Genomic DNA, 119907 nt, shown 5'->3' with positions numbered 1-119907 from the left:
GACGTGGGACCATGTCGATATTGTGGTGTGGTCATTCATCGAGCAGTCCATGGCGATGTTATGTGCGAGTTTACCGACTCTACGTTTGCTACTTGTCAACATCGCGTGCCGACATCGCCCCGCATACTCGGAAAGCTTTTTCCACAAAGAGAGTCCGAAGCAAACCTGGAGTTGGTCTTTCGATAGACTGAGACGATGCCGTATGCGGGTGCAAAAGGGCAGCGATCCCGCGCCCCAACAGATAGGTGAGGGTGTCCTCGTGACGACGACGGTGGAGGTCGACCGCCAGTCCTACATGGCCATAGACGTGCCGCGCTTCCCACCTGCCTACTATGGGCCGAGGAGTAATGCATGACAGTAAATTCCCGGCAGAGGAAATCATCTCTCACGACGAAACTCTTTCAGCGGCGTGTGATCTTGGACATTGACGACGATAGAGCTCGAAGAAGGTGGAGCAGAGAGGAAACCGGAAACAATGAGACGCTAGTGTTGTAAGAGTTGGAATTTTACAAGGCGGCGTGATGAGTCACGACGCGTTACTGAAGATCATCGTTACAAGAGACAACGGATGGTAGCGGTTTCCTCGCGGGTTTCTCATTAAGTGCGTGCGGTATAATAGCTACATCCCGAAATAGTTGCCATGCTGGCCGCATGATTTGAGATTGGGAGGCTTCAAGCCGTAACGCAACTATTCACCAACTACAATGTCATATCGTTGATATGCTTGGTCAGTATTCTGGTGCAAGCAACGCCGGCAGTTTCGGCCGTTTATTCCTGTTAAGCGGAGTTGCAGTCTCCAACGCAGGACTTCGTGAAGCCGATTCTGTCTACGGTGGCGAAGAAGTGACCAACAGCCTACTCTCCCGGGGTGCCTTTTGATTGGCTATGAGAGCTCTGACGCTTTAGGTACACTCCGCGAGCAAGTTTGGCGGGGTACGGCTAACAAAGCAACGGCAGTCTTGTTTAAGGACAACATATAGGCAAGGGTATCACATACACCAAAAGTGATCATCGTGAACGAGCTGCCAGTTGAGCATTGTTGATAGTGATGTGGGTGAAGACGTGGCTGCAGGTGGGCTGGGATCCGCGTCAGGATGTGGATGGGGCGACTTGGTGTCTGAAGCATATCGCCTGAGGCATCGATTCACCGTCGCACATAAAAGGCTCCCCCTCGAGAGTTTCTACATCGTTCTTCAACTTCCTTAATACTCGCCATAAGATCGAAAGTGGCCGACACCGCTGTATTCGAAACCTCTCCTTTATCCTCGTTATCTTTCGGTTGAGGCCAGTCTTTATTCCTAGCTCTTTCGGTTGCAACAATGGGACAATACTGGCAGGTTGCCTGTCCAGAGCAAAAGGAACAGTTGAGCTCTTTACTTTGGGGAAAGCTGGGCTGTATACTACCTGGTGGAATTGCCGGTCGTCACTTACAACAGCGATTGATGATACCGCTCTATAAACAGTACGCCTATGCCGCAGGATGAGGAGTTGTTGCTAACTAAGATATAGAAGAGAGCTTATACTCGGACAGTATCAATTCGTCGTGGAAGACATTGACATACAGCAGAGATTAATATCGTATCTATACAAACTTCGTGCTACGACACCAGGCGAAAGAGACGATGGTGCTACAGCAATCGAAGAGGATATTACAGCGATCTTGTACGAAATTTACGACCGAACATGGCTTCGCAAAGCCGATGTTTGCCCAGGAGACTATATCGGCGAAGAGAATATCCCCGATCTTGTACGGCTGTTATTTGACCACCTTCTAGGGATTTGGGCCAAGCGAAAGATCATCTGCGTTGGTGATTACTCTACAGAGCGACCACCAGAATACCGAGAATGCTCAACTACTCTTTATGATACCAAACACAAAGACACGCTATCTTTGACGGATTTCGCTACAGTATTTTTCGAAAATTTCCAATCTCACTCTCCAAAGAAGGCGGTACTTTTTCATGAAGAATACTCCCGTCATTTTGAAGAGTGCTTCCCATCGAATCAACAGCATGTTTTGCTCAACCTGACCAGCCGGGAATATGTGGTCGCTGAAGATCTCTGGGGAAAAGAGCTCGAAAGATCCTATGATGAGGAAACATCGGGCCTTGGAGACGCGGCAATGACTGGCATTTGTTGGTCACAGGATTCCTCCACTTCAATGAAATATCGCATAAACATAAATGGAATTTGGGCTGGACATCGGTTTATTATTATCTCAAGGTCAGTGTTTGATGAGATGGTGACTGGAGAAGAAGGTTGGAGAGATGTTGGTGAGGATGTTCGGGAGGAGCTGGGCTGCATCTGGAGAAGCGAGGGCTATCATTGTCACTTCAGCGATGAATATTGATTGTTTGGTCGTGTCAAACGTCTTCAGCATCATTTAACGACTCATGCCCCAGCGAATAGTTATTTCCTCTATTGGCCGTCGTATACGATGGGGGTGGCCGGTCGCCAGAGGTTCCCGCCTCCGAGGGCGACATGAGGATATGTTCCCGATCCAGGGTTCCATACAAATTCCGTACCATGTCTTTTCTGGCCATCTGCCTGCGCGCCCACAAATTTTGACGTCCACTGGTGTAGTGAAACAAAGCAAGAAAAGGCATCGAGGCGAGATACAGTGACCAGGAAATGTATGTGCTTAGCGACGGCTTAGTGACTGCATTGATTAGTAGATTTTGTTTATGGGAAGGAGGAAGTACATATAATACAGTAACAAGCTACTCGGTATTGTGTGCAGTAGTCCAAACCCCGTTTTAACTTCCATAATCCTCCTTGTTTACCATTTTGGCTCCCGCTTTGGCACTCGTTCCGAATCTCCAGCTCTGGTAATACGCATCGCACCCTCAAAGTCCTTGATTTTCTCTCTCCTTGGTCCTATGGAATATTTCATCTATTTCCGACAGCGAACCGTAGTTTATATAGCATAGCAACAAGGGCCTTGCTTGGCTGTGTGCACTGTCCGCGAGGACGGCATCCGACCTCGATTGCCTTCATACCATTGGGGGTTCGTTACTTCAAAGAGCCGATTCTGACTAGATGGTGAATACCCCCAACCACGCAACGAGGCCCTACTCATCCGCACTGCCGTCCCGCACAGCTGCAGCCAAATGCCAGGAGCTGGTTGTGACGTCTGGGGTGAAGTCATAAATCCTTTTCGCAGAGGCTGTATCTGGCTCGATCGAATATACTGAAAAGTCGAGGTCTAGAAGCTGGCACTCGTCGCCGTTGGCTATTGGGATAACCTCTTCCCAGCCACGCGACAAGGTCTTGCTCTTGCCAGGAGCTAGGCCTGGCTGGTCTCCTCTGTCTTTCTTGCCTCACACCAAGATCCTTGCCTGCTACCCCACCTGCCCTGTCAGCAAAATCCAGATCTAACTCTGGTTCAGAGCTGCTTGTCCCGATATATGGCTTTTTCTTAAGATCTGTATCTAGCTTCATCCACTGTACTAGAGATCCTAGATCCAGAAATTGGCATTGGGTGCCGCTGCAACCACGTTATTGGTGGTCCCGGCCAGCATCTCGCTTGCTTACCTAGATCCCCTGTCCTGAGCATCCGTATCTGGCTCCTACCAGAAGCCAGTTTTGGCCCTTCCTCTTAGCCAAACACCAAGGACCTTACCGACCACTCCATTTCCCATGTCGAAAACGTTGGATATGGCTCTTGTTAGTCGCTATTCACAATGTCCGCATAATCCATTTCCAGCTCCCTTCGGCAGGCTGAGTCTGGAGCGAGATTGCCCCCAGCCACACGACAAGGATCTTGCATCCTGAGTCATGTCCCCTGCTTGCAAGATCCAAATGTGGCTCTTTTAGGAAGCCATTTCTCACTTTTCGATTCCGGCTTTGGAAGTTTTGGGAGATGATCTCCCCAGCCACACGACCAGGGTCTTGCCCTGTTGTGTAAAAATGGTTGCCGAGACCTAGATATCCAGTTCCAACGTCGCCGCAACGATGAGACAGGTGCCAGTTCTGGCCTTTGGTGGAGGATGTCCCCTGCCACGTCCCTAGCCACGCAACAAGGGTCCTCCTTGTCCCACTACCTCCCCTGTCTACACGCTCCATATCTGACTCTTGCCGGGAACTGGTTCTGGCTGGTCTTCCCAGCCACGCAACAAGGAGCTTCCTTCTTCTACTGCTTACGGTGACTGCAAGATCCATATCTGGCTCCCCATTGCTATGTTGAAAAGTCCGGAACAGGCTAAGAGCCTGTTGAGCTCCCAAGATCCCAAGATGGGCCATCCAAGCCATACAGCAAGCACCTTGCTGTGCCGTGTCTGGTTTCCACAAAAGCCCATTTCCGGATCCTGTTGATGTATTGGAAAGCCATGACCTGGAAAGCCAGTTTCAGCGCACCTGCGACATTGATGCGGAAGTCATTTCTGACTTTTGGTCAAGAATCTTCCTAGCCATGTAACAAGGAGCTTTCTTGCTTTACCAAGTGTTCTATCTGCACAATCCGTGTCCAGCTTCTACAAGAGCTGGTTCTGACCTTTCAGGGAAGCTGTTCTCCACCATCCGACAATGACTCTAACTGCTCAGCTACGTCCCCGTCTGCAGAATCCATTTCCAGATCCCAGGTGTTACATTGGAAATCCGTGACCCAGAAATCGACTTTCGACGCCGCTGCAATTCCATCTTGAGAGGCTTTTTCTTTGGAGTCACTATCCCCAGCCACACAGCGAGCACCTTACTTCGCCATATTAGCCTTTTTGGGTCTAGCTCATCAATCCAGTTGCAAGGCAACCCATTTCCAGCACAGTTCCGTCCAGGGTAAGGTTCGTGGAAAGGCGTTTCTGGGGTTGCATGTCTCACATTCCTGTTCCTGCAATTGGTCGCAACTGACAGCATCCATGGACACAAGCCATGATGAGCTTGAGCTGAGATATTAAAAATGCCAATGTCTCGCTGCGGCCACATGTGTCCCAGTCACCGACAAGGGTTGTCGAGATATCGACTTTCATTACGGTCGCGGCAGTTTTTTGCTCCTCAGAAGGGCATCGCCAGGAGCTCGAAAGGTCTCCCATGCACCCTGCCAGCGATGGAATCCACAAATGATTGCAAATCATCATATTCGAACCAGAAATCTGGGACCCGCTTAGGAGTCGCTGCTCAAGAGCCAGTTATGATCTGCGTAATCGTGGGATGCCAGGAGTGAGCGCGACCAACAACGGCTTTAAGGATACGCTGACGACGCTTTGCAGGTCACCACCACAGCAGGGATACTTATGGACGCAACGCAAACCAGCGCTTCGCAAAGAACCCTTGATGGAAGAACAGGTTCTGGTTTTACAGAGAGTCATTGCAAATCGCCCCGTAGCTGTATGGATCTCGAGGCGCCCCCCCCCCCCCCCCCCCCCCCCCCCCCCCCAAAAAAAAAAGGTAGTTATTCACGATGTTCCCTGTGCCCTTGAAAGCAGACTGCAACAGAACCAGAGCTGTGGAGTTGAAAGTGAAGATTCAAACAAGAGTCCAGAACGGAGCAACACGAAGTTTTCGGGCGGTATCCTCATACAGCCATGTCTGGCTCCTAGGTTGATAAAAAACTGCCGTTTGCCAGCGAAAAGCCAAGAGCTGCTACACGTCATCGGCTCGTGCCGACTGTCACGAGCAGGTCAGGACAACCAACTGCGCCACAAAGAAAAAGCTTCGGTATGTGATGATGCACCTGCATCATTATCTCCTGTTCTGCATTATATAGTTACGTCAGCCAGCGACCAACTGTTTGGGTCGTAACACCGACGAGGCTATCGCGCGGGAAAAAGGCACCAGCCCAGAATCATTTCTCGTGCCGAAGAACGCCAGCAGACCCAATAACACCTTGACTAAACCCCACTGGCTTCTTGTCTCAGTCAGCTTTTGTGACAACAAGGACTGGCTTGTGCAGGCATAGCGCAAAGCATCGTCCCTACGCAGCACAAGGCTGTAGGAGCCGTATTTCTGATGCTCTTGGAATTTAAGTCTGCTCTAATCGTAACGTTCCGGTTTTGTCGGCCTCCAGATGAAGCCTTGTCAGATATTTAGAAATCACGGCATGCATGACTGCTGCGAGATTACGCCTGCAATTTGAGTTGTTGCTCAGCCAGCTGCACGAGCCCATTGCTCCGCCGCACACCAAGCGAGGGCAGTACGAAGATGTGGGAATAGAAGAACGCATGCACGTTTCCCATGAGAATGATGCTGTTCCCCAATCAGTGTGCGAGGCTTTTTAATAAACGCTGCTCTGCTCGACAATGCGCTTGGGTACTCCCCTTTTGTCCATAGACGCTAATACAGTTGGGATTCATGAATCAAAGAACGATGGTTGTGCTCAATTACAGATGTTCCCCATCACGGTCCGAGCGGATGTATTTAGCTGCCATCATTCGTGAATCTCGTCAAATGCAGCTTCTGGGTTCTTTTACCCGGACGAACTCGTCAATGTGTGAATTGAACGCACACTGAGCTTATGCAACATGGGCCCGACACAATCCTCTGCCGTGATCTCGAGTGTGTCCCGTGACTTGTCATATTGACATGACCGGGGCGGAACGAGCCTACCAAGCCTCTTGACACATACGCTGGTCTTCAAACAGGCCGGATTTGTCTTTCGTGATATCATCTTTTGCAACGACTGAGATCTCGAATGTTGAGAGAAATATTGAGCTTGCGTCTAGTACAGTGTGCTTGGGGCCGGCAGAAAGAGAAGCGGAGGCGGCAGAAAAAAACGAGTGGAGACAAAGAGTAAGTGAGTCAACGGCAAAAGGTTTACATAGATCTCGTGGGAGGGTGGAGCGGCAGAATAAAAGCGGGAGAAAAGCCTGGCAGAAAAAAGAGTGGTGATGTGTGAGGCGGCAGAAAACTAATCTTGTAAAGCCAGAGGCGCGGCAGAAACCAGAGTGGGAACGGCAGAAACTTCTAAAGAGCTGGCAGAAAAGGGAGTGGAGACGGCAGAAAGGCAATGCGGAGACTGACGCTCCTGGCAGAACAAAAAGATGGGGGGGCATGGGGCATTAGGATGTGCAAAATGACCCCTGGAAGTGGCAGAAAGTTAGTCGAGTTGGTACGTCATTGGAGACGGCAGAAATACTATGGATCCCCCAGTGTCGCTAAGTGTGGCAGAATTAATATGGAGACGGCAGAAAAAGTGCGGCACGGAGGAGCCACCATTTGCAATTATCCGCCTGGGCAAGCTCTTGAGGCCAGTGATAGTATGTGGATTCCTGTGACTATACACTTTTGCTGTAGAGACGTAGGTTTCGGACGTGCGGAACTGTTGTAATCGTAACTATGGCAAATTATAGGTTCAAAAGTATAATCAACTATCATTCTGCCGATGGCTTAGTGTTCCTGAATATGCGAGCCGGCAAATGGAATAATTATTCCCGACCAAGGCCTCTCAAAGTTGAGGCCAGTATCTCCAGTGGGAGCACTAATAGTGGAAGAATCTGAAGGAGTACGAGGCTTGCCATGTGAAAGACCCAAAGCCGTGTTCATTGCTGTATGAAGCATTCTATATATGACTGTTCCCTGAGTTCTCTTGCTGGGATTTACGTTGGTGAGCTAGGATTCAAAACGGTTTTGTGAGATTTTCTAGTCTACAATGCACCATCCATTGGGACTGCCCTCAGGCAGACACTTCTCTAACCACTCGTCTCCGCTTTACTTTCTTAGCCTTCCTCTGCTTGGCCCTATCTGAAGTCCTCAGCGAAACCCCATGTATGATTTGCACATGGTTTCTGAACGCGTCCAGCGTCTCCATTCTTTGTAATTCTGGGTCATCTTGGCACTGAGGGTGGTTGCACCGTATAACATCGCCATGCAGGACAGCGCGCTCTCGCTGTCCGAGATGTTGGTCATCGAAATGGTCGTTCCTGACTGTGGGTCGGCAGTACTTGAATGTTCGTTCCTCCATGTTGAGCCTCTCGTCGCCGACACAATCAGGGCACTGGTTGGGGTCAAGGATGAGAGGGAAGGGCTTAGGTTGAGGTTGTCGTTCGATGTGAGGCTGAGGCTGATAGTCGGCGCGAATACGATCCCGTCTAACCGTCTCTCTTTTGTCGAACAGTATAACCATTAGGTCAATTGCGCCAACCCAAAGCTTCATCAGTTCATCATGAGTACAATCGGCGGGTTGATAGCATAAAATCTCGGCCAGTCTCGCCCGCTCAGGGATTGTCAAACTGATGGCCGGTTCAACGTACTCCTCGTCTTCGATGCCACTTGCTTGCCTCTCGATGTCCCAAGTTGAACGATTGTAGAAATAATAACTGCGGTACGCTTTGACGACTTTCTTATCGCGCTGGTCTCGCTTGGTGTGGATTTTCTTGGTCAACTCTCGAATTTTGGCTTCGTTCTCCATACCTTGTACGCGATATTGACCTCCCTTCAACTCTTGTCGCTCTCGCTCCAAGTCCATAATTTCCGGATCGGCCGGCAGGTTCTTCCAAACTTCTTCAGGTACCATATCTCTCGTTGCGCGAGGATCGCGTGTGAGACTGACATGTGAGAACAATTTGTACAGCTGCTTCTCGGTGGTTTCTTCAAGAAAAGTGTTCTGCAGATCGAAGTTGACCTTTTCGTTGAGGTACGCACCGTGAAAGGTGGCGAATTTAGGATCGTGACGCATCATCTGATCGCGGACGGAATCAGGGGCATTTCCTAGAGTCCAAGCTGTCAGCATCCGTCCGTGGTGGCGGCCGCTTGTCTCAGCCCACTCACCGTTGGCCGCGTTCGCCGCCCCTCTCCGAGTGAACCTGGGCGTCCACGCTTCCTCGAAACCAGCATCGAGGCTTTGTCTGCGCATGTCAGCTCTTAGCTTAGCATAGGTCATGGCCTCGTCCGTCGATAGATTGATGCCGTCAAACGTTCGAAACAGCGGGGTTTTCAGCATCGATTCCTTCCATCTCAGAGCTATAGACTCAACCCGGTCCGGGACCTTCACCCCAAGAACTGCCGCCGCATCTGTCAGGCCCGCCGCTTCGAAAGCCCGGTCGCGAAGTGCTAGGGCGATGATAGTGCTCACAGCACAAAATATTAGCTTTTTTGCAGGCGTGAAGTAAAATACAGTTCTTAACATAATTAGCCCAGGAGCATTTGTTTAGAAGCGAACTGAAGTAAAAGGAAGGGAAATCCGGGTGATGGGATGCGGCGCCAGTAGAAGATGCGGCACACCGCGATTACTCACGGCTTGGGCTTGTTATCGGCTCCCTTATGATGAATGAATTTAATCGCCATGGCCGGCAAAGCCCGTCCGGTTACTGGATGGCGAACAATCATCATCTGTATGTCCTCGTAGCACAAGGCTTTGGGACGCCCTCTCCCAACAGTTTCCTGTAGCAACAGTTTGTCAAGAGAAGAAGGCCTGTCGTCCTGCGCGGCCTCATCGCGTTCGGCATACTTCGTATCTTCTTGAGGGTTATTTCTTTCGGAAGAGACCAGCTCTGCAGGTCGTGCGCCAGTGTAGCAAAGCAATTGATAGCAACCAGCTAGCTGGATTCGATGCCCTTCCGACCGGAAAACACCAAAATCATAGGCAATGTTGAAAACCAAAAGTGCGTAAAGACTGTCCGCGGCAACGACCGGCTTTCCGTTGATGTTGGGTGCACGTAAGTCGAAGCGGGGAACCAAAACTCGGTGATGAAACTAGCAGAGCTCACGTTAGCAGAGTGATGCAGAAAACCGTCTCCAGCAGACGGGGCACCTACGATGTAAAGCTCCTTAAAGTCTATCGGGTTTACGCCACTTTCGACCACGCAAGTGTACAGTTGCCGAAAATGACGGATGTATACCTGCGTGGTGCCCCAGGACTTGATTCTGCCCTTCGACCACTCGCAAACTCGCAAGAAAAAGTCCATCATCGTCTCTCTGGTCACATTTTTCAATGCCGCTTGCCAGTCGCCCCACAGCAGCTCTTCGCACTCGCCACTTCTCTGCTTCTCGCATTCGAACTTGTGTTGCTCTTCGCAGTAGCTGCTTGACACATCAGCAACAAGATGATTGGTCATGAGACACTAAAGTCAAACCGTTTCCATTTCCTGCGAACGACCGATATATTGGTCTTGGTCTCGTCCGCATAATTCGGACTGATGTAGTGGACGGTCTTCAACTTTTTGCGGAGAGCATCGTGCTCCTCGGCAGTAAACGACGGCGCGCGCTTTTTCCGTCGTTCCTCCGCCTCATGGTTGGTGAACCGCTTGACAAAGTCTGTGCTAGCGTTATCTTGCACAGGCTGGCAACCTAGACGCCTGAGTCTCGACATCGTTCGAAGGCGGGGGTTCGTCAAAAAACTGATGGATGAGGATGGAATGCGATTCGCTGCAGGATGATACAAAGAACTGGACGCGAAGCCGCGCTTTATAGCGGGCATGCGTCATTCTGGCGAAAAAAGCCATGGTCATCTTGCGAAGCATGAACCGGCTCTGAGCACGGCAAAAACCAGGTAGTTGGTCAGAGGAAACAAACACGAGCAGGATCACCGACCCTGAGCAGTTAACAGACCGACGGGCAAGCGGGAGGCGCTAGGAGCCAAATGGCGGCGCGGGCCCACCTTCATAAATAGGTTGCGCGGCGCTCTCCAAGTGCATCAAAGTACTTAGTACTCAGCTTTGTCATCCAAAGCTTGTTTCCCCACACTGCTAATGCCACTAAAAACAGCGGCACTTCCCACCGCATTTGGCGGCAGCAGCAGCGACTTCTCGCTTTTTAGAGTAATCCTATCCTATATTAAGTCTATTAATCGTACAATAAAAATAGATAAAAGTATATTATACGCCTCCTATAATCGCCTTTAAAGCTCTTTATAGCTTACTTTGCTTTTTAGTAGCTTATTAACTATAAGATATAGCTTATAAAGTTTAGCCTTTAGAGCCTTTTATATGTACTTAATAGGGTTAAGATCTAGGCTATATACTAGCTAGTTAATAACTTATATACCTTTTGCTTTAAGCTACTCTTAAGTATAGTAAGATATATGAATAGGGGCATTATCTTATTAAAAGACTTGTTTAGCTTTATAAAAAAGTAAAAGTCCTTTTTTTAAAGCAGCATAATAGCTCTTTAAAGAGAAGCCGTTCCTCTTAGCGTCATCGTTACGCTCTAAAAAGACTAAAGGGCTTAGGCCTTCTTAGGTTATTCTTGCCTAGACTATGACTTTAAGATCTTTGCTATAAACAATAAAGTTAATGTTCTTTTTGTAAAACTTCATATAGGCATATTGCTATATTTAAATAGTTCTATTAGGAGAACTATAGATAAAGTACTTATCACTCATAATACCCCTTACAAGGATCTCCTCTCTCTTTTGCTATACACAGTAATACCATAATCTTGCTTTAGCGTCCTAGGCAGTTAATACTGGGCGCTAAGCTGAGCGTCATTTCCGGAAATAATAGTAACAAAGAATATGCTGTAAAGTACTCTTTAAAGCATAAAGTTCAGACTCAGCAAGCAAGGTTTTCCATAAGGTCTTTAGGAAGCATAAGAGCATCTTAATAAATTGATGCTTTTAACGGGAAGTTAGCTATTAAAGCTAGCTAGCCTATAGGCATAATATATTTAAGGAGGTTACTTCTTATTATTAGACTATTCAATATATAGTTATACAGTTAATACTAAATTAGTGTATAATTTTGCTTTTATTTTTGCCTTTAGCATAAAGTATAAGGATCGCAGAACGGGTATTAGTAGAAAGCTCTTAATTTACTCTCCAATTTTAAGTCAATTTAAGGCTAAATTAACGTTATTAAAATACTATAGTGAGGAAATAAAACGATAGGCAGTTAAGGTATTCTGATGTGTAATACTGTACGCGCACGCGTATACGCGTAAGATAGAAGTGTGATAATAGTTATGGCCTTAGGCTAAAAGTGGGTCAAAAAGAGGAATCGCAGCTAGTTGATTGGTTGCCCTTATTGGTGTGGCCAGACTAATGACCCGGCACTGTACATGTCTATGTGGGTAGGTCAAGCCTCATTTCAACCAGAGGCCCACTGTTTACTCTGTGCTGTACGTAGGTCCGACACCGAGTCGTCCTGTTGCAAACTCTAATCCCAGGAGTGCTACCCTTTTCACCATAGTAATTACTTATGACTCTTCATCTGACACAAACAGCAGGGCTCCGTTGATTACGGCTCTGGGCCGCAGCTAGGACTTTCTCTTGGCCGCCAATTTACTTTCCACATTGTCCTTCGGACTGGCTAGTAATCACGGGCCCGAGTCAGGCTGTACTGGTTTTTTAGACCGAACGTCCTTCCATCCAATGCCCCACGAAAAGCAAAAACATGCAACCGCAAGCCCCAAAGCGAAGTAAAACTCCTTGTCGATACTCGAAACGAATGCTCTGAGCACCCCTGGAAGTTCGTCTTCGGAAACAACTTTGCGGAACGCTGTGGCTCCTGCTTCAAGCACCGCTGTTACATTGACATTTGGTGAGTATCGTGGAAGATCCTGTTTCAAGGCGCTGATGAATACCACGTTGCCTATGGCCAAAGCAACAGCAGATCCCATGAATTGCGAAAATGTCACAAAAGATAATCCCATAGAGATTTGTTCTGGTGGCAGATTAGCCTGGGTGGCGATGGATGGCTGGGCAGTGTTAGTGGAACGGCATCAAGCCAGAAAGGATTGTCTAGCGCCTTACCAATTGCAACACTACACCCCGCCCGGCGCCAACCAGAATCTGATATCCTATCCACTGCGCAACCGGAGTTGTCGTTGTTAGTGTTGTGAGAAGCCCGCTTGCGATGACCATCACAGCTGTTCCGCCTACCGCCCACGGTAAGTAATATCCAGTTTTACCGACTGTGAAGGAAACCAATGTTAGCGGAAACTTGATGTCAATCTATCCCACCTAGATAAATTTTGCGAAACTTTCATACCTAGTATGCCTCCGCCATAGGCAAAAGCTAGTTGTGACACGACGCCTGGCAAAATGTCAATGCCACTCTGGGCTGGCGACCGCCCCAGAATCGCCTGGAAGTATAACGGAAGCAAGTACACATGAACCATCGCGGAACCAATAAAAGTGAATATAGTTGCAGCAGCGCACCAGACAGGCCTTTTCCCAGCCATCGATGGCGGGATCAGCCCGTCGTCCCCCATGCGATAATTCCAAACCAGAAATGCGCACAATGCTACTGCAGAACCGCAGAAAATTCCCATCACGATAGGATTGCTGAAAGAATACTGGTTTCCTCCGAGCTCCAATGCCGTAAGAAACATCACGGCGGCTGCGGCACTCAATAAGAAACCAACAAAGTCGAGGTATATATGCAGTTTTGGAATGACCTCCATTGGATTGGGTTTCGGGACCTGGTCGGGGATATTGCACCAGGCCACGAAGATGAGTACCAGGCCTCCCAATGGGAGGTTGATGTAGAAAACTTTCGGCACCCGCCTCTGGTTAGTTTGGTCCCGACTTATAGTCAATATCAGTCAAAATTGCTTACCCCATCTCCAAGAACTGAACTGAGTTATAACTCCCCCGAGGAGAGGGCCGAAAACGCTTCCACTATCAATGACTATTAGAACTCGATAATCTGTGGATTTTGAAGGCTAAGTTACCTGTTGGCAACTTGATTGGGCTGTCAGCTTTACAGAAACCCCCTCGGTCGTTCGTACTGGAAATGATACTTACGACCAATAACTAGTCCCATCAGGGCTGGAAACGTATGATGTTAGAAAACTTTTATACATGAATCATAAAGATGCTCGTACCGGGTCTTTTCTCTAGGGGCACGGATCCAGCAATTATTGTCAGGCCGCCGGTCAAAAGACCCGAGCTTCCTGTTCCAGTCACTACTCTGCCGAGGATCAACACCATGGACGAAGGGGCTGCCCCGCAGATTAAGGACCCAATTTCAAACAAGACCAAGAAGGCAAAAAAACACCACTGTTGTAGATCAGCTTCACAATCTACTGCGCGGGCTGTCAACGCCATCTTACCTTCGAGCTGAAATAGCGGTATATTTTTCCTGTAAGCGGTTGGAGCGCTGCATTGGTGACCTGGTAGGCGCTACCATACCAACCAATGTCTTGTATTGAATGAAATTCGTCCGTGATTGATGGTATAGCCTATAGGACTGTTAACCACTGACGAGGCCTGGAACATGTGGACGACATCTTCGCTTACGGTAACTATGATAGAGCCATCGAGGAACAGCAACCATATGACCAAGATCACGCTGGTGATCACAATAAACAGACTGAAGCCTGATAGATAGTTCGGAGCTGGAGGTAGCAAACTCGTATCCGGGGGCGTGTCGTTTTCTTCGTTATTTCCCGTAACCGAGCTGGGCTTCTTCCTTGTTGAGGTTGCCTCCGTGCTAGAACGTTGCTCCGTAACCGTGGATGGGAACATGTCAGTAGACATGAGTTCAGGATTTATCGCCAGCATCTGTTTCTCTGTCATCGTGACAATGCTTCTCCTCCTTGTCGCGGTCATTGCGAGGTCTCGGTCCAAGTTTTGGTTCATGATCTTGATAGCGATGATCAGCTAATAGAATGTTGGCTCCAGTGCGATGGCTCTACAACGATGGGACTCATCGGAGTATGGCTCAGTAATCGTTCAGAATGCAGGACGCCCGTGGAAGGTGCATCCCCGCTGAAATTCTCTCAGTCTCGTAACGAGTCGGTCGAGGACCAGCACAAGGCCAAGGCCTAACAAATCCAGTTCGACATGGAAAATCCCAACTGAAGAGAGTTCGAACCTTGAAGACAGCCCTGAAAGCACATCACATGACGCTGACCAAAAAGAAAAGAAAGGAAAGAGGCCCATCTCGGCGCAGGCAAGTCAGGCATAGACGCCCACGACTCGTAAACTGCATGGGTATCGAAGTTTGCGGTCTTCACCTGCGTTTAGGACAAATCTTAATGAGCATAAGCAACGAATCAGTGACGCTCGTACTTCACAGGCAAGGAGGGTGAGCGATCCCTGCTCCATGGGCAAGCTTCAACTTAGGATCATTCCACCACCAGGACCTTGCGTACTTGTGATTGTAACTGGTCGCAAATCCTTTGACAAGGCCCGATGAGCGTAGAACACGTCCAAAGTATTGATTTTGATAAAAGCGTTGAGCCGGTGCAATCAGCAGGACGACATTAGTTGGGATGGATTATACTTCGTTAGGTTTCTGAAGCCGTTGCAAGAGTTTGTGAGACAGCTTGTGTGAGGAAAAGTCTTTGGTTGAGTCATTGAAACACCGGCTCAACTATACTTTCGTGAATAAATTCTACCAAGTAAGGGGGAAGGCTATCCAGCCAGAACATAACACAATCGATTGGTGGGAAACTCTACGAATCGCTTTCTGGTTGGCTGCTCCCCGCACATGATTCCATTGCTTGTATAGCAGCCCAACAGCAGCCAATGGTACCTCGCGCAGTCTCTGAACGAGATAAGAAACAGTGTAAAGAAGTCAGGCCTCAGAACCAGGCTTTGCGTCTATAGTCGTGAAATACTACAAGAGAGTTTTTTCGAGCAAACAAATTCAACTTTACTTTCACCGACTACCGTCACTGTTTGGTATGCGAGTCTGGTGGATTTGGTAATCAAGCAATGAAGTACAACATGCACCCGACCGCTTAAAATGGAGATTCACTGATGCCGAGGAAGAAATTGAAGTGGAGTGAATGCATGATTGCAGCTTAGTGGTCGTCGCATCCGAAGTCTTGACTTCGAAATACTCACAGCTGGGGCTGTTGCTTTTCGGACTGGTAGGTCCCAAAAGATCCCGCGCCTTTCAATAAGGGCGGCAGCAAGTAACTAATAGCGGCATAATCAGGATTTCCGGAATGAAATATCTCTTAATAGTGGCGATCCAACATCTCGTCTACGTCGAAATTCAGGGATGGCGGGATCGGGTCTTGTCTAACTACGCCTACTTGCTGGTACGTGGCGTACATTGTGTAAGGTAGTCACCAGGGACTTTTTAAGCCCTAGTCGAATGGATCCCGAATACCTGACTGGGATGGACGTTTGTTGTTGACTTTGTTAGTCTGAAACTGGAAACTCAATGATGCTCGTGTTCAATGCCGCCTACAACCGGCGGAGTCGAATAGAAGTCAGGCTACTAACATCAGTCAACGCCCACGGCTTCATATTGTAATTTCGACAATGTCGCTACAGCTCAACTCCAACGTGCATATTCCTAGGAAAGATAATGTCTTAATCTTCGCCCGCTGGTCTATCGACAAATGGCCAACGATGGAACTGGTAGCCCTTATCGATACAACTAGACGGACTTTTTAAAGTCCGCATCCCAATGTACCATCCCGCACCTGACGAGATGAGCGTTGTCAACACTTCAGTGATGAGGCAATCAGCCTGTACAGCAACTTGTTCTGGTCGATTTGCCAGCTGGTAGTGACTGTGACTCAAATGAAGTGGCGAGATTGGCTATTATGGTATCACGACAAAATTCACCAGGGGGAGTTCCAACTTAGGCTATTATCGATGCCAACGGTCTGCGTTGAGATGGCCAACTCTAATCGATTTCGCGTTGTCACACAATGAGCGCCGATTTAACAAAGTGCCAGGTTCGAGTGTTGTATTAAAGCAGATGCTCGCACAATATGCCACATCCTCAAAGCAGAGCCTCTTCCGAGGCCACGGCTGCCTGTATGCTAAACTCCGAAAACACCATGTCCAATGCACCGTAAGTAGCCTGATGCGCCATGCTAGGATATCAATCGCTCTAAACAGCACCGACGAGCCCGTCGTACGCACGTTCAACCGTTCGACCACCCATTCCAGGGATAGTCTTCAGTTGCGCCAATGATTCGATCTGGGCGCCACCTTCCTCTGACATCGTGCCTAGGTAATCAACCAGGTCTTGGGCCTTCTTGGACCCAAATCCGTGCAAGCCCTTGATCTGGGCGAGGTCCCGGGAGTTGACAATGTTCAAAAGATTCCGGGTCTGAGGGGAAGCTGGCCCAGTCACATCGGAGAAACCCATCTTGTGAGCCTTCGTTGGCTTGGCCTTTCGGCTCTTCGTCTTCGCAGCGACGTCCACAAAGCTCATATCTTCATCAGCATTGGCTTGATGGTGGTTCTCATCGTCGCTTTCGTCAGCGATCCTCCTGCGCTTCTTCTCATGCTTGTCACGGGATGATGCGGGGGCCCAGGCTGTTTCAGCGGGGAGCTTATTTCCAAGTTTCGACCGCAGCTTCTCGATCTTGCTGAGTAGCTTCGCCTGGCCTGGGAAGAATGGCAGAGCTTGCTCGTACATCTGCAGTGCCACAACATCGTTGCCACTCTCCTTCGCCTGCCTAGCCGCCAACAAGAAACGAAGCCCCTCCGACCGAGTATCATCGCGTTCCCGCTCTTCACTCTCAATGCGACGTTCAAGTGCCTCTAGCCGACGCTGGACAGCGTCGTTGATATCGGGGTGAGCAGGTGCTGGAGCCGGCTCGGTCGTCTTGTTCTCCCTGGACGCAAGAATCTCGCTGACCTTTTTCTCAACGATGGCCTCCAGTTGTTCGGCAGAAATCGAGAGCTTTTGTTGCGCAGGTTGAGTGGGACGGGCAACCTTAGAGAGCTTGAGCGCCGATTCACGGTCGGCAAGTGGCTTTCGCAGCTGAGTGGTGTTGGCAGCCGGGCGAGCGGGAGCTGACGGCTTGCTACGATCGGTGTAAACGTTGAATAGCTTGACCGGACGGGTGGCATCGGCCTTTTCGTTTGCTTTCGCTGCAATGGCACCACTGTGGATGTTGTGGGCGTTTGCCAGAGGACGCAGGGGCTGCCGCTGCGTGGTCGTAGAATTGCCCGAGTTCGTACGCGGGACCTGCTTGAAGACGACTTCGTTCTCGATCTCGCGAACCTCGATGCGCTTGGCCCGGGAGCTGACATTCAAGCTGCTCAGAGTGTCAAGGTGGTAGCTGCGAATGGGCGCCAGGTTCAAGATCATGATTGTGATACCGTTGTTCTGACCGAGGCTGAGGATACGCGTCATTTTGGACTCGCGGTAGGGGATCCGCTTGTCTCCCCGAGAGATGGCGTCGATACACTGTGACAGCACAAAAAGACTCTTGTTGATGGCAGCCGACTCGACCAGTCTCTCCTTTCCGTTATCGGTACGGCGATTGTCTTCAGAGCCAGCCAAGTCTATGGCTGACGCAGTGCTCTCTCGAATCTGGTCACCTGTCGTTTGGGTCACCTTGACCCTCATGATCGCGTGGCTTCGACTGCTGTGAGCGTTGAGCTTTGTCGCGGCCGTCACACGGTTGTTGTTCGCCTCGATGTAGAGACGCGAGAAGTCTTGGAGGTCCTCACAGGCGCGCTCTGATAGGCCCACCACCATAGTCTTGCCGTCCTTCTCGCGGAGAGGGAGGCCCGCAGGCTGGCGCTTCTCTGGCGGCTCAAATAGGTCGAATACCTTGTCGTTATAGATCTCGTAGTACGATAGGGCAACATCTACGGTCGTCTTGCCACCCGTGTCCTTGGCAATCTTCTTACCGCGTCGGTATACGCTGCTCAGGAGTCGCGGAATCACGCCTCGGTCCGCCAGTTTCAGGCCACCCCGCATTGTGTGTGTCTTGCCCGTTCCCGTGACTCCGTACGCGAAGATGGTGACATCGAGGCCTTGGAAGAGCGCCTTGATGTGAGGTGCGACTGGGACAATTAAGTTAGTCATATTGAAATCTTGATTCGCGTCTCGCGTAGCACATCCGTACCCTCTGACGTGAAGAGTTCGTCCTGTGTCGTCGTTTGGTCGTAGACGCTGTTGAAGGCAAAGGAGAACTCTTCGCTCTCGTTCTTTGGATTCGGAATCTTGACCAATGTGGCTGGCTTGCCTTCCTCGGCACCGTCCGCGCGAACAATGGTGTCCTTGTCCAGCTCCTTGTCAAGAAGTGGGCGGATGCGCGCGACCACACGAACCGACATCGTGGGCTAGTATGGGAATTGATTCGGTGGGAGATGGCAGCAGCCTGGGCAAGCAGAGACGGACGGAACAGGGCGAGGATTCGTCGGTCTCGGGCGGACGCGATGAAAATCTCGGACGCGATAAGTTGAAGGCTCGACGAGATCCTAGAAAGGCTTCGACGTGTTTGAACTGTGTGGCCTAAGGTTGTTCAATTCGATGTGCAATGTTGTGCAAGGAACGACGAAGGATTGTTCCCAGACCTTGTCAACAGGGGTCGCGTCATGGGTTCGTCGTCCGGGTAACAAGCGCTAATGGCGCTAAGCGAGATCGTGGCTCCCTTTCCCCCTTGCACGCGAGCCACTGAGATCCGTGCTGCTGTGATGAGACCAGAAATACGTACCGTTCACGGACGGAGCCGGATTAACCCGGCCTACGCAATCGCCGGGCTTTTGCCGTGACGGGTCCTGGGTTCCGGTCCAGTTTCTTAATTCCTGATTGAGAAGCTGAGGTGCTGGAGCTTGGAGATCACGATCCGAACTACCGACGTCATCAACTCCCCAGATGTCCGCCATGCGCGCCCAATTGCGCTTGTTGCGGCCGAGCCGAGGTGTGCGACGGAGTCAAACACTTTCTTACGTCTGCTGGCAATGTAGGGGCATCCAGATCAGTGCTGCGCCGACGACTGAAGCTCCGCGGGTTGGCGGGGATGTTTTTGGCGCTCGAGGCACATCGCGGGACGTCGCCGGTACGGACTCTCTCGCCTCGTCATGGTATTATTGTTGGGTCAATGCTGACTCAAGTGAATCCAGATGCTCGGTTCGAGGTTCTCGGGTCTCCATACTCGCTCCTTTCTGTCACGTTGTCGCCGTCACAGCAGCTTTACACGAGAAGAGGGACATTGGTTGGAGTTGCGGGCAAGACCGAGAATGTAAGGCGCGATGCCGGTGACATACATGAGGGACGGTGCTAATGATACGGATAGGCTCAATCCACCCTCTCGATTCTCTCTCCTTTCGTACGAGCTTTCCTGGGCGTGCCGTTCTTGTATCAACGCATTTCATCATCAACGCCTCTGACAGCCCTGATATCGACCAAGTCGCCCACCACCACATTCTCCGTCCTCCACCTGGATGGTACTACCGACTACATGGTGTCGCAGCGCAACGCGCTTCTGGCATGGACAGGCCACACTCTTTCTGTGTCTCCTCGTATAAGCCGTGGTCTCTCGCTGGCTCATTGGGGAAGCACTCAGCTCACCGGCCGTGGATTGGCCGCCCTGTCATCCCCAGGCCAGGTCTACCAAGTGACGCTCGCTGAGGGCGAGGAGTTCGTCGCACACCCGTCGCACGTGGTTGCCTACTCCATCTCGCGCAACCCGCCTCTGCCGATGCGCTTGAAGTCGAACATTCTCCGTTTTCAAGTCCCGAGCATCACCGGCCTCTTCTCTGACACAAACTTTGTGAAGGCGATGCGCGACACGAGCACCTACAAGAACCTCTCGAGATGGATGTTCGCCCTGCGCACCTCACTGAGACGCACCATCTGGGGTGACCGACTGTTCCTTCAGTTCCGAGGTCCGACTACCCTTCTCATGTCTAGCCGGGGCGTCAGAGTCGCCGACTCTCTCACCAACGAGGAGGTCAACGAGATTGCGGATGCGCCAGCTGGTGTGGCTCCGCAGGCGGTCGAGCTGACCACGAAGCCCAAGCTCGAGGCGACGCCAGCATATACGGAGCAGCCCCCTTCAGCCATTCACGTTGCGAACGTCACGCGCGATGGAAAAGTTAGTTTTGAGGATGCAAAGGACCTCAAGGAGTTCGTGAGGTAGAGGCGGAATCAGCCCGCGCTGGAAAGCAGGATTGTCGTTACAATCGACCAGGCAGTTACAGGGCTGTCATATGTAAATCTACTGTGTAATAGACAACAAGGATGGATCTTACCACCGCCAACATTAACCAGTAACGCGGCATCTAAGGCAGACTCTTGTTATAGGAGGGCCTCGAGACGTGTCAGCTCAGCCGCGCGACTCCGTATGCAGACGCTTTACGGATGCGTTCTGATGGCGCAAATCGGGCTCGGAAATGAGATGAACATCGTCCTCGGGCTTACTAGCAACCCACAGCCAGCTTCCGCTCTGTCGGAACCAGCTTGGCTGGCAAGGAGTATTTCTGCCACCACGTGGTCAGCATGGAGTTTGGCCAGTTAGTACAAGCCACAGGGGGCTGGTGTTGGCATGGCTAGTGCTGTAAACGTCAGTTGGAGCACCGAACCGAGCGCCGAGCACACCCTCCCGAGACAATGGATCTGCATGATTGGCCACGCATATGGACGGCATCTCATTCCAGAGTCTTCGGGACTCGCCTTTTCATCTCAAAGCCGAATCCAAAGGACCAACCGGTTGTCAAATCGGAACACGGCTGCTGGGGCGGGCACGCAATACCCCTAACTAATGGAGTTGCTCATCGACGCTGATTTCTAATGCCCTCGGTTGCTCGATGCAGGACGCCTCACGTGGCCCACCAAAGGATGGAATCCTGGGACCTCAGGGTATTCAGTCTTCGGGGTACTCTGTAAATTACGCCATTCGAGTCTCTCGGCCGGAGACAGTGGCACCGCAGAGACGATTGAGACCTTGAGCAACTCACACACTTGCTTGATGATTTGCATACCGCCTTGCTGGGCGCTAAGCCGAGCCGAGCAACGCAACTCGTAGTCACTTGCGACTGCACTAATTGGGAGTAAAACAAAAGGCTAGACAACCCAGCTTCCGGTATCCGCCCCCGTGATCCGCTTCCGCACGTCCTGGTCGCAGGAGAAGAAAACTGACAGCGCACCAAAGTTACTGACACTGCTCAAGCTTGGGACTAACAGCGAGGTTGTTCGTCACTCCCGCCAGCTGACCGTGCTTTAGCCGAGCCGCGCGCAAAGATGGTTGAGTCTCCCAATTCCTCAGGAGTCTCCAGTAAAGATGGTCGGTCAACAGTAGCCTGCCGCTTGCTGACCCCCGACCTCTTCGGGGCCCTGGCTACCCCTCCCCCTCCCCAAGATATGGGTTCCAGTATTTGGTCGATCCGGAGTGGCATGTCCTTTAAAACCGAGCATGGGGTAGCATGGAGTTTGTCTTCTCCGAACCCTGTCCAGACTATTGCCCCGAGAGCGAACAGAACGCGAGGTATCTTTGTCGTTGGCTGTCAACTTCTGCCTTGGCTGGCATTAGTAATTCCTCCCGGGTTTGAGCCGCAGAATGAACGTTGCTGTATCCATCGGCCAACAGGGAATAAGAAGAAGACTAGCTGCCACTCGATAGTCCAGTCCAAACACTAGCCGACGAGAAGCAAGAAATTGCAGCTGTTCAATATCAATCTGGACGACGAAAACGATTCAACCAATTCGTTCCACCTACGTTCTCTGCAAGGGATCTTCGTCCAGAATTTTTCACCTAAAAGATAAACAGATAAATATCAACCAGCTAAGTGGGTATTTGGAGAGATTGCCTTCGCTGGAAGGGGCTCTGATTAGAGAACGGGAGAAAAGAAGACGACGACAGGAGGACAACGAGAAAAAGAACCAAACGGCGAGGAAAACGGCAGGCCAGCACCAGCGGAAATGCCACGCTCCAACGACGCCCGCTCAACGTCGTCCGCCTCGTCGACCATCATGGACAGATCGCACGCGGCGACGACGACGACGGCAGACCCTGAAAAGGCGGATCGGATACCGTACGAGTCCTCCTCGTCTGCCCGTCAGTCCCTAGACCGCATTCCCTCCCAGCAGCGCGAGACCGACGCCAACGTCTACCCGGACCCGTCCAACGTTGTCGAAGCCGATCTTGAAAAGGGCGGCTTGGCGGCCGCGCAAAATTCCATAGATGCCAAGAGCCATGGCGGCAACGTCGCTGCAACGGCCGGGGAAGAGGCGCCACCCACTCCCGCCGCCCCGCCGGGCATGAACCCGGCCGACTTCCCCGACGGCGGCGCTCAGGCATGGCTTGTCGTCTTCGGGGGCTGGTGCGCGCTGTTCTGCACGTTTGGGCTCATCAACTGCGTCGGCGTCTTTCAGGCGTATTATTTGCAGGGTCCGCTGAGCCAGTATCCATCGTCGTCGGTCGCGTGGATCACCAGTCTGCAGGTGTGGACCATGACCTTCATGGGGGTTGTGGTGAGTTGTAGTGCATCCCGAAATCTGTCCGTTGGCTGACCGCCCACAGTTCGGTCGACTATACGACACGTATGGCCCCAAGTACCTCCTCTACGGCGGCACCGTCGTGTACGTGTTTGGCCTCATGATGACGAGCCTGTCGACCCAGTACTACCAATTCATCCTGGCCCAGAGCATCGTCTCGTCCGTTGGCTCGAGCGCTTGCTTCAACGCCGCGATGGCATCGGTGACTTCTTGGTTCTTCAAGCGACGCGCCGCCGCATTTGGCGTCATGGTGTCCGGCTCGTCGGTTGGTGGTGTGGTTCTGCCCATCATGATGAGCAAGATGATTTCCCAAGTCGGCTTCCCGTGGGCTATGCGCGCCGTCGCCTTCTTGTTCCTGTTCTTGTTGGGCATTGCGTGCCTGACGGTCAAGTCACGGTTACCGCCGCGACCCCGTCCATTTGTGTTCAAGGAGTATGTCGACAGCCTGCGGGAGCCACGAATGGCAATCACTGTGTGCGCCCTGTTTCTGTTCTTTTGGGGCATGTTCCTGCCTTTCAATTTTGTCATCTTGCAGGCGCAGGCTCAGGGTATGGATGAGAACCTGGTCATTTACCTGCTTCCCATCATGAACGCCGTCAGGTAAGCGCATGAACCCTCGGTGCCATCACAACTCATCGGCCAGTAGTGCTAACGAGTTATAGCATCCTCGGCCGCATCGTCCCTGGTATCCTTGCTGACAAGGTCGGCCGGTATAATGTCATGATCTGCATTACCTTCATCAGCGCCATCTTTTGTCTCGGCCTTTGGATCCCCGGCAAGGGCAACGCGGCCATCATCGTCTTCCTCATCATTTTCGGCTTCTCCTCTGGCGGCTTCATCTCACTGGGGCCGGCTTGCATCGCCCAGATCTCCGACATCAGGCAGATTGGCGTCCGCACGGGAACTGCGTTCGCCGTACAGTCATTCGGCGCGTTGACTGGTAGCCCCATAGCCGGCGCCATTGTCGCGTCGCAGGGCGGGAGCTACCTGGGCCTGCAGCTGTTCTGCGGGTTCACGATGCTTGCGTCGGTCATTGTATTCTTCGCAGCGAGAACCGTGCAGGTTGGTTTAGTTTTGAAGAAGGTGGTGTGATGGGTGAAAGAAATTAGCTGGGCTGTGAAACGAAAGTTTATATAGAGAGAGGGGAGCGACGTTTGGCTGTGGCGCCTGCTCCGGGTCCGCGGAAGTATTCCCCATACAACCGGGCCCACAGCTCCCGGCGAGGAAGATTGGGCAATCGCCATTCATGATACCGGCCGGCACTCTTGCTGGCTGGGCTGCATCTACAAATGCATGATTCAAGGACTGTACGCGCTATCAAAGGTGCATCATCGGTAGTGGGCAGCAACCAATAGCGGCCGCCAACGTGGATGGTTGATGTCCAAAGCATTTAGATATAGATAGTAGGCATAGGCCACCAACAACTGATACAAAGTCAGTCAATCTGACGGGTATGCAGTAGTCTTTATCATCTTGCGTGATTGTGTGACACCCAACGGGGTTCCCCTCGCTCACGTCCGGATCTCCGCGAGCCAAGAGTGCGAGGCGCTCATGGTGACCAACCGGGTGTGCTCCTATCTGCTTGGCACTTGTCGGTGGGGGTTGCTTCTAGTGTACCACTTTTTGTCAACAGGCTCTATCTCGTCCATCAGACCAAGAGCAACAACTATGCGCAAGCAATGTGAAGCGTATCTGGCGCTCAAGCACCGTTTGGGTATCAACAGTACAATAAATATCAACTTAGTTGAAGTAACACCAAAACATCTCGAGTCTCTAATTGTTCCATGTTCAAAGACCTGAGAAAGAAACAAGTTCTGGCTGGGCCTTGCCCGAATAGGTGATCACGAAGTCGTGAATACGAAGCAAGATCTTCCAGAAAGCACTAATGGGGCCCCTCGACAATTTTGACTATCTGAATATATTGGTGATAGTGAAGGTGCGCGGCAAAGACATACCCCAATAATCTGCAAGAATCTGGGCCATGTTCCTATCTGACTCGTCCCTTGTAGTGTTCGGATCAACAACAGTCTGTGAAGTAGCCACGAGATCAACGTTTCAAGGTTCGCAAGTCCACTGCAGCAAAATCTGTGAGTTTCCTTGCAGTTACGTTCTGTAGCTTGAGGGGAGAAAGCCTCAGTCGCAGTGATTGGCTCGTTTTCATCAGATATCGTTGCAAATGGGGTTTCTGTCTCGGACAATACAGCAGGTCCTGTCGATTTTTGCCATTAAGTTACTTGCGAAAAAGTCCTACATGGATCCAATAACACCTTAAATAGAAGGGTAAACAGAGATATCCAAGTTGATGGGCCTGCTGAGTGGGAAAAAGTTGAAAGGCTGCCTAAATCCGTCGGTGGCTGACTTTGCAGAAGCCCTTGAACACCAAATATATTATAACGTTTGGCGCCCGGCATTATAGGTACCTTTTGGGGCGACTGTGTCACAATCAGATGTGTGAATTGCCAAACTCCCTATCTGGCCAAGAAACTAACTGTCTAAAATGTCCAGAAACGGCTGTCTATAACTTGCCATCAAGCCTGGGCACTTGTGTCTTATTGCCTACCCTCGTGCAAGCATGGATTAATTTCAATTGAACGAGAACAATCTAATTTACTGTATGTAAACTCAGTCACTCTGTAACATTTAAATTTCTACTTTATGCTAGAAATCATCGTGCACCCACATCATCAGTTCTGGTGGCACAAAGCAAGCCCTATCGCGGTGGGAAAGGGGATCTGGGAACTCCTCATTTGTCTCCTTTTTTTGCCTCTGGGAAAAATTTTACGTCTCTTCATTTTACTGATAGCGATTTTGCATTCTTTGACAATTTCTAGTTCCTGTATCCTTGTCAAGACACGAGGCCGTTAACAACCTCCGCGCCTATGAACGTGGTGCCAAGTCTTTGCTAGCGCAGCGCCGAGCCGCAAAAGAACCGATCATCTGCAGGTTGTCTTGGTATTGGCTTTGAATGGAACGTTTGCTACTCAATTAACCGGAGCGTAGCATTCGGTTTCCAGCGGACAGAACTTGTGCTTATCTGGACAAAGCTTGGCTGTCTTGGCTCACTGGACCAAATCTCTTACCTCCTTCCGAATCCATACTGGACCCGAACCCATTGAATTGTCCGAACGCGGGGTAGGGATTCTGACTGAGGCAAAATGGTTCCTGATGAGCAGTCGGGAGCTCAGACAATGGGTCATCAAGGGTCTCAACAGCTCTACTCCCGAAATTTGGTAGATACTGCTGTCTACCAAGAGATTCGTTTCCTGCCTTTTTGGGAACCCATGGAGACCTCGCATTCCCCAGCATGATGTCACACGAGGAAATAGGAAGGCATTTAAAGACGTTGGCTACGTCGCGCATTCACTTTGACCCGGTTTGATTAACCCAGTTTCGATTCAACGCAGCTTCACGTGGTCCAGAGTATTGAGGCTCAGAGGAGCCTCAGTCCATCTCACGAACACATCCTCTGGTCTTCTTTCATCTGGTTTGGTCAACATGCATTTCAAATTGGTGATTGGCGCCGTCGCTTTGGCTGCCACCAGTGTCCAAGCTAGGGAGCTGCCGAAGGATGAGGCTCGTGCGGCCGGTGAGAACCGTGAATTGTTTTGATGGTGCGGACTAGCGTACTGATGTGTGATATTAGAGCTTTATGACTCGGGTGTGATTCACGACAGACTCATGTCTATGAAAATTGTAGGTGTTCATCTTAGGCTAATAAATTTCCAAAGCTAATTCTTGTTCAAGACACACTGGGAGGCCGAAGAAGCTGTCGGCCTTATGAACTCGTCTCAATGGCCCAGACTCGGCTATACCGAGTGCATCGACGGATATGCCGAGGCGATCCCAGACAGCCCTCTGCACAAATTCAGGTGCAAGAACGTGAGTGTTCCTGGGTGCTTAAGATGCACACCTTCCATGATGTTAATATGGTCTTCTGTGACAGATGGATCTCTATGATTTCATCAACCACGCCACACTAGGTTCCCCAAACACCGATTATCGTGGAAAGAGCGGGAGCTCTTCTTGGGGCTGGACTGATCCTGTTTCCGGTCGCGAATTTATCGGTAATCCACTTCTCCATCTATCAATAGCAGGAATTCATGGTAACCTGTAAATACAGTTAGCGGCATGTTCGATGGATGTGCTTTCATCGAGGTCTTGCCTGAGGGGAAAATGCTGAACCTTGGATTCTTGTGAGAAAACCCACGTGCTGCAGATCGTCGACGACGATGCTTTCGATTTTCGCTAACCGTTCTCCAGGCCGACCTATTCACCTGTGGGCGACAGAGCTTACTGGCATGAAATTCGGCCTTATCATCACTACATGTTGATTGGATCTGAGCTTGAGGGCCACGGCATCCAGATTTTTGATATGAAGAAGGTCAGTTATCTTCTTTGTCTTAGGCATTATAACTCGCTAACTAAGATAAAAGCTGCTAAATATCAAACCTGCCGAAGCACCAGTTCTCTTTACAAATGAGAATGACCTTACCGGCCACTTCAGCGAGTCCCTTCCGCTGGGCCGCAGCCACAATGTTGTCGTCAACGAGGAGGCCAAGTATGCCGTAGCCGTTGGCGTCCAGCCCCGCAATGAAGGCTGTATGGGCGGTCTACACTTCTTCAGTCTCGAGGACCCCAGCAACCCTGTCTTCCTGGGTTGCGATGGCCAGGATGGATATGTCCACGATGTAAGTCTTCAGAACAAGACTTCTTGCCACATTCTCTGTGGGAGCTGTCTAACAGAGGTGTTCTTTCAGGCGCAATGTCTCATTTACCGGGGACCCGATGCCAAGTATAACGGTCGCGACATTTGCTACGGCTACAACGAAGACACGTTGACTATCTACGATGTTTCTGACAAGAAGAACTCCAAGATAATTTCTCGCACAAGTTATGAAGGCGCCACATTTACCCATCAAGGCTGGGTCAATGACTTGAACTGGCAAGGTAAAACTGCTCGAAGCAGTGTAAAGAGCTAAGCTGACTTTATGATAGAATGGCTATTCATGGACGACGAGTACGATGAGGATGACTTGGCGGGTCCTGCTGCCGACGGGTACCCAGTAACTTACATCTGGGACATTCGGTCCTTGGAAAACCCTCGCCAAACCGGAATCTTCAAGGGCAGCGTCAAGGGTATTGACCACAACCAATACGTTGTCGGAGATCTGCTCTTTCAATCCAACTACGGTGCCGGCGTTCGTGTTTGGGACATCTCATCAGTGCCCGAAGATCCCACGGGTAATTCAGTTTGCGAGATTGCATACTTCGACATTTACCCTGAGGACGACTCTCTTCCTGGAGGCGGTGCAATCCAGTTTTCTGGCTCGTGGTCTTCATACGCTTATTTCAAGTCGGGCTTCATTTTCGTCAACACAATTGAGCGAGGTGGCTATTTGGTCAAAATGACAAAGAAAGAGGCGTGCAAGCCCAAGAGCTGCAGCGCGGACAACTGCCTGCGTGCTCTGAGAGCCTCCAGCGTTCCGGGCCGGCTTGAGGAGAGCCATAAGTTCTGCGGTGAGTTCACCAAGACATTTGTCGCAGATATTGCAGTTGTCCCTGGGTATGCCACAGAGGCGTGCGCGACCAATGTCATCTCGAGGGTGAGCTCGGCTTGCTCTTGCTTACCAACTCCGACTGCGTAAGCTTGCCAGAGCATGCTAGATTCTGTGGATTTAACCAGAGTAGTCGACAACCTCTGTACAGTAAGCCGATAAGAATATCCCTAGAATCCAAATAAAACAGAGTTATTACACCTCTTTGGTTGTGTTAGCGTGGTATTCAACAAGCGATGTGTGCTGATGGACGAAGGAGTCTTCAGCAGATCATGAGTCACGATCACGTGCAGATGAGTGCATACGTTTCAGACAAATGCATTGGAGTCTGCTCTATGAAAAGCTGTATACCATCAAAGAAATTGATTTGGATTATGTGATAAGAACATCTAAGTGAGAACAAGAAAGCGATACGATATAAAAAATCTCAATGTCTAACTACAGTGCAGGGCTTAGGTATGCTTGGTGATCGGTCGATCACAATTTGGACAGGAAGGCAACGAGGCGCTTAACAAGACGAGGCGGCATCGGTGGAGGCAGCACTGGAGGCGGCAGCGCTGGACGAAGCGGCGTCGGGAGCAGAGCCACCGGGAGCAGTGCCATTAGGGGGAGAGCCGCCGGCACCGCCAGCACCGGAGTTGGCGTTGGCAACACCACCCTCGGCGTAGTGGAAGGCAGCGGGGGTGACAGAGTTGGACAGGGTAGTGTTGATGCCAAAGGCCATCCAAGCGAAGAGACCGTCCGTGATGCTGTCGCCGAGCAGGGTGTACTCCATGACGGGATCAACTCCTTCGGTAGCGGCCTCTTCGCTCAAGATGCCGTCATCGGCGTTGGTGGTAAGCTCCTGGGTGTTGGTGTTGTAGGGGCAAAGGCCTCGACAGCAGAGATGAGGTCCTGGTCGAAGAAGGTCTGGCCGACGTGGCTGGCGCTAATCTCGTTGCCGAGGGTGTTGTTGGAGTAGAGCGTGGCGTTGGTGTGGACCAACAGGTGGATATGGGTAGCGCGGGAAGTGTAATGACCAGGGAAGATGGACTCGAATTGGGCGACACCATCCTCGTCAGTGGACTGGATGCCGCGGAGGAAAGTGTTGTCAATGTTGGACTCGTCAGAGGAGTCACCGTTGCCATTAGCGACAATGCCGCTGTATACGCCGGTAGAGTTGCAGTGCCACATCTCGAGGTAGACATTGGGAACGGGCTCGCAGGTCTCAACGTCAATGACCTGGTAGTCAAGAACGATATCGACACCCTCCTGCTCCTCGATGATGTTACGGCGGACCAACTCGCCAGAGACGTCTATAGACGGTTGTCAGTCCACGAAAGATGGATGATTGCTTATCAGAAGGCTATGGTGGCTTACAGTAAGGTCCCTGGGTGACTTCAGGGGTTAGGACGCAAGAGTTGTTGCCAGAAAACAGGGTGGCGGCGTCGGTGTTCAGGGTGTAGCCAAGATCGGTCTGGTTGTGGCTAGCAGCAAGGACGGAAGTGGCATCACGCTTCTTGATGTTGCGCTTCTGGCGGGCCTGCTCAACCTGAGCAGCGCGACGGGCAATGTTGCGGGCCGTGACACCGCGGGCCGCGAGCTTGTCTGCACAGTGTCCGAGGTTGGCGCGCTTGACAGTGCTCAAGAAAGCGCGGCGCTCAGCAATCTCTTCGGTAAGATCATGGCCTGGGTGGGCCACAGCGCTGGAGAGGAGGGCTAAGCCGGTGGCGACGGAGGAGAAACGCATTTTGGCGGTGGTTATGAGAGTTATGAGTGGAGGCCACAAAGAATGAATCGACACTGTTTTTCGAAGTGAAGGATATAGTGTTGTGGAAGTGAAGGTGAAAGATGTGTTGCTGAAGAGTGAATGTGATGTTGGTGAAGAGCTTCTACCTCATCTTTGGTGGCTTCGATCTCCAGATATTATACTTGATGGAGTCATATACGGGTTCTCATCAGGGACGACATCCCCTACGAACCGCGTAAGCACTTCAACACAAGTATGTCGCTAGACTCGAAGTGTGGGGACCAGCTCATCATCGCCATCATGACAAGCCTCATTGACTTGGAAGACGTGGATGGTGGCTCCGGGAGGCTTTCGATTGCGTGGGCTCTCAAAGCGTCAGAGGCAGCGTAAAGCAAACACCCTAGCTACCAAAACATTCAACGTCAACGTCCTTCCTCTGTGGAGACCAGGGCCTCAGTACTCTCACCGGTAGGTGGGACACAGTGAATCGGGAGGACGACGACGATGCTCCCCCTTTTGCCCCTTACTCTCTCTGGCACAAAGACCATTGCCAAGTCCTTCTAGATCCAGCACCTTGGCAGGGGTTTGACATGTCTTTGAGGGTCCGTAGCCACTGACGGCTCAAGCATAACAAATCAGTCCCGGATGCAGGCTCCACATACAGTAATTTTCTCCTCTCATATCCCAGCACCATGCCGACCGGACTGCGCCGTGGGCCAAACCGAGCATTCAGTCGTGGACTTACACGCAAGCTCTTCCGTTCAAGGTGGAGTCGGCACCGTTGTATAAGCCTCCTTTTCCTCCGGGGACGCTCCCACATGCCGGTGTCAATTCCACCCGCGCTTGGATCAGCCCGCCGCCCAGGCGCGTTTCTCATGTTCATTGTCCAATCATCTTCAACACATTGTTTGACGGATGCTGTAAAAATAGTCTCTGAAGGAAGGAGTGGCGTTTGCGCTTCGGGATATTTTGCCAAGCCAAATAGCTTCTAGCTTGCGGGGTTAGGCCAAAGTTGTCCAATCAACAAATCCGTGAAAGCAATGCCCTGCCTCCAGAGGTTTCTATTCTATGCCTACGCGCGTCGTGATATTTTCTCACCAAAGGCACCTGGGCCAAGGTTTTCCTGTCCACCTTAAGCCTCAGGGATGATCACTGTCAGCTGTCTAAGTATGTCAATTCAATGGGTCCTCTGTTACTCGGGTGTGCAATAACTGAGACGGCGGCGCATTTCAATGTTGAGTAGTTGCGGCTGGCCACTAGTCTCACAACAACACCACAAATCGTGTACGGCTAGCTGAGAGCATTCCATTGCTCTGACGCTGAATGAGGTGGCCCCTAATCGTCAGCTTCCCACGCGATTTTGGTCCTCTGCATCCAAAAACGTGTCTGAACAGCTAATTGGTAGAGATTAGAGCAATCCCTCCTACCCCAGCTTAGACAGGTTAATTCCCACTATAAGGTCTGGAACACACGATCGCAATCCCTGATTGCGCGTTTGTTTTACAAATCATTTCCATGCAAACCAGGTGCTTATCACCGGTCATTGATCGCCTCACGCAGTATACACGCTTATTGAGAGCATGTTCCAACATCTTCTCGTCATTTTTCACTCAATTGCTTGTTTGGGCTCCGTTTTGCATTCCAGAAGGGCGAATGGCACTCCTGTGCTGATGCTTAATGCGACGATCATAACTGACTTCCTCATTAGACCGCAGGACAATAATCGGTCGACTGTGCAAAGAAGTTGGCAACTCTCCAGTAGATCTTAGACTCCTAATTAAGCATCTTCGGGGATTTTCATGAGCGTGTCTAGTTGGTTGCACCGCCCTGGAAATCATTCAACACAGGGATCCCAGGGCCGATGGGAAGTGGGATCACTACGTTCCCGAGCCTAAGCCACATCGTCATGTAGTACCCAGATCAGCCGGCACTTAATTTTTGACGCGTAACACTACCCTGCTCATCTCACTTGGCTGAACCACGGCTGGACGACACCTACGGACTTTCGTATTCTGGCAACAGCCATATTAACCTTGCGAGCAGTCCACAATACGCAGGACAAAATATGTCTCTTAGTTGCGTGAAATTACGGATAGAGCCTTGTGATCCAGCTGCATGGTGTCCTACTTATTACAGGGGCGCAGTCAACGCTGCTCCTGGTTGTTTAGCAATCGGATTGTTCGTACTTCGATAAATGCTGAGGAAACATTTCTCTGGGCGGAGAGTCGGAGTCTGAAAGATCACATTTTATCTGGCTTTGAAGAAGCGATTTCAATCCGTTCTCTTGCGCTAATTATGTGGCCAATTCACACACATGGAGTTTGTAAAGTCATGAGTATATTTATGTTCCGGCTATTACCTGGTCAGTTCAGAAGGCATGCTTGAAGCATCGGAATTCCGGATGCAATCTTCGAACGGATTTATCAGTAAATTCAAGTCACCAAGAGTTGTAAATATCTGGCTCGACCAAGATTGCATCTGTCATGAGCCAGGCAATGGAGAAGACTCAAGGCATACGAGCAGTAGACTTGGTGTATGGCCTGATAACTCGTATCCATTCCAATTACATGGCCACCACGGTCCTTTGGGGGGCGTCTGATGGACAACATTATTCGCAGCAGTTCTGTCGTATATAACTATCTGAAGATTTTCGGCACAGTGCCTTGGTGGAGGCTTTACCGCGGGATCTTCGATACGACAACACCATGACGGGAGTGCCTTTGATCCGCAAGATGTTCAAACCATAGTCTAGCGGACGAATCCCATTCATCGAGACTTATCTCATGTCATACAACCTGATTTCAATGAATCAATCAAGGTTATTAGTAGTGGGCAAGTTGTCGGCCGAATTTTTCTGACCACCGCCCGGCTATGGATACTAATTAGAACAATGTGGCTTAGCTCAAATCTCACATAGTTACTTCAAGCTCAACCTTGCACACATAAGACACATCGATCAAAAAATGTCAGGAATGTATCAGTCGAGTTGCATCGGTGCTTTCTCCCAACTTGAACCCAAAGAATTATCTACCGGTGAGACAAGCAATAAAGGTCGTAGGCATAACGAACCAGCCTTTTATGGTGATGAGTAGGAAATGGTCATCCTTTCGTGTGTGGAGACACTTCTGACAAGCTCACAGAAACCGGAATGGAGGTCTGGTTACTGCTACGAAGGTAGTTACCGGCCTGCAAATGAGCTGCTAAACCTCATCAAACTATAATTCAGCGAATAAGTAGGTCAGGGTGTTTTGGTTTTAGGTGGTGAAGTTAAGGATTAACTCAAATGCTTCTTGTGAACTGTTCTCTTCTTTTCTGCATTTGGCAGGTTGGCAGACTTGAACGTTGCAGGCCATTGGCGAAAAGTATCATTGCTATTAAGACACAATGTTGAATGAATTCTCTCTTCTTCAGAGAACCCCAGATGTACGATCGTACGCGGGGTAAAATGTAGGGGTCAGCCAAAGATGTATTTCCGTGATTATCTTCTAACTACAGACTTGGCTTTCGTACACGAGATATATGATCTCGTACGTCCCTGAGTCAGTTCGGCATGAATATACTTTGATCCCCTCAATGGATAACCGAGGGCCGAGTATCCAGTCTGCGCCCTCTGCTATGGTGGGTGTCCTTGAGTCGTGCGTGTCATATGTCAGAGGCTGGAGTCGTACAGAGTAACGAGGTCGGCGATGGGCACAGGTAGGGGTGGGTGTTGACTGTTATTCCAATCTGCCTTTTCCCCTAGGTCCGCCGCAGCTGCTCCTTATATGCCCCCCAGGTCCCCCCCCCTTGACCGAGCCCAGTTCCCCTGGCTATAACACTAATTCCGCGGCGTTGTGCTACCGCCTTTCTCTAACGTTGGTCTCAATGGCTAACCTTTGTTGTCGAAGTCTGCGTTGGCCGCTTGGCTAGAATCCCTTTATAATCCCTTGACTATGTGCCGGTGCGGCACCAGCTACCCCGCCGACGACCCCACTAGTGCCGCGCCGGTGCCCCCCCCCTCTGGGCGCCTGACATCATACAACCAGCTGGTGCTGTTATTCCAACACACAATCAGATATCACCAAGCTTCAAAGGTTCTCGTTCCTCCCTTAGTCCCAGTAACTGCTTGACCTCCCTCGTGACGCTTGGCGGCAACTTGAAAACAAAAAATTGGTAATAAGAAATGGTCTCATGAACCCTACTGCAGATAGTGATTAGTCTTGAAAACAGACTTCTTGAGAAGAAACTGGGCAAAGGTCAGGTTCGGTTAGCTTGACGACGGTCAGGGAGATGATTCGTCATGTTTCTAATATGACGATATGGCCAAATGATATTGGGTCGAAACTGCTTTGTATCAAAAACACATGTATCACGTTGATTGTACTGACCGTGATATAGGAATTTTTTCTGAACTAATAAGGATCTTGCCAGAACAATACTAGGCAGCAAATGCGATCATGGAGAAGCTTCAAATCCCCGGAAATGTCCTAGTACTTCAATCAATGATCCAAAAGATATTCCTCGCATCATGGTTTTGTTGCAATCCAAAAAGAAAACAGAGTGCTTTTTGCTTGACAAGGTGGTCGAAACAGCGGTCTAAAAGAAGTAGCGACGTAATCCTAGTTACAATAGTAAAATGGCTAAAGGGTTCGTAAAAAGCATTGATGGAAGCTTGAACAGAATTCAAATTCGTTGCTTGAAACATCGAGTTGGCATTGATCATGAAACGGAAGGCTTTGGCGCGCTCGACTGAAGCAATCCCTAGTTCGTATTCCAACTGACACCTGCTACCAATTCGAACTCGTACAATGCTCAACCTCGCACAACTCCCAGGTATTCTGCATGCAGTTCGAGCACAAAACCTTACCAGTATAATATTTAGTGCAAGTTGTTGTTCTAGCCTCCCATAAGCAGTATAGTACAGTTCACCTGTACAGAAAAATGTCACAGGACGTATAACTCAATACAGTAGCACCCCTGGCCTGTGCCAGGTCTCGATATATCAGTACAGTACGAAATACCCCATAGCGTGGAACGAACCAGTAGATTATAAGAAACCAATAACACGCTGTATATGAAATGCATGAGAGACTATGCTTGAAGCTTTGTCTGGGCTGTGGTGGGAGCTATCAATGTATGTTAGGGGTTGAGTTGGCGGTCATGCTGAATAATAATCATTTAACTTTCGGCCTCGGTACTCAACTCTCGGTTACATCACGCCTGCCTCCAAGCCCGATTCGCTTACAAACTGGACTGCTGTATTCGACGGCATCGGCAACGTGCTCCTGTGGCTTCCCTGTGTAATGGCTTATCGTGACTGATCTTGCATTCGGATATATTATAGCGTACTATGACTGAACACCCCGGGCCCCCAACCCCTATGAGAAGATTTGTCAGCTCTAGAGAATGTGTTTCTAAGCAGCTAGGAGAAGCCTGAACTGGGCCACAACATTTTCGGATTGTTGTTCGACCGTATCAGTCACTCCACTATCTAGACCCAAATGACACAAGCGGTGGACAGACGTAGTATCAGGTGCTGTTCTGAATCAAAGTACGCCGTGAGAAGAGACGCTCAACTTCCAATCATCATAAATAACGGGTCGGGCTCGTGTGGTCAAATCCCTTACCAAAGAAGAGTGCGATATATAATCCGCAACGAATCAGCAAGTTCTGTCTTGAACCTCACACATTATCCTTATCTTCAAAGTCAATCAACTCACCTAATACAAAACACAGTTCTTTACAATGAGCTCCCCTCAAACCTACCTAATCACTGGTGCGAACCGCGGCATCGGCCGTGGCTTCGTTCAGCGCATTCTTCAGAAGCCTTCAGCCACTGTGATCGCTGCTGTTCGCGACCCCTTGCACCCTACGTCCAAAGCCCTCGCCGATCTTCCAAAGGGTCCTGATACCAAGCTTATCGTCGTCAAGCTGGACTCTGCCGTGGAAACTGATGCCGCCACTGCTGTGGGTCAACTGCGTGAGCAGGGTATCACGTCTTTGGACATTGTCATTGCGAACGCGGGCATCGCTCAGGGTGGTACTAGCGTCCGCAACACTTCGGTTGCCAATGCGCAGAAGCATTTCAACGTCAATGCTATCGGCCCCTTGACCCTCTTCCAGGCTACCGTCGACCTTCTCAAGGCTAGCAATACTGGCAGCCCCAAGTTCGTTGCCGTCTCGACCCTCATTGGCTCCATTGGTTCTCAGGAGATCCTCGCCAATTTCCCTGGGTCGTCTAGTCCTTACGGAGCCTCCAAGGCGGCTCTGAACTGGTTCATTCGCCTTCTTTCCTTTGAGGAGCCCTGGTTGACCAGCTGGGTTTTCCACCCTGGACTTGTAGAGACGGACCTCACCTCAGGCGGCAGCATGGACCTGAAGGCGTTGGGCGCCATATCCGTGGAGACCAGCGTGGCGGATATGATTAAAACTACTTGGAGCATCGAGCCAAAAGATCTCAGTGGAACTTTCCGAACACACGATGGCACCATTATTCCGTGGTGAAGCAAAGCAGTGAGCACCTCGTGAATTGCGCAAAGCCTATATAGAGGGAATTTAGACATATACAATACTCACTTTTGTGGTCAAAATCTTTTCACAAACCAAGCTGGCTGGTAGACTGTGCATTCGTAAGAGAGTGCGAAACCCTCTCAAGTCGTGCCTCATGCTCCAGAAATTAATCATCATCTGCTGCACTGCAAATATAATTCACCTGATTCCTTGTGGGTCAAGCGGGGGCCAGACCACCCAGATTTTTTTAGATTTTTTTTTTTGCGGCGCAGAACAATGTTAGGATCGGTTAGATGTCATAACAAATCGTAGAAGAAGAAGAAGGGATAGGCAGGTAGAGTTAGAACCTTTTTCTAATACACCAATAGGCACTTCGAGAAAATTAACGTACCTCAAGGCATGCTAATTCTCGGCCAAAGGTTACTGTAGGTCAGCAAAGCTCACAGGGGGGGGGGGGGGGTGCTGTGGGGAATTCTAATGCAGTCTGCAGGTACATGCTAATTGTCGTCGTATTCGTTTAGAATCTAAGCACAGACAGGAATGGTTCTACGTATCCACATTAAAGTTTGATAAGGCGGTCAAATATATCAGTCATCGGAACAATGTTCGCAACGCTGGCCGTCCGTACCTACCGTAGGGTAAGGCCAGGTCGGTGACCGAGCGCTGCAATGCTCGCAACCTAGAGAATATAGATGACCGATTGGTTGGCAGTGCACTATTTAGAAGCGTTGCGAGTTACTGATGATTACCAAGTTTGGGGGTGATACGGCAAACAACATGACGAAGCAGCGATCTTGGCGGACAGTTTCTTCTACCATGGTGCTTAAGCCGTACTGATTGCTTACCAACATGTTTTGCCCAAAGCTTATTGCTACCTGATGTGTTTCAGCTTTGAAGATATTTGGCATAAGTTTAGCGGCCTTTCTGTTTCCTAGATAAGTCTAAAGATGTGACCGGAACAGCAGCTCTCTCAAGAAGGCGAGAAGGTATAAAACTTCTAAAGCCAAAACAAAAACGGGAGCCCATTCTTTTCCTCATCGTCATTATCATCATCATCACATTATCAAATTCTTAGTCCTGTTCCACTTTACAGTCCCCTACGAAACTAGCAACAGCCACTCTCATGACCAAAGGTGTGAGCTTTTGCCGCTTTACCAAAATGTATTCCTTCACCGTTTACAAAGGCAGCTCGGATGGTCACATCAAGAAAGACGTCACAAGGAAACCGGAGCTTACGGGCGATCAAGTACTCGTCAAAATCACTGCTTCCGGCCTTTGCGGCACCGATGTCCACTACCGCGCCCAAGACATGGTACTTGGGCACGAAGGCATCGGTGTTGTAGAAGCAATTGGCCCTGGAGTCCGCCAATTAAAGAAGGGAGATCGTGTGGGATGGGGGTATGAACATGATAGTTGTGGCCTCTGCGAGCTCTGTCAGTCCGGGCGCGAGACTTTCTGCCCTGGTCGTAGCATGTATGGATTCGCCAACCACGACCAGGGTTCCTTCGCTTCAGGTGCCGTCTGGAAAGAGTCGTTCCTCTTCAAGATTCCAGACGGTCTCACAGACGCGGATGCTGCGCCGCTAATGTGTGCCGGAGCAACCGTTTTCAGCGCCCTCACCATGCTCGAAGATACTTCAGTTGCCCGTGTTGGCGTGATTGGAATCGGCGGCCTGGGGCATCTTGCAATCCAGTTCGCGGCCAAGTTGGGCTGTGACGTTGCTGTCTTTAGTGGCACCGACTCCAAGAAAAGCGAAGCTATGAAACTCGGCGCAAGGAGCTTTTACGCCACAAAAGACAAGGCGGCGCTTGAAATTGGCAGCAAGAAGCTCGATATTTTGCTCGTTACCTCGAGCATGCCGCCAGAGTGGAACCTTTACATCCCACTTTTGAGCCCAGGCGCGACCGTTTTCCCCCTCACTATCGCTATGGGTGATTTCAGCATTCCCTACCAGGCACTTGTTTCGATGGGTCTTCGCATCCAGGGTGCCATGGTCGCGTCTCGTGTCGTACAAAAGCAAATGCTCGAGTTCGCCGCTCGCAACAACGTCAAACCGGTGGTTGAGAAGTTTCCCATGTCTCGAGAAGGCATCACGGAAGCCTTTGCAAAGCTAACCAATGGACAAATGCGCTACAGGGGGGTTCTAGTTCCTAAGAATTGATGCAGCGGTATACCATGCTTGCAATCCTGTAGCTTTGCATAACCTTCTCTAGGTAGTAAGATGTAGTTATTAGCATGATACATCTAGTCTCATCGGTATAAAGCATTAGTGTGTAACAGGATTCTGAGTCCGCTGCTGTGATGTCATTGACTCAGTTAGTGTGGATATTGATTGATCTATAGTTTGAATAACTTTCATACGACATTTACCTCGTTGTAAGCGTTGTCCGCATAATTCCGATTTATGAATAGCTTGCGTCGGTCTTGAATCGAGAGACAAAGAGCCAGAACTGATCTAGGGGGGATAGCTGCGATGCCAAAGCGCTAAGCAAGCCCCAGGACCAGCCTGTGACCTCAACTGCGTCTGATTGTCCGAGTAACAGACCAACGGAAAGTTTCGGGGTTAAAGTCAGAATCGGCGACCCAAACACCGGCCCAATCAGCTCAAAAATTGTGTAACTCCAAAACCTAACGAAGCTGATAAATCAACTTACAACTACAATCTTTAGCCAAGAATCGTTTCTAGCCCTTGTCTCTCCATTTCGCCTTATTGACATTCCCTATACCCACGCTGCGCAGTGGTTCACTGCCTTTCCGGATTTCAAAATGAAGCGCACCATAGAAGATACCTCACAGACTGATGATGACCTAGCAGTAAGTCAACGGGACGTGAAATACATCGTGACGGGTCCTACTAAGACAGCGTAGGCTAGGAGAGAAAAGGGTCGAAAGGCCCAACGAGCGTTTAGGCAGAGACAAATCACTGCAATCAATGAACTACGAGAGCAGAACCAAGCCATGCAGAATGCCATTACTTCACTGGCACGTGTCGCAGCGCGTCTTGGAAGTACGGAGCTGAAAGAGGCAATGCGCCACGCTCAAAACGCCGCTGGCATGGAGAATCCCGACGAAGAAGACGACTATGACGATGAATGCATGAGACACGGCGACTCTTCACTTTCGCAGCCCCAGGCATCATCAACTTCATATCGTTCAAGAATGACAGGAAAAGCGAACCTTCTGGATCACACACCCGCTGCAGACGTCCCGTCATTTTCCGTGACCCACCAAACGCCTCTTTCATACAGACTTGACAAGAGTCTGTCGACGCAAAATGATAAAAGCGGAGCGAATGGACAACTGGGCTACCAGAGCGGGAGGATGTCTCCACGCCTCAGTTATGGTCTCTTTCTCGAGCGTCCGCTTTTCAGGCTCACTAGTCCTCCCCTCGACATCATGCCATTTTTGGAATCCAATACTACGCTGTCCAGCGTCGTGTTTTGGACTGGGCTAGTATGGGGCTTCAGGCTTCTTCAGGCCGCGCTTGGAGGGAATAGACAGGCTGCAGCAACTGCACAAAAAATCTTCGGCGAGATCGGTCCAATGAAACCTGATCGTACAATTCTTAATGGTATTCATGCCAGGCTGAAGTTTCGAAACTTGGGATATGTCGAGTCTGACCACCCCGGATATGATCCTGAAGGCGGGATAAGAATCCGAGATATGATGGCTCATGCATGTGCCAGCAATGGAACGCCTATAGAGACGTATCTGCGACCTGACGGGGCGGAGGACTTTATCAGGCTAAGACTCGGAGCGGGCTATCATGTTATCGAGCAGGGGCTCCAAGGTCAAGGAACGTCGGAGGGGTTGTTGAGAGTTCGCCAGCTTGTTGACAAGATGATCAGGAGTAGCGTTTGCTTGGGCGATGGTCCAAGATGGAGAAACGACCGGTTGGAAAAGGTTGTGGACTCTTGGTTGAATGGCTCAATCAAAGATACTCAACTATTGTAGTGGGAAAGCCCATAGGGTATTAATAATGTCAACGCCTTTTGTCCAGGACTCGGAGAGGGGTAATTGTGGATGGAGCCTGTTTGCCGAGAAATAGCTACAAAGGTGCCGCCAGACGCACGGGATATCATCTTTGAGGGTTGACGATTGTTAAAGTAGGCAATAATTTCACCGATCATGTCATGAAACATTCTGCCATAATCGCCTGTTCAGGTATGACGATGCATGTGATGCCCACATATTCAAGATTTTGTCATGTTCCTTTGCCAATCACTGTATAACGGGGCTGCACCAGGCCAAAACAACATGTCTGCACCGATTTCCCACGAATTAAGATGCCATAATACTACTAGGCTTGGAAGAACCGAGTGTCTCCTGGTCGTCGCACGACGTGCTTGTCTTTAGGAGCTATCTGCCCGTTACTAACGCTTTACGTCATGGTTATATGGTTACTGATAACGGGCTATGAATTCCACCGGCTTTGCCTAGAGACCCCAGTCGAAAAAGAAAAAGAAGAGCAATTTTGTGGACCAAGCGCCTCAGGACAACATCGGCTAACAATTCGAATTTGCAGTCTCTGTGGTCATGCTGTTACTGATGTGGCCACACCAGTTTAGTTGTCACTAACTGGTGGTTGTACCTAAAATGACCAAGCACACGCCGCTATTTTCCAAAACAAAGCGTTGATGGCGTGGTACTGAGCCTGGAACTAGCGAGAGCTGGGTATGATGTGCAAATAGCCCCTCCTCAAGCTGCAGCCATCGGCAATTCCATTTCTTACCTGGTCACGAAAGTAAAGATTGCGAGAAACAGATGTGGTGTTTGTGCTTAGCCTGCACTAGCAAAAAACTAAGAAAGTACCTGAAAACCGGCGTTGCAGAACTTTGACTGGATTTTGCATTTGGATTACGGAAATATTTGTCCATCGGCTTCCAAAAACTCCAGATAGTGCTCGAGCACACTTTTGACCTGGTCCTCGAACCCCAAGAATTTCCAACCAAAGGTTTGCTCCGTGTCCGATGCATCGAGTTGAATGGGCCTTGTGGCAGTGGTTCCGTCCAGAGACAGAAACCCATCAGAGACGGCCTTACTGAAATAGCGTTTGGCGGTGTCTTTGGCGTTATCCCATCTAGTGCCGTTCAGCCCCCCTGAGGAACATATGAAGTTCTTATTTCCTGGTATGGCAGGATTCAGGGCGTCGATGTGTGCCTTCGCGACATCGTTGACGTGGACAGAAACCCCGAGCACAGGCATCGGGATCTTGGCTTCCAGGAGAAGGCCCATGACATTGTTGTTCGTGCCACTTGCAACCTCCTCCTTCGTGGTGTTCAATTCATTCCTGCCGATCACCATACTTGGCATAATATTGATGACGTCAAAGGAAGGGTTCTCATCTTTGATGAAACGTTCTGTTGCTTGGAGTGCCAGAGCTTTTGCGGCACCATACGCGTGAAGCGGCGACTGGAACTGCGTTTCCGGTCCCGGAGGATCGTAGGTGTCTCGAGCTGTCAAGGAGACTGTCATCAGCTTGTATCGGAGATTCTATCATCCTAGTGGGTGCATACCAGTGAATACCTTAGTCACGTCATCCGAGTTGATATATTCCCAAGACAGAAGTGCTGCGATAGAGGACGTAATGACGACTCGCTTGACTGACGGTACTTTAATAGCTGACTCTAGTACTCTCAAGGTCGCCGTAATCGCTGGTTCAACGACATCACGCCTAAGGTTATCACTCTACATAGGCTTTGGCGTCAGTGCCTGAGGACGCTAAACACCAGCAATCAGATATGGATTGTCACTTACGGTTATGGCTAAAGGAGAAGCGACATGGATCACTCCGTTGACGCTATCTAGAACCCCATCAAATGCTCCCGTGACGAGCAGATCAGGAATCACAACAGTCTCTAAATGATCTAAGTACGGTTGAATAGACTTGGTGCTCTTGATGAGCTCAGCTTGCTCGGCTTTCCGTATAATTGCGCGGACAGAGTGCCCACGAGTGAGAGCCTCCACAAGTACGCGGAAGCCCACGTGGCCTGAGACGCCAGTGATCTGGAATTAATTGTTAAGAGTCTGGAAATGGAGATATTTAAGTGGGATAGTCACGTCGTGTACAAAAGGCTATGGTGACTTACAGCAAGGAGTTGTTGAGACATTTTCAGAACGTGATGCAGACTGTCACCGGATTGCCATTCTGTTGTTCATGGGATGATCGAGCCAATAAGTTATATACCCCGTATTCTAACTCGCTAGTCAAATTGATACCATGATTCGGCTCTCGGCATGATTTGTAACATTTAATCGATTATGATCAGTAACCAAGTTTGTCAGATGCTGCCTGCGTGTACAATGCGAACTGCATGCACCACAGCGAAAATAGCATGGCGCCAAACCTTAACGATGACTTAATCAGGTTAAATGCAGGCCTCCCGAATACACTTGGATGCCCTAAAACAGTAGTTATCCAAGCACCGAATGAAAGATAATGTTTTTATTTTGCATTGTACATCACCATTGACCTTGACATCATCAGCCGCCGGGAGGATGATATTATAGTTGTTTTTCAATAAAACACGGTTGACCATGTGCTTCCATATATATATTAAATCAATATTCACACTGCCAAACCATTCTTATATTGTTATACATATCTTTAGGAAGCATTTAATCTTGCTAGCAGGCCTCATATCAAGATCTCTAATTGTATCCTTCCAATTTGTAATAATCCACGCATAATGGTAGTGGTTATGGGCAAGTTTTGATGTGTGCTCCTGAGTTTTAAAAAGCTCTGATTTCCAATTTGAAAAAAGTTCCAAAGATGATTTGAAATATTTTAAGCCTCCTGTTGTATCGTCTTTACATGCTAGAACGTTTCGGCAACAATACACTTGTCAGAGGCTGCTGGCGTCAGCGTGAAGAAGTCAACGATAGGGCCACTTGACGGACGGGTAGGTATAATATTGTATTCTATCCCTCATCCAGGTGACTAACAAGGCCCACCGGCAAACCCCCCGGTATGCCTCTTGGATCCCTGACAAAGCTCCTGTGTTCTTGAAGATCAACATTCCATCCGAAAAACTCTCGTTGTCCCCATCATTACGCAACTAACCCATAAAAAGCAAATTTGCGGAGACAAAGGTTAACACGAACGATCATTTCGGCCAGTGCCAAGTTCATCCCATGTTCGCCATTAAGTGATTTCGTGGGCCGTTCGCGGCAATCATCAGTCCCGTGTTGTCCCTTAGATTAGGTGTAGAGCAGAGGCAGGTCCCTTCCCAAGTTAAGCTCTACGTCGCCCAATGACAAATTTTGTGTAAGAGACAAGGCTCGACCCACGAGCTGCATAACAACAGGATCAGCCAGACGACCACTGAAGGCTGCGGCATCTCTCAGGAAGTTGTCTTGCGGAGGCCGGGCCCAAAGGTTGATAGATTTCTTGGCAGCTACAAGTGCCCCACGAGGGAACAGACGGTAGCGAGATGTAAGGTCGTCGATATGGGCGTACATGTCGGCAGAGTGGTCGAACGCTTTGTTAATCCAGCCGATCTTCTCTGCGTCTTTTGCATTGATATCCTTGCCGCTCAGAACGTACTCCATCGCGAGTCCCCTGCCAATGATTTGGGACAGCATCTGGCCCCCTCCGCCTCCGGGAACCAGACCTGTAGCCACCTCGATCTGGCCAAATTGAGTCTCCTTTTTGGTAGCGAATCGCATGTCCAATGCTAGAAGGAACTCGTTTCCAGCGCCGCGAGCTCTGCCTTCAACGGCACCTATAGTAACCTGTGGGAGATTCGTGATGTTCCACATAAGTGCGGAGAATCTATCTCCAATTGTTTCTGTCTTGAGCGTTAGATTTGCACATGGAAGTTCTCGACTTAAGGGCTGCCTACGAATATCAGGGATAAGGAGGTCCACGTGGGCGCAGAAAAACCTTGGAACGTCGCTCTTGAAGATAACAACCTTGGTTTCGTTGTCAGTCTGAAGCCTCTGGACCATATCTGTCAATCCATCTTGAAAGTCTTGCCCCCAGAGGTTGATCTCAGAGGTAGGATTGTGTAGAGTGACTTCGAGTACACTGCCATTCTGGGCAGTCTTCAACCCTCTATATTCAGGGAGGGTGAGCGCAAATGTCGTCGAAACCAGAGACCCGACGAGGGCAGATATCCAGAATATTGGGGGAGTCATGTTGAGAGTGCGAGGTTGGTGGAATCGATTGGAGGAGAGATGGGTGGTGTTGTTGTAAAAATTCCGAAAACAAAGACGATCTTGCCATTTGTTATATACGCGTGCAGGCAGCCTTGTCACAGGTAAAACACTCCAGCAGCCTGATTGTTGCAGTTTCTGGTCGACAAGTGAATTTCCCAATGAACCGTACGTGATTACAAACAATCTTTTTCTTTCCATGTCAAATAATATCCAACATTGAGATGAAATCGCCGTTGAAAGATGTCGGATACACAGTATCTTACAAAGCATATCAGTAGCTATCGGCGTAACAATCTGACCGTTAGCTGTTGATGGTAAGTGGCACAGTCCCACGGCCATGCATTTCCCCAAATCTCCGGCTGAACTCTATTTTCTTTCTCGCGCCAAATGATCCACAATGCGGACATTTGAATAAAGATATCAATGCCGAAGTTCGATTACAAACTATTAAACATAGCTTCACCTGCCGAAACAGGTCAAGGCATTCAAGAAACACTGCCCGAGAGACGTAGCTCTATGAGTTTAGAGCGGCTTTGTTTTCCCCTCTTGCATGAGCCTTCTTCCGGCAGTTTAAGACAACATCGACCAAGATCTGACCGTATATTGTGCTTGATTTTGTTCTTTTGGTAAAGATTATCTGTGTTCTAGGACATCTGCTCAGATGTTACCATTCGTATCCAACAGTCTTTCGTACATTGACCAAAGTTATCGTTTTCGAACATAGTTCTCATGATCTCTTTCGATTGGCCATTCTACGTTCAACTCTATCCGTCATGTGCTTTTGCGAGTCTTTGGCGAATAGACATCCAACTATAGCTATAGCTCCAAAGCCAAGACTGGCTAAATATACAGTCTCAAAAGCTTTGCTATAGGCGTTTGGCAATACTTTCGTCACGGCCGCTTTTACGGCGCTAGTCAAGCCGGGGAAAGATGCCAGTTTTCCTACTTGCGCAGCCTTGATAAGACCTGGAAGTTGACTTTCGGGCAGGCCTGCGGCAACAGCTGGACCCCTGATAGCTGCAGGAATTTCGGTGGCGAGACGGTTGGACAGAATAGTAGTGTAGACGGCAACTGCGATCGAACCACCAGCAGAACGGATCGACGCTAAGAGACCTGACGCGAGCCCAATATCTGAGGGCTTGCAAAACAACGGGGCCAGAGCGAGAGATGTCAGCTCAATGAAGCCAACGAAAAAAGGCCCCAAGATTGTGAAGGCTATTCCAGCATTCAGCGTCTCGGGTGTCAAGGATGCTAAGGCGCCGACAAAGCTAACCATAGCAAATGTCGCAAAGATGATCCAATATCGGACATTCCCTCCCCACCTGACGATTCCTCCAGCGCAAACTTGGCCGAGCGCTGTTGCACTTGCCACAGTCGACTTCTAAAGGTCAGTTTGATGGACATATGCACCATTGTCTTGGATATTCGCTTACCGAAAGCCAGCCGCCATGTGTGATGTCTGTCGTATAAAGCGCCTGAACCTGCTGCGGCCAGAGAAGAACGGCAGAGTAGTAGGACATCTACCGCTTCTTCAGTCTAAGTGGAGAGAGATTGACGATGGATTTACTTACAGTGGCAACCGTTGCGCAGCATACAAGCGACATGAAGCCTCGATTGGTAAAGAATTTGACTGGTATAGCTGGATATTTAAGGTTTGCGAAGGCTTCCCAGCAAAAGAGTGCCGCGAGGAGGGCAGTGCCGATAACCAAGCTCGAGATGGTGGCCGCCGAGTCCCATGGGAACATCACTCCTCCCCAAGAAACGCCCAACAAAAGGAGAGTCAGCCCTGCAGTCCACAGAAAGATGCCAAGATCTTTGTCTCTTGTTAGCGTCAAGACACGTAAGTTCGTAGAGATTGGACTCACAGTCGAGTTCTTTCAGTAGCTGACGTTTTGTCTTTCGGTCGTGAAGTAGTTCAAAAGTAGGTGGGTGATAGAACAAGTACAACAGAACAATAGCAAGACCAACAGCAATTATATTGATGTAAAAGCACCATCTCCAGCTTAGCTTGGGGTTTTCAACAAACTTCCGTGCTGGGTGGTGTTAGTTAAGAGAAGCAGTTATGGTATGTGGGAGATGCCTACCAATGAAAGGGCCAAAAGCTGAAACGGGTGCATTAGTCAAGAAGATGAGAGATAATGCGACGGGCCGATGTTTGTTGGGAACCAGTTCTCCGACTGCAACGTTGAAGCTGAGCTGAACTGTCTCGCCCAAACCATACACCGCGGCGCCGACAATGAGGGTCTCAACGTTACTCGCGACAGCACAAAGGATGATACCGATGATGGCAACGACGTTGCCTCCAATAAAGAACCAGCGTCTGCCAAAGAGATCTGACAAGCGGCCGAGGATCGTGTACATAAACGACAACGACAGTGTTCTTGCGATGTTCACCCAGGAGATATATGGGCTTGGACCTGATTGGATTCAACTCGAAGGCTCGTGGAATAGGTATCACGGGTTTTCATACCAATGTCTGCGTTAATGAACGTCAATACGTTGGTTGGCAATATCAAAAAGATGTAGGCTGATATTGCTGAGAGACAAAATCCCTGTTGTGGTGTCAGTCACAACGGAAAGATTGCACAACATAGGTAATTAACCAACCGCCATGGCACCAAGGAACTGAGGAGAGTAATAATATCCGGGAGGGAGGTCGTCTCCTAGCGCCTCTGAGCAGACCGAAGATGCGTCATCTCGGTCGTGATTGAGGTTGGGGTCGCGATACTTGTCCACTGACGCCCTGCGGAACTCGCGATAGGACTCAGACTTGTTGATATCCATGATGGACAGCTAGAAACCCGATTTCCGAGAACCAGCTGACGCGATGTCAGTTGTTGCTAAAGAAGTACGAGTATGCCCGCCAGCCTAAAAGGGTCTGCGCACGAGAACGACGCCGTGCCCTAGTCTTATTCACGCCCAGGTGTGTACTCCCGTTGGCGAACAAGATGACTTTGGAGAAATGTATGTGCGGCGAGGTCAAAATGATGGATGTCCGGCAGGAGTGAGATGAACCGCAAGACATACAGCCTTGGTTCGGCCTGTGATCTCTGCTGTCCCTTCCTTCTTACCCGTTCTTCGTTGTCCAAGGTGTACGCAAGCAAGGTATCCCCCAGAAAACTCGAACCTCTCCGAAACTCTTTGAATGGAGTCTTGTAAGGCAGTGGAGGGTTCCTCCCTGCACTCGCTCCGGGAAAGATCACCAGATGACCTGAGTACCTCGACTTTCCCCGGTGCCCAGCTGCCCACTTCTGGTTGCGACAGTGGCAGAACCGTTAGCTCAGTGCTGGCTCAACGGTATGATTGGTACAACAGGACGCTGAGGTACGAAGCGTCTTGGACTGTTGAAACTATTCCCGGGGTCGGTCCGACAGAACGCCACACTGGCGACGACGAACCCTCCGCCTACATTACTTGGTCTATCTGGAATAATGGCAATATGGTCATAACTAGTTTTGTCCGATTTCATGAACCCACAAGAACCAGTTGTAAGGATCAGAGGGGTTCTGGTTAGTGTAATTTATCAACTTGCTCTATGCGAAAGCCTTTTCGCCGGCTAATTAGAGCATGAAGATGCACACGGAATCAGCTCGTCTGGGTCGTCAATCCAAAATATGACATTCCGCATGCCTAGAATTTGGGTCTGGAATCCGACCGTTATAGCCGGCTACCCTTCCACCTGGGTTCCCTTTTCTCAGAAAACGCGTTAAGGCCCTCGATGATGTTCTCACCCTTTTGCAGTTCCGCAAACTCCTTTTCCAGAGTCGACTCAACTGCTGCTTCAACCGATGCCGTCTCCCAGCCCTGTCTTAGACCTGCCCTCGTGCATATGATGGCATCTGGGGAGTTGGCCGCGATCATCTTCGCATAACGCACCGCCTCCTCGACGACATTTTCTTTCGGCACCACTTTGTTTACAATCCCCCACCCTGCCATCTCTTGTGCAGAAACGTTTCGCCCTGTTAACGCGAATTCGCTCGCTCTCTGGAGGCCGACCGTTCGAATGAGCCGCGGTAGTGCACCGCCAATTGCTGCAATTCCCCTCTTGACCTCTGGTAGTCCGAAATACGCATCATGAGCGGCCACGACGAGGTCGCAGTTAACGGCAAACTCGCATCCACCGCCCAACGCAAGGCCATTGACAGCCGCGATGATGGGTTTCTTGCCCAGCCGCCGACTCAAGGGCTTGAACGTGGAAGCGTTGCCCATACGTTTACTCTGGTCGGCGTCGGCTGCCATGCTCTTACTCCACTCCTTCAGATCTGCCCCAGCCGAGAACGCTCGCCCTGTTCCAGTGATGATTGCGACACTTAGGCTTGGTTCTCGGTCAAACCACTTCCATACTGAGTCCATCTCCCATTGTGCTGCTGTTGACATGGCGTTGAGATCTTTTGGTCGGTCCATTCTCACAAGAAGCACGCGAGGTGCTGGATATGAGAGTTTGAGGAAGACCGGTGTCGCTGGCGCCGGCGTTTCTGTCGGCGGTAGTCCCATTGTGAATGATCGAATTACTTGACTAGGAGGTTTTCTTGAAATGCTTCGCAAATTGCGCGGCTGGCGGCGGTGTTACGACATTGGCAGCTCGTAAGGGCTATATGGTTTAATTTTCAGCCGCCATTTGTACAGCATCGTCCGAGGAAGCACCGTGGCTAACAGTTCCTGGCGAGTTGGTCTGGGCACCCATTTCAACACTGGCCCTTTTCCGCGCTGTCAGTCATTATAAAACTCATGTCCGTCCAGCAGTGTACTTGGAGCCTCAGGTGCACTTAACGGTCATTGTTGTAGGCCGTGCATAAGCAATGACTCGCTCTTCGGCACGCTTGTCCAATCATGCTCGCTTCTTGACAAGTTTCCAGTGTCTCCGCGGGTGGAGGAATGTGAAGCACAGGGAATGTGTGCTCCCCCGCAGTCACAAGCCTCTGAGCTGCGCCGAAGTGCTCCTCCTTGTACGTGGCCTCGCAACTGTGCGCCAGCCGGTGTAGCACAATGACGACGCGCCTCGGCATCAGTTTAACCTTGTTGAGAGGCTCTGTCGGTCAGTCTGGGAAGTGCCAGTTTCTTATGAAGCCGAGCAAACAAGGAGCTACTCCGCTGATGCAGTTTGCGTGGTTGACTCCTTGAAGATGTATGGCATTCCAGGAATCCAACGCAGTTCAAACAGCAAACAACGGTCAAGTCCGCAGCAATGGCTACACCCAGAACCAAAAACCCGGTTCCTCCATGGATTGAGAACCCGTACCCGCACGTCGAGCACAGTCTAATAACATTTCCTCGAAGACATCTCCTTCTCGTGACAATCAATCGACCCGAGCACATGAACTGCCTCCCAGTCGAAGCAACCATCGAACTCGGGGCGCTGTGGAAGTGGTACGATGCTGAAACTGAGCTGCGATGCGCTGTCTTCACAGGGGCGGGAACTAAGGCTTTCTGCGCCGGCATGGACATGAAACAAAGGTTGGATATCATCAAGACGAATGACGTTGCCTTCGAGTACCCTTCGGGCCAGTTTGCGGGCATGAGCAATCGAACAGGAAGGAAACCTATCATCGTAGCGTGTAACGGTCACGCACATGGTACGTTTCTTGCAGGTGGTTGAGGTGTGTGATGTCGTTCAAAGTTGACTGGGTTGGCTATAGGTGGCGGTTTCGAAGCCATTCTCAACGCGGACGTAATATTTGCCTCGCCAAACGCCACTTTCCGTCTTCCCGAGGTGCTACGAGGCGTCTCTGCCCTCGCTGGCGCGTTGCCTCGGTGCATGATGCTTTTTGGCAACCACCGAACGATGGACTTGATTCTCACCGGCCGGGAGATGTCTGTGGAAGAGGCGCATAAGTGGGGCTTGGTAAAGGAGATCGTGCCGCAAGAGAAGCTTATCGAAAGGACGCTTGACTATGCCGATCAAATCGCGGCATTGAGCCCGGACAGCGTTATCATTTCACGATTAGCGGCACGGGAAGCTTGGGAGACGGGCGTGAGCAGGGCGACGATGCGCGGCCAAGAGCTGTGGCGGGAGGCGATGTTGAAAAGTAAGAACGCGACTGAGGGTCTCGCTGCGTATCGTGAAAAGAGAAACCCTAGGTGGTTTCCATCCCACCTGTAGGACGGCCCAAAACGACTTCCAACAGTGACCAAAGGAGATAGATGGAGGAGGACTGGCGCCGCTTTCAGTGTGTCAACAATTATGAGCCGGGTCACCAAGGGAAACATCAATTCATTCAGCGCCGATGGTTTAGTGGTAAAATTCTCCGTTGCCATACAGCAGCGTCGGGGAGCCGGGGTTCGATTCCCCCTCGGCGCACTCATCTTTTTGCCCATTTCTTTTTCTATTATAATAACTCTTGGACGAATTGATCACTCCGGAGCCATTGTCTGACATCTTGGGCTTCCTGTTATCCGATTGATGATCCAAGATCGAGAACAGGAAAGCCATGTTCCTCGGAGTGACCTGTCACAGATACATCTGTTTGTTGGCCAAGGCATTTCATCCAAGATCAGACGAAGGTGATACATGGTGCAAAACTCACATTAGTTGCAGGCTTTGCTCTCCGGGATAGCAACCGTATCCTACCTGAACTTGTCGAACGCAGCGTTGCGGATCACAGCCGTGACAGCCGTGCTTTTGCGCCTAGAATCTTGGCATGACCGTTGGATCTGTACGATGGTCAAACATAAACCACCAAACTGCAAGACATCATACTGTGCACTCCGGCATGCGAGGAAGACTTACAGCACAATCCTCCCGTCCTCTCTGACAGCCGTCTCGAAAACGATATCGTCCACCCCTCGCTCGCTCTTAACAACCCACAAGCGCGTCTCAAGAGTATCTCCTGGGTAGACGACGTTCTTGAACCTAGCGCCGTACGCTTTGAATCGATAGGGATCGCTGCCGCCCAACTCCTGCAGTAGGCCATGTGCTACCATATTCCAGGTGCCCAGGCCCTGAAGAATAGATCTCTTGAACCCGGCGCGCTGACCGAAAGCTTCGTCTGCGTGCAGGGGGTTGTAATCGCCGCAGAGCCGGTATAGAAGCGCCGCCTCCGGTGTTGTTTTGATGATGTGCATGGCGTCTGGACGACGATTTGGTGGCTTCACGGCCGGCTTCGACGGGCCACGGGGGCCATCGTAGCCTCCTTGTCCAATACCAAACGCGGTCGACGTCATCTTGGTGTACACTGTGTTTGTCTTCCTGTCGACAAGAAGCTGTTCTGCCTCCAGAATCATAGCGCCCGCTGTGTGCGATAACTGGTTAGCCCCGTTCTCATAACGTTCTTCCTTCTCCACGGCACGCTCACCCTTGTCGTATACTCCGATGACTTTGTTCCTAACCTCCAAATCTAAGCCATCAGAGGAAACAGGGATAGGCCGCAAGATCTCGATGCCTCTCTCACCGTCCACCGACCGTTGCGCATTAAAAGGCGGGCAACCTGGGATGTGACCGGTCACTGTGCGTGCGATGAAGTCAAAGACATCCTGATCCGTCTGCTTGAAGGCGAGGTTGATGGGAAAGGTCGGGAAGGCCGCAAAGTTGGGGTGCAATTCGTAAAGAAAGTGCAGTTCTTCCTTCTTGCACCCGATCGCATTGGCCTGAAGCTGTTAGTTAGCCATACTTGGCCATTGGCATAGCATTGAGAGGGGTATCTCGGCTCAGGCCAGCGAACGACAAGATGACCGAGACTTACAAAAAGGAGAACATCTCGGCGGTTGTAGCTGCACTTGATGGGCAAATGTTCGTATCCAGCAGCCTTGCGGAAGTCAACATTGTCATAGCGACCTGACGCATTCCTCACCGGTCTATCAATGATACCCATTGCTGCTTTGTGTGATATACTTGTGAGAAGTGTTGGAGTTTGAGCTTGAGAGTGAACAAGTCGGCCATGGATAACTTCTCAACAGCCAAAGGTAACCAAGACAGGGGGAACTGGCCGCTGAACACGACGGTCGGCAGCAGTGTTGCACTGGCAGCCGTACTCAGAGGTAGGCGAACTGGCCCTGAAACATGGACCGAGGCCCCCCGCAGCGACTGGCGATTTTCCTCAGCATCAACAGGGAACAGCGAAATGCTAGTGAAGTTAACCTGATGGTGTTGGATACAAATCCCCAGTTTGCAACTTTCTAAAATTTGCTCCGTGAGAACCCGGGCCTCTGTTTATAACTTGGATCACCGAGCCCTGCTCTCGAACTCTTGTGGGCGGCGCTCATCTTCCATCATGACCAAGTCCGCAGGCAATCCAACCAGCCTCGCACGCAAAAACTCACCCAGGCTCTTCCCAAAACCATCCAGGACACTGCTGCTACTGACACCCTCTTGTAGGATGCCTTTGATAACAAAATGAACCGCCCAAAGCCTAGGAAACTCACATCTTTCCACAACGTACCGATTATGCCAGTCATCTCCCAATAGTTTTATGAGTCGTTGCTTCGTTAGAAAGGCTCGCAGCCATGGCCACGCTGAAGCGTGCCGTACCCAGAATCCAACGTTCGCATTGCCGCCCTTGTCGCCACTGCGTGCGAAAACGAGATCGCCCAGTGGTCTCTCCACCGTTCTGAAAGTCGGAACGTCAGACACTGAAACCAGAGGATCATAATCGCGTTGCCGGGGACTTGTACCGTTCACCCTCTGTTGACGAGGCTCGATAACAAGACCCTGCTTGCAATTGATGAAATTAATAGCCAGAGAGATCGTTGACTGAGGTATCAGGGCTGGAAAATACCGTACATACGGCCGTGGCACCATAGTCCTCCAGTCCATGCCCAGATGAAGACCACAATAGCCCTGCAAGCCGTTGTAAAATACTGCCCTTTCGAATTGCTCAAAGGCTTCTTTCTTACGCGACTGGGCAAACATCCGGAACTGTGTGGTGCATTCTTTTTGAGATCGCGGATCCGTAGCTGAGGAGCCGTATTTCTCAATGCTAAACGTTGTAAAGTCAGACTGGTTAACCTGTCCCAGAACCTGACTCTTCAGTACTTCCAACTTGAAATCCATGTCCAGCCCGACTGCATATGCTGATATCTCGGCTTGGTAACCACCTAATAGACAGATGGCCAGCTTGACGGTCGGCGGTGGCGGCAAACCCTTGACGCCTGAGAGCTGAACACAATCGTTGCCCAACTGGGTGAGTATCGCGCCCTCGATGTCGGCGATGACATCCGGGTTGAGGTAGTATGCGCCTTGTATCTCATATAACAATTGTGCCTTGCAGGTATCAACAGAGACCAGCCCATTAGAACCCCCCGGTTTCGTGATGAGCACCTCGCCGGCCACTCCGATCTCCGCAATGGGGAACCCGGCATGGTGGAGGGCCGGCACTTCACGCTGGCCGCAGTAGTTCCCGCCCGTCACGTACGGCCCACACTCAATCAAATGCCCCGCCATGAGACTCGCTGCAAGGGCGTCGTATTCCGTCCCCTTCCATCCATGCCACCAGGCTGCAAGGCCCATGACGGGGCTCGCATCGGTGCATCTCCCGCACACCACAACATCGGCACCGCACTCCAATGCGCGCACAATGCCCGCCATGCCAGTGTAGGCGTTGGCCGCAAGAAGATCGCCACCTTGACATGCCGTATCAAGCTCGACGCCTGGCTGGTCGAGGTGCATGATTCGCCCGAACGCACCGCGTTTGACCGCCTCCGTCACGTTGTCGCCGCTTACCCAGGCCACTTTGATATCATGAATGCCTAGACTCCTGAACTGCGCGTCTGTCCTCTCAGCCAGACCCTGCGGGTTGAGTGCTCCGCCGTCATGGACGATTTTGATGCGCTTCTGCGCTACAAGGCGCGCTGCATCGCCGTCGTGCCAGGCGAGCTGATCGAGAAAGTTGGGCTCGTAACCAAGGTCCGGCTGGGTTTGGATCTGGATGGCCTTCCATGCGATATTGAACTCAGCGAGGTAGTCCGCTGTAATGGCGTCTACGTTGCCGTATTTGGCGAGGCGGTATATCTGATCGATTCCATCATTAATGGCACCAGAGCAGTTGCCGATTCGTATTGGTCTTCGAGGTGTCATCACTTGTGAGGGTCACTCCCTTTGCTTGGCTCGATTCCATGAACCGCGAAAATGTGAACTCGCTGACAGAAACGTTGTTCCGACGTTGAAGCCATCGCATGACCCCCTCTCACCCCCCAACAAATCAATCCGTGCCGAAACCGCCGCTGCCCGAACCGCCGCCTTGACCATACACTGAGGATTATTCTCTGAACACAAGGATGATCGTCGGAGCTACGTTCCAATATCAGGCCACCGGAAGCTCCCCGAGCGCGATGAAAACACTTGCTTCATCTGTTTCATGCGAAGAGCCCTTCTCCCCGCACTTGCCTTGCCTGCGCTTGCGTTGCTCTGTCTCCCCGAGGCACACCACGAAGCTCCTGCTACTCAGCCGCCATCACACCACCCCGTCATCCCAAAGTCATTCCTTTCTCTACGGACCGGATTCGCCTTCGGATAACAAGAACAAGTATGACAGCCACACCTCTGTTGCTCGAGCGACTCAGCGTGCGCATCTCAGACGACAGCCGCAGCTCAAGTGAGTAAGGCCTTCCCATCCCTACGCCGATTCGCACCAACTGACATAAATACGGTATTCTCGCGTTTACTCTTCTTCCTAGGGCCCCACCATAGTCAGAGATTGATCTTCTTCATCCGGCTAACACCTGAGATCTGAATTCAAAAAACGAGAACGAGATGCACGGGTTATTGCGACAATGAGGATATACACATCACGTCCCATCGATATACCTCGAGATTTGAACCTTACCGAGTTGCTTCACACCAGCACAGTTTCGTTGCCAGAATCTCACGTCGTCGCCGGAGATAGTCTTACGTACCGGAATATCACCCTCGGCGAGCTCAGGGATCGCGCAGGAAGGATCGCAAAAGGACTGAAAGATGCACTTAGCCCACCAGACCAAGCCCGTTGGGCTATCGTACTGCCAAATAGCGTAGAGTTTCTCGAAGCATTTCATGCCATATTATGGACAGGAGGAGTCGTTTGCCCGATAAACCACGCTCTCAAGGCATCGGAGATTGGTCATGGTTTCGCCGTCTCGAGACCGCATTTTGTGGTGGCATATGGGCCAATGATGGCGGCTACCCGAGAGGCTGTGGACGCGGCTACAACGGAGCTTCGTCAAAAAGGGATCAGATGGGAGCGACCGCTGATATTGTCAATCGTAAAGCCAGCTCGAGGTACGAAGCGTATCCCAGACGATTTCACAGCTTCGACTGGGCTTCCCATCCCTCACTGGCCGGATACTTCTATGCGCCTAGCATCGATACACCTCTCTTCCGGGACGACAGGAAAACCAAAAGGGGTCCGGCTCACGCATCACAACTTCGTCTCCAACGTGATGCAACTCGTTGCTCTGGACCATAATCATCACATGTTTAACCCGTCATCACGGACAGTGGCCTTCACGCCCTGGGCTCACATCGCCATGACAACGGCACCCATTTTCCTCGGACCATACACGGGCATGTTCCACCATGCCATGCCCCAGTACAACCTGGAGGACTTTGGGAGGCTCGTCGAATCGACTCAGGCCACTATGTTCCAGGGTGTTCCAAGCGTAGTCCTGACTCTCGCCAATTCTGATATCACGGAGCGTTTTGATTTTTCCAAGGCACGGATTATCACTGTTGGGGGCACACCCCTGAAACCAGAGCAGCTGTCAAGGCTTTTGAGTCGGGCTCCATGGAGGCTTGTGCAGGCATATGGCATGACGGAGGCCGCGGGTTATGTGGCTTATCAAGAATTTCAGGAAACTGTGCCGGATGGCTGTACTGGGAAGCTGTTGCCCGGTATCGAAGCTGCTTTGAAGAAGGAGGGGACCGCGGAAGATGCACCGCCCGGCGGTCCAGGGGAGCTGTGGCTACGTGGGCCGAACGTTACGCCTGGATACGCTTTCAACTCGGATGCGAACCAAGCTGCATTCCCTATGAGAAGATGGTACAATACCGGAGACGTATGTCGTATAGACGAGCATGGTCGAGTCTCGGTTGTCGGCCGAACAAAGGAGTTGATCAAATACAAAGGATTCCAGGTCAGTCCCAGCGAGCTGGAGCAGATCATCAACTCCCATCCTCACGTCAGAGAGGCGAGTGTTGGAGCTCTTTGGGATGAGAGCCAATTGACAGAGGTACCTACCGCATGGGTTGTGTTGAAGGACAATGGGGAGGCTAGTAGAGAAGTGGTCCTTGGCAAGCTAAGGGACATTCAGAGGGTCGTGGACATGCAGGTTAGCGGCTATAAGAAGCTCAGAGGCGGTGTTTGGGCTATCGACAAACTCCCGAGGAACGCGACTGGTAAGATTCTCAGACAAGATCTAGTTCACAGGACAGATGGTCTATGTTCATTGGAAGGGCTCAGGGGAGTGGTTGCGAAGCTCTGAGATGCTTACTCTGAGAAAGTGAGAGGAACTGTGTAGCTAAGCAATTGACGTATGGTTGCCACGGAGCCAGACCTTTGATTATACCCTGAAAGTGGGTTTCCCATTATGCCTCAGGTAGCTTTCTCAGAATCCAGCGTAACAGAAGCACTATTCATCGTTCCAAAGGGACGCATCATAACTCATCACGACAGGCAGACTTTGTCATGATGCTTAGTCTTCGTCCCTATCATGATTTATTAATCACACTGCGTCGACTTGCAGTAGCGCAATCACCGGGCACGCTACACAGATTGAAATGGGTCTTCTGCATATCACGCTATAGAGCCATTCATCAGTAGCCGGGTTTGCGCGGGCCCGAAGCTAAGAAGCCAAAGATGACTCGAATCTCCGTCTCGTATACGAACATTCATAGTACGGACGGCACTCCGCGGCCGTCCGTGACCTGCGAGATTTAGGAGCGTGGCCTCGGCTCTTTTCGTCACTAAGAGTGACCATTCTGCTCACCTACACACGCGCGAGCAAGCGAGAAGATGATGAATGGTCTGGATTAGGGTCAACGACAGCGCTCGTGACGTATGTCCATATCACTTCAATCATTGGGCTAGTCGACATTGACGCACTGGCACTGACGGCACGCGGCATGGCTAAGTGGAAATAGCCTCCAGTCTCTCAAAAGACTGTCCACAGTTGACGTGTTGAGGAGGCTGTGAGCAATCCTGGGTGCTTTCCAATCATGACATCAACCACATCAGGTGACAAAAGGGAGGGTACAATTGAAAATCGGAAAGTATTTCATCAATATTGATTCATCAAATATAGTCATATAGCCCGTTCCTTCATCGTGGGACTGATTAGCGCCGGAAGATCGTTACCAAGCGAATCGCCCTGATGCCCGGTCGCGACATCTCTTTGTCGCCGGGCACGTCTTTCATTAACCAAAAGCTTTTTCTTCGTGTCAACCATCATTACTTCCTCTCGCGCTCCTGTCTACGGACCTCGTCCTGAAATACATTTCTTCCAGGCGAATCGCCGGGAGGAGGGCTTGTTGGCCCAAGCCGGATGTCTGCGCTACCTTTATGCCCATGCATGCCGCGGGTCTGACCCGTGGCGTAGGATGCATTTTCTCGTTCCGCTGCGGCAGCGATAGCAGCATGACGCCTGCGACGCCTAACGTACAGCCACAGCATGACGGCGGCGATGGCGAGGGAGATGAGAATAACGGGCAAGAGAATAGCAAGAAGGTTCGGTCTCGAGCTTGAGGGTCAGTGTCGAGCGCGGCCCGGAGAGTGAAGACAGGCCCGGTTCTGTTCATCTCCTCGCCAGTTTCGGGGTCGCTGTATATGAGAATAATGGTCATGTTGTTAGAGTCTCTCTCCTCGAGGTCGGTAACGCGAGGGGTCCAGGGGACCCAACCATCGCCGCCGCTGAGGTTCGTCACGGAGAAGGCGGGTGCACTGGCGGTAATGCCGTTGTCGACATCGAAGCCGACAATGACAATGGGCGTGGCGGCGTCTGCGAAGAAGGTTGTATCCCAAGTAACTTTTTGAACTAAGGGTCAGTTGGGGAACATTTGGTAAGGGGTCCAGCGACTCAGGTAGATACTGTACGGGTAGAATTAAGCTTACTGTAATACGTCGACTCCACGTGCAGAGTGCTCTCCCGTCTCGGAAAACAAAATGGAGAGTCATTGCCCACTTTATTGTTGCAGACTGGGAAAACACCGCCGTAACCCAAGGTGTTGCTCGCCTTGGGTGGCGGCGGTGCGCCGGTGCTCGTTGTGAGTCCGCCGGTGGTTGCAGTGACGGTGTAAACGGACCCTGTCAGCGAGTACGGCGGCGGGCTAATGGTTGCTAGTGCACCGTTGCTGGTGACGACGGAGGGCGTGATGGTTCGAGCATTGCCGTTGGGGTCGATGGTGATCCAGTCGTTGACGGGAATATCGCCCTGCCGGGGCTGGACAACGGCGGCGGCGGACGTTGACGTGGTGAAGAGGAGGGTTGTCGCCGCAAGGGCTGACAACCAGAATCGTTGAGTGGCTGCGAACATTGTCTTGAGCGTCTTGCGAATGGAGATGCTTCAAATGTCGAGGGGGCGCAGGCGTTATCGCTATTGAGGCATGGGGGGTTTCGCCTCCGATGAAATCTGTCGTGGTGTTCCTCCTCCGTCTCGATGCGCTCCGTGAGAGGAAAGGATGCCCGAGGGAAACCTCGAGAGGAAGCCTGATCGCAAAAATACAGATGCTCAGAGACGCTCCGACATGGGTCGAAGAAATTGGTAAAAGATGACCTGATGGTGGACCACTTTTGCCAACGTCCTACAGCTCAGCGTGCCGCACCTTGCTAGACCTCAATTGACAGGCGGCAGCGCTGGGCAAGGGAGAAGAGGCGGGAAAAGAAGAAAGGAGACCCAGAAGAAGCGGATGTCTGCCGGCTGGGTGGTGTTGCAACGCGTCATACGAACATAAGATGGAGGGGCATCGGCAGCATGAGCAAGACGGAGAACTTGCGAGGGTATCCGTCCAGGCCCAGAAGTTCGGGTCGCGCCGACGTTGCGAATAGCGGAGGGAGGACGGGGAGCAGCGCAGCCCAAGACGAGTGTAGGCGTTTTGGCCTTTTGGTGACAATGGTGACCTAGGCGGCGTCGGAAGCAGTAACAAAAGCTCGGCCGTTGGTGGGTGGCTGGCAGAGGAGCTGCAAAGCTTGGGAAATACTCCAAGGGGAACGGATGACAGACCAGAAATCAAGGCCAGGCCAGTGGGAAAAGGGAATGGGATGAAATCAGGTGGAATGGCATGTCTTCTTGTGCTCCGCATGTCCCGCTCACCAGGGCCTTTGGCGACGCACGGCGCTCCCATCGGCACCAATGAGCAGGATGCTGGGCGTGAGGGCGAATGCTTGGCAAGAGACAATCGCGGGCATGGCACGGCACCGTGGCAAGCGGTTGATAATGGGCGGAGAACGCCAAGGAGGTTAGTGATAGGTTGCGGGCATGAGCCAAGATGGGCACTCACACACGAACTTTGCAAAGTGGGAGTGGAAGCTTGGACGAGTCGAGTCGGCGAGCAATTAGCAAACGTTGGCGTCTCGGCACGCTCCAGATTCCTGCCAATTCAAACTGAGAGAACTCGCAGCGCCCCTGTCGATGCGGCATTGGCGTGCTCGGCGCGTGTCTCACGGCATATCACGGTCTATGGTTTGACGGGTGTATTTGCGGAGGAACCCAATCCACATGGTGCCGGAAAGCCGTACCTAGTGCCTTCTCGACCTTTATTTAACGCTGCCAATTTCTCTTGGGATGGTTCAACGGTTCGTTCGTTCGGTCAGTCTTGATGCGGAAGTCCATCTCGTCCGGTCTTGTCTGCTCTGTTCTTGACGTGAAGGAGGGGTTCCGACTTTGACGTCTGACAGGCAAACACTAGGGGCGGATTGACCGTGCTAGCTGGGCAGTTTAGCCCAGGCAAAGGCAGATGAACACATTGCTTGCAGCGCCTGCACGGCACGGCACAGCACATGGTACACGCTGCCCTACGTCGCTTGCCTCTCTGTCGTTTTTCAGGCCCTGACACTGGGCTGAACCTTTCTGAAGCGAAAGCTGCGCGAGCCAAGGAACGGGGTTTTCCAGGATGAGGGGCAATACGACTCGGGGCCGACAGGGAACATGGCGATACGGCCAAGGTCCGGGTTGATGCGGGGATGGCCAGCCAAGTCAGCACCACTGGATAGCTAAACCTGCCCTGCGGCTAACTAGTTTCTCAAGGTGTGTCTAGGGGTGACAGACAGACGACGACTAGGCGGTGGTTGCGAAGGTCCGTCCCGTAATGGTCCAGCCATCGCCGCTGTCCTCGGGGTGCGAATGGCCAACTCCGTTCGTGCTGTGTTGTCCTGCCACTATATGACTGAACCTTGACGCTGCCCGCGGCCACTGAATTACGCAAGTTTGGTGGTATTCAGAAGCGAGCTGGTTGCATTTCAATTGATTCACTACTTTGTAATTGCCGCTGCATGGTTGTACCGTGTGTAGCACCAGAAAGGGTTGGCCACCCCCACAACGCTCTTGGCCTAGGCGCCCTTGTGTCAGAGGCAGAAGGAAATATTGGCTCGAAGTGGTAGGATGGTTGCGGCCGCGAAGTGTGAGGTCGGACACAAATGTGGTTGGTCGACAGGAGGACCAGGCGAACTTCAGAGACGAAGAGACCTCCGCCGAGGCCTTGGCTTTCGGTAACAATCATGTTTACCCTCTCTGTTCACAGTCCGTCAGGCCCATACTGATAGGGCTCTTCGTCTTTAGCGAAGGCCACATGCTGTGCGATGATCTGTGGATGAACGAAGAGGCCAGAAGATGCGCCGAGAAGGAAGTCGGCGCGAGTGGACTATCAGCTTCGGTCCTAGGTATTGGAAGTTCTTCATTGGCCTGGCTAGACTGGTTCTGTCAAGCATGTTAGCGCCAAAATTTCTCGATGCGTGCTTTTCCGCCCGTCGCATGTCCGACTAGCGGCGGTGAAGCTCAGGATCCTCTCCTGAGTCAGCCTACAGCTGTCGCAGTTGAACCAGTCGCCAGGCACATGAGGGAATATGACGCATCATTTCCTCATCGCTTGTTAGTTGAGCACTAGAAGTATCGCGCTCTTAGCAACTTGCGACATAATGATCTACCCGTTATCACGGACTCAGCGACCGGTAGATGATGCAGCGGCAGTGCTCGGTTGGTGTTCAACACCACACAGAGCCTTCGATAGGGCCTCGGCTGGTGGAGTCAACCATCAGATTCAATCCTACCTCCTCACATTAGCCGGCCCGCTTTCGACTTCATGTACGGGCTTCACAATGGGTTTGATATGAGGGCCTGGAGCTCTTCCAGATGACCTGTTGCTCGAGTCGCCCAGGAACACCTCTGGCCGAGGGAGATACCCCAGTTAGATGAAGCCTCAACACATATTGTCATCAATTTGTGACTGAAGGTATGTAGGAGCCAGCGCTCCGGCGACTGCGCGGGGGTTCGGGCGAGGACCAAGGAACAGTAACCCTCATAGAGCCAACACGTATCGCAGCTCTTGCTCGGAACGTACCAAATGCTGGCTGCCGTAGGGCTGGGTTTATCACTTCTGTCAAGGACATCAAATCCATCAATTGAGCAGTCTATGGTTTTCGAGGCCATCAGGTCGTGGCGTCCTCAAAACACCCCCGCCGAATGTCACAGACTATGCCTCGGCGGACCCGACCCTGTCAGACTTTGGCCCGGCCCTGGCTATCCAGCTTGCCCCTCCATCTGATCCATCGGGACATACTCCAAAAGGACCCCTAGGGACTATCGACCTGCCTCGTTCGGCCATTAAATGAGCCATGAATCCCCCTCCGATGTCCACCGACGGAGCTGCAGCTAAGGTTGTCTTGCATGCTTATTTCCCCCACATCAGACAAGAACCGTCCGATAACATGCAGAGAAACGCAATTCTTCCTATGGGTGCTACAATAGCCACACCGTTCTCACACAGCGGTTCAGTCCAGTCGCCCTCCACGTTCAACGCGACCACGTCGGAATCGGGCCAGCCCTTTTGCATCTGGATGCACCAAGCACAACAGTATTGATGCAGAATACCTGTCAGCTCAGCCCAATGCCTCCGTTCTGGGTGTTGCTCCCACGGCGCTGGGCTCGCTGGGACCCCTGACTGCGGGCTTGCATCCACTGGCGCACCTTGCAATATGATTCTCGGTTCCGGTTCCCTCATCCCCTCGCTGTGACTCTCGATGCCCTCATCACCTGCCTGCCGAAGTCTTGTGGCAACCAGCCTTTCTAAAGCGGCTGGCAGCAGAAGCAATGTTAGTGCATTGAGCCGACGCGAGGGGGGCTCAACGTGGGCAGATGCGCCCATGCGAGGCATCGCCCATCAGTCATCCTATGATTGCAGCCATCTCGCAGTCTCGCCCATCCTTCCAACAACCATTGACCAACAAAGCCCAGCACCTTCGTGGGGCCACTACCCAGCCGCCGTCCCCCGATTGCGCTAGAGAAGCTCCAAAATCCAAAAAAGGGACAGAGGATCGCCCGCTCGCCTCCATCTCGACCACTCGCCACACGCGAGGGGGGATGGAGGGGCACTTCTACGGGGGAGCCTGGGAGCATGTCTCTCGTGTCCAAGTGGGGTTGACATTGCGACCCTGAAGGTTGACTGATGCATCGCTACCCGTCTCGCGGGACGCTTTCCTGTCTGCTCCGAAGCTTGCCTCAGCCAATCTCACGACATCTTCCATCACCTTGCCACCGAGCTTTGAGACTGTCGCTTTCCCTCTTATCGGCGGCTGCATAATAGGAACCGAAGTCCCCTAATTGAAGCTCTGTCATCGTCATCTGCACTATTGTGCCCATTGATCTCAACATGAAGGGTCTCAGAACAGCCGCTCTTGCGGTAGCAGCCACCACGACGATCCTCGCGCAGGAATGCGCTGATGTCCTCGCCCCCAGCTACAATTCTCCCCAAGTCGCCCCGGGTTGGCAGGCACAGCTTGTCGCGACAGGCTACAAGAAGCCACGGACAATCCACGTCGACAGCGAGGGCGCGCTGTTGATTCTGGACGCCGCCGTTGGCGTCTACCGCGTGACGTTCAAAGACAATGGCGGAACGTGTCTCAAGGTCATGGAGAGCAAGCTCTTGGTCAACAATACTAGAGTAAGAGCTTCATTTGACGCATCGCATTTGTGTTCAGATGGCTAACATATCCGCTGTCAGCTCACCCATGGTATGGCCTTCTCGGAAGATGGCAAGACTCTCTACGCCTCCTCAGTTGACCAAGTCCTCGCCTGGGGCTACGACGCAAAGGCGGGCGCTGTCAACGCCGAGCCCGCCGTAGTAATCGACAATATGGCCAACAACGACCAGACCACACGCACGCTGGTCATGTCCAAGGCGAGTCGTGACTGGCTTGTCGTCTCCCGGGGCGTAGACGAGAACTTCGACATTGACGCCCTCGATGTGTCCACCGGTCACGCCCAGGTCAAGGCGTTTGACCTTGGCAAGTCTGGCAACAACCCTTTCGACTTTAACACGGACGGCAAGCTTCTCGGTTGGGGTATCCGTAACGCCGTCGCCGTCGCCGAGGACCCTTCCACCGGCAACGTATGGGCCATGGACAACTCCATTGACGACATCACGCGCAACGGCGTTGACATCCACGACAACAACCCCGGTGAGGAACTGAACCTTCTCGGCGCGGTTGCCAACGAGACTGAGGCCGGCAACTACGGCTACCCGCGATGCTTCGCCGTCTGGGACACTGGCATCCCACTCAACGCCTCGCTCAATGTCGGCGACCAATTCTCCATGGAGCAAAACAGCACCATGAACGACACTCGCTGCCACAACGACTACATTGCCCCGCGGTTGACCTTCCAGCCGCATACCTCTCCAGTCTTTCTACAGTTCAGCAACGACGGCTCGCACGCTTTCATGTCGTTCCGCGGTAGTTGTAAGTAGCGTCGTCTCCTGTGCTTGACACGCAACTAACTTGGCATAGTCAACCGCCCCGACCCCGTCGGCTACGCCCTCACAGCCGTCGAGTTCTCAAACGGCGAGCCCGTCGCCAGCAGCGACTCGACCAATGCACTCAAGAATATCATGTACAACAAGGACTTGAGCGCGTGCCCTGGCCAGTGCTTCCGTCCCGTCGGTTTGGCGTGGGACTCTCAGAACCGCTTATTCATGACTTCCGACTCGACAGGAGAGATCTATGTTCTGCGTCAGAACGACACCACGCCCACATCGACAACCCCTGGCACCATCGTCACCCCCACTGCCAAGCCTGATGCGGCCAGCGGTTTTGCCCCTTCGTTTGGACTTGGGCTCGCTGCAATGATCGCTGCCTGCTTTGTGTCTTTCTAAGGGCCGCGAGCGTCCCTTCTGACGGTGGATACTGATAAAAGTGATTATACCCTTACTGAGATGGATGATATAGGTGGAATTGAGATCATTGGCCGTGTGGCTCTAGGGTAAATTAACGATAATTGAACATGAACTCCTTATGAATGAAACGTTTCTTGGTTGTTGTCGCATTCCCCGATGCTTGGCTTTTCACAAAGAGACACACACTCTTGGTAAATGCGGAAACATCCCAAGCTAGTTACTGCATCTCTTGCCTCCAACGTTCATAATTGTCCTCGCCTAAAACTAAAGAGCCAATCTTGACCTAACCGATGAGGACTGCCAGCTTTCTCCAAGAAACCGACTAGGCAACCTTCGTCCTTCAAAAAGCCACCTTTTTCTCTTTTCTTTCAAAACCCAACACCATCACCTACCCACCTGACCATCCATGTGCCCCCTTGTTACACCTACACACAGTTAGTCTTCTCATGGAGCAGTACCCTTTCCTATTATGAATCAGGTTGCAAACTTTGTCATGGAACGGCTGCTACGATTCTGAACAATACTAATGCTAAGTATGTAGGATAAGAACAATGATCTGTCGCTGTCTCAGAAAACCAGGCCGATGATAGGGGTATTCTTTTTCACTCTGGCGAGAAAGACCTGTGTCCGAGGTTTCGGGCTATGTGGGAAGTCAGGTCATCGGACTCAACTCCAACCAAGGGAAGCAAGTGTGGAAGGGTGATGTCGTGGAACGAGGAGCAAGGTCAAACGTGGCTGGCAAAGTATTGTATCATGACAAGAGAAAATGCGTCTTTACCTTGGTCGGCTACGTGCAACTAAAACAAACTTCTTCAAAATCCAGTCGTGCAAACATGGCAGTGAACAGAGAGCGCTTATGTATCACTGCGTTACTCTGTGGGCAGTTCTGTTTACACCTCGCAGCCACAATACGTGTGTGTTGCCGTTCTGTACCCCGTCGGTGTCTTCAAGGATTTAATAACTCTAATCCAGTGTGCAAACATAGGCCCTGTCCGTCATCTCCTCAATCTGGACCTTGCTGTCAAACCTCGGCAATCCGTCTGCTGCGTCTTTAAATCTTGATTGGCCGAAGAAACATAATTATACTCAGATACTTCGCTTCATGTTTGGTCACTATCACTTCACCTCCAGCTCACAGATCAGTCCCACCGCCTACAAATTCCCTGAAGAGGAAGGAACGCCCTTGGAAGGGCCCAGAAGACTGTTCAAGAGGATCCTCCTGCCTTTAATTAGTTGCATGCCCTCAGCATCAAGTCGTATAAGTTCCTGCCTCGTTATTTCCATTACCTACTTCTTCCCCTTCCCCCATGACCGCGACAACCCATCTCACAAGCCAACCAAGCTACCCATTTTCAACTCTACCTTAAACGTCATCGACAAACTCACTTTCACACTTCGCTACTAGCTATTAGCCATGAAGTTCACTACTACTTATATCACTACCATCGCTGCCCTCTTGGCGAACGGCTCAGTCACGAAGGCGGTTGTCATCAACGGCCAGTCCGAGACTATGGCCGCCGCCGCCGAGGGTGGCTTCGCTTCCTCTTGCAAAGACTTCGCTATTACCAGACGCGAGTTCAGCACTGGCACTTACTTCGATATTGAAGCCAAGTGTGCCACCATCAGTGACGGCGAGCTCAACACCCGGCTTCAGCTTGGTCTTTGTCTGTCGAACGATGCTGGTGTCCTGAAGTGGTCCAAGCGGTACGCGCTCATCTGCTTTTTTCAATCTTCTTTAAACTCCAACTGACCATCAACCTTCCACTAGTGGCAACTTCGACAAGTCCTGCGAGAGCTGCACCATTCGTAATGTCAGTAAAAAGGAAGTCAAGATGCGCTGCTGGTGCCACCCTGCTTATGGTGAGACTGTGCGCCTCGCCGAAATCAATCTCAGTAAGTTATCATGCTTTCTGGCGAAATTTTGTCCGCAATCTGACTCGGCTTTCTATAGACGATGGCATTCGCAACGAAGGTGGTCACACCTGGTGCGGTGACGAGATAGGCACTGCTTGGTGATCTTTCCTCAATTTCGCATCTCGGCTTGCCACTCATGGACGGACACCGGTGTCGAAAGCTGAGGGACAATGGACTTTGGGGGTATGCAATTGAGCAGTAACGATATCATGGATCTGCTTGGCATGGGGAACAGGAATGGATCACAGATACAATGCACCAGCGGGTTTTATGATTTGGTCTCTTTCACCAGCCAAAGACGCTAGCAACCAGACATACAAAGTCTAAATAGCAGGAAATAGTCGTCTGGGCCGCTTGCCTAAAACAACGACCGCCTCCTTACCGTGCTGTTGGTGCAAACCTTGACCTAGATGATGTGTTTCTCAGAAAGTATCCACATTAACTACCATATACCCAGCTGTGTTAGATCTAAATGCTGTTGGCATGTAGTAGAGCTATAAAATGCCAAGCAAGGTGCCGAGTCGCCTGCAGCTTCACTTATGGCGTTACATGAAAGTGCTGGTCCTTCGAAGCTGGCAAAATTGGCAGTGGTTGTTAGGCATCGTGGAGCAAACTCTTCACCAAGAAGGGAAGGCATGTCAGGAAAGTGAAGTGAGAGGGAGGATACCAAAGGTTTGTTATCCTCTGAGGGTTCATGGTCAAATATTATCGACCGGGTATGGTGGAGCTCGAAACAAACACCGGGTTCTTTATGTTAGATTGTAGTGGCGTATACCGCAGTTGATCGGACTGGATTGAATTAAAGCTCGGCGATTTGTCACAGTCACAAGTGCCTCTAGACCCGCGTTCCGTGACCGTTATCATTAGGTAATTTTGACCAGTTTCATGACCAGAACTTCGAACCTAGTATTTGGCTCCTAGTGGCTACCATGCGTGCGGTAATGTGGTTTCTGGAAAGCTCGGAATCGAAAAGACCACAGCGTCCAGGCTGCTTGGCCCAAGTTTATGTATCAAGTCCACCAGATAATCAACTGTTCGTAAATCCTTTAATTCAGCAAGTTGTCCTTCGGTAGGCTCAACCAGTTATCATTTTCAGGCTACAAAAGAACGCAGTATCGACCTTGTTTTAGGATTCCAGAACACCTGACAAGGCTTGTGTAAGCTGACATGTTGTCGTTGGAGACACTGACCGCTTATTTACCCGTTTGCTTGACTGCGCTCGACAGTGCTCAGCCCACTTCTCCTCACGTATTTAACTATCGTCAGTTTCCGGGTTCTGATGGTACGAGACTTGCGTTTAATAGGGCCCAGGTTCCTCAAGGAGGCAATCTTGGACGAACGAGACTGAACGGAAATCACATGCATCACGGGATTGTTGCAGCAGCCTTAATAGACAAATGGAATGTATTTGAAGAGCCAAATGGCTGTAGCCTCAGTGAAGAGGAAGAAGTTTGGTATCAGAGACATAATGAGAAAGTCATTCATCGTACTTCTCGACCAGGTTTGTGTGGTTCGAGGGAATCTTTCCGTGACATCGTTTCATTTCCCGTCATTTTTTGTTCTTTTCGTTTCGTTTCGTTAAGTCATGTCGTATTTTTCGTATAGAAAGACCGCTCCATGTCGATGGGCAGCCAGTTCGGGACTTGCTTAGTGCGTATACCATTGTACACTAAACACACCCCCATATAAGATTTTGGGTTGTGTCGGAGGTCATTTGGGTCGTTCCAACACGGTTTTGAAGTCTCGTGTCGGCGGTTTGACAAGGTGAACAAACCGCCATCAAGGTTATTTGGTGCGAATATTCTGCAGGTGCATGTGCAGGCTAGCGAAGCTGATGGGCAGCTCAATGAGTGAGCTCTTGATGCCGAGGGTCCGGCACGAGGCCGGAATCTCGACAGTGAAAGACTCGAAACCGGATCGGACGACTGTGAGTGGGTTGTTAATATTTTGAGGTTCTGTGAAGGGGTGATGCGGCGCAACGTACCCTTGCTGTGCAAGCTGGTCGTCTCAAGCTTCTTGACCTTATCGTTTACGTTTCCGGCATGCGAGCTCTCTTCTTGGGCTACCAAAGTTGTCAGAATAATTGGAACAGGTGAGCAGACAAAGGTTGACTCACTCTCAGCAACGCCGGTCCTGTTGTCAAAGTCGACGGACCAAGTGCTTTCCGAAACTGACGCAAGGTCGGTGAGACAGCCGGTGGCAGCAGCACCGTGTGACCCAGCCGAGACGCCGAGAATCAGTGCCAGAAGCACCGACAGCAGCCCCATCAGCCTCGGCCACGAAGGCGAGGCTTGGGCCATGTTGTATGGATGATGGTTAGGGTGTTGGTCGAGGGGGGCCTCGAAAGAGGATGGGCTCCAAGAAAGAAACTTTCCTAAGCATTGCGGACACGGACGCCTCTTTAATAGATGGCGTTGTCGAGCACCCGGCCAACGGCGCACCGAGCCGGGTTTGTGCAAGAAGCGGTGGACATGGTCATTCGGTCAGCCACTCGGTTTTCGCTGTCTTTTTTCATAATCCCCTGCCAGAACATCATCGACTTAGCTGGCTGTTTAGTTAAAGAACGGCCGGTATAGGACTAGCGTATCTGAGTTGGCCATGCACCTGTTGACTGGGTTTCTCGTAGGTTTTGGCGGTAAAGCTTCGCGTGGTTCGTCTGAAGACTAGTATTGGGAACGGAACATCTAGGGTTGTTTGCAGAGGATCCGCTGCAAGTTTCCTGTGACGAACCGGATCTCGCGAGGGCGATGCGTCCCTGGTCTGTAGGTTAGGGAGATGATTGGACAGCGCAATCATCAACGGGGTTGGGTGCGAATTTGACAGGGGCATCAAAACCACACCGCAAGACTCGAAGAGAAAATACTCCACTGTCAGGATGGAGTATTGGACTAGGGTACCCACGGGAACTCACGAAAAACGTGCCTGTTCGTGCCCAACCCAACTCTGTTTGCTGTGATGCGGCTTGGCCGGTTCTCTGTTCGGTGGTTGTGATCCGTTGGACGGGAATGGACCCAGTTGTGTGGGCGGAGAGTCTTACGAGATTCGGCCTCAGAGCCTGAGAAGTAGGCATTCGAGCCACGAAGCCAACCTCAGGCGCGCAACAGGCTGTAAAAGGTAGCAAGAGCGGATATCGATATCAGATAATTTGATAATATCACAACATCCAATCAATTAACGGCCCCCAAGTCTAATCTTTTAATATGTGCATGAACCCTTTTTGGTCTGGTAGTTGTGCCACTGGTCGTTGTTCCTGGAAAGCCTGGCCTACACTTGGCTTTTTCCTTTACTCTTCGCATCGCAGTAACGGGCTACCCAAGGTGCTTGGTCAGAGACCGCATTTGTAGTTGTAATCCATGGCTGAAAGTGAAGGAATGTATCAAGCATAGTGCGACGGGATGTCATTGGATCACACTTCAAGCATCAGCGAACGTTGCATGTTCGGTAGCAATGGCATCTAAGGCGTTGGTCAGGTCTTCAGAAGTGTAAAAATGACGAGTACTCTTATTGATATTGCAACAAGAGCAAACGCCTATGCAATGTACCAGCCAGCTACTCCAAGCGGCTTTTGTATTTATACAGAGAAAGCTCCACATGGGGGTAGTAAGAATGAGAAAAGTATTCCATCACAAAGAATCATCCAAGCATCGCTCCAAGGAAAGCTGTTTGTTGGACCAAGTGATCCATGCCAAAGCCACAAGTCGAACTGTCATCGTCAATGTCGCTTATACATTGGTGGGCTTGGCCTCCGGGAAGCCGGAGGGAGCACCAGAGGGACGCCCTCCGCCGAAGCCAGGGAAACCGCCGCCGAAGCCGCCGGAAGGTTGAGCAGCGCCGGGAACTTGGGTAGGGCGGACACCGGAAGGAAGAGCACCGGTGCCGTGGTGCTTGCTGTGGTGCTTGCCCTTGCCGGTATGGTGGGCACCAGCGGAATGGGTGCCGGTCGGGAAGGGTGTCTCGGCGGCCTGAGCACCGAAGCCAGCAGCTTTCTCGGTAGAGCCGCGGGTGCGGGTCTTGAAGCCAGAGTGGTGGCCAAAGCCGGGGAAGCCACCATGGAAACCGCCGGAGGGTTTGGCAGCACCGGGAACCTGAGTGGGGCGCTCGCCGGTAGGGAAGCCAGTAGGAAAGCCGGTAGGAAAGCCGGTAGGAAAGCCGGTAGGGAGGCCGGTAGGGAGGCCGGTAGGGAACTGGAAGTCCTGGTCTTGAGCGAATGCGCCAGCCGAGAAGGCGGCGAGGATCGTAGCGGCGATAACGTTGGCCTTCATGTTGATTGAGGTTTGGGAATGGCTTGAGGGCTTGGTGGCTGAGTGAGATTTGAAAAAGAAGAGCTTCGAAAGAATGACCGAAATGCCTGATTTGAGAACGGAACAGAAGACTAGCTTCAGTGCTGAATGAAAGTGATGGAGATGGAATGGGATGGGATGGAGAAAATAGCCAACTTGGAAGGAGAAATCATCAACTTATATCAACCTGGCCGCCATAGCAGTCGCCTACCAATGTACCTCATGGCCTTCCAGGATGGCGTCAACACGGTTGAACGGCACTAGGGAGGCATTGTGAATTGTTCCGCCATCGGACGAGACTGATCGACAAGGGCACCGTATGGATCGACCCGGCACAGCGGGATGTGGGCGTTTAGCAGTCCAAAACCATGTTTGGCCCGGGTCGAGTTGTCACTGCTCGGTAGTTGTCTGCGGCTCAAATCAACATTGGACAGAATTAGTGGTCCGATGCTCCTACTCTCGTCCAGAGACAGAACGATCATGAGGTGCATGGGTGTCAAATTGTCGTCAATATCCAACCGGTGGATTCTCAGGGGTAAAGGACTTGCACCATCATTAATTTATGGTTCCGCGGCGGGATGATGGATGCGACATGGGTGAACGCTGTGGATGGTGGATGCTATGCTCAACCGGAGTAGTGCTCAAAGAGCTCAAAAGTTCTAGACCTTACCACTTCTCCAGAATTGGACTTGAATGATGCGAGTGTCTGGTTGGGTAGATGTAGGACTCCAGCCCATCACGACCGAGTGTTTCAAGGGAAACGGGCCCAGAGTCTCCACCGCTCCTTTATTTTCCGGCCATACCACGTTTGTTGTAAATGAGGGGACGCAGTCGTTTTCGTTTCACCTTGATATGTTAGAGTGAGGGAGGCGGCACCGTTGTTCCTTGCTCGGGGAATGTCACCTTTTCTTCTTCTTCCTTTTTTCAGACATGGCACCCTGCCTCGCTTTCAATCTTTAGTGCCATCGCCACGGTGGAGGAACCATGTCTTATTACGCGTCATCGGATGGCGGACGTAGCGCTTAAATGAGGCCAGGGGACATGCATGCATCACGGCCAGCCTTAACCATCGATCGGCTTTGCGGCATTGGGGAACAGGTACGGTAAGTGCTTTGTAGGAATAGATCAGTATCAAGAAACCCCAGCCGCCAATCTGACGAATTGCTCTGTTGCGCTCTCATGGGCTGCGGCACTGATCTCTGAACTACCGTGGAGGCCGCTTCCCTTTTCATTCGCCGTCATACCGCATCATCAAATAATGTGCTAATTATAAATTCGTCCACACCGTCCGAAAGAGCGGCTTTGGAGCCACATAAACGGTTAAACCCAAAGTGTTGCACGTCGTTTGTCACATTTCCACAAATCAGACAGGGTGCCCGGCGCGGCCGGTGAGCTGGATTCCTTGATATGCCTCTGCGGAACAAGTCAGCACTGGCACTGTTCATCATTGTGATTATTTTACTTGAAATCTGCCATTAATTCAGATATTTGCAGATCCGTCGCGCAACTCGTCGCATGAGTGTCCAGAGACGACAGATCCAAATTTAGGCCAATATTGTGAGTTTGTTATTCCTTCTATCCTGGCACATAGAGCTTATCTAGCCTGTGCTCCGAGCTGCCATGGCCAAGACTGAAGGCGTGTGATGTATCAGCCAAAAGCTGCCCCTTGCTATGTCGATGGCTGTGTCAGCGGTCGCCGGAGTAGTAGGGAAGCTGAGAAACAATTTGTCGGTGCCCTGTTTGGAACAAATACCCTGTACTCAGCTTGCAACTGCAGCCGGAGGACGGTTGGAGTGAGGGGCCGCTATTGCCTCTTCAGGATAGGCCCTGCAAGGGGTTCCCTGTCGATATGTCTCAGACGCGGGTTCAGTCCGGAACTTGGAATTCGGCCACTGAAATTGCTCCCGGCTGATTGAATGTCTCGCTTTGGCTCATTGCTGTTTATGTATTACTGCTTCCAAGGAAACTTTCATAGCCTCCATCAGCAGCCCCGCCAACTTGCATTCTTCACTTCATGCTGGGCCGAGTCCGACAGCCTCGGAGAACATGCACACTCCATCACTAGAACGGACCGCCCAGCACGTCAAGAACTTCTTTTGCAATCCACGAATGTGCTTGGGTAGTTGGGCTGTGGAGACGTCAGAGATAGAGTCATACAGAGTAAAAGGCAGCACGGCTGCTAGAAAAATTCGGGAAAGAAGCGCGAGGAAACGTACTGGTACTCGTCCCAGTAAACCTTTTTCTCGCCGTCTTCACAAACGGTGACGTTCGGTGTCTCTCCGTATGCCCCTTCCAAGCAACTTCCGTACTTGCCCAGAGGGTGAAAGCCATATGTTCGAGGTGCAGCGTAATATTCGAACTCTTCGAAAAGCGGTCGGAGATCGACATTGACTACTCTCATTTTAGAGCGACTCAGCAGTTCTCCCAAAAGGTTTGCGAAACTCTGCAGTTGTTGCTTTGCAAGGGTATCCACGTAGAAGCCGTAAGGGAGTTTCGATAGATCTGGGGGCGATATAGTAAGCACCTCAGCAGTAGGATATGCAGTCCGCAGCTCGGTCTGTGCTTGGAGGAGAACTTGGTATGTCTGTGAAGCACTGGTATTGGGATTGAATATAATGTCGTTGGCCCCAGCGAAGAGAACGAACAAAGGCGTAGACAAAGCCGTCGATTCTGAGGCTGTGAACGATGCGCCTTGGGGGGTTATCTGGCCGAGAAAGGTGGCGACTTGGTCAACCACCGAAGGCACTGCAATTGTTCCGCCCGCTCCGGTGTATCCTTGAATCAAGCCGTTGGACGTAGTAGCGCCCCCCACTGCGTAGTCGTAGAGTGGGATCGACAAGTTGCCGGCCACGTATTCGGGCCAGACGATGCCGTCAGAGAAGCGACCGTTATAGCTAAAGTAGTAAGCAGCGAATGGTCGGAGATAAGATGGTCTGGCTAACTATTTGTCTGTAGGCCATGTAGAGTTCGATATTCGAGCCGATCCGTTTCCTATGTGTATAGATTAGCCCTCCAGTCACCACTCCTGCGGTCGAAACCACGGAACATCAAACACTCACCGTTGTCGCTAAAAGAATCACCAAATACCACCATGCCGGAAAACGCTGGGGCCATGGCCCGATATTGCAGGTGCGGAGTAACCGCATGGACGGTTGCAAAAAGGGCACACCAGACTCTAGAAGTGCGGGCCATCTTCGTTGACGTTCTGAGCTAGGGTCTGTTGGATCCAATGCCGCTAGCCGTCATTATTGGGAGAAGTTGCCAAAGTTACGAACCTCTTCAGACTTGGAGTGCACGGTATATATTACTGAGTTGTTTATGCGGACAGCCTTGTGCATGCCGGTCGCACCAGAATTTGATGGCAATAAACCATAGTTCGTCTTCTAGTTTCGTCAGCAGGATTGCTGACTGCCGCTGACCGCATAGCTGCACGTTTGAGCCGTAGGTCCCGGAATGCAGAGGTCAGCATGCACTACGGTGTCATTCCATTGGTCTTTCCTACTAACCAGAACAGTGCATCCTTTGAGACATTCTCACACCTGGGCCAGACCGCCCCGAGCTCGGCGCTACGCTGTGAGGTAGGACAAGGCATTGTAAAGATATTCAGCAATTCGTATGTCGGAAGTAAACCACCTCAAACATGGAGAGAAAGCGTCAGCAAGCGGAGTTCGCTATCGATAGTATGAGTAGCAACAATATCTTAGCATCGAGACTGGAAGGTTTCAAACGGTTACTTGTGTAGGCTGTCTCAGAAAACATCTTTGATTAATTACCACGCCAGTACTTTATGTTCGCTGTTGTGATAAAGCACAAGGACCAATGAATGGTGCGGCTGCTAGCCAGTTGTCTCACAGAACGATGCAAGCATTCCTTCTGGAATACAATCATCATTTTGTTTCATTACATGCTTTTTCCTAACACCCGGTTTTCAGATTGCAGAACCCAGCTTCTCACCGGCATCCCGGCATCACAAACGCGGACCCCTCTGACCTTTGTAAACTATGTTTGGGCCAGGCCCGCGAGATGGTACCCCAGTCGCCCCCAGACAATGGGGGAAACCCACCGGATCGCTTTGGCCCATCCAAGGATGAGCAGTCCAATTGAGACATGTGACTGTCAGTAGAATCATTAAACTTAGTAGCCCTGATGGTCTAGCGGTATGATTCTCCCTTAGGGTATCCACGATAGCCCAATTTGGGAGAGGTCCCAGGTTCGATCCCTGGTTAGGGCCCAACTGTTTTGCTCATCTTTTCTCGGTAAATGCTTTGTGTTTTGATACTACCTTTGAGTTTTTTTTTTAATCTTTTTTTCTCTGCTTGCAGCTGCACCTCGTTCACGTAAGTTGACTCATGGCTCCCGACGAAACCGCAGCCGGACAATTTCAACGAAAGGGTGCTTGTTTATATCTTTCTTGTGGTCCAGTTTCAGAAAGACAACCTCAAACGTTTCGTAGAGACCTTCAACATCTTCGTTAAACTTTTTTGCATTCCGGCTCCGCCGGGAATACTTTAGATGACCCCTCTTCCTCCGTGACTGGTGATCACCTTCTCCTTCGGCTAGCGCAAAACTATCTTCTAAATCTCTGGATTTGCGTCTTTCGAACGTAGTCGTCTTGATGACGGCTCGTGGATCTCCTCTGCCATCACAGAGAAGTCATAAACTACACAGTGGGTCGGGTCCAAATCGGTTAGTTTGTTGTTGATGTATTCTTGCCTTATAGCAAGAGACCGAGCATTTTTTCGTTAAGAGAAGCGTTATCACCAAAGCCGCAGACGTCTTTTGGTGGTAGAAGCTCTATGCCAAGCTCTGTCGAAACTTGTGACATGGAGGCGACGATATTAGGGTGACTGGGATCAGTTTCTGACATTCCTTTGCTTGCTTTAGTCTGCCATGCACTTAGGTATCTTGATAGAAAAGTCAATACCTAGGGGCGGATGTTTGATGCTGACGACGGAGGAGATAAAGCCGCTTTTGGTGTTGAGTTACTGCAGTAGTCATCAAGAACGCGATTTGTAGCAACTATTGATGCCCGCCGAAAACGAGCACACAGGCATTTGAGCGAGGTTTTAGGTATCTTCTTCACCATACGAGCTCCAGTTGAAGCTCCAAGTTGATGATGGTTGATGCGCTAGTTGACCGGCTGGATGACTCACCCCTGCATGCCATAGCAGCTTAAAGCGCTGTGTACGACATTCATGTAGCGCGGCTGGCGGCTTATTCATACCCATCTGGAATGTTACGACGACTTGGCTCAGTGTAACACACTTGGTGCCGAAGAGGCATGGTTCAGACAAGCACGAAAGAGAACAACGCATGAGAAATGTCGAAAGTGCAATCAACTTTGGCGCACTAGTTTAGAAGTAAGGCTGACATGGTTGTGTTCCTTGCTATTGCGATGAATAGCTCAATAAGATAACATAGAGATCTCACACACGTGAAGTGAGTGGCCAAGTTTGGGTTGTCGTTAACCACTCAGCAACTCAACATCAGTGCCTCACCAAATTTGGTATGTCGTAAGACATGGAATCGTACGCGACCCTTGTTCACCGTGTCATGCAGCTGTTGCTCGATTCGTCTTGGGCAATGCAACGTCCCTACGATCAGCAATCATTCCCTCCTATCATCCATCAAGCCAAGCGTTCCAATGAAACACCGCAACGCGGGGCTAGAGGATGATTGAGTATGTACAAAGCGCCGACCAGCGTTCTCTTCGCCTGGGTAACGTGTTTTTGCTGCTGCAGCCGGTCAATCTTTCCTGGAATCAATGGCGATCCTCTTGGTCTTCTGATTGCCAGGAATCTTGGCGGATGGATAAGAACCGACTGGGACCAAAGTTCTCGGCCAAACATTTGTGCACGGAAACCCCCACGAATCTTTACAGCCGCGCAAATTTTTTCAGAGGTCTAAGTGGCAGCATCCATACGAAATGGAAATCCTCATCACTGGCATGGCAAAGAACCTTGTGGGGACAGCGCTCCGTGTCTGCGCTCTGGCGGCGGTTGTTGGGTTAGGCTTTACCCTGGCTCGAATGTTCCAAGTGCGAATGATGTTTAAAAGGCTTCAACAGCAAGGATTAGTAGGACATCTTGAATCAGGGCAATGTTACCCAGGATTTGCTAACTCACCACAAGCCGATGATGCCTCACTCATTTCTGTTCGGCCATCTTCGAATCCTAGCCAAGCTCACTTCTTATCTCCCGAGAGACAGTCATCCCAACTACTTTGTCCAAGCCATCTTTGAGAATTGGCAAATACTGTTCCCCGAACGGACGTCCTGCCCTCCTGTGTTCTACGTTGATATGTGGCCGATGGGACCGCCTAGCATCCTTGCCACAGATCCAGAAACCGCAGGCATGTTTGTATCCGATCCGAGCCTCCCACGTAGCCACCTCATCAAGTCAACCATCGCACCGCTTACCGATAACCTAGACTTGGTCAGTTTGGAAGGCGACGAGTGGAAGACGTGGCGTGCAAGATTCAATCCGAGCTTTAGCAATAAGAACGTATTATCTCTCGTCCCCGGCATGATCAAGGACGTCCAAGTATTCACCGACATCGTGCGAAAGCGAGCTGGTATCGATGGAGTCTGGGGCAGCGTTTTCCCCCTCGAGGGTCTGACGACAAATTTGACCATCGACGTCATTGGCCGAGCAGTCCTTGGAATTGAGCTCAACGAGCAGACTGCCGGGCCGAGCAGATTCAAGAGCCACTTTATGGACCAGATCTCGCGGTTTATTCTTTTGCTCAACATCGTTATGGTGTGGAAATGGTATAGTCCTTGGCGACTGTCAGCCATTGCTAGGAATAGACGTGTCATGCACAGCGAACTGCTGCCTTCCATCGAACGGTGTTTGAGCGAGACAAAAACTCGGAAGATCTCTTGCAAAACCGTTATAGACCTAGCATTGAAACCAGTATTAACTGGCGTGGCTGGTGACGAGAGGGCGCCTCTTACGGACCAACTATTTGTCGACACCGTTGTATCCCAACTCAAGCTATTCATGTTCGCCGGTCATGATACCACGGCGACGGCTCTTTGCTGGGTGCTACATTGTATAGCTAAAAACCCAGAAGTCGGGCGCAAGCTACGCGCTGAACACGACGAGATTCTTGGTAAAGACACTGCGGAGACGATTGAAGTGCTTAAACAGTCACCGCACCTGCTCAACTCTCTTATTTACACGGGCGGAATCATCAAAGAAGCGCTGCGTCTATACCCTGGTCCGACGTCTCTGCGAGACGGTCAATCGCATTATCATATAGTCGACAGGGATACTGGAGATCGCTACCCAACTGATGGATTCGTACTCTGGGATGGCATCCGCTCGCGATCCCGCTCCAATGAGCTGTGGCCCCGTGCCAAGGAGGTTATACCGGAACGGTGGATGACCACAAGTGAGGACGATCCATTGCATCCGAAGAAACATTCATGGAGGATGTTCGGTATCGGCAGCCGCAATTGCATCGGGCAGGAGCTCGCTATGACGGAAATGAAATTGGTCTTGGTGTTCATGGCAAGAGAGATTGAAGTCGACTGTGCTTGGGACGAGTGGGATACAAAGAAGTGAGCTCCCACCCGCAAATCTCCATGTTCCGTCGCGGCTCTTAAGCACTTGCTGACCGTCTTTACCGTTGTAAAAGGAACCAGCCCGGATCCAAGGTTGTTGTCGAGGGCGATCGGTGCTACCAACTTGACAAGGGCACTCCACACATCAACGATGGTATGCCAGTTCATGTGAGACTCTGGCAGAAATCTTAACGATGTGCCGACTCAAGTTGACTTGCTTTGACAAGAGTGGAGCGTGGAAAGCAAGGGCTCGGTGTCCTCAGAAGCCTGGCAGTATCCCATAATTTGCCGTACATTTAGTGAATGAAACCGCAGAAGTAGACCACCTCTCTGTTGAGCAAAACAACTAGGAGAATAGTAACTTATGGGTATACGGTCTCCATAAGATACGTTGGTCGAGCGGCTGAATATGAAGGGTGATTACGACTCGAGCATGCCTGGCTGCAAGTAAAACCGCCGTGCATGAAATTTGAACTTAGCACCGCTCGATACCTCCTTTCAGATAGGTAGAAGTAAACTTTGGCATAGGAGCCAAAATTTTGTCGTAGAATCGCGTTGAAGACTTGTCATTCGTTCCATCCGATGACATAGTCAAGCCTAGCTCATGCAGGTTCGTGCTTTGGCCTCTTGGAGTTCGCGATTCCGGTGGTGCCGATCGTAGGCCGCAGTCTTAGTGGCGTCTTCACAAACGGGCGCTAACGAAGGTTATAGCACAGCCAGCTGCAACTCAATCTAGGACTTGTTCCCGAAGTCCATCAGCCGCTGTCCGGTTTGTTGATGGTACCTAATAAATACAGTTATAGTTGTCAACTTCGTAGTTGATGCCATTAAGTTCCAGGCACTTCATCTATGATGAGTCTCTACTGATACAAACGCAACTGCAATATGGGTATGCTCCTAGAACTGGAAGTTGTCAATCCTGACACTGATGTACCCATAGTTGATGAGGCGTCAACGCTAGGGGCTGTGCTGAGATCTTGAGATGACATTGACGCGTAGGAGAAAGAGGGGGAAGACTTACATAAGCACTTTCTTACCACACCTTATTTCACAGTCGCGGCAGCCGATTGGCCAGGTCGCATTTGCCCCACTCGAAGCGGGTCTATGCCTAAGGGATTCGGGGCTTACGCAGTAGTTTGTCTTTGCGCCCCGATGTCCAAGTGGTAGCGGTCGCTTCTACCCAGGATGCTATTGCTGCCTCTCATCTTCCTCCACGCCGGTCTGAAACAAAGACCGTCAAACGGCACGTCATGTAATTTGCTCGGAGTTCATGTTCAACGTGTTCGTTGATAGTGCCCAAGCTCATACTTGAGGCTCTCGTTTCCTGATACTTGTAAAACCTAACGGCCACCCTTCGTGTCCTTGAGCCCGTCGAAAGCCTACCTCGCATTCTTACGAGATAGGAGAAACACGCCTGTTAGGGCTGATCAGCAACGCGGACTCTAGCCCTGCCCGTAACAGCTCCTCCACCCCAGATGGCACGACTTGGTGTAGCAAAGGTGAAAACGGGGTGCATTACATGCAAGTAAGTGATCGCCCGCTCTTCCCCTTGGATTACGCCACGGCGATCTGCTTCGCTTTTTCTCCTCAAGCAGTGGCTTATTGGCCCCAGAATCCGTAGAGTCAAGTGCGATGAAGCGCGTCCAGCCTGCAACAGGTGTGTCAGCACAGGCAGAAAATGCGATGGCTATGTAACACCGCCGACGGGAACGTATTCATGGCCTCAGCTGCTCCACGTACGTCCGCCGCCGACCCAGACGGCACCGGATACCGAGCTTCGGGGTCTGGCCTTCTTCCGCAGCGACGTTGCTCCCGCTTTGGCGGGGCTTCTTGATAGTTACTTCTGGACGCACCTTGTTCCCCAGATCTCTCATCAAGAGCCCGCCGCGAAACATGCTGCATTGGCCATCAGCTCACTTTACGAAAAGTTCAATGAGGGCATGGATCTGTCTAGCGAGAATGATGCCTTTGCAGTCGCCCACTACAACAAAGCCATCAAACATCTAAGGACTACGAGTAATCAGGAGACGGTGCTTTTCGTGTGCATTCTCTTCGTTTGCATTGATATGCTTCGCGGTCAGTGCCAAGGGGCCATTGATCACTGCCGACACGGCATCAACATCCTCAATGGCGTCAAATTAAAGTCGACTTTCACAAAAAATTACCTGGAACCAGCATTCTGCCGCCTTGGTGTTTTCCCTTTCTTTTTTGGGGTCAGTCCAGAAACCTTCCCAGCCATTGCGACGCCGTGCCCTGCCCCGAACCCGCCATTCTGTAGTCTGCTGGAAGTTCAGGCAGCGCTGGACCCGTTAATCGTACGGACCATCCGCTTCATCCGAACGGCGGATGAGTACAGGCTTGGGGACGAGAACTCTCCTGAACCGGACGCATCTGCACTGCAAGAGCGAAACGATATTGACGCCGCACTCGACGCCTGGTTAACTGGTTTCCAAGTATTCAAGAAGAGAAAGACGACTCAGAAATGCAAGTTTGGTGCCATGCGAGAAGCTATCGTCGAGCGCCTGCATGAATCAAAATACCTTCTCGGCAAAATATGGATCGACACATGCTTCTCTCGCGGAGAGACAGTGTATGACCTACATATGGAGAAGTTCCGCGACATCTTAGAACTTGCGGGACAGGCTGAAGCCATATTGCGATCAATGTGGAACAAGTATCCTCGCGCCAAGTTCACGTTTGAGATGGGCTTCACCCCCCTACTGGCGTTCATTCTCATCAAATGCCGCTCACTGAGTCTGCGGGCGAAAGCAATGCAATTGATGAAGGCGCTCGCCCATGGAAAGGAAAATCTGTGGGAGCTTCGTACTGTCACGGCTTTCGTTGGCCAGATGATCAAGTTCGAGCACGGCTTGCAATTTGATCTGGATGGGGATACCGCGGATGTAATTGACGACGGAACGCTGCCTCCAGAGGAGCGGCGTATCAAGGACTCCGCGGTCCAACATGAGACACGCGTAATAACTGGTAGCGATGGCGTAGTTACGGTGTGGAAGAAGGTCGCTCTCCTACTGAGAGAACCAGAAGGGCCTGTCACGGTCAGAGAAGAATGGTTTTCGGTGCAATTGAGGCGCAAGCCCTGATTACTATTTTTGACCACAAGCCCATATGTCTTGCCAATTCTGATTGCTGTGTGCAGGTCATTCCGTGTTGCTACCATCAACTAGCGCTGTTCCCATGTCGAGCTGCCATTGGTCAGATCGCATCTTTATGTAAAGAAGCGAAACTAGGGGCTGTGCATCGCCAGGCAGCGTGATAAACGATATGGGCAGAGTCTCGAAAACTTCACTTATAAGAACGAGCAGATCAGACGTGGAACTAGAATTTGGAGCATCGAGTACTATCTGAAGCTATTTAAACCAACCTTGTTACGCATCTCAATTATTTTACTTTCGTCACCATGCGATTCTCTTGTACCATCTTGGTTGCAGCCATCCCAACCTTTGCCCTCGTCTTACCTTCAGGTCCTTCACCCACGCCAACTCTGCCGGGGTTTGTGAACGAACGACAAGACGCATTAGTTTCTTCCACACTATCGGCATCACCAACCGGCGACTTCATCACAACAAAACACATCACAATTCCCGGTGTGACAAATGGGTATGTCAACATCCCCGCCAAAACCATCGAAATTGCCATCCCAACGTGCATCCAAACCATTGAGCCAGACGCCAACGGCTACGTCCCACCCGGCGAATGCGGTGCCATTTGGAACTACTATCCCAGCTTTGTGGCGGCCTTGGTGTTTGCGGTGCTTTTTGGGCTTTTGACTGCCGTTCATATCTGGCAGGCTGCCAAGCACAAGAAGGTCCGTATGTCTCGACAGCTTCTACTAGCGCAATGTACAGGCTGACGAGAAATCAGAGATGGTGCTGGGTTATTATCATGGCGAGCATCTGGGAGACTATAGCATTCGTCTTTCGAGCTGCAAGCAGCAAACAACAACAAAGTAATGGCATCTACCTTGTCTTCCAGATATTTGTCTTGCTTGCGCCCATTTGTGAGTTGAATGTTGACAGTTCCCGCTGTTCTGGACCGGAACTAACATGCTACAGGGGTTAACGCCTTTGCATACATGACTCTCGGTCGAATGATCTATTTCTTCCATCCATCGCGTTCTCTTCTTCATATTCCGGCCTCGACCTTCGCTGCTATATTTATTGGCCTCGACATCGTCTCCTTTGCCGTGCAACTGGCGGGTGGCTCGTTGGCTGGGCCGACGGCCCCGCCTGCAGAACAGATGAAGGCGATTCACATATACATGGGCGGCATTGGCCTCCAGGAGTTCTTCATCCTCCTCTTTGTTGGTTTGACTATGAAATTTCAACTCGAGCTTCAGAGGATGGAGAAACTTGTTGGGACGTCACCCCAACCCTGGAAGCCGCTCATGTGGGCGTTATACTTCTCCCTCAGCATGATCACCGTCAGAATTGTCTACCGTCTGATCGAGTTTTCATCTGGACACGGCATTGACAACGCCCTTATTACCCACGAAGCGTATTTTTACGTTCTGGAAGCTCTACCAATGTTCCTTGCTATCGCGGTGTTCAATTCAATGCATCCCGCAGCAGTCATGAATGGCCCGGGATCGGACATGCCAGGGCTCTTCTCGACGATAAGGAGTGGATTTGCGAGGAGAAACGGGAGAATTCCTTTAAAAGAAGATGTCGATGAGCAAGAGCTTACCAGAAGGAGGCCTTCAAGTCCTTGAAAATGCCCTGGTTTGTATAGTATCAACAAACAAAGTGTGAAGTCCGTTTTACACTGAAATCGTGTACTGTGGACCATCACAGGGTTTCGTACATTTCTAAGATGGCATAGTTTCATTGAACTGTAGATATAATCTACGGATGCAATTGAGCAGGAAGCCGCAGTCAACAGGTTCATTTTCTTAGCTGTGTGGATGAATAAGGCATTCGGTTGTACCAGCATATATAGACAGCTTTTCATCGAATCTATTTCCCCCCGTGTTGAATACGCTTTCCAACTGTCCTGATGATTAGAGCCTACCCATATTTGCTGCCTGAACCAAAATCCTCCATTACGAATGACAGGCATAGAACGCGGAACTACAAGCAGCAGATTACTGATTGTTCCTTAGTTCAAGGCCCTCCTAACTGATCCATGGCACTTGTATCGGTCTGATCTCCAAATTTGCGTAACCAGTATTCAAGATTTCTTCAATCTTCCCAAGGCTCTAAAATCGGGCCGCTATCTTGCCCTTGCTCATATGCTGTATCTGAACGCCTTGTCTTGCTTGTCTGTTAGATCACTATCAGGGGCACCCCCAGCATCCAAGATGATCTCCCCGTGGGCTTGTTGGGTGGACTGTCCTTCAGAAAGATCGGCATTTCTTCTTGAGTTATCCCTTGCGCAAAGGTACCGATATAACACGATTTCAACAAACAAAAGGCACCAAGTGACGATAGCTGTGACGACACCGTTGAAGTATCGTGGTTTCTTAGTCCAGAGTTGTGGGGCACCAATGCAACCAGCGCAGTAGCCAACGAAGAACATGGCATTGACTATGGCGCGCTTGGTATTGCCCTTGACATTGGAAGCGGTCAGAGAGAGAAGGATGGACCAAACCGCAGTGATACATGATGACTAAACCTTGTCAGTACTGATGGCGGTTGTTGGAGCAGAGAGACTCACAATCCAGGAGGCAGCTATCATGCCCCATCCTGAATCAGTAGAGAGCTTCATCAGAAGCACGTTTCCCGCAAGCGGTGGGAAGATTAGAACCAAGGCCACAAGAGTTCGATTTCGAGGGAACAGCATGCAGCCACAGACGCCAATCCATAGCATTCCAATTTGGACAGCACCTTCCATGCGGCTGAATCAGTGGAAACTCTGGATGGCAGATTGGAAACATTACTCACCTGAAGGAGCAGTATATAACATGGTTTCGTATTTGTCGTATCCAATGTTGTTGATGACAAGTGATGCGAACTGGAACTGTTAGACCGGTCCGCACATCCCGCGAAAGATGTACTCACTGTAAGAACTGGGGACTGCATTGTCACCAAGACTCCAAACCAGAATACGAACCATGTCTTGATATCCAGAGCTGCCTCTTTAAGTTGTGTCATTGAGAACGACGTCTTGTCGCCTCCTTCACGGTCCTTGGCCATACGCAAGGAGAGAACCTGCTTCTGGCGGACTGTCAAGAACCAGGCATCTTTAGGGCCGTTAGGCATGAAGAGATAGAACATGACGCCCGCCGCAGAGGTGATGGCACCGCAGACAAGGAAGAGTGTTCGCCACGGGGCGAGAGTGAGCGAGGTGTTTTTGGCGATGCCGTACATAAGCAGGGAACCACATATCTGGGCAACGCCATTCATGGTGATCCACAGTCTAACGCCGTGTCAGTCTGCAGCGCATGAAACCCGCTATATATAAGCGAGGTGCTTACGCTGTTCGGAGAGCGTGCTCATTACTTCGGTACCAAATACTGGTGATCGTGATGAACGCTGGGGATACAGCCCCTTCGGCAAATCCGAGGAGAAATCGGACGGCGGCGAAGCCGGCGTAGTTGGTCGGCGCAGCGAGGCACATGCAAATGATGCCCCAGATCACACTGAAGCCCAAAGGAATTTGTCAGTCAGATTTGCTAGACTCTGGTAGTGTGGTAAAGTTGCTGCTGCTTACATTGTTATTCCGACAAACTTCGTTAGGTGAAACCTGCTCATCAGGTAGATGAATGGGTACTCGGATACCAATTGACCTTAACACAGGTAAGTGTCGGGGGTTGAACTCGACAGGGTCTACTACAAAGTTACTTACCAACGTAAAAGATGGACGAACACCAAGAGTATTGGGTGCTGGTCAAATTGAGGTCCGTGATCAGGCCGAATACCTATGGTCCTTGTGAATACAGTTCTTCAATTGCAGCTTGCTCGGGAACAGAGGAACCCACACTAGCGTAACTGAGACTTTGCTTATCCAAATACTGCAAGAAGAAAACAAAGCACATCTTTCTTTCTTGTTAGTCTAACTGAGGATTGATGATTGCCAAGAGTAATCCTTTTTCGTACCATGGGCATGATCGCAAGGTCGATCTTGCGCAACACTTCCTTTTCCTCTTCGGGGGTATACCCGTCTTCTAAGTCGACGACTTGTCCACTCTTCTCTTCTACACTCTCTTGTGGGGGTTGTCGTCTCGTCGTTTGCTCATCGCATCAGCATCGCCGGAAGAACTCATTGTATCGTTGAATTCTAAGCTGTAGTTGACTGATATTCTTCCAAGTTCCCATAGAGGGGACTGCCCTTCACAACATTGAAGAAGAGCAGAAGTGCCGGCTTTAAAACGTATCCACAAGCCACGCGCTGTGGTCACCTATCAACCCGGGATTGCATTCCTGTTCCCCGCACCAAAGATGCATTATCAACATTGCCTCCAAAATCCTGCGATAGGCCCTAACTGTCAATGATAGCGATGATATGAAGGTGGGGCAGGCCAAATTCCCGATGGCGGAGTTGCGTTAGGACAGATACCCGATGCCGGCATCGGCAACATGGCTCTGTGCGGTCGGTTTTCCGATGATAGAGGTACATGTATCCGATATCGTCACGTCTGAGTAGCTTTAGTGGCTTACAAGTCTCAGGGTGACGTTTCCTCCGAGAACAAAGCCAATCGGATAAATAAACAGCTTTGGAAAGGCTGGATGATTCTTTTCACCAATCCAATAAACGATGTTGGCGTCGCCTGAATTGCCAGATCTTTGGTTCTCCCTAGTTCATTCCTTCTCCCGCATCTTGGCACGGTTCAAGCCAGCTCAACATTAAACATGGTGACCGAAGCAGACCTCAAACCCTGGCTGCGCGCTCCCATCCGGCGATACATCCTAACAAACGCTACCATTGTCGATGTTACAGACGGCTCTCTCCGTCCCAACGTGGCAGTGCAACTCAAAGATGGTCTCATCGATGCCATACGAGAGTCCACAGATCCAGTCATTGCCGCCGCCGAGAAACAAGGCTTTGAGGCAATTGACTGCACGGACAAGTTTATCTGTCCAGGTCTCATCGACGCCCATGTCCATCTTGTAGCTGTCCCAGGTTTTGGCGACCTCTCCAAGGCTTTTGGGAACTCAAACGATGTCTCGCTTCTCCGCCAACCATATGTTTGCGCACAAATGCTGCACAGAGGCTTCACGAGCGTACGTGACTGCGGGGGTGCGCAACAGGCTTTGAAGGAGGCCATTGACGATGGCGTCTTTCATGGCCCAAGAGTCTTCATTGCGGGACATGCGCTGTCGCAAGCAGGCGGTCACGGCGACATTCGTGGCGTGCATGACCATGGCGAGTGTTGCGGGGGCTCGACGAATGGCCTCGGAAGGCTCTGCAATGGTGTTCCGGAGTGCATGACCGCTGTGCGCGAGGAGATTCGCGGCGGCGCGGACTTCATCAAGATCATGGGCTCTGGTGGCGTTTCAACACCAACTGATCGGATAGACCACCTCCAATTCACTGATGCTGAGATTCAAGCAATGGTCGAATGCGCTGAAAACGCCGGCACATATGTCACGGCACATGCATACACGGCGAAAGCTATCAGGCACTGTATCGACAACGGAGTGCGAGGTATTGAGCATGGAAACTTCGTTGACGCTTCCACGGCGAAGATTATGGCGCAAAAGGGGGTTTATCTGACACCGACACTCATAACATACGCACAGATGGCGTCGCCGAAATGGAAAGGGTATTTGCCGCCGGAGTCGATGTCAAAAAACGAGGAAGTGCTTCATGCAGGCCTCATTGCACTCAAAACGGCATACGACGCGGGCGTTACGATCTGCTTCGGTACTGATCTCCTCGGTCCACTTAGCGCAGCGCAGTCCTTTGAGTTTAGTTTGCGCGGGAAAGCTCTCCCATCATTGGCTGTGTTGCAAAGTGCAACTATCAATCCTGCCAAGATGGTTGGTAGGGAAAACTCACTGGGACAAATCAAGGTGGGATTTGAGGCGGATCTTGTCATCACCGACGCCAACCCAGCTGAGAATGTATCCATCTTTGATGACCCTGAAGCACACGTTCTTGGAGTGATCAAGGAAGGAAGGATTTACAAGAGTCGCTGGAATGGCATAGTAGAGGATGCTGCAGTGCCGGTTAGGATTAAGCCAGCGCTATGAATTGCCGGACAAAAGTAGTTCACGACAAGAACCCTGATAGTCAGGCAAATAAAACAGTAGAGTTGATTGACTTCAATTCTATTTGCTTCGTTATCGACGCCTAGAATAGGTCCGTGAAGTCCAAAATGTCCATGCCGGCCAACCCCATTAATTGCATATGGTCGTCGTTCCAAGTAAATGAGGGCAACCAGGTATCCTCTGCAGACAGACTGGCCATCATGTTCTGGCCATTTGGGGCCGCTGATTGATCCATTACTAGATCGAATCCCGAAGCCGATATATCTTGAAGCTGGAACGCTGCCGCCTCGTCCCATGGGGTCTGTTGCATAGTGGGGGCATTCACAGCGTTGCATGTCGATTCTTCAGCCTGCTCCAAATCGGATTCATCACTCGATAAGTCGTGGATTGTTTCAGCGTTGGCAAGCCATTCAGCCCAACGCCCGTATTCGTCTGCTTCTCCTGCTGAAGCGCCAGGCCTGTTTTCTGGCCCCAGATCCGTGGCCAACAGCTTGGACCTCGCTTCGTTTGTGATAGACTGCAAAGCCTCGACAAATCGGACTCCCGTTCGCGCTGTGGGATTTCTACCGCATGCCATTTGGCGGAGACAATCCAGTCCAAATGCCACGCGGCCCTCATATCCTGAGTCACGGTGCAGGATGCCGGCAAGCAAAACGATGATCGTGGCAATGCTGCAGCCCTGGAAGTCCGTAAATGAGAAACGCGCCATATTGCCACTGCGAGACAAGCCTTCAAAGAGCGAGATCATCTTCTTGGCTGCTTTTATGCAGTTATCGGACGCTTGTCTGACGTCCTTGCTGAGATGTTGAGGCTCGTCGCTGGGGCGAAAGACCGTGCGAAGCCGTGCTCTTACAACGGTAACAACAGAAACTTTGCCCATATCTATCCAGGCAAAATGGTAGTTAAGGTGAAGATGGAAGACTGCCCGGTAGCCGGGGGACTTGGAGTCGACGTTTGAAAAGCTGATAAGGGGTGGTAAATCTTTTTTCCACTGTTTGAGAGATAGCTGGGCGTTTTCCATAGACTTGGGATGATCCGAATCCGAGTGAACTTGGTTAGTTCGTGACCATGCGCTGACGGGCGTGTCAGAGACAAATTGTAGTTTAACACGATAAGTGTTGACTTACGCAGGCTGTGAGAGCTTGTCAATGATCAGAACAAAATTTGCGTTCGCTATTTGATGTTGAACATTGTCGAACCGTTGGGTAGAGTCTCGGGGTACGGGCCGAGGTAGGCGAACAGAAATGATGTCCTGGCTGATAGATCGTGGCCGGTTGACTTTTATTGTCACAGTCCTGGAATGATCAGATTGAGATTTCATATAATATTGAAGTGAGACTAACCTCTCCAGTGAATATATAGACCACCACAGTCTTCTCCGGATCTCTTTTTCTTCCGAGCTCAAGGCTAGGTCGTCAGGTTCTTGATGCAGTCCAATGGCAAGCGCTTTACGCAACGCCAGTCCCATGTAGACATATGAGGCGTTGATAGCGCTCGCTGGCATGAGATATACGCCGAGGATAAACATCGCCTGGACGGACCTTATACACGACCGTTCTATCATATATGATGTCAAAATGCGAGCCTGGTTGTAGAAGATGTGGCCAGGATCAGACTTTTGGTTATCCCTGTGGCTGGTATCGCGCGAGTCTTCTGGCCGGGCCAGAGCCGTCCATTGGCTCCCCAAAGCGAATATCGCCAAGCTAAGGCAAATAAAGCTGGTGTCAAATCGAAGTGCTGAGGCAGGATCATCATAAAACTGATCCAGTTCTGCTGCGAAATAGGCCTGATCAAAGTAGAAAAAGAGATCCGTTCCGTAAGCAATGCATACGGAGACCAAGAAGTCAGCAACGGCCCGGGGAGGAAACCTCTTGATGGCATTTTTAACCCGTGAAATTTCCGTAGGGTCAGATGATGATGAATCTTGATGTCCAATTTGCAGTCCTGTTGTATCCCGCTCTTCTGGTATCGGGTGAGAGTCAAGACAGAAGGCGTCTCGGAGACGGGAGAGGAATCGTGGCCACATGAAAGCCTCGGAGGGTGCACTAGTTGGTGGCGAAAACTCGTCCCTGACATTGTAACTTAGATCCTCGCTACGATTCGCGGCAGCATTGTCTAGTCTTGTCAAGGTTGTCGACTCATTCGGAGTCGTCGTCGGTGGCCCGCACCTTGCGGTGACTTGCTCTTGGACACTTCGCTCACGATCAAATCGACACGGATGTGAACCTTGGATACATCTTACGCATATGCCTGAATCGGTCTCGACGCATTTGTTCTTGCGTGTCTTGCAGCGATCGCACGCGCGCTGTGCTCTCTTTCGGACTGCCTCCGGAACTCTGCGGCGTCGACGCCGACGCTCGGCAGGGGACTCCACTGATGAGTGCAACGGACCCATAACCTGTCTACATATCAGCAATGAGAAGCAGGCGGCGTGATTCCTCGTTCTTGTTAGTCTCTAGGCAAGTGTTGTAAAGGAAAGCTTCATACAATCGAGGCCGAGTTGCCCGAGGGAAGACGTTCCAGGTTCTCCGCATTTCGGACGGTGCTGCTGATAAGATATCGGCAGACACTACATTAGTGGGATTATTGCCCAGCTAGGCTAAGCTAAGCTGATGGATTATGAAGGATGCTACGTAAGTGATAGTTTGGCAACCCCTGTTACCCCAACTTAGACTCTCCAATTGTAACAAGTATACGCCCCATGTAAGTACCTACCGGCAAATGCTCCTTCACAGCCAAGAATATTCTTAATATGACGAACGTTTGTCTTCTATAACGCCATGCAACCAACAACCATTGCTTATATTTCCATTGTGTCTAATCCCATTGTTGTCCCTGCTTGGAACCGTTATTAAAGTCCGGCAGGCGCGACGACCGCCTTTCCATCTGGCTTCTCTGTCTTGACACTAAGCAGTTTCAACAAAAGATGCATCAGCGGGTTTTTCTCTCCTGTATTCTCTTCTAGCCTCTTGATTTCGTTCTCAATGTCATCCTCTAGTGAGTTCAACAACTCCCAGCAAGCGGTGAAACTGCCAGTCTCTTGCAGGTACTCAATGATCTGAACTTTCCCAATAGCTGGCATCGGCCCTATGCAGCCAGTTCTTTGCCGGAAGAAGCCCATGATGCGATCGCGGAACTTAGGGCTGTTTTGAAGGCAGTGGATGATAAGGTAGGAAAACTTGCCCTCGTCCAAATCTTCGCACCAACCCTTCTGAGTGCTATACTCGCGAGGGTTAAGGTTGAGATAGTCGTCTCTCATTTGAAAGAACCGACTGACCATAAACACCAGAGTGTCACAGACAAAATTCCTATCTTTGAGAGGGCTCAGGGTCCATGATGCGCATGTTCTTGGCAAAGCTTATATGGCATTTCGACTTGGAACTCAAAGCAGAGGATTGTAACTGGGATCAGAGACCCAGCCTTACTTCCGTTGTTTTTTGGTCCAAACCGAAAATGCACATAAGGCTAACAACAGTAAAGAGGTAACTTCTTTGGCACTGCTTCCGAAGAGCCCTGGACATTGGGCACAATTGATGTCTTCCAGGGCAACAAAACAGCTCAGATGAATGTTGGGATAGATTTAAGGACTCGGTTCCACATGTTACAAGTATACGGATCATCTAGCAATGGATGACCCAGTGCCAAAAAGAGAAAAAGATCTAGATATTAATTATCCTACGGAATCTGGGCATATTATTTTCCCACAACCTGATGTTTAGAATGTTTCGTTTAATTATGTGATGAGTAGGCTCCTGGCGTATCTCTGAAAAGCGCTGTTACTTTATGCCATTAGAGCTTTGCCTCGCAACGTCTCACTTTTGTTTCTATCACTCTTATTGCATTATCAGGTGTTGAACCACGGACTAGGCAAAGTCAAAAATGTAGTTTCGCAGTTAAGACCAGAGCCGTCACGAAGCAGGTAAATCCTTGTCAGGCGAGTATCGAAGCAATAATCAACATTGTAAAGCTGCTTTCTCTACTAGGAAGTGCGCTTTGTTTGTTGAATCACCAATATTTGCTCTGCCTCCTTATTCCCTTCACGAAGCGTCTTCAACGCCCAATTTGCCTCGCCAATTAAACAGGTTGCATCTTACGCTAGTTGCGAATCTTGATAAATACATGACTTACTTAGTCCCAGAATATGCCCAAATAGCGTGTTCAAGGCTAAGCTGGCGCACTAATTAGAAATGTTTGGCGCGTCTACATTTGTGCGAGATGACAACGCTACACCAAAATTGATTGAGAGTCCCAGCAGGATATATTTCTCAAGAGACAAGGCGATGCCAAAGAAACGGAAACACAAGTCCCTGGGCATAGGAGGTAAGCTTGAAGAGCCATGACTCGCTGCCATGAGGGAACCCCGAATAAAAAGTTAGCAAGTTTCTCAAGTGAGGAAGGCCTGTTTTGCAATAGATGAAATAATTCTATGAATCCATGACTTCAACTGTGATGAGAAGATGTTACTATAAACGACACTTAGCGAGAATGTTAGAAAACAACATTAAAACGTAAGTTCAAAATATACTACCGGCCATACGTGACAGGCGAATCGATTTGCCATTCTTGGGTACTCTGTTTGTCAACGGACTCGGGCGGGTTTCGAAGGCTGAGTATATGGTTGTTCAAGCTGGAGAAGAATATGGGGGGGAAAATAGAGAAAAAAAGAGCGAATGAAAGTGATGGATCATCGTCCCGTATAACTCTATCGAGTGTTGGAGTTTCCCAAAGCACCCAACACTCATAATCAGACTATCCCTCGTTAAATATCTCTTCTTGCGTGCTTGCTGTAATTCCTCCGCAGATTTGATCCCACCTGTTGACTTTAGCCGCTTGTAGTCAAAATGATTGGGGCAGACTGTAGATTACCTTGTATAACACAAACGGAATGGGGATGAAAATAATAGCCAAGAATCCCAACAACGAGCTAGCCCAGCTCACACCCAACTTTTCGTACATACCAGTCGCGAATAAAGGAAAAGCGGCGCCAAAAGCACTCCTGAATAGGTCATTTCCTGCGAGGACCGAAGCGGCATAAGCCGGGTATGCATCGGGCAGATAGTTGAGAACTGAATTGAACAGAAACGTGGAGCCAATGCTAAACCAAGCTGAGCCAATAACAGGCATAATCCAGTGAATATCTGGTCTTGCTGACCAGCCGAACCAGAAGAGACAGACTGGAATCGCGAATGCGCCGACGAATGCGGGCGGAAGTCGCTTTTCAGGCTGGATGTCCCCATTTCCATCAAATTGTGGCTCGAGATAATTATATAGGTACCAGAAGAAGGGTGGGATTGCGACGAAGACGCCGGCCAAGATGCCCAAGAAGGCAATTCCTTGTAACCCGGCACTGAAGCCATAAATACCGGTGAAGACGATTGGAAATGACTCGAACCAGATGTATAACAAACCATAAATCAAGGCGATATAGAGATTGAGAAGGAAAACCATAGGCTCCGTAAAGTTAAGCGTAAAAGGACGAACCAAGCACATCATGACAATGTCCCTACCTGTCATCCCCTCGGCCATCACCTCGGGTTCGCTCTTAAGACTGTTGTTTCCTGTGATCTTTCGGAGACGTTTGGCCCGGCGATATAGAATGTTTGTGGAGCTTGTTTCAGGGAGACAGAAAAAGAGTAAGACGAAAATGAACCCGCCTAACCACATCAACTCCCAGATGGGCCACCTCCAGCCTTTCGCCATGGCTGCGAACCCGCCAACAACTGGTCCCAATGTGGGGCCTGCTACAGCAGCGATACCCCAGCACGCGATTGGATAAGCTCTCTTCTTCGGCGACCAAATATCTGCCAACGTTGCGCCGCCAGTAGCAAGGACAGGAGAGCCGACGAATCCCGTGATGAAGCGAAAGGCAAGAAGCATACCGAAGTTGACTGACATGGCTGTAGGTATTTGAAGTAAAATGAATAGGAAAAGGGTACCAATATAGATAGGGTTACGGCCGATTTGAGGGATCTCAGAGAGGGGGCTCCAGATCATCTGTATGGCCAGTCAGTGACATTGTTCTGGTCAAAGACTTTCAAACGAACTTACTGGGCCAAGACCGTATCCAGCAATGAAGAGCGTGAGACCCAGTAATGCGAATACCTGGCTGACTCCGAAAACTTGCATCACGTCCGTCAATCCAGCTGTGTAAATGGCCGAGCCGATGTAGACGCCGGCTGTCAAGAGGCAGACTTGAAACGTCACGAATACCTTCTTCACCAACGACCAGTTCTGTGGGTTCTAATTGAAAATTAGGCTGCGAACGACGCCTTTGGGATTTGAAGATACCTACCTCTGGGTCATTTGGTAGAAACTCGACGATTTGGGTGCTCCTCTCTTTTTTGGAGCCGATGCTGGTACTGCTGGCATTGCCAAGCTCTTCCTCCTCACATGGCACTACAGTCCGGGCTGAATCTAAACTACTGGCGCTTTGATTCGTTTTTTTGTCTTCCTCTGCTTGTTCATTTCTATTGGCGTTCTTTTTGGTCCTTTTGACCTGGCCGTATCGCACCGTGTTTGCACATTTCTGCTCGCTGATATACCTGCGCCATGAGTCGGGGCTCTGCTCCTCGCAGTACTGCAACTGATGAAACTTTCCTCCCGTCACGAACCGTAAAATATGTCCAAATGCTGTGTCTCGGAAAAGCTCCATGGCGGAAGAAGTTGTCAGTGTCTGGATGGACAAGGTCTAGGTGGACATATCGGTAGGACTGCTGGTTTATACAGGAACCAAGTCTGACTTTTAAACTCTTGCACTGTCGGCCACCCATCTTCAGTGAACTTTGATTGTGAAATACGATATGTCCCCAGGAAAGCCGTCCGAAAGTTTGAAGCGCTTTACCGCACCGGACAGATGGTTTAGGGACATTGTGGTGATTAATTAAGCGGTGGTGTAAGGCCGTGCCACTAGCAATGGGGGGCAGCCGTATACGCAAATTGAAGTCTGTATGGAAACATGTTTCGACACAGAAATCAGCTTGAGCATCACAGATCATCTCGCTGCTGTATTTGCCCTGCACCTGGAGAAGGTTTCGAGTCAACCCAGCAGGCAATCTTGCCTATGCTGTTGCCGCGATCTAAACCTTTTTTGGCTGATGGCGGGAGGGTTCGACCAAATGAAGTGCAGACCCCGATTGGGCTCGTGTCACGACCGTCCCAGCCTTAACCTTGCTATTTTACGGAAGTCCGCACGACGGAAAGTGTCAAACCGACAACTGTTGTCCATATGCTTTTACTTCTGTCGCGGATTTCCGTGTCTTGTCGCAACAGCGCACTAATCTTGGCTCACTTCCACGTGTGGGAGATTTGTCTAACCAGTCCCCAAGTCCTACTCCACGGTCATCATATGAAAGAGAATATGTTGAATGGTCTGTTGGAAGCAGCCTCACGAGAGCTGTTGACTTGTAAGCTATAAATCTTTTGTCTTCAGACATATTATAGTTCTCTTGCCAAACAATGCCAAAATGAGGCTCAGGAGAAGATCTCGAAATTAGGCGAAAGCAATGAACGTAGCTCTGCCTTTCCCACTAGTATATTTCTGTATTTATAACAATGATGCATTTCGGAGCAGCCAATACTGTTATGGCATAGATGCTAGCATATCCCTCAAAGTCCAAAGCTGACGGTTCCTGGATGGCCCATTCTGACAATAAAGAGTCAATCGATTTCCCCTCGACGAATGGACAGCCAAGCCGCTAGGTATTTGGATCTTTGACGTAGATATTCCTCGCAGAGCGCACAGGCCAGAAGAATGTCCAGTGTCTATTCCAATCTAACAAATGAACCTCCCAATGGCGACTCATGTTTCACAACAGTAGCATGCACAAATAAGTGGAATGGCAGAATTATTAACATCTTCTTTGCTGAGATTTGCAGTATTCTGTATGGTTTTACAAGCGCGGTAGGGAGCTTTGTAACCCAGTATTCATCAGTGCACATGCCAAAGCGTTATTCAGCTGCTGGTATAATAACAACAAGATCTGGCGAAGCACTCACCAGATGCATTGTAGCAGTAGGGGTGTTTCGACAATTTCCATTTCATCACGGTGTATCTAATGCTCCGCACTCATGTTCAATCTCTGAACTCAACCGACATAGCGAGTTCAATTAAATTCTTTGCTAACTGCTCAAATATTGATACATCTGCAATCATATTCAAACACTTCCCATAAGCGCCTATATCGTGTCCTTGCGCCCATTATTCACCGTTTCAAAGATATGCGCGCATAATGCTTACCTAACGGGTTCGAGCGGGTTAAACTCCTTGAACTTAATTACGATTTACAGCTACTGTTGACCACTCGTATAGGGTCAAGCCTATTGTATCAGGTCTGCCACTGATGACAAGATTCAGTCGCTCGAAGATTGCAGAGATGGCAGGAAATTAGTAGTATTAACCCTCGTAGAGTTAACATCATGGCCCAGGGCGCAAAGCGTCTGTGGACTCGCTTGCTCCTTCCTTGTTCCATGTCTTGCAAGCGGTTACGGACAATATCAAGGCCTGCTTTTACCGCCGCTTGATAGGAAAATTTTCAGCATCAACGTCAAATTCTACAGGCATCTGCTCGGCAACTGACTTATTTTGGTAGAAACCCAAAGGAATAACAAAAGGGATCTCATATAGAGCATCTTCTTGATATACCAAAAATTATATACTCAATACCGAGTCTGATGCAGAATATTTTGCAGACACGATACTCGCTCCATGTGTATACCAATAAAAAACTTCTTGCTTCAATTTAGCAAGGAATGTTTGTCGGCGACTCAGAAGGGCTCACGATGTAATCATCGTACAACACGAGACTGCCGTTGTGAGGCAGATTACGAACATTTCCCTTGCTGTCTTTAAGAACAGTGAAACGGCTAGAGTAGCTTTGCGTTACATATAGTTGTTAGTTATCTGCGAAGGTCTTGCACTTTACATTACAGTGTGTTGGGCGTGCTTACTATGCGGCAGAACAGTTGCCATCGTCGAATCTTGTCTGAATAAGACCAAGCACCTTGTAAACCTTCTCTGCGGCAGTTTCGGAATACACTGATGTAATGTTGGGCAAGTGGTTCCAGTGTTTCACGCCAGTCGTTGGGAGCAGCGCTTGCTTGAGCCTGACAATTGCGTCGGGTCCCTGCGCATCGTTCTCGAGCACAACGAGGCGGCCCGTCTCAGGGACAAAAAAGTCTGTGAACGTGTCCGTGGCCTTGTAGTCCTCCGCGGATGCGTACAAACTACCATCAAAGTCTCATCGTTAGCTTCGTGTGACTACCGGGTAGCTTGTGGGCAGGCCTTGTGACTTGGGGCTGACAAGCATAAGCCAAAATCCGACTTACGCTTCAAGGAATGGCTGGAACGAGGCGTCAACGCCCTCTTCCGCTTCATATTTGCTCATATCCACCCCTAGAGCACTGCCTAGTAGGAAAGCGAGCGGGAAAAAAACTGTAGAGGCTTTCATTGTGAAGTAAGGATGAGCTGACGGTAGGTAAAGTGAGACATACACGGGGAAAGTCTTTCCTGCCAGTGACCGCAACTGACAGTATTTATAATGCGGATGAGAACAGCTATGTAGGTGTCCATACTGGAGACAAGACCTGGAAGCAGCAAGCAGAGTTTATGGCCGTGCCATGACTGGCGGTACCCTTGACACTGCCCTTGCACTCGACATGGGGACATCGGCGCCAGTGTCTCTCCTTGTATTAGTATGCTGCACCAATTGTGATGAACGCTACCGCTCTCCATGCACGCTGTTAGTTCTTGGGGCTATACTCTGATATGACAACAAGCCTTGGACTGCATACAAACTAGTTGGACTATTGCGCTTCGCCGAATTCTAATATTCTTACTTACTCAGGTTTGTTGACAGAAGTAGTAGCTTAGCGTTGTATGGACAGTGTTGACGAAAACCATCTTTGATATACCTCACACGTACAGTAGCGAGTCATTGGGCAATCAGTCATCAGTCACACCCTAGAGGATCGACGCTGAAATCCACCGCTAACGATTTGAACCTCCACATGTAAAGTTATTAGCAGCAAGGGTACTAGTGTACCAAACCCAACCATTTCATCACTAACAGAGTGCAGGATCCCGGAACCTCAGCTGCGGCAAATAAGCCAGTTTAACATCTCCCGCTGCGCACTTTGCTGAAAGCCCTTTTCCATGTTGCTACCTAGAAAGTCGCCGCTAGCAAAACTTGCCATCAAAATGTTCTCAACCCTGGTGGACGACAACTTACTCTAGTGATTCCCAGAGGCGACTGCGATCCACCGAGAGCTGTCGATTTTCTCTAATGCACAACTGTAAATACCACCTTGGCAGCGATACGAGAGCCACGTAACCCCACTTCTTCAATATTCACAAAAAACTCCACATCTTTTGACAGGTGAGTGTTCTTGAGATATGCCACTCAGTGCTGACGCAAGCTCTAGAGCATGACTCGATATAACGGGGCGGCCCAATACGAAAAGTAGCGACCGGGCAACGTGCTGACCTATTCTGGGTTATTAGCTGGGCCCATGATGATTCTCTCTTGAACACCCTGCGCCCATTTGCTCAACACCTTACCTTAAGCTCAGATATTTCAGGTTCGCATAGTGTTGGAATTCAGTCACCTCGAGGCTCCCACTTGCATAACCCGTTCCAAATGCCTGAAGATATGATCAGTCTTCCGCCCGTTTTCGCCTAAAACTTGCTATCTCAGACCTGGCACTTAAATAATCATAAGGTTCGGTTTGGCTCACGTAATAGTCGAATACTCTACTAGCGTTGACAAAGACCTTTGATGGGGTGCCTCGGGTGAGGTCGTGCTTCTTTCTTTTGTTCAGGATTGTTCGGCAGTCGAAGGGCTCGTCGTATAGTCCGTCATATTCCTGTGTTATTTCCTAGTAGGTAGACCACAGAGTCCCGGCACACCTTCAAGACCGTGGCGATTAGCTTCTCAATCTTTCTGCGCTGCGTGAAAGAGAACGAACAGTGGAACGGCCGACTTCTTGCCCGTCAGCTATACTTTAGAGCTTTACCAATCTCCAGGGATGTTGACGGCTGCTTTCCCGCCGCATGTGCACGTGCATCGGTCAGCGGGAGGATCCACACCGCCAAATTTGCCGAGGTCATAGAAACAAGAAGAACACGCATTGTATGTCCGAGAGCGATGCCAACTCCTACGACCTGTCCTTGTGGCTAGCTCGGGCGCCCTGGCAATGACCAGCCTAAGGATGCAATGTTTGCCGCCTGTCAGGCTCAGCGTTGGCCCTTAAGAGCTCGTCATCATTGCCACAACGGGTGTTTGTGAGCGCGTCTGAATGCTGCGTGGTTCTTGCAACAGCAAATCTGGGGGCTGTTTAGATGGACGTGAATGTTGTTCTCTGTCTGGCCAGGGCCAGGCAACATCACACTGGGCGCTATCCACAAGATTGCACGTCTCAGTACGCCTCAGGGGAAAGACGGGTCTTTTTCATCGGCTAAGAAATTCGATATTGATTCTTTGACGAACGGCTTGGGAGCCATGAGCTGTACAGATCTTAGATGGTGACGTCTTGTTTTAGGAATCTGGGGAAATGTTTACATGGAGTGAGTCGTATGTCTCCCAACGCAGCATCCACTATATCCAGCGATTTCTGATTGATATCCAGCTTTGTTTGGAAATGATAAAGATTCAGAATGTCTTTATATTTATCCCGGCTCATATGAGCTTGGATTGATGATAGCTTCACTTATGTTGTCATCACGTGCTCAAACTTTCCGTCACCACTTTCCTTTTCCTCCTTCACCCGGGTCTTTCGTATTTATCTCATCTTCAATCACAATTCCATCTTCGGCAAGCAAGTGGCTGTCTCTGGCGTCTCGACCCGAAAATCCCAGAGGCCACAGCACAAGATAGCCTCACCTAACAGGGTCCATTCACTAAGTAAATGCCTTAGAGGACGTCTGGCTGTTCCCTCATCTTTTTTTCTTTACTGAAATCTTCCCTCTTAATATCCATGCCTGTCATATCTTCCGTCTTTGTTGGATTCTTTAGCATGTGAGACGAATCGAAAGACTCCTTACATTCGTCTGTCTTTGCGCCCCTGCTTTTGTCGTTGAACAATCCCGTGGTCCTTTGCTTGTACAAAAACGACTACAATACTTTAGAAACTTAAAAAGCACTCTAAATATCATTCAAGGCCGCGTCTTTGCTTCAAGTCGTCTTTCGCCCGGCTCATTCCGTCAAGGTATTCAGCACCTGGGAATCGGATCGTCGGCCCTGTTCTCCAACAACATCCCAAGGAACACTCAAACAATGCCATTAGTCTGCTCCAGTGTTCCGTTGTACGTTGATTTCTCATCTCTTCTTTTCTGCATCCCACCATCGCCCATCAACACCGCCTAGTATACATGAAACCAGGAAGACGAGGGTGGCCATTGGCTCGCAAAAATATTCAGCAAGGGAGCCCACACAGACTTTGTCGCCATCACTTAGGAGTCCCGGGCACCCCTTGAGGGACTATCTGGATTGCGCCTCATTCAACCATGTCCGCCCACAGGCTCATGGGGCTGGACTTTGTGTCGTCATTCAGTGGCTTAGGGGTTTGTAGGGGGACCTTGGTGATAGTAAACATCACCCCATTCTTTGTTTCCTAAGCTTTGTGTTCTCAGCCATATTCTGCATCATGTTTAAACAGAACTCTATTCAGCTCTCAGTCTTTCTTCTTTCATCTCAATGCGAGGGATGGTGATGTTAATTATACGACAGACTTGTGTAGCTACGCCCTGGTTTGGACCAAGCGTAACAGCAAGCGCTTCCCTAAGTTCAAGATCCCAAAGAAAGGTTGCGATGACAAAGATGGGTTGGTTGACTAAACTATTCGAAAGCCCCCAGATTGTTACATCAATATTGGCCTCATAGAGTCTTCTCATATCAATGAGAGTCTTTGAGGCATAAACTAGATATGCAAGGCGTGAAGGGCAATCAATCAAATTATGAAGGTTTTGCCGATTAATCACATTCACGACTCCCTCAATTAGACAATCTTTTCCGCAAGATTCGGGATCCAGGGAAGACCACACCATGGTTCCACAACTTAGATCAAGTGCAGTCACTAAGTTGGCCACTTTTCTAGTGTTCACCTTCACAAATTCTCTAGTTGACCACTGCAAACGGGCATGTTGTGAAGTGCTCTCGACATGCCCTCGGCTGATTTTAGCAAAACCGATGACCATGTTTGTCTGCAGGTAGAAAATGATAATATTTCATACTGTACTGGCGATGGTGCGCGACTTTGAAGTTGATGCAAATCACCACTATACAGACACGAAGTCAAAACCCTTGCCCAACAGCTGATGGAACTGGGGTGCGACCTTTGAATAGATTTTTTTTAGCTGACAACAATGTTGCTACCTTTCTGCCGGAAGACTTTATATAGTCCAATGAGCGAGGATATATCCCGCAGTTGGCGTGAGGTAGTACGACATGGAGCGAAGTGCTTGCCAGACTGGGAAACTGACAAAACTATATTCCTCAAATTTCCCAAAGGGGAATCATCTGTAGCTCAGAAAAAAAGAGTTAGACCTAGGGCGTTACTACAAGAACAAGCTGTGGTTTCCCATCAATCCCTGCCGATCGCGAAAGTGACACGGTTAAAAGTATGGTTAAATTCCCCCTTGGCCGCTGCAGGCCACGCATCGTAATAGGCAATTTGGGGACGACGGACGTCAATCCACCGAGCGTTGCGTGTAACCGGCTGACTTGCCCCTCTCTAGATGTAACGATGTTATTAGGGGGGCAATGGCAGCGTCCGCAAGATAAATGAAGTTTAAATACTTGACCTAGTGTTTTTGTTGGTATCGGAGCCCTTGCGCATAGCTGTATCGTCGATTACATCTCAAGTTTGCCGCCGGGGTGCCCTCCACGAAATGCATGCAGCTCATTTTCTCCCGCTCCTGGTGAGCCTCATGCTCGCCACCTCTTCCGCCTCCTCAGTCAAGAAGTGCCGCGACGAAACCTTCCAGAACCCGGTTCTTTACGAGGACTACCCCGACAATGACGTCTCCGTCGGCCCCGACGGCGCCTTCTATTTCTCGGCCTCCAATTTCCACTACAGCCCCGGCGCGCCCATCCTGCGGTCCTTGGACCTCGTCAACTGGGAGCCCGTCGGGCACTCGATCCCGCGGATGAACTTTGGCGACGGTTACGATCTCCCCCCCAGCGGCGAGCGGGCCTACCGCGGCGGGACGTGGGCCTCGACGCTGCGGTATCGCAAGAGTGATGGGCTGTGGTACTGGATCGGATGCACCAACTTCTGGATTACCTGGGTGTTTACGGCGCAGTCTGTCGACGGCCCGTGGTATAACCGCGCCAATTTTGGCGGCGGGAACTGCATGTACGATAACGGTCTGCTGATCGACGACGACGATACGATGTACGTCGTCTACGGCAACGGCCAGGTCAAGGTCTCGCAACTGGCCGCCGACGGTCTCAGCGTCGTCCGCACCGAGCAAGTCCTCCAAGCCTCGGACGTCAACACAGAGACCGTCGAAGGCAACAGGATGTACAAGATCAATGGCACCTACTATATCCTCAACGACCAGCCCGGCACCACGACATACATCTGGAAGTCCAGCAGCCCCTGGGGTCCCTACGAAGCCAAGATCCTCGGCCAGAACGTTACGCCGCCGCTCGATGGCGGCAATTCGCCTCACCAAGGCAGTCTCATCAAAACGGCAAAGGGAGATTGGTACTTTGTTTCCTTCACCTGGGCGTACCCCGCCGGCCGCATGCCGGTGCTGGCCCCGATCGTCTGGGGCGAGGACGGGTTCCCCGAGCTCGTCAAGGGCTCCAACGGCGGCTGGGGCTCATCGTACCCCTTGCCCTTACCGGCCCAGCCTCTGTATAACTGGACGCGAACATACAACTTTGAGAGCGAGCTGGGCCCGACGTGGGAGTGGAACCACAACCCCGACGTCGCGAGCTACACGGTCAACAACGGCGTGACCCTCCGCGCCGCCAGCGTCACAGAGGACTTGTACCAGGCGCGCAACACCCTCACTCACCGGATCCACGGCGAGTTCCCCAAGGGCACCGTGGAGATCGACTTCAGCAATTTGGCCGACGGAGATCGGTTCGGGCTTGCCGCGTTCCGCGATCAGAGCGCGTACATCGGGATCCACCGCAGCGGCAGCGAATACACTCTCAAAGCCGTCCACGGTATCATCATCGACGAGTGGTCCGGGACCCCGGTCAGTCCGGGCCAGGAGGTGGCGTCGGCCCCGGTCCCGAGTGGTGCGAAGAAAGTTTGGTTCCGGGCGGAGCTGGATGCGCGGCCGACGGGGACAAAGGACGCCAATTTCTTCTACAGCTTTGACGGGACGCAGTTCACGCAGCTCGGAGAAACGTACGAGTTGTACTCTGGCTGGGCGTTCTTCATCGCGTACCGATTTGGAATCTTCAACTTTGCGACCAAGCAGTTGGGCGGGTCGGTCAAGGTGGAATCTTTTACGGCAGCTTGATGGCTTTGGTGATCTCACCTGCAATGGTTTTGGGTGCCAGGAACGGAACGCATGGATTGTGCTTGATTATTTCGAGACCTGCAAAAATTGTTCAGTGATGCGGTTGCGACGTTGTTGCCGAAGCTGGCGAAGCCCGAGCTGGCGGGATCGCACGAATGGCTTCAGATCTCTCCATTAATCAATGTGCATGAAACCAATCAAAATCCAGCCCCCCAAAGCCAGTGAATGGAATGAATAGAGCAGCAGACTACTATTGACAAGAGGGCTACCAGATCCCTCGACAACCAGCACCCAGCGGTTTGGTGTGCAGACCACCCCGGATCAGCCCGGCAATACATTTTCCTTACCGAGTCTTACCGACAAAATCCCTCTCACCACTCTCGGTGAGCGCATCGCCTTGCTGTTGGAAGAACAAGTGGAGACGCGGCACACATAGCCTTACCGAGCCAGTCAACTTGGCTCCCGATGACGTTCAAGAAAGGAAACCTTCCAGAAGGACAATGGAAGACGTCATCACTCGTTCCTTGTCTCGGCACCCGCCGCCTGACTTCGGCACCCCCCTTCAGAATCGTCACGTTTGGAGGGGCTAAGGTACCTAGTTCGAATATTTTGGGGCGCGTCGGGTGGGCGGATTACGGACGCATTACATCCCATCAGTTTCTCTAGTCCGGATTTCCAGGGACCAGCCCTGAGGCGGCAGGACACAGAAAACAAGGCTTTTGGCGTGGCACCGCACAGTCAGTGTCTCTGTGTGAGTGGGCACTGGTAAGAATGAAGGGTCTCCGATCAGTTAGATTCCGTCAAGTCAGTCAGTGTGAGTGGAACTCGAGGAGCCGGCCGAGCTGAGGCTCGAGCTTGAGCACAAGCATGGGAAAAGGGGGGAAGGAGAACGACAAGGAAGAAAGGAAGAAAAAAGACACAAAAAAAACTTGAATCTCCGCCGGACAAGTTCCGTTCACCGAATGCCCCACCCCGTTTGAGGCGGTCGGTCGCAGGCGGGGCCGGCTCAAGGTCCAACGAACAACACCGCCGTGTCTTCGTCCCTGGACGCATCGAACCCCCCGTCCCGTGCTGGTTTCACGACCAATTGCATCATCCAGCTATCTCCAACTTCAAAATTTTCTACACTCCTTTTGTCATGTTTGTTGTATCGAAACCCGGACCGCGCTGATCCCCTCCCTCCATCAGAGCGCGGCCACGATATCCTGGTCCTGTCCCCCACGGGGGCGGGTGTGCAGGACGGAGTGGAAGGTCTTGGCAGGACACGAAGCATCTCATTGGCCTCCAGTAATTACTCCATCAGAGAATGTAGGTAGAGAAGCGGGAGGATACTCCATGCATTAGACAGTGTGGCAGTGTCACTGCGTATCCATTGCCAGCTGCAAATTCTTCCTAAATGATGGGACGGAGCTAGAGGTCGCTTTTCTTCAGCGGGTTTACCTCGGGAACACAAGGGCTTTGGAAGTTTTGACCACCCGAATGTGCCGCAGAAGCTGGCTTAAAAGGTGAGGGGAATTGTGGGAATGGCTTCAATTGTCCCATCGAGAATACTCTGCAATAGATGCGGTACATACAGCTGAGCGGGGTTGACCCAGAACCGCGCGTCTTGTTGCCCTTTATCTGGAAATATTGGCTTGGATTTAGCGCAATGCAAACGGGTGTTTTGTTTAAACAGTTGAATTTAAGCACGGGGGTATCATTCCTATGTACAAAATCGCCTCTCACTCTCCTCTTCTTTTTTTTTGTAAGGATCCATGCCTGATGCGCCCTTAAGTCCACGAGCGCCATCCTGCAAAACAAGACAACCCATTAGGTGCTCTTATGTCACTGTTTTCAAGCGTGAAAAGAGGCCCATGTAGTTGTATGAGTATGTGTCTGTGTGTATGTCGATTGTTCTTGATACTCCGAGTCTGGGCGACCCGAGAGCCGAATTGCTCAAAAAGCGTTTCAACCTCTAAACCTTGTAATCGGGTTGCTTTGAGTTTCGTTGCGGCATAGCTTATTAAAAAGCAGGGTCCTCTTGGGTCGGGGGACCGGCGTAGTTCTTCCTGCCCCAGGCAAGGTACCAGCCACCCGAAATGAGGCAAGCGGCGACGAAGACGGCGGGAGCGTAGTTGATGGTCTCGGGGGTGGCGGGAACGAAAGTGGGCATGCAGAATAGAGGCATGGCGAGAGCGGACCAAGCTGCCAGAGCATTAGCTTTGAATCAGGAGGAAACAACACGTAGTGACTACTTACCGAGAGCAATAATGTTGGCAGCGACACCAAACTTGCCCAGGTTGAAGGGGCTACCGACCAAATGGCTCCGGCCTTCGAAAAGGCTGATGGCGATGGGTATGGCGTAGGAAGCGGTCAGAGAGATGACACCAACACCAGAGAAGGCATTGAAGGCGGCGCTGGAACCGAAGTAGATGAGACCGAGAATGATCTGAACAGCCATGCTGAGCATCATAGCGTTCAGCGGCACGTCCAGCTTGTGGTTGACCTCCTTCCACCAACGGGAACCGGGGATAGCACCATCACGGGCAAAGGCCCAGGTGCACCGAGATGCAGCGGTAGTGCAGCCGATGCCGCAGAGGATGGCGAGAACCATGAGCGGGACAAGAAGGCCAAAGGCACCGCCAGAAGTGCCCATGGCATCCTTGATAATGGCGGGGGTGGGCTGGCCGTTGGCCAAGTTGATGAGGTAGGTGATATCCGGGAGGACAAAGACGAGAGGAATCAGGAAGAGCAGACCGGCCAGAGTGTTGAGGCAGACGGTCAGGACCAGCGCCTTAGGAACCTGGGTGGCGGGCTTCTTCACCTCTTCACACATGCTACATCGCAGAGTTAACATCCCTGTGCAATATCCATTTATGGTGTTGGGTCAAGCTTACGAGATAACCATGCCCGTGGACGAGGTGGCATATCCGGCGTGGAGCAGACCAACCATGAACGACCATCCATCAGTCCATCCGGAGTTGGCCTCAAAGTGTCCGAAGACGTACGCAGCATCATGGCGGCCATTCTTGGCGACGACGAGGACGGCGATGACAATAGCCAGGACACCAGCGAAAGTCCAGAATATAGCGGCGGTCTAGGTCACATGAAGATTTAGCACCATCGTTCACATTGCCCAACAGGAGACGAAACCAAGTCATTCTTACATCAAGCAGGGGCAGCCACTTGTTGCCGAGCGAGGACACCAGGTTGCAGAGGAAGGTCAGGCCCAGGAAGATTAGGAAAACCTGGTATGGCTCGCCGGCGAGGACGCCGACACCAGGCTCCGACTCGAAAACGTTGATGCACGCAACGAAGAAGAGGGCAGTTCCAAAGTTCACAGCCAGAGTGATGGTAATATTTCCCACAACGTAGAGCCAGCCACAAATCCAACTGGCCACGCGGCGGTACTTGGGAGAGGCGAGCATGAAGGCCTGGTAGTAAACACCTATATGAGCGGTCAGCGTGAAGTCCGGGATGGGTCCGCCCGAGCGTGCCTGGATATCGAGAGCCGGCTGGGTGCCATGAGGCGAGCGTGACGGACAAGGGAGAGAAAAAAATGGAGAAATAAAAAAGGCAATAAGTACCTCCGGCAGTAGGGTAGACACTGGTGATTTCACCAAGCGAAGCAGCGACACAGATGATGATCAGAGACACGCCAAGCCAGCCCCAAATAATGTTTACAGGACCACCACCAGCTAAGGGGTAGATCATAGTCGTGGCCAGACCGTACGGAATAGAAGCGAGGACGAAGGACATGAAGGCGACCTGCAGCGTCGACCGGTTGCGCTCAAGCTCGGGCTTGTAACCAAGCTGCTCCAGCATGTTGTCGGCGCCGCCATCGTCGGATCGGGAGGGACGGGTGGTGTAGCCATCCTTGATGTCGCCCTTGACGCCCAAGCCGACGTCGTGCTCGCGGGCACCCGGATCTTGGGATAACACGTGCGCCATTGTGAAAGGCTGGGTGGAGCGAAGCTCTGGAGTGTCGTTGACTTCTTGGCTGTTGTCGGAGAGAAAAGCCACTAGGCACTTGGAGACGACAGTAGAGACAGGAGAGGGGAAGGTTAAAAGGATGAGACGACAAATCCAAGTGACATAGGGACGGTGATGCCTTATGTATGGAGAGCCAAGGAAAGAGAGGAAGTTTATTGTAGGAGAGAGTCGATCTGGTGTGATTTCGACTAAGGTGTTCCAGGGCCGAGGAGACGGGAGGACGAAGGATTTAAAGAAAGGAAGAAAAGAAAAAGAGGCAAAAACTGGCAAGGGTCGAAAAATGAGAGACAGCCAGACAAGCAGCCAGACAGACGGCGGCAGGGAAGGACTCAATTGAGTTGAGGCAGTCCTCACTGTACACTTGCAGCCAGTGCCGTACTGGGCTATCAGTCGCTCCAGTCCAACTTCCTCTCTCTTCTTGGTGTCGCGTTCGCCGGGATGGCCAGAATGACGTCCACCTTATTGGATGCGGACGTGGACTGCGGGGCCACCTCCAAAGAGTACTTTCAAAGTCTTCGACACTCCCCCCCCCCCATGCCCATGCCCATGCTCTTTGCCCCCCATTGCAACCCCTGTCGTCAGTATTCGCGTGTCTTGTCCTATCAGTGCTGTCCCCTGTATCTGGGTTGTGCAGTGTGCTGCCTAGTTGCTGGGCGGCGTGGGTGCGGTGGGTTGACGGCTCGCACAATGTTGACGGGTTTTTAGCGTAGGTTCCCTCAACTTGCATACTGTTTATCTCGGTCCTCTGTCTGACTCGGAGTCCCCGGTGGATTCGCCTGGTGCCACAGCAATCTTTCCTGCCCACACCTCTGCTGCTAATAACGGCCTGCGCGATGTGGTGGCTCTTCTCGCTTATGGACAACGTCCTGCGGCACAGCAGAGACAACGCAACGCCGCGGCAGCACACGACAAGGCCGAAAAGCAGCTGGAAAGTCGGGCATGTGCCATCGGTATCTGTCTCGAAAACTTGCAGCAGCATTGCAACAGCCGTATCGAGTGTGGTGCCAAGACCAGGTCTACTCCCCCGACCTGTAAGAGCGCGTGTATGGTCAGACGGTGTCGGCTCAGGGCCCTGGTTGCGGTAATTTATCCCGCGCTATCGACCGCAGGTCTAAAGCATATTGAGCCCATCATTCCCACGATCCAAGGTAGACCGGCGTTAGTACTCTTACTCTGGCCCTAGGCCGGCAGAGTGGCCTGTCTTGTATTTGCATTTGCATTTCCTCCGCCTGGCAGTCGTCGGCCGATTAGGATCGCGCGCTATAGTGACCTTGGTCCGCGTCTGTCTGTCTGTCGCACGACTTGAATTAGGCTGAGGATACAGGCGCATGGGGGGTGACAAGCGCCTGAGGCTTGGTTGTAAGCTTGCCAACAGTGGTCAAGATTTGGCTGCCGGCTGTCGGTTGTCCGCTAGGAGAAGCTAACATCTCATGGAGGAGTGGTTCTTCATGCGTTCTTCGAGGCTTCGTTCGCATGTGTAATGTCCCGCCCGAGTGGGTTTTGGGGCGATGAGATCCATCGAGCAGTGACCTGTTGACAACCGGTACGCCGCAGTACTATGTATTCAAGACGTCTTCTTTCGAGTCTAGGATGCCTTCTCTAAAACCTGTTATTCCTTCCCTCTCCCCGTCGGGGCCGAGTAGGACGACCCCGAGAAGCCGTGAAGCGGCAAGGCGTCGGGTGAGGCTCCATGGCTCCACGTACAGGCGCCTGTGCGGCCTTGCGCTCCACGCTCTGATGAAAGGGAGACAGGGACCGCGAAGCAGCAGAAAAAATCGTTGACCTCTTGAACAGTGAAAAAGGATCCATTTCTTCATCTGCCCTCAACCTGCTCGATGCGCGCAATGCATTATGACGTAGTGTGGTCCAAGTTGCCCGACTAACGCACCGGGCTCTCCACGCGAATGTGAACCGTTGGTTCGCCCAACGCGAGTCGTGGGGTCTCTCAATCTTCCGTCTTGCCGTCTTGAACCCGACGATGGTGGAGGCTGCCACAATTGGCGGTCGCAAAGGTAGCGAGTGAGCGTTTGGGGCAGAGCGAAGTGGGCACGTCTGGATGGAGAGCGAACGGAGGGAAATGGAGAGAATGGAGGGAGTTGGAGCAGATGGAGGTGCATGACAGGGGCTCCCCAGTGCTGCACAAGGAATCCCAAGGCTGTTTTCTGTCCCCGAACATGGGCCGGGGGATGTTACACCCTGACCAGCGACAAGACCAAGCCCGCTAGGATCGTGAGGCCTGCAAGTTCCCGAAGGAAGTGGCTCTGAAGGGGCCTGAAAAGGCACTGATGTCACAGAGGAGACTCCAGTGATGGCCCGCCCACCTGCCGCACGCAGTTAGAGCCAAGACAAGTCGTACGTAAGAGTATCGCCTGTGCGGCTTGACGCGGGTGAGGTACTTGCGGTCGACATTTGTCGGTGGCCATCTGCTGGCCAGTCACGATCGAGCTCGGTCAAGGAAAAGAGCTGTCGATTCCCTGATTGGAAAGCGAGACGAGACTGCAGGCCAAAATTGTATCCCGTAGAAGCGACTGACAAGCCAGCACAGCGCCTAACCCGGCTCAGTGGTGGAGGGAGGGAAGGCCGGGGGACGGCTCCCGATCGCAGCGCACGCGACAGGTACATTGACGTTGTCCCACCACTCTGGGTCAGCCAACTGTGCTGAAGGCTTGCGGATGGCGCAATTGTACCCTGAGACCCTGAAGACCCTGTCGTGTGCCGCGCTGGACGGGAGGGGCACACTCACGATACGTAGATACGTATCGAATCCGGGGAAAGGCTGAGATGGTGGGAGGATGAATATACTAGATAGCCTTGCATCGTGATCAATCATGTGGCGCTCCAGTGTTTGTTGGATGGTGCACTTTGCACCACAACCGCGATCATAGCGAGCGGGTGTGGCGCGACGCTGTGTTGATGGTCCTGGGCGAAGTGGGGATGGCGGAAAACAACAATACCACAGTAAGACACACCGAGGGCAGACCGAGGGGAGATGTGGCGGCGAGACCGAGCTGGTGTCGTCGATGACAAGATTCGATCTGGAATGCCGCGACCCGTTCAAAAATCCGAGATGGTGGTGCAGAAGTCGGTACAAATCAGGCGACGGGGATTTGGAACCCAGGTATTCGTTCTTGTTGGTTTGCACTGCGTAAGGCTGGCTTTGCGCCCGTCAACGCCCGCAAGGATCCGTGTTTCCCATCCTTCGTTCCCGTCTTGTCAAATGATTAGCGCCACCGAGCCGCAGCTGGGAACAAACTAGCGAGTGCGTGTTCGCGTGCCAACAACCAACGATGTCAAGGGACAGTCGACCGTAGAGAGCAAGATCTGCGCTTCGATCTTCTCTCTTGCAGTGCAGTGCAGTACCGTGCAGCCAGCCAGGCCGGGCAAGGCAGGGCAAGGTACAAGGGGCCGAACGATATGTAAGGTACCCCGCCGCGGCTCCTCGAGCAAGAAAGGTTGATAGAGGCGCCAAGACTGGGACAGTTGTCGGTCAGGACGGGATGCGACGTGAAGTTAGAGAGAGGGACTGCCGAGAACGGGGAGAAGAGAGGGTCGACCATGTGCTTGTACAATGCGCGTTGCAAGAGGATGCCGATGATGCTAAAGGAGGAGGAAAGGAATATAGGATTGGGTATGATGTCGGAGGAACAAGCCTCAGGAATCAGTCCGACGGTCGCCCACGACTGGCCATCACGGGAAGGCACGTGTTGGCCTCGTCGTTCAGTGTGGAAAGAGCGTGGTGGTAGGTAGTCTTGGAAGGGAGGAACGCCGGAAGGAGGGCACGTCGCACCTTGCTTCCCTCAGATGCTCTTGTCGTCGATTCATCGCGGGCATTGCCCCTTCCTCGCGGCGGCCAATAAGCGGATGCTGATGACATTCTGGAAGCATCGTCGATACGTACCTTGTCGTCGTCGTCGTCGTCGTCGTCGCTGAAATCTTTCTGTCTCTTAGACATTCGTAGCCTTCTCCCAGGCATCCCCTCCTCAAACAAACAGCATCCCCTTTCCTCTCCACAGATGCCCCGACAACTTTGCAGAGATCCCTAAAGTCCTGGCCAGCTTTCATACATGGATGGATGTCAGACTTCCCAGCCAAAAGCCCCCCGCAATCCGAAGTAATAGCAACACACCGCACTTCTTTGAACCAACCCCAGCCACGTACAGTGACCGTTGATGGCGATGTCAGTGCCATGTTCAAGCATTTGCTACTTCCAGGAAGCAGCATTGGAGAGGATGCCAGATTAGTGAACGGGCCTGCAGCATGGGACCGAGCCCCGAGACTTGGCCTGATGGACTGCGCAAGTGCAGGTACACTTGACATCGCGGGTACACCAAGAGGATGCCCACACAGGCAGGGGAGCAGGTACTTCACTTTGGCCAGCGTCGGAGTATGAGCGAGACACTACGATAAGCGTCCCAGTGACACTCGAACCTGGGAGCATGGCCAACTGCCAATGGCTTCAAGCACCAAGAACAATAATCCTGTGCAGATCACGCGACGGTTTTCCAGATCCAGCAAGACTGTCCAGCAGAGTCCCCCGCGAGACCACACATCACTTCCGATATCTGTGGACACGGAAGTGAACGCCGTGAAACCGACATGACCTGCGAGGCTGTGAGCGTCTCCCGGCTACACTGCGTCAGGGGCCTTCGGTCTGCTGTACAAGATAGGGCTTTCGCCGGCTGATACGGGCACAGGCCTCTTCAACGGGGCCGAGAAGACTAAGACTCGGGGAAGCACAATATCCTGTTCCGCACCAGCCTAGTTCACTGGGACTATTGAGGACCGTGGCCCGTCGAGATGCCCACTCAGCGAAGACGACTGGGGGCTTACAGCGTGGGGGGAAGGAACGAACCAGGGTGAATATTGCTGCTTATCTCAAGTCCTTGCGCCAATGATTACATACTAACTAGTAGCCGTCAGCGGAATAGCAGACGCCTATCGCCGATGATAAGGCGCCGATGCAAACACGCCGCAAAGTCGTCAGCACAAGATATCGGCAAAAGAAGGTCTCATAAATCGACTCCTATCAAAAAGACCAATGACACACGCATCCTCTAAGCGATGCCTCTTCGGAGTCGATACAGTGTTCTCCGCTCACGTGGACGGAGGCTGAAGAGTGATCCAAACCCAATGACAATTGCCGTGGCAAGCGAGCAACGAGCCTCGGAGCTCCATCGGAAACGCGCGGTCAAGCCATGACCAGTCCAGGCTGCAGCATCCGATGCTATCCAACAAATGATTACGAAAGGGAATCAAAGGCTCGCAGGAAGAGGATACAATGCATCGGTCTTTGCAGAGCAGGGCAAATCCGCTTTGAAGAGAAAAGAGAGAGCCTTGTTGTTCAGGAAGCCTAGCTCCACCGATTCGCCAACAATCGGAAAGCCAAGGTCCATTACAGAGGCTGAGAACCACAAGTAACCAACGGCCCGCGGCACCTCCCCCATCTTTTGTAGCCGTTCCGGCTCTCAGTGCAAAATACCGCGTTTCACCTCGGTACATTGCACCTGGTTGCAGGTCCCTTTAGTCCCCCCGTTGACACGCCCCCCCCCCCCCCCCCCCCCCCCCCCCGCCCTCCCAAAAGCTAAGGGTGCAGCAGCGCAATTTTCGTTTAATGATGGCGCGTTTCCAACAATTTCAGCGAGTGTAACACATGCGTGGGTCACTAGCGTCTCTTAACCACTTCGACAGCGACAGTGATCGGTCGGAGGACGTCCGGAATGGGGCATAGATGAACCACAGGGCCGGACCCACGGTCGGGAATGAGTCGGGCGAGGACGTGGCTCGTGCACTGAGAAACACCGTTCCTGGTTGGCCAGCGGCTCCTTGACCGTATCGGCCCCACCCGTGCAAACTTCTCACAGGTCCCTCGTATCCGAGGGACCCGCCCTGGACCGTTTCTGCCCCATCTACTGGACGGTCCGGCCGCCCTAACACTTTTTTTTACCAGACCGATCACAGGGAAAAAGACGCATCGGCAAGCATCAACCAAAACATTGGCATCGACGGTCAAAAATGATTTTAGGTGTCTCTGGCGCAGAGAGCAAAATAACAATGAAAGGGACGAGACTCGAACTCGCGCGGGTTGCCCCACCAGGAAACAGAAGTTAAGCTGACCTTAACCTGGCGCCATAACCAACTCGGCCACCCTTCCAATAAAGAGGCTTGCTCTTGATGTTGGATTAGTTGGGAGATTCACATTTATATTGAGGAACTAGCCGGGCTGTGCCTCGATCATCCATAGCTGAGTTGCTGTGGTTGGCTTGTTGCAGATCGGACCCTGATTGACTTTTTGCAATCGTGACAACGCCGACGATGTCGATCTCCCGAGTCCGGACTCTATTCGCTACCGGGTTTACACTCCTTTGGTGAGTGTCGATTCTCGATAGCTTTGCCCCGTCATCTTTGTTATCGGCTTCTCGCTTTGGTGCATTCGTCTTGTCGGCATCGGTTTGCTAATTGGGGTATCGCGAGTCGCGTCTTCCAAGCCAAGCGCGCTTCGAGCCCTACTCAGCGGCCACCAACTGCCACATCGTTATCTCTCCGTTAACAATTTGCGTCATCATGATTTTGCCATTCGATCCGATTGCCCCTGTCACCACCGACGGCGATTTACCGACTTTGGCTATGTTCTGCGTCGACTGGTCGAAACAGACACCGCTTTTCAAGTCGCGAATCCGAAGCTTCCCCTGGTCCAACTGCACCGTTGCGACGAATCTGCCATCTCTTGGGACACATCCGTATGCGCAACCGTTCATCTCGAGCTCAATTCTGCTGCCGTTCTCCGGCTACCACGTCGCCAAACTCCACATCCGAGACCCTTCGCCCTCGCAAGAGACCACCATGACGCGTCCTTGGCTGGCAATGAGCTGCACCACTTCTCGCCTGCCATCACCCCATGCCTTCTTGGCCTTCGATTCGCTGATATGAGACCACGTCGCAACGTCCCAGGTAGTTAACCGCCCCGACCGGTTGACATTTGCGATGCCAATTGAGTCCGGCGTGAATGCAACTCTGGCTGTTGGCAGCCCATGCATCCGTTGCTCGCTTTCGCGGATCATCATAGCATGCGAGTTGAGTATTTTCTCCTAGTCAACGACGCACCCCGCCGATATCCATGCCAAAAGTCCGCCATCAGGTGAAATCTGAACGGATTGGAAATCTGACCCCGTAGTCAACACGGCTTCGGCGGTCCGGTTTAACCAGTCGAACGTCCATAGCTGGCGCATCGTCCCGAGCCGAAACGCGAGCGCGATTACATTGTTCCTAGTAGGGGAGAAGGCAATGCCCGGTAACATAGTCTATCATGACGTCGATGTCTATGCGCCGAGGCGGCACCTTGTGAATCAAGTTCCAGATGAGCACGTCACAGTCACCGTGAACAGTCGCGAGGGTATCGTTTGATGTGCCCAGGAGCCTGCTTTGCGTTGGTATGCCCTGAAAGGCTGGTACCGTCTTAGAGAACTTGTATTGCACGCATAACGGCTTACCTTCTTTGTCGCGTCGCCCGTCGTCGTAGTCGTCCCTGTTTGGCATGATCTGGATGGACGCCCTAGGTGAGAGTGGTAGGTGATAATAATAGTCATTATTAAGACCATCGCTTCGTGCTTTATGAGATCTCCTAGCGTAAGGCATGTCAGGAAGAGAGACGGCAAGTGCCACTCAGGGTCTTGCTCTTCAAACTTGAGGCGGGCGGTTGATGGCCACCCTGCATGATGTCCTGTGCTGCATCATCATTGGATGCGCACGTCCATCACTGAGGGATTCAACGCAGTTGGTAGAATCTATAAGACAGCCTGTTTAGCTCAGTAGTAATGGTTCGAGGGTTCGTTCGATGGACCCTTCTAGTGACGGGTCTGTGGACAGCTCTGCATGTACATGTTCACCTGGGTTGAATTTCGTCTTTGAGTAACGGAAAGCTATCAGTCGGCGGAGTCGATAGTGGAAAAGGAGAAGGGTTTGATTAGGCTGTCGCCCGATTTGCTGTCTCGCTGCTCAGCAGAGCAGGTAGTCTGGTGTTTTGAACATGCCAAACTGTGTCTAGTCGTGCTTGGCATGCGGCAATGCGCCTATTTGGATGATACCCGGGTGTTTTGCTGTCAGTCTGATGCCATCCAGTACCATATTGGCTATGACGCCCTAGCTGCCACTAATCGAACCGATGCATGCGGAAGGAAAGGAGAGCATGCCAATTGCTGCAAGAGGTTCTATAGACAAATGATGTTGCGACGTTCCACATCTTGACCGCTGGAAGTGCTTTGGCTATGCTATGCTCAAAGTATACTTCTTACGCCTTTTTCAAAGATGTAAACGGGAGTGTGGTTTTCTTGATGCCTCTGTCCTTGCGTTCCTCTAGCTTTGAGTCACTATATCGTTGATGTTGAGGATCAAGTAGTTCGGATTACACAACCTAAGGAGACGATCACTTAGTACTGGGAGCTCGACTGCTTCTATCATGTTATTATGAATTCTGCAACGTCCCTGTCATTGGACGAATATAGGGCCATCATGTTCAAAGGGAACTCCTTTCGTAAAGGACTGATTCGGCTTACACAAGCCCATGTAAAAGAAGTAGGTCCCGAATCCCTCAGATGATGATTCCATTCCAGACGGCCTGAGTTCACTGCGCAGAAGAAACTGGTGAAAAAGCCCCGCGTTTGCTGCTTCACGATTCTCAAAACGTCCCAGCATATCACCCAGAGCCAGTCGCTTCACCTCATTCCCACAAGCCCCTAGTCATTCCACTCAACAAGAAAATCCAAAGAGAGGAACGGCCATGACATTCTTGTTGCAATACGGTCTTCCAGCGACTGCGCTCCAAGTCCTCGCAAATCCCCTCACTTCAAATTCGTGGAGATTCCAACTATCGCAGGAGGTTCGTGATACTGTGGCTAACGACTCTAGCCTCGTCATAAGATTTGCTACGTAACGGCCTATTGAAGAGCTATTCTTATGGGTCACAACCTTCCCCCACCCCTTTCTCGAAGTCAAGCACTTCCACACTTTGCTATCCTATGCCTAGCTGCGTGCTGTAACTTGTGACACCAACCTGTGTTGAGAAAGCGCGGCTCAAAGACCAAAAGTCAACCTGAATTTCCTCAGCCAATGCCAGACAATCTTGTGTCGTCATTTTATCAGTACTTTCCAGGGTGTGTTGTGTTGGTGGCACAGGTCCGGTAGGGTTCTCATATACAAGTCCAAAGCTTGATATGGAAGATGATGATAAGAATTTCAAGGAGGGTAAGCTTCGTCTTGACCAGATTTGATTGTGAGTTCCAAAATCACGATTCGTTTTGGATTGCTGGTCTAATTCGTTCTCTCCAAAGGGCCACGAACTGCAAGATCGAAAGCATGATCCAGGCTCCGAATGGAACATCAAACCGCTTCTCAAAACGTCGCCCGAACTCGCCATAGCTCTTTCCAAAAGCAATGTTGACGCCGCCGTGATACCCTCAATTCATGGGAAATGGGTTGCGAAGACGATTCGGCCGGCGGTGGTTTTACTGGCGACTGTACTACCACTTCTCCACGGTCTTTCAGAAGGTCTCACAGGACTAGAGACAGGAAGAAGGGGGCTTGGTGACACCAAGTTTAATGTTGGAGAAGGTGGTCTTGGAAGGATCGAGACGTCGGTAACATCAGGGACACCGCCAACGTCGCAGCCATACCTTGGTCGGGACAAAGTCATCGTCATTTTCTGGTATGACAGCATCACTTGACACAAAACTGATGAGGGTATTCATAACCATGCTTGGTCTCCATGCTAAATGTTTTAGAACGCTGAAATTGGTATCCATGAAAAACTCATCTAAATGCTATGCATATGGGTCACCAAGCCCCAAGTACTTGGGGCATCTCGGGTCGCTGTCAACGCCAAAGTCCTTGCAGACCTCCCGACCGAGAGCCTTGATTCCTTCAACCACCCACAGTCTGTAGTTGGAAAACACAAAGACCTTGCCCGGCGCGAACGCAAAGTTGTTGGAGGTCTCACCGAGGTGGATCTTGCCCAGGAGGATGCCGTCGGGGTTCCAGATGTGCACGCCGTCTCCGCAACCAGCCCAGACATTGCCGTCGGTGTCGGTGTGCACGCCGTCGGGGAACCCAGAATCTGCGAAGGCGAACATGCGCTTGTTGACGAGTCTCTTGTTGTCGACAATGTCGTACGCGTAAATGGTGGCCGGGCCCGTGAGGTTCGCCTCGAAGCGCTGCGCACCCGTATCGGAGATGTACGCCGTCTTGTAGTCCGGGGAGAACTCGATGCCGTTAGGCTGCTGGATCCCGTCGGCGACGACCTGGACGAGACCGGTGGAAGGCTCGAAGCGGTAAACATGTCTTGGAAGCTGAGACTCTACACGAAAGTGCTGAAAAAACCCATACTCGGCGTCCGTGAACCAGAGGTCGCCCGTCATGGGGTGCTGCCTCACATCGTTGATGGCGCTGAAGTTGCGGCCGTTGAAGCTGATGAGTAGCGGCTCAGACTTGTTCGTGTTGACGTCCACTGCGAGAAGCTTGGAATAGGCCTGGAAGTCACCCTGGTCGCACCAGACCTGCATGGGAGGTGTGGTGGACTGGTCGGCACCAGGCGGGTAGTACGACGAGCCGCCGTTGGCCTCGGCGAGGTCTGGGAACTGGGTGCTGTGGATGGACAGGTCGTCGAGGGAAAGTACCGTGATGTTGATGTTGTCGGCAAGAGACTGATAGTTGGACGAGATGTACATGGTGTTGTCCTTCTTGTTGTAGACACCACCCTCGTGGAAAGCCTGCCAGTCCAAGTCTGCGATCTTGCGAGCTGTGGCGTTGGTGCCGATAACGTCCACGAAAGAGGAATGGTAGGACAGCAGTGAGATCTCGGGAGTGCTGAGGTTGGCAGCGTTGATGGAGGCGAGGTAACCAGCGCCGCCCGTGGCCAAGGCGTGGAGGTCAACATTGACGAGAGACATGCTTGCAGCTTGGAACCAGAGGACAACCTGCTGGAGAGATGGGATGTTGAAGCTGCCGCCGGGGAGACCTATGCCGTCAAAGAATTGGGAGAAGCCGTAACGAGCGCCGGTGGGTGATGATGGCTCGGCGTCGGCAGCAGGGGAGGTTGGACGGGTAGCTTCTTTATGCTGCTGCCCGTCCCGGTTCAGTTCTTCACCAGCCATGAGGCTTGGCAGCTCTGGTTCATAATCTGCAACTCCTAATCCGGCGGGAGGGGACGTGGGAATCCACAAGAACCAGCTATGACGCTGAAAGGATGGGACGTCACGGTCGATCCAAGGACTAATCCGTTCGGTCCTCACACTAGCGGAAGCCGGTAGATGGGCGAGGAGACGGTGCGGAGCAAAACCGGTGAGACGAGGCGTGGGAGGGAAATTCTGAAATCAAAACATTTGTTTCCTCTCTCTTGGCGAAATGGACGCTTACCCCGCAGACCCGGGGCATCCCTGGCTTAGTATCCCTTGGAAGGAGGCCCAAACACACGGCGGGAAGAAGTCCGGCTTCGGACTAGGTGGAGCTCCACGAGTCGCCGACCGTCCACGATGGCCTCCTCTGCGGCTTCCGGTTTGTCTGCATCTTGGTGTGGACACTTGCCGGTCATTTTCAACCTTCTGCCATTGAGTCCATTCACTACTGCGACTACTATATGTACAATGCGAACCTTTCCAACCTAGCGGACCCAACTTTCAAGCAAAACACACCCTTGGAATAGTGGTGCAGTAATTGAAGAATGGGGAAGCCAAAGTTGAAGATTCATGCTATGCGCAGACAAAGAGCGGGTTTTCACAGCAACAATACTATGGTCGTCGCTTAGGGGCTGGTAGGGCCGATCTTGGGCAAGTGCGGAGCTGATGCAACTTTAAACCCCATAAACAAGCTCTTTGACAGGCCCCCATCATCTCTCACTCGACACTGGATAATTGACAGTTGAGCAAAGCCGAGTCTCATGGGCAAAGCATAACCTTGGTTCTAGAACATTTGGTTCGTTCATCCAAAGTCTCCTGAGCAGACCTAAGCTTTGATCAAGTCGGCACACGATGAATTAGGGCTGGGCCATGTCATCGCAACTCTTCACAAGGTCGCCCGCTCTGATGTCGTGACGGCCACCCGGTCGCGGAAAGGTCCGATCAGAAGGTTGCGATCTGCCAGATCCGCCTTGTTTGGCCGCTGTCAGTGAGAAGTAAAACAAGGGGGTTGAACGACACCCAAAACGAAGAAGGGCCGAGACGGGGCGACGAAGACTACATGACTCTACTCTCAGAGAGCAGTGGATCTCGTTGTTTATACATAGCATGTGTTTTTCTTGGCTCGCTC

The 119907-nt window shown here is 51.2% G+C and overlaps 37 protein-coding genes and 3 non-coding genes across 40 annotated transcripts; 18 read left to right on the top strand and 22 right to left on the bottom strand.

Annotated features, from left to right (window-relative positions):
• Nucleotides 1-7606: 7606 nt before the first annotated feature.
• ColSpa_03824 (uncharacterized protein) lies at nt 7607-8812 on the bottom strand (the record flags this gene model as incomplete). Its single annotated transcript, XM_049270036.1, has 1 exon — nt 7607-8812. One exon carries the CDS (start codon nt 8810-8812, stop codon nt 7607-7609), a length of 1206 nt encoding a protein of 401 aa, XP_049125993.1.
• A 1170-nt stretch (nt 8813-9982) lies between these two features.
• Nucleotides 9983-10240, bottom strand: ColSpa_03823 (uncharacterized protein; the record flags this gene model as incomplete). Its single annotated transcript, XM_049270035.1, has 1 exon — nt 9983-10240. The coding sequence occupies one exon, from the start codon at nt 10238-10240 to the stop codon at nt 9983-9985; it is 258 nt and encodes an 85-aa protein (XP_049125992.1).
• A 1943-nt stretch (nt 10241-12183) lies between these two features.
• Nucleotides 12184-14338, bottom strand: ColSpa_03822 (efflux pump mlcE; the record flags this gene model as incomplete). Its single annotated transcript, XM_049270034.1, has 7 exons — nt 12184-12564; nt 12620-12780; nt 12858-13396; nt 13428-13489; nt 13673-13870; nt 13924-14052; nt 14111-14338. 7 exons carry the CDS (start codon nt 14336-14338, stop codon nt 12184-12186), a joined length of 1698 nt encoding a protein of 565 aa, XP_049125991.1.
• A 2332-nt stretch (nt 14339-16670) lies between these two features.
• ColSpa_03821 (kinesin-like protein KIF22) lies at nt 16671-18500 on the bottom strand (the record flags this gene model as incomplete). Its single annotated transcript, XM_049270033.1, has 1 exon — nt 16671-18500. The coding sequence occupies one exon, from the start codon at nt 18498-18500 to the stop codon at nt 16671-16673; it is 1830 nt and encodes a 609-aa protein (XP_049125990.1).
• Nucleotides 18501-19986: 1486 nt separating this feature from the next.
• On the top strand, nt 19987-20667 carry ColSpa_03820 (altered inheritance of mitochondria protein 24, mitochondrial; the record flags this gene model as incomplete). The annotated part of the gene is made up of 1 exon (XM_049270032.1): nt 19987-20667. The coding sequence occupies one exon, from the start codon at nt 19987-19989 to the stop codon at nt 20665-20667; it is 681 nt and encodes a 226-aa protein (XP_049125989.1).
• Nucleotides 20668-22445: 1778 nt separating this feature from the next.
• ColSpa_03819 (MFS transporter asaE) lies at nt 22446-24113 on the top strand (the record flags this gene model as incomplete). Its single annotated transcript, XM_049270031.1, has 3 exons — nt 22446-22997; nt 23047-23621; nt 23684-24113. The coding sequence occupies 3 exons, from the start codon at nt 22446-22448 to the stop codon at nt 24111-24113; spliced, it is 1557 nt and encodes a 518-aa protein (XP_049125988.1).
• Nucleotides 24114-27345: 3232 nt separating this feature from the next.
• ColSpa_03818 (uncharacterized protein) lies at nt 27346-28666 on the top strand (the record flags this gene model as incomplete). The annotated part of the gene is made up of 4 exons (XM_049270030.1): nt 27346-27402; nt 27455-27709; nt 27779-27968; nt 28017-28666. The coding sequence occupies 4 exons, from the start codon at nt 27346-27348 to the stop codon at nt 28664-28666; spliced, it is 1152 nt and encodes a 383-aa protein (XP_049125987.1).
• Nucleotides 28667-29084: 418 nt separating this feature from the next.
• On the bottom strand, nt 29085-29351 carry ColSpa_03817 (uncharacterized protein; the record flags this gene model as incomplete). The annotated part of the gene is made up of 1 exon (XM_049270029.1): nt 29085-29351. The coding sequence occupies one exon, from the start codon at nt 29349-29351 to the stop codon at nt 29085-29087; it is 267 nt and encodes an 88-aa protein (XP_049125986.1).
• Nucleotides 29352-29386: 35 nt separating this feature from the next.
• Nucleotides 29387-30305, bottom strand: ColSpa_03816 (uncharacterized protein; the record flags this gene model as incomplete). Its single annotated transcript, XM_049270028.1, has 2 exons — nt 29387-29871; nt 29936-30305. The coding sequence occupies 2 exons, from the start codon at nt 30303-30305 to the stop codon at nt 29387-29389; spliced, it is 855 nt and encodes a 284-aa protein (XP_049125985.1).
• A 5724-nt stretch (nt 30306-36029) lies between these two features.
• On the top strand, nt 36030-36788 carry ColSpa_03815 (norsolorinic acid ketoreductase nor1; the record flags this gene model as incomplete). The annotated part of the gene is made up of 1 exon (XM_049270027.1): nt 36030-36788. The coding sequence occupies one exon, from the start codon at nt 36030-36032 to the stop codon at nt 36786-36788; it is 759 nt and encodes a 252-aa protein (XP_049125984.1).
• Nucleotides 36789-37953: 1165 nt separating this feature from the next.
• Nucleotides 37954-38955, top strand: ColSpa_03814 (putative formamidase; the record flags this gene model as incomplete). The annotated part of the gene is made up of 1 exon (XM_049270026.1): nt 37954-38955. The coding sequence occupies one exon, from the start codon at nt 37954-37956 to the stop codon at nt 38953-38955; it is 1002 nt and encodes a 333-aa protein (XP_049125983.1).
• Nucleotides 38956-41651: 2696 nt separating this feature from the next.
• Nucleotides 41652-42904, bottom strand: ColSpa_03813 (putative uncharacterized oxidoreductase; the record flags this gene model as incomplete). Its single annotated transcript, XM_049270025.1, has 4 exons — nt 41652-42250; nt 42311-42482; nt 42552-42800; nt 42884-42904. The coding sequence occupies 4 exons, from the start codon at nt 42902-42904 to the stop codon at nt 41652-41654; spliced, it is 1041 nt and encodes a 346-aa protein (XP_049125982.1).
• A 1090-nt stretch (nt 42905-43994) lies between these two features.
• Nucleotides 43995-44933, bottom strand: ColSpa_03812 (putative enoyl-CoA hydratase, mitochondrial; the record flags this gene model as incomplete). The annotated part of the gene is made up of 2 exons (XM_049270024.1): nt 43995-44518; nt 44639-44933. 2 exons carry the CDS (start codon nt 44931-44933, stop codon nt 43995-43997), a joined length of 819 nt encoding a protein of 272 aa, XP_049125981.1.
• Nucleotides 44934-47105: 2172 nt separating this feature from the next.
• ColSpa_03811 (uncharacterized protein) lies at nt 47106-47291 on the top strand (the record flags this gene model as incomplete). Its single annotated transcript, XM_049270023.1, has 1 exon — nt 47106-47291. The coding sequence occupies one exon, from the start codon at nt 47106-47108 to the stop codon at nt 47289-47291; it is 186 nt and encodes a 61-aa protein (XP_049125980.1).
• Nucleotides 47292-47552: 261 nt separating this feature from the next.
• On the bottom strand, nt 47553-47738 carry ColSpa_03810 (uncharacterized protein; the record flags this gene model as incomplete). The annotated part of the gene is made up of 1 exon (XM_049270022.1): nt 47553-47738. One exon carries the CDS (start codon nt 47736-47738, stop codon nt 47553-47555), a length of 186 nt encoding a protein of 61 aa, XP_049125979.1.
• An 873-nt stretch (nt 47739-48611) lies between these two features.
• Nucleotides 48612-49448, bottom strand: ColSpa_03809 (mevalonyl-coenzyme A hydratase sidH; the record flags this gene model as incomplete). Its single annotated transcript, XM_049270021.1, has 1 exon — nt 48612-49448. The coding sequence occupies one exon, from the start codon at nt 49446-49448 to the stop codon at nt 48612-48614; it is 837 nt and encodes a 278-aa protein (XP_049125978.1).
• A 691-nt stretch (nt 49449-50139) lies between these two features.
• ColSpa_03808 (mevalonyl-coenzyme A hydratase sidH) lies at nt 50140-51054 on the top strand (the record flags this gene model as incomplete). The annotated part of the gene is made up of 2 exons (XM_049270020.1): nt 50140-50527; nt 50591-51054. The coding sequence occupies 2 exons, from the start codon at nt 50140-50142 to the stop codon at nt 51052-51054; spliced, it is 852 nt and encodes a 283-aa protein (XP_049125977.1).
• Nucleotides 51055-51172: 118 nt separating this feature from the next.
• ColSpa_tRNA_102 lies at nt 51173-51252 on the top strand. Its single transcript is given in 2 exon segments — nt 51173-51208; nt 51219-51252. It is a non-coding gene; the product is annotated as a tRNA-Gly (tRNA).
• Nucleotides 51253-51518: 266 nt separating this feature from the next.
• On the bottom strand, nt 51519-52762 carry ColSpa_03807 (putative delta(7)-sterol 5(6)-desaturase; the record flags this gene model as incomplete). Its single annotated transcript, XM_049270019.1, has 3 exons — nt 51519-51579; nt 51682-52544; nt 52634-52762. 3 exons carry the CDS (start codon nt 52760-52762, stop codon nt 51519-51521), a joined length of 1053 nt encoding a protein of 350 aa, XP_049125976.1.
• An 855-nt stretch (nt 52763-53617) lies between these two features.
• Nucleotides 53618-54963, bottom strand: ColSpa_03806 (uncharacterized protein; the record flags this gene model as incomplete). The annotated part of the gene is made up of 2 exons (XM_049270018.1): nt 53618-53654; nt 53675-54963. 2 exons carry the CDS (start codon nt 54961-54963, stop codon nt 53618-53620), a joined length of 1326 nt encoding a protein of 441 aa, XP_049125975.1.
• Nucleotides 54964-56390: 1427 nt separating this feature from the next.
• On the top strand, nt 56391-57366 carry ColSpa_03805 (4-coumarate--CoA ligase-like 7; the record flags this gene model as incomplete). Its single annotated transcript, XM_049270017.1, has 2 exons — nt 56391-57258; nt 57290-57366. 2 exons carry the CDS (start codon nt 56391-56393, stop codon nt 57364-57366), a joined length of 945 nt encoding a protein of 314 aa, XP_049125974.1.
• A 943-nt stretch (nt 57367-58309) lies between these two features.
• ColSpa_03804 (uncharacterized protein) lies at nt 58310-59390 on the bottom strand (the record flags this gene model as incomplete). The annotated part of the gene is made up of 3 exons (XM_049270016.1): nt 58310-58502; nt 58565-58892; nt 58970-59390. 3 exons carry the CDS (start codon nt 59388-59390, stop codon nt 58310-58312), a joined length of 942 nt encoding a protein of 313 aa, XP_049125973.1.
• Nucleotides 59391-63717: 4327 nt separating this feature from the next.
• Nucleotides 63718-65217, top strand: ColSpa_03803 (uncharacterized protein; the record flags this gene model as incomplete). Its single annotated transcript, XM_049270015.1, has 3 exons — nt 63718-64008; nt 64069-64804; nt 64853-65217. 3 exons carry the CDS (start codon nt 63718-63720, stop codon nt 65215-65217), a joined length of 1392 nt encoding a protein of 463 aa, XP_049125972.1.
• Nucleotides 65218-66652: 1435 nt separating this feature from the next.
• Nucleotides 66653-67254, top strand: ColSpa_03802 (uncharacterized protein; the record flags this gene model as incomplete). Its single annotated transcript, XM_049270014.1, has 3 exons — nt 66653-66942; nt 67007-67131; nt 67190-67254. The coding sequence occupies 3 exons, from the start codon at nt 66653-66655 to the stop codon at nt 67252-67254; spliced, it is 480 nt and encodes a 159-aa protein (XP_049125971.1).
• Nucleotides 67255-68937: 1683 nt separating this feature from the next.
• Nucleotides 68938-69452, bottom strand: ColSpa_03801 (uncharacterized protein; the record flags this gene model as incomplete). The annotated part of the gene is made up of 3 exons (XM_049270013.1): nt 68938-69077; nt 69137-69214; nt 69269-69452. The coding sequence occupies 3 exons, from the start codon at nt 69450-69452 to the stop codon at nt 68938-68940; spliced, it is 402 nt and encodes a 133-aa protein (XP_049125970.1).
• Nucleotides 69453-75572: 6120 nt separating this feature from the next.
• ColSpa_tRNA_103 lies at nt 75573-75663 on the top strand. Its single transcript is given in 2 exon segments — nt 75573-75608; nt 75628-75663. It is a non-coding gene; the product is annotated as a tRNA-Pro (tRNA).
• Nucleotides 75664-77785: 2122 nt separating this feature from the next.
• ColSpa_03800 (putative sterigmatocystin biosynthesis P450 monooxygenase stcS) lies at nt 77786-79000 on the top strand (the record flags this gene model as incomplete). The annotated part of the gene is made up of 1 exon (XM_049270012.1): nt 77786-79000. The coding sequence occupies one exon, from the start codon at nt 77786-77788 to the stop codon at nt 78998-79000; it is 1215 nt and encodes a 404-aa protein (XP_049125969.1).
• A 1631-nt stretch (nt 79001-80631) lies between these two features.
• ColSpa_03799 (aspercryptin biosynthesis cluster-specific transcription regulator atnN) lies at nt 80632-82100 on the top strand (the record flags this gene model as incomplete). The annotated part of the gene is given in 2 exon segments (XM_049270011.1): nt 80632-80656; nt 80671-82100. The coding sequence occupies 2 exon segments, from the start codon at nt 80632-80634 to the stop codon at nt 82098-82100; spliced, it is 1455 nt and encodes a 484-aa protein (XP_049125968.1).
• A 317-nt stretch (nt 82101-82417) lies between these two features.
• ColSpa_03798 (putative lipid transporter atnI) lies at nt 82418-83728 on the top strand (the record flags this gene model as incomplete). The annotated part of the gene is made up of 2 exons (XM_049270010.1): nt 82418-82829; nt 83073-83728. 2 exons carry the CDS (start codon nt 82418-82420, stop codon nt 83726-83728), a joined length of 1068 nt encoding a protein of 355 aa, XP_049125967.1.
• Nucleotides 83729-84243: 515 nt separating this feature from the next.
• Nucleotides 84244-85575, bottom strand: ColSpa_03797 (putative transporter; the record flags this gene model as incomplete). Its single annotated transcript, XM_049270009.1, has 5 exons — nt 84244-84624; nt 84673-84842; nt 84900-84975; nt 85017-85374; nt 85433-85575. 5 exons carry the CDS (start codon nt 85573-85575, stop codon nt 84244-84246), a joined length of 1128 nt encoding a protein of 375 aa, XP_049125966.1.
• Nucleotides 85576-86807: 1232 nt separating this feature from the next.
• Nucleotides 86808-88151, top strand: ColSpa_03796 (uncharacterized protein; the record flags this gene model as incomplete). The annotated part of the gene is made up of 1 exon (XM_049270008.1): nt 86808-88151. One exon carries the CDS (start codon nt 86808-86810, stop codon nt 88149-88151), a length of 1344 nt encoding a protein of 447 aa, XP_049125965.1.
• Nucleotides 88152-88251: 100 nt separating this feature from the next.
• On the bottom strand, nt 88252-88878 carry ColSpa_03795 (uncharacterized protein; the record flags this gene model as incomplete). The annotated part of the gene is made up of 1 exon (XM_049270007.1): nt 88252-88878. The coding sequence occupies one exon, from the start codon at nt 88876-88878 to the stop codon at nt 88252-88254; it is 627 nt and encodes a 208-aa protein (XP_049125964.1).
• A 2142-nt stretch (nt 88879-91020) lies between these two features.
• Nucleotides 91021-91428, bottom strand: ColSpa_03794 (geranylgeranyl pyrophosphate synthase A; the record flags this gene model as incomplete). Its single annotated transcript, XM_049270006.1, has 1 exon — nt 91021-91428. One exon carries the CDS (start codon nt 91426-91428, stop codon nt 91021-91023), a length of 408 nt encoding a protein of 135 aa, XP_049125963.1.
• A 1577-nt stretch (nt 91429-93005) lies between these two features.
• On the bottom strand, nt 93006-94821 carry ColSpa_03793 (caffeine resistance protein 5; the record flags this gene model as incomplete). Its single annotated transcript, XM_049270005.1, has 3 exons — nt 93006-94163; nt 94218-94400; nt 94462-94821. The coding sequence occupies 3 exons, from the start codon at nt 94819-94821 to the stop codon at nt 93006-93008; spliced, it is 1701 nt and encodes a 566-aa protein (XP_049125962.1).
• Nucleotides 94822-97114: 2293 nt separating this feature from the next.
• ColSpa_03792 (uncharacterized protein) lies at nt 97115-97615 on the bottom strand (the record flags this gene model as incomplete). The annotated part of the gene is made up of 2 exons (XM_049270004.1): nt 97115-97391; nt 97494-97615. The coding sequence occupies 2 exons, from the start codon at nt 97613-97615 to the stop codon at nt 97115-97117; spliced, it is 399 nt and encodes a 132-aa protein (XP_049125961.1).
• A 4436-nt stretch (nt 97616-102051) lies between these two features.
• Nucleotides 102052-103644, top strand: ColSpa_03791 (non-reducing end alpha-L-arabinofuranosidase; the record flags this gene model as incomplete). The annotated part of the gene is made up of 1 exon (XM_049270003.1): nt 102052-103644. The coding sequence occupies one exon, from the start codon at nt 102052-102054 to the stop codon at nt 103642-103644; it is 1593 nt and encodes a 530-aa protein (XP_049125960.1).
• Nucleotides 103645-105646: 2002 nt separating this feature from the next.
• On the bottom strand, nt 105647-107574 carry ColSpa_03790 (putative amino-acid permease; the record flags this gene model as incomplete). The annotated part of the gene is made up of 4 exons (XM_049270002.1): nt 105647-105828; nt 105883-106482; nt 106745-107071; nt 107211-107574. 4 exons carry the CDS (start codon nt 107572-107574, stop codon nt 105647-105649), a joined length of 1473 nt encoding a protein of 490 aa, XP_049125959.1.
• Nucleotides 107575-113668: 6094 nt separating this feature from the next.
• On the bottom strand, nt 113669-113767 carry ColSpa_tRNA_101. Its single transcript is given in 2 exon segments — nt 113669-113712; nt 113730-113767. It is a non-coding gene; the product is annotated as a tRNA-Leu (tRNA).
• Nucleotides 113768-114177: 410 nt separating this feature from the next.
• Nucleotides 114178-114543, top strand: ColSpa_03789 (uncharacterized protein; the record flags this gene model as incomplete). The annotated part of the gene is made up of 1 exon (XM_049270001.1): nt 114178-114543. One exon carries the CDS (start codon nt 114178-114180, stop codon nt 114541-114543), a length of 366 nt encoding a protein of 121 aa, XP_049125958.1.
• A 2885-nt stretch (nt 114544-117428) lies between these two features.
• Nucleotides 117429-118757, bottom strand: ColSpa_03788 (gluconolactonase; the record flags this gene model as incomplete). Its single annotated transcript, XM_049270000.1, has 1 exon — nt 117429-118757. The coding sequence occupies one exon, from the start codon at nt 118755-118757 to the stop codon at nt 117429-117431; it is 1329 nt and encodes a 442-aa protein (XP_049125957.1).
• Between the last annotated feature and the right edge of the window lie 1150 nt (nt 118758-119907).

Source organism: Colletotrichum spaethianum (genome assembly GCF_022836535.1).
Source record: "Colletotrichum spaethianum MAFF 239500 DNA, contig07, whole genome shotgun sequence".
Classification (NCBI taxonomy): Eukaryota; Fungi; Ascomycota; class Sordariomycetes; order Glomerellales; family Glomerellaceae; genus Colletotrichum; species Colletotrichum spaethianum.
This window is presented reverse-complemented; position numbering and strand designations above follow the sequence as displayed.